General features: G+C 42.1%; 3 protein-coding genes across 3 annotated transcripts; all 3 read right to left on the reverse strand.

The window, feature by feature from the left end:
• Positions 1–15,353: 15,353 nt before the first annotated feature.
• ISOC1 (isochorismatase domain containing 1) lies at positions 15,354–22,948 on the reverse strand. Its single transcript, XM_035100233.2, has 5 exons — positions 22,385–22,948; positions 18,252–18,371; positions 17,907–18,110; positions 17,255–17,371; positions 15,354–15,951 (listed from the first exon to the last, which is right to left on the reverse strand). The coding sequence occupies exons 1-5, from the start codon at positions 22,823–22,825 to the stop codon at positions 15,805–15,807; spliced, it is 1,029 nt and encodes a 342-aa protein (XP_034956124.1). The 5' UTR covers positions 22,826–22,948; the 3' UTR covers positions 15,354–15,804.
• Positions 22,949–27,821: 4,873 nt separating this feature from the next.
• SLC27A6 (solute carrier family 27 member 6) lies at positions 27,822–73,850 on the reverse strand. The gene is made up of 10 exons (XM_035100003.2): positions 72,826–73,850; positions 59,913–60,119; positions 57,727–57,885; positions 55,405–55,529; positions 50,148–50,342; positions 43,499–43,589; positions 40,314–40,512; positions 35,869–35,966; positions 33,937–34,067; positions 27,822–31,549 (listed from the first exon to the last, which is right to left on the reverse strand). Exons 1-10 carry the CDS (start codon positions 73,304–73,306, stop codon positions 31,373–31,375), a joined length of 1,863 nt encoding a protein of 620 aa, XP_034955894.1. The 5' UTR covers positions 73,307–73,850; the 3' UTR covers positions 27,822–31,372.
• Positions 73,851–76,817: 2,967 nt separating this feature from the next.
• On the reverse strand, positions 76,818–77,463 carry LOC118076837 (cytochrome c, somatic-like). The gene has a single exon (XM_035099959.2). The coding sequence runs from the start codon at positions 77,385–77,387 to the stop codon at positions 77,073–77,075; it is 315 nt and encodes a 104-aa protein (XP_034955850.2). The 5' UTR covers positions 77,388–77,463; the 3' UTR covers positions 76,818–77,072.
• Positions 77,464–144,179: the final 66,716 nt, after the last annotated feature.

Below are 144,179 nucleotides of genomic sequence, written 5' to 3' on the forward strand. Positions count from 1 at the left end.
GTATAAAAGTACATATACACCTCTATATATGTACTTTTATACAGTTACATGCACTGTTGTGTATATCTGCTTATGTGCTTGTTCATTTAGGAAACCTGGAATGCATATGCATATATTCCATGTTTAATATTGGGCATAAAATAATGCATAGTTAATGCATAGGTCCGTATAGTTAAAGCTATGGTTTTCCCAGTAGTGATATATGGAAGTGAGAGCTGGACCATAAAGAAGGCTGATTGTCGAAGAATTGATGCTTTTGAATTATGGTGCTGGAGGAGAATCTTGAGAGTCCCATGGACTGCAAGAAGATCAAACCTATTCATTCTTAAGGAAATCAGCCCTGAGTGCTCCCTGGAAGGACAGATCCTGAAGCTGAGGCTACAATACTTTGGCCACCTCATGAGAAGAGAAGAATCCTTGGAAAAGACCCTGATGTTGGGAAAGATTGAGGGCACTAGGAGAAGGGGACGACAGAGGACAAGATGGTTGGACAGTGTTCTCGAAGCTACAAACATGAGTTTGACCAAACTGCGGGAGGCAGTGGAAGACAGGAGTGCCTGGCATGCTATGATCCATGGGGTCACGAAGTGTTGGACACGACTAAATGACTAAACAACAACAACAAAATTGATTAAAATATGAAAGAGTTTCCTGAGCAAGGAAAAATTACAGAAGTGCTTTCTTGAGAGCACAATTTAATGTGCTGTCTTCAGCAGTTCTTGAGGTTTGTTTTAAGAGCATGTTATTCCAAAATTGTATGTGTCCATGAAGAGATGGCAATAATGAAACATTCAATTATATATTGCTATTGTGCTATTTTTTACATAAATTTGGATAGAGTGCCACCTTTTCACGATTATCCCAACTAGGGCATTCAGCTGATTAGGTGAATTTTCTCCCTGCAGAGACCAAGGTAAGCTAGTGACAGTAAAGACTGTCATTAAAATAAGGGTTGCTCTGAACTTTAATTTGTATAAGAATTTAATTTGGACATTTGATATGCTTAGTTGTATTTGTATGTTTCTACTTAGTACACTAAGGGCACTAGGAGAAGGGGGCGACAGAGGATGAGATGGTTGGACAGTGTTCTCAAAGCTACGAACATGAGTTTGACCAAACTGCGGGATGCAGTGGAAGACAGGAGTGCCTGGCGTGCTCTGGTCCATGGGGTCACGAAGTGTCGGACACGACTAAACGACTAAACAACAACAAATAATGCATAGAACATGTGGAGTTGGCTCATCTGGAATTAGAAACTGTCAATGGAACTCGGGGGGGGGGGGGGACATGCATATAAGCTTAGCATCGAGTTTTCCAGATAATCCCATCCCTAGTCAAAAGCTCACCATGTAGCACTTTAGATCCCAGACTACATAAATAAGACACCCAGATGCATCCCATTTGTTCTCTCTGACATGGAACATAGCAAAAGGCAAAGAAGTGCAAGCACAGCACGTTCTGTTTCTCCTCAGACTAATTATGTGGCAGGAACATCCACTGAGAAGCCAGAGAGCCAGTTTCAAAGCCTTTAGCCATAGTACTAAAATCTCACAGCGTGAAGAGCACCACTGTCATGTCTGGTGCTTGGCAAAAAGTAAACCGGGTCATGGAACTCGGGCTTCATACAGTTGGTGCACAGCATATTTGTGGTTGAAGGCGGGAGACAGCACATCTAACACATTAGATATTCATATTGATCTTTAATTGTATTAGTGTTTTTTTTTAAAAAAAAAATCTCGTATTTTATTGTATTACAATTTGAAATACAGCCGTACCTTGGTTTTCAAACAGCTTAGTCCTCGAAGGTTTTGGCTCCTGAACACTGCAAACCCGGAAGTGAGTGTTCCAGTTTGCGAACTATTTTTGGAAGCCAAACGTCTGACGGGGCTTCCTGCAGCCAATTGGAAGCCTCGCTTTGGTTTCCGAACGTTTTGGAAGTCGAACAGACTTTCAGATCGGATTCCGTTCGACTTCCAAGGTACGAATGTATGTAAGAAATGAAACGAGCAACAAAAGTACAATTAAAAACCAGGCAGCGTAGAGTTCGGCTCATTGCAATTGCTACAACAGGCATCAAGAAAGAATCAAGTGGTCTACCAAGACCCTCAGCTATTTTCAAGGGGTCCGTGGAAAGGGGGTAAGTCACCACTGGTCTGTGGGCACAGAAACAAATGCATATGCATGGATGCAGAAGAGACCAAGCACCACATATTTAGCCCTGTGGGGAAAATGGCTGCCTTTCACCAAGTAGTACAGCAAAGATTTGTACGGAACCATGTTCTCTGCCCGTCCCCCATCTCCTTTAGCATGAGCACAGCACGGTTTTATAGTAACACACCCAGGCATCTGGTAAATCCTCTTCTTTTTCCAGATGGGTGTTCTCCAATTCACCAGCATCCCCCCCCCCAAAAAAATGTGTTTCAAGAAATAGCACATGAGCTTTGCTATCCGACAGCAAAAAAATACAGAACCAGCACAAATATTATTCCCCCCTTCCACCGGTCTATGTTTTCTGTTAGAGTTAACTTAGATCCTTCTCACAATGGTTTATTGATTTGTAACTCACCATTCAACAATAAATTCAAGGCAGCTTACAATAAAAAGCATAGTAAACCAATTACCAGCAATTAAGAAATGATGAAACAAAGCAATAATCATAAACCGAGCGGAGTTACATCTAAAACATGAAACTCCTGTGACCTAAGGCTCAAAATCCTGGACGAATAAAAACTCCTCTTATGTGCATCAATTGTGAGACCATGGCAAGTGTTATTTGGGGAAAGGCTGTACAGATAAGGGGTCACTATCAGAAATACCACAGTTTTAATCTCAGTTTAGGTGGTTGGTAGTGAAGAACCTTATTACCACATCTCAGTTCCAGGAGGTACATACATGTGAGGAAACACACCACCCTCCATGTGTGGGTCTATCCCAGACCCAGGCCATTTAGGACACTAAAAAACTAAACCAGCATGTTTTTAGACTGGTGCCATATGCTGTGTAAAGTATTGCTATAGATTTATAGGTGGTAGAATGTAATTAAGGTTTGGGGGTGTCAAAGTTTGCCTTGGAGGAAATAGCCAGAGCCAAGTGCACCACATCTTGTGATCGATATGCAGTGCGGGCCTTACTTGCCCCCCCAAATTTTATTCAACTTGGCACCCCACAACAGCATCAATGTTTGCACTGCACAATGCTCAGAAATAAGATTGTAGGCATAGCTTGCCATTCCTTGATTTTTCTAAATTTAAGTCTGAGAAGTTAAAGTGCAACAGCTTGTTTCTTTAGACGCTTCTGACGGTTAAAAATTAAAGCTGTGAGATGTGGGAATGTGGGCAAAGATATGATGTGATCCCAGCTATGTTGTCCTGCAATGCAAGCTGACTTGCAGACTAAAAGTGCACAAGCACTCTGTAGTTCATTTTTAAAAATGCAGGTTGCAAAATAATTCTAGATTAGTTTTATTTGCTTAACGCTACTACCTCCTGCTGGCTAATTTGAATAATTTACAGCATTAGCCAGTTCTGATATAAAAACAAAGAATATTTATTGGGGGAAATGTCCCATTGCACTACACACATTTGTTTGTTAAATTGTCCAGTCCACGACCCTGGGATTGCAACTGAACACTAACAGTGTGAAAGATGTACAATAGCTTTTCAAGGTGGAGAAATGGTCAAGAGTGTTGACAGCCAGGAGACTCTCTGCAAATATTCCCCTCTACTGTGGTTATGCTTTTCTCCATTTGTTTTTAATGCATTGCTGTAAACCAGACCATTCTTTCTACCTTACAAAATGTTCAGGTTAGAGGAGGGAAGTAGGTCATGGTACGCTAAGCTGGTACTCATTTTTGATTGTCTGTGCTTTATTCAGAATAGGAAGAGAGGGGAGAGGAAATAGTTATGCAGTGAAAAATTTATAAATAACAACCACCAAGTCAATTTCATAGAGATTTTGTGAGGCCAAATTTTACATGTTGATATAACAGCCTGAAAAGCTACTAGCAGATTTTCTATAGATTTGACATAAATTGGGGGGGGGGGCTTTTCCCCAAGAGGTTTCAATGGCATCTGTAAAAGAACCTGGAGGGGGGGTAGGGTGGAGAAGGAACCTCCTCCTCTAATAACTATAATACACACTTTAATAGTAATATACTGTACAATGTGCAAGAATTTAATCATTCTTTTAAAAATTCGCATACCACTTAGCCCCATGATTTCTGAGTGACAATGAAAGAGGTTAGAAAGGAGATAGAAAAGATGACCCAGCTTTTTAAATAAAAAATAAAAAAATATTGTTTTTTTTCAAAATGCAGTACAGTAACCTAAAGGCAAAAATAAATGTATAACAAACCACTGTGACTAAAACACTGATTCACAGAGTAGAATAATACATGAATCAGGTAAGACACACAATTTCTCCCCCACCCTTATGACATATATCATATACATATGGGGTATTACTGATAGGGAATTAGTAAGAGGATATATTAATATTAATTAATTAATTAATATTCATTAAATTAATTGTATTTAGTTATGTATGTAGGCTAAAAGCAAAAACAGGTAGTGCCTGTTTTTAAAACTGTGGGCCTAGCCCAGAGAGCCCCAGTAGCAGACTATTAAATCCCATCCTTAGGTAGACTAATGAAGCATAGAAACAGCCCATTAAACCTTATCTGATTTTGCTCAGCAGCTGACCCCCATTGTGACCCCTTTTCAGTGAAACAGATCACACAGCAAGTTTAAAACGAATTACTTATGGTTTCTAGGTCTCAGACATGCATCTTTCCTTATGCAAGAGCAATGCAATATTCTTAGTAACACAGCAAAGCGGCCTCAGGTGCGTGTCTGAGTCACACACCTGCCTCTGCTGCTTAAAGTGTGAAGAGGCAAGTGGCGGAACAGGAAATAGGATTTACTTCCTCCCTCTCAGGAGAAGAGGGTGCATGACCTCAGTGAGCCTCTTCTAGCAATTAGAACTCTGTGGTCCTTAACCCCTTCATGCACTAACTAGCCCCAATGTGTGGTGCTGCTGTGTAAGTATAGCAGCAGCAAATGAAAAACAGTGAGAGTTGGTAAAAAAAAATTGCCTGCTCTGCAATTCTCCTGGCTACTACTCCTCTCCTGCTACTGCTGGATAGATGGAGATATAAAAATAATAATTATTTATTTATTTATTTATTTATTTATACCCCGCCCATCTGGCTGGGTTCCCCCAGCCACTCTGGCCGGCTTCCAACCAGATATTAAATGGGGTAGGGTGGAGCATCAAACATTAAAAACTTTCCTAAACAGGGCCGCCTTCAGTTGTCTTTTAAAAGTAAAATAGTTGCTTATTGCCTTGACATCTGCTGGGAGGGCATTATACAGGGCAGGAGCCACTACCGAGAAGTCCCTCTGCCTGGTTCCAGATTAGATAGATAGATAGATAGATGATAGAGTGGTACCTCAGGTTAATAACTTAATTCATTCTGGAGGTCCATTCTTAACCTGAAACAGTTCTTAACTTGAGATACCACTTTAGCTAATGGGGCCTCCCGCTGCCACCACGCCGCCACACAATTTCTGTTCTCATCCTGAAGCAAAGTTCTTAACCCGAGGTACTATTTTTGGGTTAGCGGAGTCTGTAACCTGAAACGTCTGTAACCTGAAGCGTTAGATAGATGATAGATAGATGATAGATAGATAGATAGATAGATGATGATAGATAGATAGATAGATAGATAGATAGATAGATAGATAGATAGATGATAGATAGATACCTCGACTTACGAACGACTCGACAACTGAATTTTTCAACTTACGAATGGGGCAAATGGCCACACGCTTACGAATTTCTCAACATCTGAATGAAAACCGCGGCGGTTTTAGATAGGGTTTTTTCGACTTACAAATTTTTAGATGGGGTTGCTTCGACTTAAGAATTTTTTCCGTTTCCAATGCTTTCCTATGGGAAATCGCGTTTCCAATGGCTGGCGCTTTTCAACTTACGTTTTTTTTGACCTACGAAGGTGCCTTCGGAACGGATTAATTTCGTAAGTCGAGGCACCACTGTAGATAGACCAGTTAAAAGACATAGATAACTATCTCTGCCTTTTAGCTGCATAAAAACAAAAACTGGAAACATCCTGATTTGCAAAATAATGCAAGTATACCCCTAGACATTGTGTTTCTTTGTGAATCCCCCCCCCCCCGTGATGGGAAACCATTTAGCTTAGCAATTTTCTTTACAGCATCAGGAGGTTATCTGAGTTGTGTATGAAGCATCCCTAAGGTGTCTCATTGCCCTGTCCTATCCTGCCCTGCTGGATCAGTGAATGGGAAGCTTTACGCATTTCATCACAAACCACCCTCTCCGGCTGCAATGTTTAATGCCATGCATGCCCCATATCACACCTTCCCCGAGGCTCTGTTTATTACATAACAAATGGACCTTTTGTTCCCAGGGCTCGATCATGTGCAATCTCTGCAGTGCAAAATATTGATTAGCCAGGCCTATTAACAGCAGAGAGCTTCTAAAAGCTTGTATGTGGAAACTGGAATGACACCACTCCAGTTTCATGGCACGCATTAGTTAGGCCAGAGCTCAGGTTCTAGAAGCTATTTAAGTGAGTTTTTTTTTTTTTTTGCAAGCTCCTGTTTCTCAAGAGGAGTCATTCATACTAGTAAAAATATGTCTTAATAGGAAGGAAGGAAAGAAGGAGCATGGTTTGTTTACAGAGCTTTCAATACAACTCAGAGTGAAAATCTTATGTGCTTAATTCCCCCCCCCCCCAAAAAAAATCTAGCCTGGAACCAGTTAAACCTCCCCATGGTGGTGCAGTAGGTTTAAGACAGGCATCCCCAAACTGTGGCCCTCCAAATGTTTTGGTCTACAACTCCCATGATCCCTGGCTAACAGGACCAGTGGTCGGGGAAGATGGGAATTGTAGTCCAAAACATCTGGAGGGCCAAAGTTTAAGATCACAAGGAAGAAAAAAATCCAGATGCCTGGTTTAAGATCACAAGGAAGAAAAAAAATCCATCAACCAGGTAACATGGGAAATGTAGGCTGCAGTCATGTGTACACCTACGGGAGAATAAGCCTAAATACCGGTAGGATTTCCAAATAAACTTCCATAGATAGCTAATTTAACTGCACTTTACTATGGTGGTACCTGTTGCTATGTACTTTTAAATATCTTTTTTTAAAAATTTTGTTACTATTATTTATTAAATTTGTGTACTGCCCTTCATCCGGAGAGTGGCTCACAACATAAAAATGCAAAATGTGAACACAAAATGCATAACACGAACAGGAATAAGAACAAACCAATAACAAACCATTCTGAAGGAAATAAGCCCTGAGTGCTCACTGGAAGGACAGATCGTGAAGCTGAGGCTCCAACACTTTGGCCACCTCATGAGAAGAGAAGACTCCCTGGAAAAAGACCCTGATGTGGGGAAAGATTGAGGGAACTAGGAGAAGGGGATGACAGAGGACAGTGTTCTCGAAGCTACAAACATGAGTTTGACCAAACTGTGGGAGGCAGTGGAAGACAGGAGTGCCTGGTGTGCTCTGGTCCAGGGGGTCACAAAGAGTCGGACACGACTAAACAACTAAACAACAACAACTCCCCCTCCCATGAACCCATTTTTAACAGACATAGAATGCTAATCAGCCAAAGGTTTGGTTAAAGTAAAGGTTAAAAAAAGGTAAAGAACCCCTGGATGGTTAAATCCAGTCAAAGGCGACTATGGGGTTGTGGTGCTCATCTCACTTTCAGCTCTGAGGGAGCCGATGTTTGTCCACAGACAGCTTTCTGGGTCATGTGGCTCAGCATGGCTAAACTACTTTTGGCACAACTGAACACTGTGACAGAAACCAGAGCGCACGGAAATGCTGTTTACCTTCTTACTGCAGCGGTACCTAGTTTTCTACTCGCACTGGCGTGCTTTCGAACTGCTAGGTTGGCAGGAGCTGGGACAGAGCCATGGGGATTCAAACTGCCGACCTTCTGATCCGCAAGCCCAAGAGGCTCAGGGATGCAGGTGGTGCTGTGGCCTAGTTAAAGATGAATGTGCTTACCTGGTGCCTAAAGATATTTGATGAAGGCAGCAGGCAAGCCTCACTGGGGAGAGCATTCCACAAACAGGGAGCCACCGCAGAAGTCCCATTCTCAAGTTGTCACCTTCTGGACCTCTTATGGAGGTGGCACATGAAGAAGGGCCTTGGATGGTGATTGCATGGTCCGGGTCAGTTCATATGGAGAGAGGTGGTCCTTGAGATATTGTGGTCCTGAGCCACTTCAGGATTTGTAGGTCAAAACCAGCACTTGGAATAGGGCCCAGAAACTAATTGGCAGCCAGTGCAGTTGGGACAGGATTGGTGTAATATGCTCAAACTGTCTTGCCCCAGTGAGAAACTAAATGATTAGGGCAGATCAGTGTTTAGGCCAGGGGAAGCCAACATGGTGCTCTTCAGATGGACTATGGGGGCCCACCCCAAGTATATGTCAAGCATGTGTCAAGCACAATTTCTTTACTGTTTCCATCTCTTGCTAAACTTGTGCCTCTTTCCTACGGCCTTTGGAAACGGAAAAAATTATTCTGGTGTCCTCCTTTTAGTATTTTACCTACACAAGAAGCATAACATTAGACAAATCAATTCCTCACATTATTTATTGATAAGTGGAACATTTATAATGGAGCAACACTGGCAACAAACATTTGCTCAACAGTACCATTTGCTCAACAGAGGGGACTCTAAGCCTGCTTAAATATGGGGTGCATATGGTTTTATTTTCATCTATAGTAGGGAATCTGCCACTTTCAGTTTCTCTCACTTTTCCTTTTTCCCATCTTCAGTTATCCACATTTCCATATCAGTTTGTGAATTTTTTTTTAAAGATCTCCTGAAAATTCACCAGCATTTTAGTGAGAATTTAGCCTAAAATGCACAATTTTGTATGCAATTTTGCCTAATATACACATATTTGCAAAGCATTTTACCCATATTATGTTATTGCTTACTAATATCCATATTTTATGCACACTTTACCATAGTATATCCATGTTGACACACATTATTTGGCCAGAGTGCACTGCAAAATTCTGCCAAGTGCAAATTTCAAAGGGTGGCTGTGTTTCTTTTGCATATTGTCTTGGGAAAGTGTGGACTAGGTAGGTTTGCCTTTAAACATAAACTGAATCAAATTATGCCACTTCGTACTTAATCCACGATTAATTATCTCCCATAAATATATCTAGTTCTGTAAAATCAAGTGTAGGGAACCTCAGGTCCATAGCTGTCAAGTTTTCCCTTTTCTCGTGAGGAAGCCTATTCAGCATAAGCCTATTCAGCAAAGGGGAGAACTTGACGGCTATGCTCAGGTCCAGGGTCCAGATTCAGCCCGCTAAGCATTTCTGCTTGAATTTCAGGACTCTCCATAAGCCACACACTTCCCTAGGTCACACCATGCACTCACCATGCCCTGCCCTTCAAGCTCCTTCTGCCTGACTGGAGCGAGTCCTTAAACAATGATAACGCCTTCTTGCCTAGATGGAGAGGTGGGGCATCTCAGCTTTTGCACGGCTGAGATGTAGTCTATGTTCAAAGGTAAGAGTGACATCCCTGGCTCCGCCCAGTTTTGCATCTGGCTCCACCCACCCATGGAACGGTAGCCCTCTGGCTGAAACAGGTTTCCCACCCATCTTAAAGGTACCTCTGAACGTTAGGCCCAGTTGCGGACGGCTCTGGGGTTGCGCGCTCATCTCACGCTATAGGCCGAGGGAGCTGGTGTTTGTCCGCAGACAGCTTCCGGGTCATGTGGCCAGCATGACAGTCACTTCTGGTGAACCAGAGCAGCGAATGGAAACGCTGTTTACCTTCCCGCCGGAGCAGTACCTATTTACCTACTTGCACTTTGACGTGCTTTCGAACCGCTAGGTGGGCAGGAGCTGGGACCGAACAACAGGAGCTCACCCCATCGCGGGTATTCGAACCGCCAATATTCCAATCGGCAAGCCCTAGGCTATGTGGTTTAGACCACAGCGCCACCCGCACCCCCCCCCCATCTTAGGTGGTTATAATTGTTTTCCCATAACGTGCAGCCAGAATTTAAGAATCTTAAATGATGAATTCGGCACATAAGGCACCAGTTTTTTCATTTAGCCTTGTGTTTGCATAATCTGAAGCTTATGTGGATGTTAAGGAGCCTGGGGTCCTGTTACTAAATATCACCTGTTACCAATATCACCCGTTACAAAAGCTTTATTCATCTGGCCTGCTTTATTTTCCCTTCTACTTAATCATAGGAAGTTTATACCAGATCAAAGTATTTATCTGGTCCACTATAGTCTACTTGGGACGCAGGTGCCCCTGTGGGTTAAACCACAGAGCCTAGGGCTTGCTGATCAGAAGGTCGGCGGTTCGAATCCCTGCGACGGGGTGAGCTCCCGTTGCTTGGTCCCAGCTCCTGCCAACCCAGCAGTTCGAAAGCATGACAAAGTACAAGTAGATAAATAGGTACCGCTACAGCGGGAAGGTAAATGGTGTTTCCGTGTGCCGCTCTGGTTCACCAGAAGCAGCTTTGTCATGCTGGCCACATGACCTGGAAGCTATACGCCGGCTCCCTCGGCCAATAACACGAGATGAGCGCCGCAACCCCAGAGTCGGTCACAACTGGATCAAATGGTATGGGGTCCCTTTTTACCTTTACCTATAGTCTACTGACCAGCAGGAGCTCTTCAGAGACCTGGTTCACAGTCATGATAAGCCATGCAGTGGCAGATTTTGGGCTTTAAAATTTCTGCGGGACCCTGGCTCTCACCTTCCGTTGTTTGTCGTTGTTGCGATGTCCGCTGCAGCACCCTCTCAGCTCAGTCTACATGGCGGGCAAGCTGGCTATGCTCCCTTACATCCGCCTCTGTTCACTGCTCCCATTCATAATCTACACTGAATCATGTTATTTAGAATTGTAGAGTTGAACGGGAGCACAAGGGTCATCAACCCTCTGCAATGCAGGAATCCTCTGACCAACATGGGGCTCGAACCCACGACCCAAAATCAAGAGTCACATGCTTTACCAACTGAGCTATCCCTCGGATGATGTGTTTTAGTGCAAGACTATAGTTACATTAGGATTCCCTCAAAGCAAATAATCATGCCTAATGCTGCTCAGCCCCACCACCTGAACACTGGAAGAACACAGGTCAAACTATTTGTATATCGATCCCACTAGGGTCTGAAGCAGATTCTTTCCCATTACCTGCTCCTTACCACCAGAAACACCAGGATTTGAACCCTAGACCTTATGAATGCAGGGCATGTGCTCTACCACTGCAAGTCAGATCATATTTTACCAAGTGACGCTATTAAACGAAGCCTTGTGTATTTGAGCTTCTGGTTGAATTACTGAATCTGGTACCAATTTGCCTGAGTCTTGCCATGACAACAGAACTATCTTCTGTCCCATTCTTACCTTTAGGAGGAACAGCAGAGCAAAGCATATGGTTAACTAAACAAATGCTTGCACACATATAGAGGATTTTTAAATAACACAAAAAACCTGTATCTGTTAAGATGTTCGTAAGTAATAGAAGTAATTGTTACTGCTCGACAGAAATTGAAACAGCAGCGCTACTAATGAGATAATACATTACAAGTACAGCCATAGCAACAATCTAGTTTAAAGATAATGTTTCTCGTTTTCTACACAATTAGCAAAATGTGGCAAAAGAAAGAGAGCCAGTGGTGTAGTGCCTTTGGAGGCTGCGCACATGGGGTTGCGCTGCTCTCCTGGAACCCAAATACTGCACATTGCTGCCAATTACCTAGAGGGAGAATTGCACTGTGAAGGATTTACTCCGTCTACCGTCCAGTTTGGGTTTGCTTCTTTAAAAGGCACAAATACACTACTTGTCTGTAAGCACTTACAGTATTCTCCCGAGTCCTCATTAAAATGAAGCAAACAACACAATTGCTCTTTTGAGCTTTTTCAGCTGCAGCCTCTTGCTGTTTTACTAAGTGAGAAAGAGCCTTAATGCTTCAGGGGCACAACACTACCAGTCTTTGATACGCTTCGTGTTATTTCCCTTCGTGATATCATGATTGCTATAGTCTTTTTCCACCTTTAAACGTGTCTCTACCAGCCAGTAGCATCTACCCTTCCTATTATCTGAATTTTGCTGCTTCAAAACAGCTTGTGTGTGTGTTTGGGTGGCTGGGTGGGTAAATTTGTGAGGGTTTAATAAAGGAGGATACCCGGCTCCCAAATTCAGATAAATCAATGACATTTAATCTATAATTTAGAGGTGGGAAACAAATTCCAAACCAATATACTGAATCTCTGAATCATGTCAGATCAGTGAATGGCATACGGTATACTAGTCACAAACCTACATGGTCCGCATTCTCCGGGAGCAGAACTGTGGAGCAAAGTGGGCTGTGGATTGCAGCAAATGGATCAACTTCACATTTTTTGGTTACATTCTCATTGACCAAACAATCAAGGCCACAAAAAAACCACAACACAAAATCAATGTCTGCTCAGATTTGAAAATGTGATATAAGCATTTACACTGCAACCCTGCACCCAATTAAATGCCCTCTGCACATTTATTCAGAAGAATTTTCTATGGTAAGCAATGTAGTCTGCTTCCAGGTAAATCCATTTAAGATCAGGATGAAAATTCTACTGAAGTCAATGGGTTGTTTCCAACTCAGTTCTACTCAAAGTAAACCTACTAAAATTAGTGAATCAGTCACATCTATTAATTTCAGTGGGTCTACACTGAGTATGACTAATGTTGGATACAACCCAGTAAGTATGTACAGTATATCATTTTAACACACATACACATACCTGAAATTTTGTGTCCTACCAGACTACTCAATAGGCTTCCAAAGAAATAAAAAGGTATTACTATTGCAGTTTTGAAATTAAAAAGACTTCCTGGCTTTCAAGAAAGTCAGTTTTGTTTTATTTACTGAATGAATTCAGATTCTGCCCTTCAACATAAAAACATTTCCAGGGCTTATAAAAATATGCTAAAAGCAACAGTAAAAACCACTAGATAAAATATAAACCCAGCAAGAAACAGCAGGATGAACGTGGCAGTTAAACACAATTCTTACAGGTTGGGTTTTTTTCAAAGTCTCAGGGAAATAAAAATAACTTGGTCTGGAAATTTTAGAATACTTTTGATTAACCAATTGGTTAGGAATGGTATTTTAAATGCAAGTTAACAGCTCAAGGTGTGAATATTCTAGCTATAAAAATAGCCTTTCTTATCTAGAGTGGCATATCCAGTTAACAGCAACAGACCTCTGTGTGAGAGCATATCTTAAGCATGGACTGGTACTGATGTTCAGTACAGAACAATCACCTTATTTGTTATAACATGCAAGTTTCCTGGGCAACTTTTTCACCAAGGAAAAAAAAACCCTTAACAGATTTTTTTTTCACTGCTGCTGTCTGACGGAACTACAGGGTAAACCAGTTTCCCATGCAAAGCAATAAGTAACAGCTCACCTTGATTAATGCCAGTTTTCACATGTGCTTCGAGTAGCATTCCTACAAATTCCTACTTGGTAAGCATCATTGAACCTAGTGGGAGTCCTAGTCAGAGGTAAGGGGTGACACAGAGCTTAAGTATCAATGGGCTACATTAATTTTGTATTTCGGACATTGCATTCTGCAATGGTTTATCCCTTATTCCAGGTAAGGAACAGCTTAAGGTTTTTATCAATATGGCTTGAGATCTTACAAAATTGTAAAACCGACAGTTAAGATCCACAAAAAACTGTTAGCAACAACCCTTTTCCTCAGCAGTGAAAGAAGAGATTTATACTGTATATAAATAGCCTAAAAACTGCCACCTTCCTGTCTCCCCACACAGAGCCATTAAGTCCTGTGATAACATGGAATGTTTATGATTTTTTTTTTAATGGGATTTGTGGAGCAGGGATGCAAACGTTATCTGCATATTGGTCCAGCAGCACAATGGTGTGTGTTTCTCAATCGAAATGCTTTTCTGAGGCAACTTTCCACAGGCAAAAATGTGATTTGGCATAGGTGTCTGTTGTTTGGTTGGATGGAATATAAAATCCTGCAGGTCATGAGCACTATCTAGGGCATACCTAACAATAGATTGCATCAGTGATTGATTTGAACTAGACAATCAAATATTTGTCTAAAGATGTGTCTGGTATATGGTGTAATATGTTAAGATATGTTTTCAGTTTCGTTCGAATTTTGTTGGGCTGTTGCTGCTCTTTGACAGCTGTTCCTTTATACTTTTCCCTGCTTGACAGCACTAATAATAAGACATAAAAAAGTAGGTCACTAATGTGGGCCAGTGATTTCTTCAACTCTTTCGTCTTTTGTCTCCAGTCACATCTTGTGCTTGTTCTAAACTGTGACAAGTTGTTTTCGTTTTGTTTTGTAGAAAATGAAAAACAAATTGCTTTCATCCACATGCTTCCCTCCACAGATAGAATAAGACTTTTGAAAACACAATAAAAGGAAGTGTAGAATGAAGACTGAAGTTTTATATCACAACAAGACACAGTAAACATTTGCATTTATTTGAACATACCACGACCATTTTAAGAGTTAATGTTTGTCGGAAATTTAAGAACTTTCCATCAATGCATGGTTTTTGTTTCTTTAAAAAACACACATCAGTATTGCAAAATATATTCCTATAAAGCCACAAACATACTTTATACAAATCCTAGAACAATTTGAACTTGGTTCTAACATGAATTAATTGGCCTGTATTAAGGACACTGTTATTCAAATTTACTTCCAGCTATAAAATTATAGATGTCTTTTTCAAAATATACTATTACACCAGACTCCTTTTAAAGCCTATTTAGCATCTATATTGAAGAATACTGCATAAAACTGAAGAAGCTGATCCCCCCCCCAAGCTTGCTTGAACTAATGCAGAAGCCAGATGGAGTTCATTAAATCTAGGCATACAGGGATTAAAAATAAATCCCCCAACGCATCCAGAAAAAAAATTTATTTTAGTACAGTACTTGGAAATGAAGAGTTTGAGCATCTTAGTTTGAACTGTCTACAAGTGAATTAATGTCACTCACTTCGGTGTCATCTGTCACTCACATATTCCCATTAACAAGCTGACAGAATTGCTCTTTATTTTAAAGGGAGCATCAACCTGCAGACTTTTTTTCCAGTTAGAAAGGACTTTGTAACACCATTTAGTAATAAAGTCTTGGATAATCAAGAATCAGCTTTGCTAAGCTACCTTCTAAAGTACTACATCTATATTGCCTGTTCCCTTAGCTTGTTCATCTGACTATAAAGCAGCATTTCCCCCCCACCCCCACCCCACCCAAAGTATATATATATATTTATCTTTTATTTAAAATATGATTCTATTCGCAGAATGGCAAAACATTATGTATCACATTTATCTATGTCATTGTATTATTAGTACAAAAAGTAAAACAATTCCAAAGTACATTTGCACAATCGAGGTTTCACAAAAAATATGCACTTTTCTGAACTGTGTTACAATCAGTGGGTACAGTAGAGACAAACAGGCACCTCTGTTTTAAAGTTTGTTTGACAACAAAAATGATCCTATGGTACCCAGAGCCTTGGGACAACTGTGACTAACAGAATACACTCGCACCTGAACAGCATAACCAAACAAATTCTGCTAAGGCAAGCACAATTACATCAAGTTGCAGGTGATGTGTATGTGTGTGTCTGTGTGTGTGCACGCGAGTGAGAAAGTTTACATCTTTGACTCTCCATTACCAATGGTCTTTCAAGAATGTCGTCTTTTATACTTTGGAGAGGAGCCCTGACTCAGGAGCACTTGCCTTAATGAGGTTCTGGATTTCTTTGAATTTGGGGTGGTCTTTGTCAGCTATTAGCTGCAGCAATATAGCTTCACTAGTGGTAACGATAATCCCGGTGCGAGCAAGACGCTAAAAAAAGAGCAAAAGAAGACAGCTGGGGTGAGTATATGCTGCGTACCTAGTGAGTAACTTTTCAACCACAATACCACTGCCTCTATAAGAACATGACTGTTGTCCAGTATATATTAGAAAACGTAAGGGCAAATGGCTTTGCACTGAGAATTAGGCAGAAACATTTGCCGTTACATATAAAAATTGCTCTCTGCAAGCGGGAGGATAAGAAATTAGTATTATTTAGTGTAGACCTGTTTAAAATTAATGGACATAACTTAGTCATGTGGTCGGGGGCGCAATGCTTATGATGGAGAAACAACAATTTCCTCATTGAAAGGAAAGTTAGGGGGGAAAGTTTGGCATTTTGTTTTTGGTATAGCTGGACAGTTCAGTTCTAATAGTAAGATGATTAAACAACATATCTTAATAATATTTAGTTTCAATGATTTTTATTACAGCAGTTGAATGTTTTGTACCCAAACAGAAAATCATAGAAGCTTTTATTAATACTTTATGACAGCAGTCCTATAAATACTTATGTCTGAGTAACCCATTGAAAACAGCAGAATTACTTATCGTTAACTGTGCATAGGATTGCACCCTAGGGATGATACAGTGAAGAATAGGAGAGGGTTGATTATTTTAATGCTAGGATGAGTCAGTTGTGGTACAGAAAGGAATTTTTATAGTAACACTATTAGATCGGCAGTTGAGACAGAAAGTCTGGAAAAACACATCTATTGTAACCCATCCATCCTGCTATGGCAGAATTCCCTAAATCAAAAACTATTCTTGATGGGATGCTGATCTACTCCCCCACACAAACTTCCAAAAACAATTTCTTATTGAGCTTTTCTCCATTGCTGGTCCAGTCTTAATATTAAAGCTTAGTAGTTAAAAACAGTAGTGTACAAAACAATCAGCCAAAAGCTTAGATAAGTAAGCTTATAAAAAAGCTTAGATAAAACTTTACATGTTTCCTGAATGCAGGTAAAGATGGCAACTCCTAGACATAGCTGCCAAGTTATCCCTTTTTAAAAGGGATTTTCCCTTATGCTGAATAGGCTTCCTCGCGAGAAAAGGGAAAACTTGGCAGCTATGCTCCTAGATATCCCCAAACTGCATGACTTGGACAAAATAAGCAAGACATATGGATTTCATTGGATTTTCTACCATTTTTGGTTACAATATGGTTCCCACTTCTCTTCCATGTACAGTAGTATGAATCCTAAAGTCTATCAGAAAGTTAGTGGTTATGCCCGTCTTGTAACAATTAAAAAGATCAATCTCATATACATCCCCATCTCAAAGTAGTTACCTCTAGGGCAAACATTCTGTCCATCATACTTCTTGAAGACGTTGCATCAGCCACAATGTGAACTTCGAGACCTCTGCCTACCAATTCCAGAGCTGTCTGTTGGATGCAGACATGAGTCTTGGAGAAAAACAAAAATTAACTTCATCGTCTATCACATAAACAGAATATCAATGACTTCAGGACAAGCTAGCTGTTTGTCTATTTGTTTTCCAGACAGTTAGACAAAATGTTCCGAATATAAGTGTATATAAGTGTAGTTACAGGTGGGTAGCCGTGTTGGTCTGAGTCGAAGCAAAATAAAAAAATTCCTTCAGTAGCACCTTAAAGACCAACTTCACTTCTTCAGATGCATGCACACGAAAGCTCATACCAAAATAAAAACTTAGTTGGTCTTTAAGGTGCTACTGAAGGATTTTTTTTATTTTGTATATAAGTGATTAGAGCAAGTTTGGCAAGTTATATTTACAGATAGCATGTAGCCTATTTGTTCTATTATGGAATAACTTACTGGTTTACATATATCTGTTCTTCTCTATATAAATATTTTATAGGATTATTGTCGTAACACTAAAAAATACGAAAATGTCACTTTTATCTAAATATTAATACTTCTGCAGAAAGTCTATAGGCAAGTTATGAATGTAGTACTTACTTCTACCCCAAATAAAACAACACTGCGAACTCCAGGAATCTCTGCTATTGCAGACTCAACTTCAGGCAATACCATAGAAAACTTTGTTTTTGGTAAGACAAGTTTAGCTGCAGTTAAATCTATTTCTTGCACTGTGCTTCCAAGACCTTTAGGATACTGTTCCGTTACAATAACTGGGATTCCTAAAATCCGTGCACCTTGAAGCTGCAAATGGAAAAAGACCACACAAGAATTAAACTTTTATTTAAGCAATAAAATAGTCCATAACAATAAAAATTATACAGCAGCAGCAGCTGATAAGATTAGAAACAAGGTATGTTATACCAAGAAACCAAATAAACTTACTAATCGTTGGCCTACACTGATGATATCTCCGAAATACTTGATAGCAGGTCTAAATCTCTCTTGCATATCACAACAGAAAAACACAGTGCTTGAAGGTGTGAGGTTGCCCAATGTAGTTAACTGAAAGAAAGGAAAAATCAGAAATCACAGGTCAAACAAGTCCTATTTGAGGGGAAATATTTTACATTGGCTAGGAGCCAAATACCCACTTTAGGTGAGCCCAAAGGGCTAGGTGTGTTCAGCAGGATATTGGACTTTTTTTTCTTTGAACAGCATGCCCCCATGTCAAATAGTCAACTCACAAATCCTCCGTTTCAAAACCAAGATGTAGCAACAAGAAGAAAAATAAAAATCAAAAGCTCCTTCAAGTGTGTTGAACTGGTTACACAATTCTTTGGATCCCAGTCATTATCTGCTGAAATATCCCTGTCATGCAGTATGTGCAATCTAAACACGTTTCAAGATAAAGGTAACAGGCATCGACACAGATTTGTAAATACAGCAACACCGAACATGACGTATTGCAAAATATTATACTTGATAAATTAAAAGCTTAATTTTAAAAAATAAGTAAAAAACAGCATCCTAAAGTGAATCACAGTGGGTTCTTCCCCTATTATGTGATCCCAACTTCACTATTTACATTCAGACTACTAGGACTGGAAAATTGTTCCCCACTCTAAAGAGCTGCCCCAGGCAGACTGAATCCTTTCTTAAAGTTGCTCTTTTGAAGTAGCACACACAGACACACAGACACACACACCCTTTACCATAATGAAAATCATGTGTGTGTGTCCCCCCAAACAAAAAGTTTAAATGCAAAAAAGGCACTCAATGCAGAAGGCTTCTCTCTGAAAATCTGCAAAACAAGTTTTTTATTTCCCCGAAGCTAGCACAGGACACAGAACTGAAGGAGGGTAGAGATAGCACTCTAAAACCATCTTCACCATTCTTTAAAGTGTTGTTAGTCTTTATCCTTACTAATGTCACTCTGAATATGGGAAGACTCTCTGCTGACCCATACTAATACAACCATGTTAACCCCTATGCATAATTTTAAACTCACACATTCTAATGTATGTCTATTTAAGGAGAAGGGTTGCAGCTTGATAGAAGAACTCACGTTTTGCGTGCAGAAGGTCAACCTTCAGCAGTTTTTGGAAAGACTCCTGTTTCAAACCCTGGCGATCTACAGCTAGTCAATACCCAACTAGGTAAACCAATTGTCCGAGTTGCTGTAAAGACAGCTTCTTTTGTTTCTAAAACATAGGATGGAATCCAGGGAACTGTGAGCAATATTCTGCTCATGCAATGGGGCTTTCCAAGCTCTTCCATCTCACTGCAGCCCCTTGCACCTTCCCAGGGGCTGCAGCTAGAAGAAATCAAAACTCACCTCCCTTATGTTAGTGGAAATGGCTCTCCGGACTGCACTCGTAATTTTTCAGCAGCGTGAGCAACTACTTGGGAATTATTTTATGTCCGTGATAAGCATACGTAAAGTTGCTTAAAAGATGAAAGTTTAAGCTGGAGCTGACTCAACATCATTAAATGCAGTATGGCTTAACTTTAACACCCTTCCAAGTACCCTTTTTGTGCATACTGGCACAGTTTGTACATCACATTTATCTAAAGTTTAGAAGAAACTATGGTTTGTCATAAATGAGAGGCAAGCTGGTGCCTGCTGCTCAAAAAATCCCTGGCACTGCTTCCCCCTGTTCCTATCGCACTGCAGACAAAGCAAGCCAGCATGACTTCTTGCAATGTCAAAACACAGGTTTGTGGCTTATTTCCCTCAAACAAACCATAAGCAACAGGCCCAGAATAAACCTTGTGGTTTATCTGAAGAGAAACAAACTACAAGCCTCAGTTCAAAGGACAAGTCAGACAGAGCAGCAGCAGGAGCACCCTGAGAACTTGTTTCAAACTACGGTTTTAATGTAATGTCTGAACTGGGCTAATGTGTGCTATCAAGGTAAGGACAGCAAACCAATAAAACAAATGTTTAGCATGGTCTCCTACACTCAAGACTGTTCGGCATCTTTCAATTCAGCCTCCAGTTCATGAGCAGCAGCACACTATTGATTGTTACTGGGACTTACAGCTCACAGCCGTAACAGGATGGGAATGCCTTATACTGATCAAAATTGGGTAGGGACAAATAGAGGAAATGAGTGCTTGCACCTCTATTTTGAGCAAATTTGTGGGATAGTTACCATAAGTGCAAGTGATCCGAAGCGATATGTTTAAACTAGTCTGTTTTTTAAATAATATGGTGCCTGACTCTGCACAAGATCAGGCTGTTATTGTTCCTCAAAACACATTCACTAACTGACAAAGAGGCATTATTCCATGTACAGTTTGTACTTGTATACTGTGGTGGTGGATGAAAGTTCCCTGCATTCTCCTGAGGTTACATGCCCTTACACCCTTGCTTTCTAGAGATGTATCCTCCACTCAGCTATGTTTCCAAGTGGATGCTTTGCGTAGATTTTTTTATGTAACTAGTCTCACATACCTAGTTCAAATTTAATGCATTTCCAAATACCCTTTCATAAATCTGCAAACTCTTACTTTAATTTTGGACTGAGAATACTTTCCTTGCCAGCTTCAGGATAACATCAGTCCAAAAGAAGGCTTTTCTTCTTATTGCCTTTGAGTTCATTTCTGGCTTTCTGGGGCGGGGGGGGGGGGCACTTCATCCCTGGATTATCAGCTGGGTTTGGTAAAAGGCACTCCCAATTCTCTGTTGGGGTTGGATGAGGAAATCCTTACCCTCATCAAAATTGAGTAAGCTAAAGTTGAGACGTGTCAGGAGAGTCAGGCTTCACCAGCCAACATCATTCTCCTGCCTTCTGGAGGTGGGAAGAATCCGATTTCTCCTCCCATCTCCAGGGGATTTCTTGCTACTCTGGCCAGTATTTTAAATGAGGAGATGGAAGCAAGCCCCACTGAAATCACTGGGTGGCACGGTCTTAAAATTAAAAATGCTTTGGACCAAATTACCTGTTGGGCTGTGCAATAGAGCCCCGCTTCACATCTTGCCTGAGCCACAAACATCTTACAAGGCTCTAGGAGGAAAGCCCTCCTCTCTTTTTGTCTCTGCTACCCAAGCACATACCAACATTTCTCTGATGAAAATAGGGAAGTCCTATTCCATGATGATGATAAAAATAATATATTTTTACACACACACCCATCTGACTAGGTTGCCCCAGCCACTCTGGGCAGTTTCCTACTCATGTAAAAACCTAATAAAACATTAAACATTTAAAAAAACTTCCCTATACAAGGCTGCCTTCAGATGTCTTCTAAAGGTTGTCTAGTTACTTATCTCCTTGGCTCGGGGGTTGCAGAACTCCATACCCTCCAACATTTAGCTGATTAAAAAAGGGTTGTCCTACCATACCCTCCAATGAAAATAGGGGCGTCCTAAGGAAAAGCGAGACCGTCCGGGATCAAATCAGAAACCGGGATGGTTTCTGTAAATCTAGGTCCGTCCCTGGAAAATATGGACACTGGGAAAATAGGGTCTGCAAGCACCACGCTTGCATTGGCCTACCCTCTAAGGTTGGTGGTAAGGATCACTACACATGGGGGTAGCCAGGATTTATTTGGGGGGGTATGCAGGGGTACACATACCCCTAAACATTTTGTGAATCCAAGTTTGGCCTCAACGAGTATTTCAATATCAATAGGTAAATGAGAGTACCGGTACTCCTACATATTTCTTTAAGAAAAAAAGCACTGAGTATTTCTATTGTTTTACTTGATGGGGGGGAAGCTGCCCCCCTCTGCTACGCCTATGTCACTACACACTTCAGACATGCACCTGACAGCTGTTTATAAGAGAAAAGGAATGCGAGAGAGAGAGAGAGATTTATGCATTTCCCTCTGGCCAGGAGGCAGACCTGGAGTTTGTCCCGCATGTTTGGGCGGCAGGGAACCAGCATGGTGCCAGCCGGGAGAGTTCTCCTGCAAACGGCAGAGGATGGTGGGGGCGAAGGATCCGTGAGAAGGGGAGACCCACAAGGTGCCCAACCCCGCGCTGCCACCCCCCAGCGCAAAGAAATGGGTCTGGGGGCGCAAGGCTCGCCCCGCTCCTCCCCCTCCCGGCTCCCCCCCCCCGCGCCCACCTGTATCTGCAGCGGCACGAGGCGCACTTTGCACCGCTCGCCCACCAGGAACCCTTTGGGCAGGTCGATGTACTGGCTCCACTCGTCGGAGAACAGCTGCACCACGAACTTGCGGTGCATGTCCAGCTGGTCGCCGTAGAGGCTCAGGAACTTCTGGATCAGCACCTCGTAGCCCGAGCCGTGCGGCACCGCCGAAGGCCTGGCGAACACCGAGAAGCAGAACAGCACCGGCACGGAGCCGGGAGACGAGCCGCCGACGGAGCCTTCCATCAAGGGGGGCTGCTGCTGCTGCTCCGTCGCCGCCATGTTCGCGGGCAGCCGCTCCAGTTCCGCGCCTCCGCTGCTGCTCCTCCTCCTGCTGCTGCTGCTGCCGCCTCCCGGCCAGACGGGGCGCGCCGGCGGCTCCCAATCGCGGCTCCTGCTCCTCCTCCTCCTCACCATGGGAGCCAGCCCTGCCTCGACTCGCCTGGCCGGGGCGGAGCGCGCAGGTGGCTTCGCTTCCCCTCGAGCCTTCCGCGCCCGCCCTCAGGCCGCGTCCCCGTTATCGCCTCGCCAGGAGCCGCTCCGTCGTCTCTCCTTCACCCCACGCAATCCACGCGCGTTGTGCTGGCTGGGGCGGAAGGATACGGGCGGGCGGCTTGCACTGTAGAGAGAGGGGGGGGGAAATCTGAGGTGGCCAGTGACGGTGCTTAGAGGCGGTGGCCGCGGGGAAGCAGGGCTATAGCTGCTGCTGCTGCTGCAGCCTGGCATTCTGAGGGGAAAATCGGGATGGGGTGGAAATGCACCTTCCCTCCTTTCCTCTGCTCTTGTGGTTTCCATCTGCCGGCGAATAATTATACCACGCCAAGCAGATGCCAGCACCAGCCGCGCGCCCCCCCCCCCAAAAAAGAGAGAGAGGCTGTGCCACTTTGGGGTTTTGGCCAGTCAAGTGTTTTAAATCCCTCCCAACATTTCCCTGATGAAAATAAGAACGAACGCCCTATTTTTTCCAGAGGTTTTCGACTTTGGGGGTTCATGGCTCCCCTGCCAGTGCCGGATTTACGTATAAGCTAAACAAGCTATAGCTTAGGGCAGTGGTCTTGGGGGGGGGGGAATTAAAGGGAAAAAAACTGGATGTACATTTCCAAAAAAAAAGATGAAAAACAAAATAAATCCTACATACCGCAACAGTGTTTTGTGTTGTGTGGGCTCCTGTGATGGAAGTCATGGGCCCCGCCTGCTAGCCTAAAACAACACTGGTTTGCTCATTTCTAGATATAGGGTGCCTACATTCTGCATGTGCAAATGGCTTTAGATACCTAAAGATACCTATGAGGTCCATAAATTACCATATAGCATAATTTCAACACCAAAAACAGCGACAGTTTGTTGTTGGCAAAGGACAGGTGGACATATAAAGGGCCCCATTACCTTCAGTAGCTTAGGGCCTCATCACACCTAAATCCGCCCCTGCCCTTGACCAACTACATTCTTTTTGTGGCACCCCTGTGGGGCAGTTATGCCACCCCTTGCCTGCAGAGCGGGCAGCCTCTCGCTCTTTTTAAAACACCCTCCCTTGGGGAGGGTTCCCTCAGCCTCCTCTGGGCAGCCGCTGCCACCACCCCTGGTCTCTAAGCTGCCCTCCTTGCTCCAAAGAGAGGTGCCGCCTTGCACTGCCCCACGGGTTTGGGGAGCACCCCCTGGCCAGCCCCAGAGGCACCATTCCCCTGGGGAGCTTGTACCCTGGGCTGCTGCAATAAACAGCTGTGCAAGCCTTTGGAAGGCAGAGATGCAAGAGGGCATTATAGGAGGGAGGGAAGGAAAGGGGGCAGAGGCCAATGTCGCCCGTGGCACCCCTTACCAAAATTCAAGGCACCCCAGGGGGCCACAGCACACTGGTTGAAAACCACTGTCTAGATTCCATTATGATTATTAATACCCCGCTGATCAGCTACTCTGGGTGGCTTCCAACATACATAAAACATTAAACATTAAAAACTTCCCTATACCGTTCAGATGTCTTCTAAAGGTTGTCTAGTCATTTATCTCCCTAGCTTGTGGGCCACATAATTCCATGCCCTCCAATGTTTCTCCGATGAAAATAGGAACGTCCTAAGGAAAACTGGGACATTCTGGGATCAAATCAGAAACGGGTGGCTTCTGTAAATTGGACTGCCCCTGGAAAAGAGGGACACGGAGGGTCTGAAATACACCAATTTTTTCAGTGGCCAGCTTAATTACTCAACAAGGCTTATCCTAATGCTGATTGAGTTCAAGACTGCAGCCAATAATTTAATGCTGTTATGACAGAAGCTCATGAAGTGGTCAACTGTATGAGCTAGTCATTAACCAACTTGAATCAATTCCAGTTCCTTAATTAAAATATGATAGTGTCAATCCTATTTAGCTCATTTGATTTAATCAGTCTTAATTTGCTGTGTGTTACTACTACTGTAGTAATTTAGCATTCAGGATGGCATGGTAATGACCAGCGTTTTACAGTTTTATTGTACATCTATTGCAATTCCTAATTGCAAATATAGTGTGATGTATTTTGTTGCTCACCCGCCCCCCCTTTCTAGCTATAATGCTAAAATTTTGGATCGGATGCAATGTATTGTATCAGTGCAACAAGAAGTCTGGAATGACTCAAGAAGGGCTTGGTTAAACATAATGTACTGCAGAGGCAGTCTAAGGCTGTGGCAATATGAAGTATGATGCAATCCATGCCAACCAGCCCAGGACGCCCTTTGCACTTGTGCAATGCTATTTTCACAAGGGATGTTTAACTCAGGATCAACTTACCTGGAGCTAATAATCAAGGAGGGCGTCCACACAGGACATGTGTTTTCCCTTAGCTGTCTTGTGACAAACAACCCTGACAATAAATTTTGCTCCTTTGTCCAAGAAAAACTTATGCAAGCTTGCTGAGGTATTTTCCCCCAAAAAAACAGTCTTGCCTCCTTTTATCCTTCCTTCCACACATTCATGTCTAGATTCAGAGTTATTTGCTATTTTCTGCTTTAGTACTGCTGAACCACTGTGACCTACTCTTCTTCCGTCCATCATTCAATGTCAGCCAAGGTCTGAATTGATATCCTCATTTTGTCTATAGTCTCTGGAGACCTGTCAAGAGCTTCCTCAACAAGCTAAGATCTGCTCAACAAGATTCTCTTCCACCCAGTGTCCTGAATTTTGAATTATAGAATTATATAAAGCAGTGACTGCTGTCGAGTTTATTGCATTTATTGTATAGTGACAGTATAACCTTTCAAGCCTGTAAATTACTTAACATTTGCCCTGCTAGCTTCACTGAACTTTTTAAACCATGTGAACTTGTCAACTTGTTGTACATACTTTCCACTGAATGATACTTCTGCACACTTTTCCTCTTTAATTCCAGCCACTGTATTACCAGCTTTTATTATGAGACCACAGCTGTATTATCCTCTCCATCCAGGTAGGTACATTATTGTGATGGGAGCACCATTAGGTTCTTAAAATTAACATTGCATTCTGTGGCCCAAGGTGTGGCAGCTGGGCCTTGGTAGATTCTATACATTTTAATTGATTGCCACATTCATTACTTTGAATTGTATACCACCTTGGGAGTTCAATCTGAACTTGCAGATCCACTGGCTGGAGGGGATTTTGATGGTGTGGAAGTGTTCCTTTGCTAGCAGAGAAAAGTGCTGCTGGGAAGGCACATCTGTGGCAGATCTCAGCACACCCATGGAAAGCTTAGTGGGTGTAGATCTACCACCGGTGGTTTCTACTAGCAGCAGGCCCCGAAACAAAACATGTTGACATCTGTTGAGTCCAATACCCCTTCATTCCCTCATCTACTGTTGGCAGAATGCTTCTGAATACAGTCGTACCTTGGTTTTCGAACAGCTTAGTTCTTGAACGTTTTGGCTCCCAAATGCCGCAAACCCAGAAGTGACTGTTCCGGTTTGCAAACTATTTTTGGAAGCCGAATATCCGACGGGGCTTCCTTGGCTTCTGATTGCCTGCAGGAGCTTCCTGCAGGCAATCTGAAGCCGCACTTTGGTTTCTGAACGTTTTGGAAGTCGAATGGACTTCCAAAACAGATTCTGTTCAACTTCCAAGGTGTGGCTGTACTACTTTGCTGGGAATCACAAGTGAAAAAAGCCCTATATGCATGTGGTTGGACACTGTGGGAACAGAAGGCTGAACTAACTTTAACCTCATTCAGCCCTTCCTTGGCTTCTGGCCCACAAGGGCCAACAGTGATGCTGAAATCCAGCATCGGCTGAGCTCTGTGACCGAAGTGCAAAGTGTTTGGGGACTGCGACATTCACAGGGAAACCAAACTGCTTGTTTACAAAGCTATTGCATTACCAACCTTACTGTATGCTTGTGAAACGTGGACAACTAACGCCATCTCCAGCGCCTCAAAAGATTCCATCAACGGTGTCTCTGAAATTTTTTGCACATCACTTGGGAAGACAGGCGAACTAATGCCAGTGTACTGGAAGAAGCAAAGATCACCAGTGTCGAAGCAACGATTCTTCAACATCAACTTCGTTGGACTGGTCATGTTGTGCGGATGTCTGATGATCGTCTTCCAAAGCAACTACTCTATTCTGAACTTAAAAACGAAAAATTTTAAAGCATAACGCTGGTGGTCAACAAAAGAGGTTTAAATACTCTCTCCATGCGATTCTTTAAAAATGTAGTATAAATACCGACTGGCCTGCGAGCGCTTCAGTTGGAGAGCAGCCTTGACCAAGGGAATATGCACAACCTCGTTATATTTTCTAATTTGACTGAAGCTGTACAGAAATCAAAATTGTTCCTGAAATAATGGGTTTTGTTAAATCTGGCTTATCTTTAAATTTTGTGCATCACTTTAGGCAAAAAGCAAAATCTATCATTTTTTGAACATGGAGATAGAAAAGGGAAGCACAGTTCTTAATTTTACAGCAGGCTTCTTGCCTCTAGAAATATATTATAATTGGGAGCAGTAGGGTAATTGCTTTAGGGATTTGGGTAGAAAGCTGAGTTGCTGGCTCATATCAGACTCCTGAACTTGAATTACTTTTTGATACATATTCCTGCCTAACACATTAGCAAAAAGAAAAACTCTCATGCATGCAATTGGTGTATTTCTGAAACAGCTTGCCTATTTAGTGTTAGACATAAAGATCCACTATGTTGATTGTTTCTGCAGCTATTTGGGTTTCCATTCATTCATCTTCAACTACTTTGCATTTCTTATCATTTGAATTGATCTAAAGGAGTTTAAGCATTTAATTTTTGGGAGGGGATTGTAGTATAGTAACAGAGGGAAAGATTAGAATGTGAGAGCTAAGCTTGTATTCAGTTAAGAGACTTACCTTTCATACTGCTTAAAACTGAAAAAGCAACACAGTTAATTCAGACCCATTGCCATTTTTGTAAATTATGGAAATCCTAACAAAAACACATTTATATAAATAGATTGGAACTGGGGGGGAAATGAAAATGAAGCATTAGCAGAAGGGATTGTTACAAATGTGCTTTATATCTGATGATCACATTGTATTTGTACAATTCTTTCTTGTACTAAATGGAAATCAGATTATCTTCTAGCTTTTCCTTATAGCCATAATGAAATGAATGGGGGAAATCCATTATAAATGAACCACTGAACAGCCTGCAGGTGGACAGCAGGATGTAACTGTTTAAATAAAACAGTGTAGGCATGATCCAGTCAAACATAAGCACTTTTAAGTCCCATGCTTAACTCTCTTCCACTAGAGTCAACACGACTCTTAACTTTGGTTAGATAGTGCCACAAGTATTTTCTTCGTACCTTGGGAATAAAACAACACATCATGGAGATATAAACTGGTATGCTGGTATGCCTGATTACCATTAAGAAAATATTTGTAGAAATGTATTTTTATTTGACTCGGTCATTATTCAATAATAACTTGAGTCTCAATTTATCGACTGAAAGTCCAAAGTTCTCCCAACCAACAGGTCAAGGAAAGTTTGTACATCATTAAAGAGGGGAATATTTTCCTCATAACTAATCTGGAAGTTTCTCTACTCAGAATTTGGTGGGAATTTCCCATCTATTCCTGAGCCACAAAATTGCAAATGTACCATAAGTGCATGATTAAAACTGAAACAAAAATACATTACATTTTTGAAATTCTGGTCCTTTATTATTTATTAAAGCAGCTTATTAATACATTTTGTATAAAAAAAATCACAGGAGCACAGGAAGCCTCATACCAAGTTGGATCATTTGTCCATCTTCATCCCGTACCACCTACTCTGACCAACAGCATCCTTTCTCAAGCAGAGAGCAGGAAACCTCATCCTTTTAACCAGAGATGCCAGGGATTAAACATCAGGCCTCCTGCCTGAAAAACATGTACTCTACAAATGAGCTATGCTCCCACTCCTGTATGTTCTACCTTTAATGTTGTTGGTTTTTTTTTTTTAAAAAAAAGACCAGTTAATGTGTGTGAAAAGGAAGTTGCTTGTAATAAAGCCAAGAAAAACAGCATTTACAGAATCGGTATTTTAGTTTAAGATCTCCGAGGTCCATTGTTCATCACTTACAAGGAGTTAATGGGCACTTCTGACTCAACAGCACTGGCCTCTCATGCTCTGAAGAGCTTACAAAGCAATCATTGTAGAACGGTAGGAAGGGAAATGCAGTATACTTCTTTTTTAAAAGGTGCTGAAGTTTGTATACGGGTGTCTTCTTACTGTCTGCGATTGCTAGTTCTATGCTGCACTCAGGGATTTTGGCCTGGATCCTAACTTTCATTCTGTGAATGAAGCTACAGTAGATGTTCCCAGCAGCTCCTTTCCTCTGAAACCCTCTCAATCCTCTGAATCTCTGCTCCTGAGGGGGAAACAGCCAAAACAGAATGGCATATGGCAGGCGGGGATGGCTAAGGGCAGGAAAGGGAGGCTGCATGGGCAGAAGAGCCTCTTTACTCACAAAGAAATCCTTTGGATCCATGCCCTAGTTTCTAGGGCAATAGAAATTTAAAGGTACAGAAAGTGGATCAGATAGCTAGTTTCTACAAGAATGAGATTGTGTGCCAAGCGGGGTGTGATGATGCATAGGAGGGAATTTTTTCATTCATTCATTGTGGCTGCCATGAGTCCGACACAGAAAAATAGGACTTTAAAATGTATTAATATTGCTTTACAGCTAGGAACACCTTCAAGCGAGGGCTGCTTTACAAATGGCAATTATCTTAGGGGGAAGGGTTTCGTTTTCTTTAATGAACAAACAAAAACACCTGTTGTGTACATGTAAAAAAAGTTCTTGTTTTACTACTTGTATATGATAGGAAATTCCTAATGTGCAAGATACAGGTATCCAGTGTGCAAAAGACATATGCACAACCTTCTCGTATTATTGTAGACAAAGGTATTTATCCTGTATACCTGTATACAGTGGTACCTCGAGTTACAAATGCCTCAGGTTACAAACGCTTCAGGTTACAAACTCCGCTAACCCGGAAGAGTTACCTTGAGTTGAGAACTTTTCCCCAGGATGAGAATGGAAATAATGTGCCAGCGGCGCAGCGGCAGCAAGAGGCCCCATTAGCGAAAGCATGCCTCTAGTTCAGAACAGTTTCAGGTTAAGAACGGACCTCCAGAACGAATTAAGTTCGTAACTAGAGGTAGCGCTGTATTTGCATAGGAAAAAAAATCAACGTGTATTATCTTTGTTTCATGCTCAAAAACAGAACACTAACAGCACAATCCTATGTGTGTCTAGTCTGAGGTAAGTACATACAGGACTGCAATTTAATTTATTCAGTTTTAGAAATAAAAGCATTCAGAAGAGTTTTGTGCAGAGAGGGACTACAAGCTGGTACTAAATTTTAAAACAAAGAATACTATTGTGGTTCAGAGGCCATTAAAATTAGAAAACATTAAAATAAGGAGGATGTGAATAATTTCTGTTTCAGTAAAATAAATAATGTTGCAGTCCTGCGTGTCAGAAGTAATAGCACTATACTGAATATGTCTACTCAGAAGCAAGTTCCACCGTATTCAGTAGTGGCTTGGTCCCAGGTGTACAAAATTGTGGCATAAATTATCACAGATGTATGATTTTTGCAGAGTTAACAAATCAAAATTGTGACATGATTCTCTCCTTTAAACTGTTTTAAAAAATGTTTACAGGCATAACTTGGATATATGGCAAGTTCCGTTCCACTCCACTGCAACAAAGCGAATATTGCAAAAAGTGAGTCACACTTTTTTGTTTGTTTGTTTGTTTCTCAGTGCTTATGAGTGTTATGTTTATTCTATACTTTAGTCTATTAAGCAAAGACCCCCTGGCTGCAGGGGTGGGAGGGGAAAAACCTGGCTCCAGTCCATTCTCAAGAAGAGGGGCAATGGTGAGGAGACCTCCTTTCCCTGGCTGTGCTTCCTGCAGCTGCACAGACATCCTCACAATGAGAAATTTCTGTAAAGCACAATAAAGCACTGTGAAATAAAAAGAGGTATGCCTGTGTAGTTAGGAGGTGACCATTAGGAACGACTGCCATCTACTGCTAATGGTGACCAGTTTTTGTCCAGCAGTGGGAGATTATACTATAAAATATGCAGCGTAAGACAGCGAAAGAGAATTTTTTACTGTAGCCTTGCTATTCTCTCAATGTCATTTGTTTATGTTGATCATAAACAACATTTAATTTGGAGATAGTTACAGTATATGAGAACTATAAAATACTGAACCAATGATAGTCTAAGGCTAGCTGTGGAGTAAATCTTACTGAATTCAATAGGACTTACTTCTGAGTAGACAGGCCTAGGATTGCACTATAAGAGGTAGATTAGTATGCACTGGTGGTCAAAACAGAGGAAGATTAATAAAGCATAATCCATCCCTAATATTTACTGTAAAATTCAACAGTGTACATCTCTTAACCAGGAGACCATACAGAATATAGCTGACAAACATGTTTAAAGTTTTGTTTTGTCTTGTGCAGTAGCTTGTAAAATCCTTATTAATAAACACTAAAGTTTCACTTGTCCAGATAAGATTCTATCATGCAGTTCTTTAGTTAATAAAACGTAAGACTTCTTACAACTGTCCAAAAAATATAGTGGGTCATTGATTTCAGATGGATTAAATCCTTCCTGGACCAACTGAAATTTTTGTTGCTTGAAAGTTCCTGTAACTTCCATTACTTCCTACAGGCAAAAGAGAAGAATTTTAGTTTGTTTATTGTAAACAAAACAGGCTCATCAAGAGATGTGTTTCATCTTCATTTGGGGGGAGATGAATATCTTCAGAGTCTGGGGCTATCTTTGGACAACTCATGAAACCATGGTGTAGCACGATGTGAATGAATCACAATGACCTTGTGTTGCTTATAAGGCCAAGAATCTGGGAGGTTTTGCCTCTCCTTTTAGTTAACCACAATTTGCCATATCCTCCAAACCTGGAATTCTGATTAACACCAACTGTAGTCAGTTTCAACAAACTAGTTCCATAACCCTTGGTTTGAATTTGACATGTTTGAAATTAACAGTTAACATTAATGACATTGTTTTTAATGTCCCATGACATTAAAAACCAGAAGCAAAACTAAATGCTTCTTAACTCCTCAGACACAATGCTGGAAAAGAGGGCACATGATCGCCAGGTTTGTTCTTGCTCATGTACAACACAATAAACCATGGCTTAACATGGAATGCAAAATGCAGCTTCATTAACTTGGTTCACACAAGAAGGTAATCCAAACTATGGCTTACTGAGACCATGTGAAAGTCTGAGCTATAAGTTGTAGTCAATAACAAACCTTGACCGCAGCTTGTGATTAGTGAGGAAATAAATCCTGGGAGACTGCACATTTGAACTATCTCGGTAAGCTATAGTTTGGCTCACTGTGTTGTGTGAACCAACTTAACATCAAGCATGGAGTTCTGAAGATTGTGTATGGAATTTAGAAAAGTAGCTTTATAATATAACCATATGCTATAATTTGCTGAACTTTTAAATCTATAAATTTGTTTGGAAACTGTATAATAAAGATTATATTACAAATTTTTAAGAGATAATTTTTGTTACAAAGATTGATACAAAAGGTTTTAGCTGCCCACATGTATTTCCTCTGACTGATATAACTGTCACAGAAATCAAAGATGGAAAAGGCAGTGAGGCTCATCTCTATACTGAACACATGGTTTATAAATTCAGGGTTTTTTTTTAATCCTTTGCCCAACCAAAAGGTGTTCTGCAAAAGCCAGTAAGGACAACTAGGTATATCCACCAAGGCATGTGGTCATATATAATTCCACCGATCTTATTTTTCTGCTTTCTCTTTTTCCTATTGTACTGCGTGAGGAAATACACAGAGATGCATTTGCTCAATTCAAAAGCAATTATTAACTGTCTTCCTATTAGAAGCAGAGCAAAGCTAAAGTCTTGCAGGATTCAATTCTTAGTACAGTGGTACCTCGGGTTACGGACACTTCATGTTACAGACTCCGCTAACCCAGAAATAGTACCTTGGGTTAAGAACTTTGCTTCAGGATGAGAACAGAAATTGCAAGGTGGTGGTGCGGCGGCAGCAGGAGGCTCCATTAGCTAAAGTGGTACCTTAGGTTAAGAACAGTTTCAGGTTAAGATCGGACCACTAGAACAAATTAAGTTCTTATCTGAAGGTACCACTGTGTGTATCTTTCAGTCTCACCCAAGAGCAGCCTTTATTACCTCCCAGTACCTCTCCCTACCAGGTATTGATGCAGGCAAGGACCCCCCAGTTCCCCTGGCTCACAATATTCCTTCCCATTTACAAAATCCAGTTATGAAATGTGGTGGCCAACAGATTTAAGCTGAGACTGTATTTATTTTATGGATAGCCAACACAGTGCATTTCATTTGTTGTCGGTGACAATTCCCATCACTCCTGCACATTTGCCATGCTGGCTGGGATTGATGGGAGTTGGAGTCCAACAACAACATCCAGAGAGCACCATGTTGGCCAGCCTTGACCCAACTCTTGATTCAGAAGCCACCATTACAAACAACTGTCTCACTGACTTCACTTTTCAAAGTCAATAGCAACCTGGTGCCCCCTCCAATGTTGCTGGAATTACTGACCATCGGCAATGCTGGCTGAGGCTGCTGGGTATTTTAGGTCAAAGGATCTGGTGGGCACCAGCTGGGGGGGGGGAGTCTGCTATTATGTAATTTCTAATACGCTATATGTTCTAGATGCAGAATCTCTACATTCCAACATTATTTCTTTTGCCAGTCCAAATTTCATTTTGTTATTCCTGATTCATGTTTCTAATCCCACTAATCCCTTTATATTATCTTTCCTGGGGTACACAACTCTTTCCAATTTAGCATAATCTGTAGTTTTCATTAGTGTGCTATCTAATTCCAACTTGTTAATGGAAATGGTAAAGCGGACTAAATGCACAACTGATTTCTGAAATACCCATTAGGTAGCTTTCTCTGAAGTCATCACTTAGTGTTCAGTATTGTGGCTTAGTAGATCACTGATCTGATTTTCTGCTAATGACTAAGAGGCTTGGAGACATGCCTATGGTGCTTGGTGTATTATTACCTGGAGTCTTAAAAAGAGTGGACAGGCATAGCTGGGCAGATACATCACCACATGTTGATAAAGTTGTTCCAGATCTAAAGACGTATTAGGCTTTAAGATGACAGAGGACATTCCTGCTTTTCCTTCATAACCTGTAGGGGATTATTAATGTTATATCCATTAAAATTCAAAAATGTCCAGCTATCAAATGATATAGTCAGTGCTTCTCATACTATGCCATAGTATTGCTTTTGGATAAATGAAAGAAAACACCATAATAATTCATGGTCCTGGTTGCACATCACCACCCCATTTGTCTGAGCTTCTTTCCCTAACTCTTTAAACCAGAAAGCTGTATGGGTCACTTAAATCTGTGCTTGCTACAGTGAAGCATATCTGGTTCAGATTCCAAGCTAGGAACACAAGGACAGACTCGCGTTAATAAGAGTGTACAGTCTGTTGTTTCTTCTTCCATAAGAGACCTTCTAAATGCCTATTCTAGTTTTCAGTATTGGGAGCTAAAAATGCATTTTACATTAAATGGATGCTCCTGAGCTTGAGGAAGAAAGAAAAAGGGGGGAAAAATGAACAAGAATTGTTTTAGTAATACTGCAGGGAGATGGTATTCTTGCTGGCGCATGGAATCTGTTTCCAAACATTTTAAATAGCTATGTGAGTGCTCCTATAGGAATAGTAAAGTTGGGAGCATTCAGGCTTCAGCAGTTGACACAGTGACTCCTACCCATGGGAAACAACTGGGGTTTCTCTACGGTATTTTCGATAGCCTATGTGGCAATGAAGCAGCAGGGATGGCATTAAAGCGAAGGAGCAAAAGACTTGATTGTGACTTCACAGGTTAGAGCTATGGGAAGGTCAGTCCTGTAGCAAAGGCAGCAGTTAAGAAACTGTACTTCTCTTTCATTCTGTGGTGCTCTGTTAAATGCTTAGTATAAAAACACTGCTGATTTCAAATGCAACTCCCCCCCTTTGCAAAACTGTCATAACGACCCCAAATACGTTTATTGTAAGCTTTGCTCACTGTAAGTTTTCTAAGCAAATATTTGCCCTGCTGATTAACAGAATTAAAAACCTGCAAATTAAGTTATTTACATTTTAGCAAGCTCTCTGTGTTGTTTAGTTTTTTGTTTAGTTTTACGCATGCGACGTTCAATGCATGTGTGAACGTTTTCTTCCCTCCCCCATCCCAAAATAAGGCCAAATCACAAACTACTTAAGGCTAAAATACTATGTACACATTTAATGTGGCTCACTTCTGAGTAAACAGGCATATAGGATTGCATTGATAAAAAAACTCGTTTCCTGGCATAGGAAATTTTCTCTTTGGAAAATAAGAACAAAGCCTCGGTATGGGACTCTGGCACGCTTAGGGGGCAATACAAACCTTATTGGAGCATAGCCACCATCACATCATATACAGGCTCATTACTGATGTTGGCCAGGGTCAGGTCAGGGTGGAAGGTGGGATGGGATGGCAGGAAAAATGTTGTTTTGCTGTGCTAGTTCCTAGGCTGGTGCTTTGACAAGAGCTTTATCAGGCCTGTTGCTGCTACATGAATGACAGGAGGGATGCAGCTACATCCCCAAATGCCCAGTTTCCATTTTGGGGTGTTCCATTTTGGGGCGTTCCTTATTGATGGGTCAGCCTCACTGTCAGCAAAACCCCTCTGGCAGATCTAGGTGGGTTCGGTTGAGGAATGTGTGCACCTCATCAAAAAACCCTCCAGCAGAGCTGACTGGGAATTTAGAAAAGTGTCACTTCTCTGGATCATATCATAAGCTTGATTGTTACACTGATGTACAGACTTTAAAATTTCATCATTGTCTTCATTTTTTTAAAAAAAGCTTCCTTCCTAAAGAATATCCCTTTGATATTAGCAGATGCCATTTGCATTGACACTATTTACAAAGTAAAATGCGAAATACTTTCCTTACCTTGTACAGAAACCCCATACACGTTGGCTTCCTGTATGAATTCCAACATACCGATGACATCAGAAATTTCGGTAGTGGCAACGTTTTCCCCTTTCCATCTAAAATGAAATGTATGCAGCTAAATATGCATGGAACCTCATGACAGCTTGCAATTCTGCTTTTTAAATTTTAATTAAAAAATACCAAGCTTGCATTTCTTTTAAGGACTGTTCTCTGCAAAATTGGAATATTGCGCTTCATTTGGGATTTTGACAGTATCTGCTCATCTATATATATAAAAATGTAAAAGGTAAATGTTGGTGGGCATCCACCTTTCTCCCAAACCGCTTGACCAATTGGGTTGAAATTTTGACACAACGTTCCAGACCAATGTGGGCGTGTTTGCATACACTTATATTACATAAATGAGACACCTATCACAGGTAAAAACATGATTTTGGGGGGATAAAAACATAGCGCCCTCCAGTGGACATCAAAGGAACATACACCTCACCTGCTGCCATTGGCTGCATACTAGCGGTGACATCACAACAGAACATTCCAACCAACTGAATATGGGCCTTTAACAGAAAACAACACCAATGCGGGGGAACCAGCCAGGTCGCAGGGGTTTGCAAGGGGGGCAGATAGAGCCATTGGGGTGATGGGTGCTGTCATGTGGAAGGAAGATGACGCCACACACGGGAACTCTGAAGGTGAGGGGACTCTGAAGGGGGCCTCTGAAGGTCCATTTAACAGACTGAGCCACAGCAATGTGTGGCTGGGCCAGCCAGTTATTGATAAAACTATGATTTATCATCACTTCCAGGCGTGATGAGCTTTCAGGCATATGCACTCCCCTCTTCCTTCACGGTCATGTGAAGATTGGCTAATTGGAAATAGATGGGGGGGGAATCAAGAACTGAGCATTCATGTTCAAACTCTAAACTGTGGTTAATAACTATGGTTTATCGAAATAAACTTTGCTTAATTTTTTTTTAAGTTGGCTTGTTTCAGTAAACCATAGTTTACTGGACCACAATTGATCTGGTCCAGACGTGTAGAGACAAAGTCAGAAAAGCTAAAGCACAGAATGAACTCAGGCTTGCTAGAGAGGTTAAAAGCAACAAAAAGGGCTTTTATGGGTATGTCCGTAGCAAAAGGAAGAACAAGGAAACAGTGGGGTCACTTAGAGGAGAAGATGGTGAAATGCGAACAGGGGATAGAGAAAGATCAGAACTCCTCAACGCCTTCTTTGCCTCAGTATTCTCAAAAAAAGAAAACAATGCCCGACCTGAAGAATATGGAGCCGATCATTCAGCAGGGGAAACACAGTCCAGAATAAGTAAGGAGGTAGTACAAGAATACTTGGCTAGTTTAGATGTATTCAAGTCTCCAGGGCCAGATGAACTACATCCAAGAGTATTAAAAAAAACTGGCAGAGGTGATTTCAGAACCACTGGCAATAATATTTGAAAATTCCTGGAGAACAGGTGAAGTTCCAGCAGACTGGAGGAGGGCAAATGTTGAGCCTATTTTCAAAAAGGGGAAAAGAGAGGACCCAAACAATTACTGCCCAGTCAGCCTGACATCAATACCAGGAAAGATTCTAGAGCAAATCATTAAGCAAACGGTCTGTGAGCACCTAGAAAGAAACGCTGTGGTCACTAAAAGTCAGCATGGGTTTCTGAAAAATAAGTCATGTCAGACTAATCTGATCTCATTTTTTTGACAGAATTACAAGCCTGGTAGATGAAGGGAACGCTGTGGATGTAGCCTATCTTGATTTCAGCAAGGCCTTTGACAAGGTGCCCCATGATATTCTTGTAAAGAAGCTGGTAAAATGTGGGCTAGACCAGTGGTTCCCAACAGGTGGTCCGGGGACCCCCAGGGGTCCGCGAGCTATGCCAGAGGGGTCCACAAGATGCTATTTGAATAAAAAATATATTAAATATATTTCGTATGATAACAGTTTTTTGTTTTGGCCGCTTCCTGCACGAGCAGAGTCTAGCGCAAAACTAGAATTAGATAGAGGCAGTAGTTCTGCTGTATGCCGTTAGGTGGCGCTTTACAAACACTACTGTTTTGCAAAGAGGCAGCGCGCGCATTCTACTAACGCTCACCTCCCCAAGATGCTTTGCGCGTGTTGGCTTCATTTGTGCACTACTGCGCAGGTACCCTGTCTTCTCCATTCCCCTCCCTCCTCCCTGGCGCGCGCTGCCTTTTTGCAAAACAGTAGTGTTTGTAAACAAAGCAAGCATTTTCTTCCATGTGTTTCATGAAAAACAAATATAGGAATCGGCTCGACATGCGGTCGGATTTCAGAGTGAAAGTTTCAAGTTTGGAACCTAATATTTAAGAAATAATGGACTCAAAGGACAGACTTAACTTATCTCATTAAGAACTGAAAATTAAAACTAACTGTATACTGATAGAGTACTCTGTTGTAACTGTAAAAAAACGTATAAATATAAAATATAAAAAGACTCTTAATTTGGCTCTCACTTTTTAATTTTAGGATTAGGAATTAATGGGGGTCCTTGTCACAATAGCAGCTCGATGAGGGGTCCTCGAGAAAATTTTGTTGGGAACCCCTGGGCTAGACAATGCTACCATTCAGTGGATTTTTTACTGGCTGACTGACCGAAGCCAAAGGGTGCTCATCAATGGCTCCTCTTCATCCTGGAGAGTGGGGTGCCACAGGGTTCTGTCTTGGGCCCAGTCTTATTCAACATCTTCATCAATGACTTGGATGACGGGCTTGAGGGCATCCTGAGCAAGTTTGCAGATGACACCAATTTGGGAAGGGTGGCTAATACCCCAGAGGACAGGGTCACACTTCAAAATGACCTTAACAGATTAGACAACTGGCCCAAAGCAAACAAGATGAATTTTAACAAGGAGAAATGTAAAGTAATACACTTGGGCAAAAAAAAATGAAAGGCACAAATACAGGATGGGTGACACCTGACTTGAGAGCAGTACATGTGAAAAGGATCTAGGAGTCTTGGTAGACCACAAACTTGACATGAGTCAGCAGTGTGATGCAGCAGCTAAAAAAGCCAATGCAATTCTGGGCTGCATCAATAGTATAGCATCTAGATCAAGGGAAGTAATAGTACCACTGTATTCTGCTCTGGTCAGACCTCACCTGGAGTACTGTGTCCAGTTCTGGGCACCACAGTTCAAGAAGGATACTGACAAGCTGGAACGTGTCCAGAAGAGGGCAACCAAAATGGTCAAAGGCCTGGAAATGATGCCTTATGAGGAACGGCTTAGGGAGCTGGGTATGTTTAGCCTGGAGAAGAGAAGGTTAAGGGGTGATATGATAGCCATGTTCAAATATATAAAAGGATGTCATATAGAGGAGGGAGAAAGGTTGTTTTCTGCTGCTCCAGAGAAGCGGACACGGAACAATGGATTCAAATTACAAGAAAGAAGATTCCACCTAAACATTAGGAAGAAATTCCTGACAGTAAGAGCTGTTCGGCAGTGGAATGTGCTATCAAGGAGTGTGGTGGAGTCTCCTTCTTTGGAGGTCTTTAAGCAGAGGCTTGACAGCCATCTGTCAAGAATGCTTTGATGGTGTTTCCTGCTCAGCAGGGGGTTAGACTGGACGGCCCTTGTGGTCTCTTCCAACTCTATGATTCTATGATTCTATAATGCTTAACTGCAGTTAGCTAAAAATGGAAGTGAAAGCTTACAATCTCCTATTTGCTGCTCCAGAGAAGGAGAGAGGAGGAGTGTGTGGGATGAAGGCTTGCCCAGGCTTTTGCGAATATAACGAAAAACCACAGTTGTAGCCAATGTCAGTCCTACTCAAAGTAAACCCATTGAAATCAAAGGACAAGTTATTTTTTAATTGTTCTACACTGAGCAGGATAAATACCACCATTCATCATTATCAATACAGTGGTACCTCAGGTTACAAACACCTCGGGTTACAAACAATTTGAGTTACAGAATCCGCTAACCCGGAAGTAGTACCTCGGGTTAAGAACTTTACCTCAGGATGAGAACAGAAATTGCGCGCCAGCGGCACAGTGGCAACGGGAGGCCCCATTAGCTAAAGTGGTGCTTCAGGTTAAGAATGGTTTCAGGTTAAGAACGAACCTCCAGAAATAATTAAGTTCATAACCAGAGGTACCACTGTACACCTTTTGACTTCAATATCTTGAGGAATTAAACTTACAAAGGTTAGCTGTGAATTTAATTGTTAGAAAAATCAACCTGTAAACTTAAAGCAAAGCATATTATTAGAGCAAACAGGTAGTGTTGTTGGCAAATGTATTCCCTGCTTCTTATGATTAGCTATTTCCAAGGATAAAATATTCCCCCCCGCTTGGTGAAAATGTTTATAGTCAGATGTAGGGTGCATTGGGCATAGAATGAAAGTAAGTGTAAGCAGCACTATCAGTTCACACACACACACACACACACGGTTTAAGTTTTATTAGTAGCTGTACCTGAATGTATCTCCTGTCCTGTCCCAAAAATAAAGAAAGTTCTCTTGATCTTGAAATATCAGGTCCCCTGTATTGAAATAAAAATCTTCCTTCTTGAACACGCCACACAGTAATTTCTTTTCTGTGTCTCTCTTATTTCCAGCATAGCCAAAGAATGGATTCTTTGAGTGTACTTTGGATATTAAGAGGCCGGGCTCACCTGCGTGTAAAATTGTAGAGAAGAAGATAGATTCAAGTTAGCTCAGCACAATCTGTAATTATTTACCAAGTTGTCTAAAGCTATTAAAAGGACAGAATGCCTCTTGAAGCATCGTAGCAAAAAGTGTTTGTGTGTATGCGAGTTTCTCTTGCATTGCCTCTCTTGTCAACCCAAAGTGATCACAAAATGCTGACCAAGAAGCATGTTGATTCGCTCTAAAAGATCCTAAGAAAGATATAACGGCGGCTCTGCTCTGCTCTAAATTATTATACTATGGCCATGATAAATCAAAAGCAGACTGTAGTCAACATACAATCTCAAGACTTCTTGAGAAGGAGAAGATGGTGGCACCTCATTCCATGTACAGAATCCAACTGGACTAGGAGTTAAATCTCACTTTAACACTGGTGATGGGATAACATCCTATACCAGACCTGAGTACAGCAGAGTAACTTAGGGAGCGGAGAGAATGCAATTTTGGAGGACTCTGGGAGAACGGTTCTGTCACCTGGCATTTAACAACTGAAGCAGGTGCTTCATTCTGCCTACTGGTAGGGCGGGCCATGCCAGAACTCTCACATCCAGATGTACTGCAATTTGATAATAAACTATGTCTCTGATACATTTGGGCCACAAAAATGGGGGGGGGAGATATTCGAAGAGAAACAGAACTTAAGAGGGACTGCTTAGCTCTAAGCCAATGTGGTTTTAAGGCCGCATTAGGTTTGGGGGAAAATATTCTGGGCTATTTAGAAAGATTGAAGGCTCTTTCCACATACAGGAGTTTGAACCTCAACATTTCAACACCCAAATTTCAGGGCCTGTGCATTATGCATGCTACCTTGGTCTTCACATAACTGAGTATCCCTTTGCAGTGTTTTTTGGGGGGGGGCGGGGAATAGGACAGAGTGGAAATTATAGACACAGATTTCCCAAGATCAGGTTGTGTATATTAATCAACATACGAAAGGGAAATTCCAATCTAGCCAAAAAACCAGTCTAGTTTTTCTAGCAAAAACGTCAAGTGGATTGCTTTCCCGTGGTCTCATTATTTTCCTTAAATATGGGTTAAAGAAGAAATAACAAAGAATCCCAAATAAATTGAAACAATGAGATATAAGCTTGTTAGAATTAAATAGCTGTAAATATGTAAATAACATACAAATAAAAAGAAACAAAATTGTTTCACAATCTGGCCACCAGATGACAGCAGTGGCTTGGCGTTATTTGATTCTTAGCAGCTGCAGCTATGCATTAAAAATTCTAGAGACTTTTCTAGCAAATAAAATAACAACCTCGCTATGTATGAATAAAGAGTAAGGCTTTATATCAGAGCAATTGTTAAGAATTTGCATCGCTGACAGCATGGAAACTGTGACAGGCTGGGAGAAGTACTCAACGCTGGAATAAAAGAAACAATGCAAAACTAAAAGCATCTCCTTGCTTTTGCTTGCAAAAAACAAACAAACCCAGGCATAAAATGACACCATTGGAATCTAGTATTCATTGCAAGGATGCTGGATGGACTGTCAGAATATTTATTCTGAATGGATTTAATGAGGCCCAAGTAGGGTCTCATAAGCACATTCTGTCATGATGCCATCGTGGCTGGAAATTGCAGCCTCTCGTTTTAAGATGATGATAAAGGTAAAGGGGCCCCTGACCATCAGGTCCAGTCGTGTCCGACTCTGGGGTTGCGACGCTCATCTCGCTCTATAGGCCGAGGGAGCCAGCGTTTGTCCGCAGACAGCTTCTGGGTCATGTGGCCAGCATGACAAAGCTGCTTCTGGCGAACCAGAGCAGCGCACGGAAACGCTGTTTACCTTCCCGCCGGAGCGGTCCCTATTTATCTACTTGCACTTTGATGTGCTTTCGAACTGCTAGGTGGGCAGGAGCTGGGACCGAGCAACGGGAGCTCACCCTGTTGCAGGGATTCGAACCGCCGACCTTCTGATCGGCAAGCCCTAGACTCTGCGGTTTAACCCACAGCGCCACCTGGGTCCCTAAGATGATGATAAACCCATGTAACACAGTGGTTGTAATATAACTGAGTTACACATGGACTCCGCTAATGCTTTTCTAGTTTTTAAGTTCAACAAGCAATTTGACCAAAACATTTTACCAGAACTCCATCGTGTTTTTCTGATATTTCAAACATGTTAATTTTCTGTCTCCTTGTACCACGGAGCAGCACTTACATTATTTTTCCATCTATAAGACGCCCCCGTGTATAAGACACCCCCTACTTGGGGGGACTCAATTTTAACAAAATGAGGGGAGATGGCCCAGAGTTGTTGAGCTTCTCCCCCCATGCAGCTGCGAGCAGGAAACACTTCCTAGATCATTTCCCGTGTGCAGCAGCATCAGGGGGAAGTTGCGCTCCCACCAACCGGCTGGCGTACGCACTGCTTCTCCCCCCCCCCATCCCACTATCCGTGTATAGGACAACTCGTTTTTTGACATGATTTTTGAGTCAAAAAACCTCGTGTAATACATGGAAAAATATGGTATATAATGGTGTTGTAATGTCTATGTGCATCTCTGTGTACAAACAAGCCCTACAACTTTAGCAAAATATGCCTTAGAACAGTGTTTCTCAACCTTGGGTCCCCAGCTGTTGTTGGACCTACATCTCCCATCACTCTTGACTATTGGTCTTGCTAGCTATGGATGATGGGAATTGTAGTCCAGCAACAGCTGAGGACCCAAGGTTGAGAAACACTGCCCTAGCCTAGAATATTTAAGTTTTTCTCAGCAATCCTTAAAAATTCAAGCTAAGATTCTCAGCATCCTGAATGATACAGCTTAGTCCAGGGATTCCCAGTACAACAATGGCTAAGGTGGTTTCTCTCATATGACTAAGGAACAGTGACTATGCCTGTTAAGAAACTGCAGTCCTATTGCAATTTGTGTTTCAATTTCAATTAGGCATCCAATATACCTCTGGAGTATTTATTGCCATCAAAATTCAGGATAAAACCCTTACCTTTCTTAACTCTTTCACACCATCCATGTTTGTTTCTGATTGGCTCTCCTTTTTGCAAATCGTACTTGATTAAGTCGAAAGGGAAAAAGAGCTTAAAGTAGAAAGAAAAACTGGATCAGTAATGTTTAGACAGTGACATCTTGTGGCAACTTTCAATAATATACATTAAATGAGTTGTGTGCTCTACTTAATTGTACTTACCTAAAAGTAAGCTTTTATAAAGATGCAACAAATACATTTTAATTGTACTATTCATATTGTACACTACTCAGAGTACTTTTGTTATTGTCAGTATATTTGTAAATAAACAAGCATGGGGAATATTGAAAACCTTGGGCACCAATGCTGCAAAATGAAGTAATTCCATATACCACGTTCAAAAGTTCTAATGTGCTTACCAAGTTATACAAAATGCATTTCAAAACTTTCTCAAATGTCAGGTTGTGAAATTCAAAAAGATAAATCAGGGGTGGGAAACCTGTCAGCCTCCAAACATTGCTGAACTACAAACCTCTATCATTATACATGCTGGTTCAGTCTGGTAAAGAGTTCAGCAACATCTGGAGGGCTGAAGATTAGTCACCCCTGGAGTAAAGGAATAGATGAAATTGTGGCAGTCAAAATATAGATCTACTAACTGTAGAAAGCAGCATTCTCATGTAACATTTGCATGTGTTTCTAGACAACAAAATGAAGAGGCGCTTCAAAATATGAGTCAAAGTATTCCTTCAATGACCACCTGTTGACTTGCTTCCCTCATTTCCATAATATAAGAAAGCTCCACAGGAAGGCCACTTTCAACCTACACAATTACACACAGTATGAAAAGGGAGTCACCTTACAGTATCAATGACATACAATAAGATATATATGAATAAGTTTCAGATATAACATGCAACTTTGGATCCATGTTAATTTGCAGAATATATCGGAAAAATGTCCTGTTTCACAACTCATGCTAAATCCAAAAATGTTATTCCATTTGCAGAAGAGGATGTGCAATTTCCCCCCTCACAAATGGAATCCTAGCAACTGCTACAGAACTTCCCTCTCCTAAGGTAAAAGTAAAGGGACCCCTGACCATTAGGTCCAGTCATGACTGACTCTGGGGTTGCAGTGCTCATCTCGCGTTATTGGCCGAGGGAGCCGGTGTACAGCTTCTAGGTCATGTGGCCAGCATGACAAAGCTGCTTCTGGCGAACCAGAGCAGCACACGGAAACACTGTTTACCTTCCCGCTGGAGTGGTACCTATTTATCTACTTGCACTTTGACGTGCTTTTGAACTGCTAGGTTGGCAGGAGCTGGGACTGAGCAACAGGAGCGGGGGATCGCGGGGATTCGAACCACCGACCTTCTGATCGGCAAGCCCTAGGCTCTGTGGTTTAACCCACAGCTCCACCCGTGTCCCTCTCTTAGCAGCATGTAAAATCTTCTGCAAGCTCTTGTGCTGGTATTCCTAAATAGCACTACCATTTATTTTCCTTCCATTCATTATTTGAGTCCAATCCATTCAGTATGACTATTTAAAGCAAACCATGTTTGTGAATTGTGTATAAATTGTGTATAAACTTGTGTACAAGTTGCAGCTTGTACTTGTTATCCAACACCATCAAAAGAGGTTCTTCTGTGAGTGTTTGTGTGTGTGTGTGTGTGTGTGTGTGTGTGTGTGTGTGTGTGTGTAGGATCAAATGGAGAACAGCTTGAATAACACTTTAACAACTGTAACTCATCATGGCCTTCAGATGCTAGCAGCACATTTTAAAAAAACACTGATGCTGAAGTCAATTCCTCCACAGCAAGACCCTCTTTCACCAGTGTCAGAACAGGGAAGAAGAGGTTTGGAAATTATATCTTCAAGGAAATTATATCTTCCAAGCAACAGCACACGGCAGCTTGAGCGCTGAACAACTGTGGCTCTCCTGAAGCTGATATACCGTCTGGGGAAAGACACCTGGATTCTCTTGTTGGATTTTCCCATTAACAAGGCATTGAAGAATGACCCAGTTGATATCTTTGAACACAGCAGTGGGAGTTGCTGGACTGGTTGGCATGCAGTGCTAAGGTAAACCATGGCTTTGCGTAGGGGTGGGAAACCTCTGCCCAATGAACCAAGATCAGACTGCCAGGGCTCCAATTTGGCCCACAAGGCCATTTCCCCTAAAGCACGTCTACTTGCCCTTTAGCTGACATCACTGGTAATATCAGTTGATGGGCAGGAGGACAGGGATAAATTCTGCATTAGTTACGCACAGCTTGTTATAGGTTTATAGTTTACGGTTTGCCTCCATCGTCCAAGCGGCCAACCCTTTAGATATTTGAAGATGGCTATCATATCACCTCTTGGTCTCCTCTTTTCTAGCCGCAGCCCTTTTGTATAAGGCTTGGTTCTAAGACCCATTATTATTTTGGTAGCCCAGGCTGGAAAGGGGTTAGTTTAACCTCCGGTTTGCTAGGAAAACTGAGTTACTGTGTCGTAAAATATGATGCATGTCCAAAAAGTGTGTTAACAACATGAAAAGTTTGGAAAGCTCTGCCTTAGGATCTCCCATCTTAACAAAATAATTTAACATTTCTTTAAGCAGAAAAACTAACATTTTTGAAATAATGTAAATAAAATAGAAATAGAACTCTTTCTTGCAATATCCTCAGGATGGGGTAAAACTGCATTATTTTATTTGGTTGAAATATAATACTTATTAGAAACTCAAGAAGCCCAAGACCCAAATGATACAGCTGTCACTGGAATCTTTTAAATACCCCCTGCTACTAATAATGTCCAACAGACAACAAAGTCAAATAACTAATATTTTAATTCATAGAAAGCCTCAGCTGGCATAAATTAATACTCCCAGATGGGAACTGACTAACCCACTAATTGAAAAACTAAGGAAACAATTATTTCTGTTTCAGGCTTTAGTTGACGGGGAAAGGAAATGTACCATGACTAATCTATGCTACGAGATATTGGGTTTGAAGAAAAATAGAATAGTTGTGCCATCCAATGGCCTCTGGAAAGAGAAATGCTTATTCTTGGGTCCAAATTTTCTCAATATCTGGTGTTCTGGTGCTCATATAACCAAAACTGCACCATCAATAAACAATAGGAGGGTTACAAGCAGCATGGTAAACATCTAGAAAGTATGTGCCTACTCAGAAGTAAGGCCCCAATTGAGATCATGGGAACACACTCCCAGGTTAGTGTATTCAGAATAGCAGCTGAAGGGGAGTATGCCTCAAAACCAGCCTAATGCAAAGTGAGCATGCTCAGCGGCCACGGAATGACGGCTAACTGGGGCAGAGGGCAAATGGAAAACTAGAGCGGAGTGAAAGAATGGAACCGAGTGGCTAGAAGCATGAACAGCAGCACTCCACATTGCAACTTTTCATTGTAGATCTCACTTGTGTTTTCACAGCACACAGGGACTACTATAGTTTAAAGCCACGGCCATTTCTGTGCTTTGGAACAGATGAGCTCCCTTAAGACTAAACTGGTTAACTTATATCAAGAGAAAGGGCAATATGTATGCTGATTTAACGTGAGGGGGGGGAGATTGCTGCTTCTTTTTTTAGAATGTAGAGAATGTAAATATTATGAATAATGTATGAGTTCTTATTGCAGCAAAAGTCTGGCAGCCTTATAAACTCACAAGATTTTTTTAAAAAAATAGCACAAAAATACAGACGTTTTAGAAGTGGTCTTGCACATACTGGATTCAATGGGAATGAGTTGTCAACGATATGAATTGGCTGCTACAATCCTTAGTTCAGAAATATCTATTTCACTATTTAGCTTGTAATTCAATGTATTTCCCATAAAGGACTTTTCAGTACAAGTAAAAAATTACTGAACAAGCATGATTGTCCAGAATGCAGAGACTTCTCAAATTTCATTGTCAAGCTCTTAGACCATGTTTCTCAAGCCCTGCAATTACTTATCCCTTTTAGACTTAAACAGCTTGTCACTCACTACACAACAATACCCATCAACTGGGAAGAGATCCAAAATGAAAACTAGATGAGTAACTGTTCAAAAGACTTGAAGTACTCCAGGAAGTCAAGACACTCAGAATGCTGACCATGTTGCTGATTCAATTGGTATCTTCTTTTCAATTCCTTTGTGAGAAGGGGACACACACAAGAAGTACTAAGAGCCTTCTGTTGGACCAACATCCTTTGAATGTGCAGTCTTTCTTGCTTCACACAAATGAGCCACTTTGTAAAAGAGGCCTCAGGAACTTTAATCCTTATGCTTTATCCACAACTAAAGTCATTCCAATATTAACCCCTTGCAGGGTATATAAAAATCAATGTGTTTAATGAACAACTCTTGGATTATATGGTTGCTCCCTTCTTTGAATGGAAGCAGGGGTCTAATTTACTTCAATGCATGCTTCCCTTTGCAACTCCACCCTGTGCAGTCCTACAAATCTGCTCCGGAGTTTGGGGGGACCCTCTAAAACAGTATGGTGAAATGAGAACTGAACAGGAAATGGGAGGAAATCATCTCCCTATTTTCATAGAAACATCTGCTGGACCAAGGAGCCTTCTGTTAATGGATTCAGGCTTTTCATAGTTAATTTAAACTCATCACAGCAGGACTGCAACCACTGCAAGGCTGTGTCACCCACCTTAGGTAGCTTCTCCAGAAGAATACCATAGGTGATGGAATCAAACGTTGCTGAGAGTTCAAGGAGAAGCAAGGTAGTATATTGTGTGAGGGAGGGAATATTGACTTCAACATGTGATGTCTCGTTTGGTTGGAGATGCAAAATGACTGGTGCCATTCACTGGCTACCATCTGAACAACTCCAGGCACGCCTGGAGGATGCGGACCATTTGGATCCCTTCTAATCGGGATTCAGGCCTCACCATGGGACTGAAACTGCCTTGGTCGTGCTGGTTGATGATCTCCAGCGAGCTAGGGACAAAGGTGAGAGCTGTTTCCTAGTTCTGCTGGATCTCTCAGCGGCCTTTGACACCATTGACCATAACATCCTTCTGGACTGTCTAGAGGGGCTGGGAGCTGGGGGCACTGTTATACAGTGGTTCCGCTCCTTTCTCCAGTGGTGTTAGGGGATGAGTGTTCAGACCCCTAGGCACTCACTTGTGGGATGCCTCAGGGTTCCGTTCTCTCCTCCATGCTTTTTAATATCTATATGAAGCCGCTGGGAGAGGCACCCAGCTCTACCTCTCTTTTAAATCAGAACCAGTGAATGCGGTGAATGTCCTGTGTTAAGTGCCTGGAGGCGGTTGGAGGATGGATGGCGGCTAACAGATTGAGGTTGAATCCTGGCAAGACAGAAGTACTGTTTTTGGGGAACAGGGGGCGGGCGGGTGTTGGGGACTCCCTGGTCCTGAATAGGGTAACTGTGCCCCTGAAGGACCAGCTGTGAGTCATTTTGGACTCACAGCTGTCTATGGAGGCACAGGTTAATTCTGTGTCCAAGGCGGCTGTCTATCTGCTCCATCTGGTATGCAGGCTGAGACCCTACCTGCGCGCAGACTGTCTCGCCAGAGTGGTGCATGCTCTGGTTATCTCCCACTTGGATTACTGCAATGCGCTCTATGTGGGGTGACCCAGAAACTGCAATTAATCCAGAATGCGGCACCTAGACTGGTGACTGGGAGTGGCCGCCGGGACCACATAACACCGGTCCTGAGAGATCTACATTGGCTCCTAGTACGTTTCCGAGCACAATTCAAAGTGATGGTGTTGACCTTTAAAGCCCTAAACGGCCTCAGTCCTGTATACCTGAAGGAGTGTCTCCACCCCCATCATTCAGCCCAGACACTGAGATCCAGCGCCGAGGGTCTTCTGGCGGTTCCCTCATTGCAAGAAGTGAGGTTACAGGGAACCAGACAGAGGGCCTTCTCGGTAGTGGCACCCACCTGTGGAACGCCCTTCCAACAGATGTTAAGGAAATAAGCAGCTATCCTATTTTTAAAAGACACCTGAAGGCCGCCCAGTTTAGGGAAGTTTTTAATATTTAATGCTGTATTGTTTTAATATTTGATTGGAAGCCGCCCAGAGTAGCTGGGGAGACTCAGCCAGATGGGTGGGGTACAAATAATAAATTATTATTATTATTATGAATGATATGTGGTGGAAGCACCCACCCATTAGTATTACAACCTTAGCTTTTTGTTATGATACTGTTGTGCTTTCTACCTCACTGCTGGGAGTGCAGAGGATTAAAACTATGGTACATTGGCATCAGTCCTGGCATAGTAGCTGTTAGAACAGTAGAACCACATTATTGCTATGCTACCGGTAGTCATGATCACACAAAAATAAGTGGATTTTTGTAGGATATATTTGAAAGAGTTTCACAATGAGTTGTTGTAAATTGGGCTTGTTTACTGCTTGCTATGCTAATGCATGCACTGACAACTCTTTGTTCTTAGTATTCATACTTCCACACAAAGGGAGCTTTCTATACACTGATCTACCACAGGAGTTATGCTACTACTGGAGGGTTTCGTTTTATTAAAGCTAAATGACAGCAAGCCCTGAGAAGCACTTCAGAGAAAAGTGATTTATGAGCAGAATCCCAGTTGTCTACAGACTCTGAACTTGCCGACTACCACACTATAAAAGTCATGTTAATCAGGCATTCCTTCACACAGTATATACATGTAAATAGTCACCTTATAAAAGAAATTAGTTCGACCCACAGATCCAATTTTGCCTGTGTGATTCATGAAGCAAATGTTTCCTTCCGTTGCACCATAAAATTCACATATCTTGATGTCACCAAATCGGTGTAAAAACTCCTTCCAGATATCTGTTCTTACTCCGTTCCCAACTGCTAGGCGAACTTTGTGATTCCTTTCTCCCTCTTTCTGAAAGACATTTTAAAAACACACACAGACATCCTTAAGATGAACCCATCACATTTTAACCTACAGCATATTCCAAGCTCACATTTTTTTAAAAAAAACATTACAATCCAACAGCCGTCTTGAGTTCATCTATAGATCAGAAACCAGCTGCAGTGTGACCCATCATAAAATCACAACCAATTCCTCGGAGGTTCCTGAGGGCAGTCCTTGTATGGGATGGCTCCTTGTAGAGTTGGAAGGGACCCAAGGGTCATCTAGTCCAACCCCCGCAATGCAGGAATCACACCTAAATCATCTATGATCCAACCTCTGCTTAAAACATCAAATGAAGGAGAGTCTCCCACCTTCTAAGGGAGTCCATTCTACCACTCTACACCTAAGGCTAGAGGCAGACAATAGGAGTGTGTGTGTGTGTGTGTGTGTGTGTGTGTGAGAGAGAGAGAGAGAGAGAGAGAGAGAGAGAGAGAGAGAGAGAGAGAGTGTTTGTGTGTGTGTTTGTGTTGAAGTTAGAATGGTGAAAACACCATTCACAATGAAAATAAAAAATCCTTCCAGTAGCACCTTAGAGACCAGCTAAGTTTGTCATAGGTATGAGCTTTCGTGTGCATGCACACTTCTTCAGATACCAGATATCTGAAGAAGTGTGCATGCACATGAAAGCTCATACCTATGACAAACTTAGTTGGTCTCTAAGGTGCTACTGGAAGGATTTTTTTTATTTTGACTGCGTCAGACCAACACGGCTACCTACCTGTAACCATTCACAATGGTATGTATACTTATTCCCCCTTTTAGTTTCTCAGGTTTTTATAGCATTTGAGAACCTGCAAAACCTCTTGGATTAGAGATATCAAGACCAAAAAGAAGTATATATACATCACTAACAATGTAACCTCTGTTTGAACCACAATCAGTTCTTAGGAACAGTCTATGCATTTATATACTTGACAACTTATCAACATTTTAATGCGTTTCAATCTGCAAAATTTACACTGCATTTGGCTATGACAAATTACCATAAGTGACAACCAGCATTTGCATTTTTAATCATCACTACCCCAACCTAGCTTCTTCTTGTTGTTGTTGTTTAGTCGTGTCTGACCCTTCGTAACCCCATGGACCAGAGCACCCCAGGCAACCTAGCTAGTTAGCTTTAAATGAGGGCTTATCCACACTTCTCTTTTGCTGCACTCTTTCCAGGCATAGTAATGCTCTTGCTTTCTTTTCTTTTCTGGCCTGAGCTCTCCTTGCGAAACCCCACTCTTTGAAGCTGAATAAGAGCAAATGTCAATTTGGGTTTTCTGCGGATTGACCTTTGCACCGATTGAGCTTTAGACAGCCGGGCAAAAAGGAAGTGTACATATGCCCTAGGTCCCGCTGTGAGCAATGAGATTGTAGTTAGTTGTTTCATTGGTTTCAATAAAGATTTATGCTGCAATTCTAAACCCGCTTACATGACAGAATGCCACTTATATGGCAGAAAGCCCTGTTGAGCACAATCAGATTTGTTTTTATGCAGACTGCACAAAGAATTGCATTCCTAGCCACAACTCCCTTTAGCTGGATCAGGGCAACCATTTTTCTAATGTGCAGAAAAGTCATTTAAATCATGTTGCTTTTTTGTTTATCCTGCTTATTTTCCTCCAGGCAATCAACTAAAATAGACTTGATTTAAGCACCTACTTTTAAAAGCACCTACCTTTAAAGGAATCTGATTCCTTGCTAATTTCAAATTGGCATGTCATCTGCACCACTGCAGCTACCCTTTGCTGAGGTCACTGAATTCTCTGTTATTGAAATGCAAATCCTGGTAACACCAGACTAAAAACAACAACAAAGACTTTTATTGTGACCTTTTGTTCAGTGATGAAAAAAGACCAGTAGAGAAACCCGCTCAATTCATACCCCTACAGAAAATGAAACTCTCTAGTAGCCAGTTTGACATGCAGGTAAACTTTGTTTCCATTTGTCCTTTTTATTAACAAAATAAAGCTTTGTTTATTGTAGATATCCCACACAAGGAGACATATTAATTCAAAGCTGCTATGGCATTGTTTGCAACTTTAATGATTTGCAAAATCACAAGTCCCTGCAAAGTACTGCAAAGTAACTAAACCAATTCAACACATCTCAATGCAGAAAATACTTCTGAGGCAACAGCCAGAGCCAGGGGCCAGCATTTGAGCATGTAGAGTAAGGAGCATGTAGAGTAAGGAAACAGACCTATAGACGCAAGTGCAAAGTTGCAAACACTGGAAATACCCTGATGACATCATGGAAACCTTCCACAAATCTGAGAGCTATTAAGTGAGCAAGATTGGGTGAGATGGCGAAACGACAAGAGTTAAGCAAGTCATGCAATTTCATGAATATCGTATTAATTTACTTTAGAAACTTTTTTTAAAGAACAGCTTGGTTTTACTGTTTATGTGAGTGGACTGTTACTGCAGTAAGGTAAAGGGGCCCCCTGACCATTAGGTCCAGTTGTTACCGACTCTGGGGTTGCGGCGCTCATCTCGCGTTATTGGCCGAGGGAGCCGGCGTACAGCTTCCAGGTCATGTGGCCAGCATGACAAAGCTGCTTCTGGCGAACCAGAGCAGCACACGTAAATGTTTACCTTCCCACTGGAGCGGTACCTATTTATCTACTTGCACTTTGACATGCTTTTGAACTGCTAGGTTGGCAGGAGCTGGGACCTTGCAACAGGAGCTCACCCTGTCGCGGGGTAGCTTGTTGTTGTTACTTACCTGCCTTTTACCCTAATATCCCATGGTGGGTTGCAACAATTAAAATACAATATTAGACTAATTGTATGCTTTGGGCGAGATTCATCTAAAGAACACCGTGAGCGGGAAGCCCTGCACTGGGACTTCCCTTGTGCAATGAGGCTTTCCCCTTCTCCTGTGTGCCCTCTGGAACTGACTCAGGGGGAGAACAACCCTCAGACCAGCATGTGGGGGACAGGGAGGGGGGTGTTGTTCCATCTGGCAAGCTATTAGCCTTGCATAGATAGAGCATTTGTAACAGCATGACACTGAATTCTATCTACCTTCGTTGTTTTAAATTATACTAGTTTATTTCTACTCTGTTAGCTGCCTTAGCAACATACATTATGTTGAAAGTGTGGGATGTGTTGTGTAAATAAGTAAATAACACAACATATTGTTGTTGTTTCTCCTTCAGCAGTTATGCTGGCCCTAATAAGAGGGAGGCAGCTATTACAAAACAAAACAAAAACAAAACTGGCCTCGAACCAAAGCTTTAGCACTCCCAATGAGACCTTGTTTTATTTTCTGCACAAACCCCATCTTCAGTCTGTCAATTGCTATTCTCAGTTCTACACTGAAAGAATATGCAACCTAAATCAGGCAGGGCTCATACTAGGGTGTCAACAATCCAATCTGATCCACACCCTTCTGAATATAGTAGCATAGTAAAAAGAATGGGAAACTATTGTTGGTAATTAGCACTGGGTGTATATAAGGAATTTGTCTGGCTGGAGTGGCTGTGTCTTCAAATATTTTTTTGTAATTCTTCATCTGCATAGCTGCCAAGTCTCCTGTTTTTCGCAGGAAACCCCCGTATTTAAACCTGTTTCTCGCTGTTATCCCGAATGGAGAAAAATCCCATAAATCCCTCAGATTTTCTACCTGCCAGGGAGTCTCCTCCTGTGCATGTCTGGACATGCACAGAACCGATTTTGGGTGCCACTCTGCCCATGTCTGGGCACTGGAAATCGGGCAGCGCCGGCACCGGAAGTTGCTTCTACGCATGTCCAGACATGCGTAGAAGCGACTTCCGATGCCGCGCTGCTCCCGATCCCAGATTTTTCTTACTGGGAGTTGGAGGGAATGCATCTGAGATATGAATTTGTAGGTGCCATTACACATTTTTATAGGACAGTGGTGAGAACCAACAATTTGTATTTCTCTTGCTTTGAACTTTCCTATTGTTCTTTCTTGATTTATCTTCTTAAGTTTTTACTTACTTACTTGTTAGATTTGTAACCCCTCTTCATTAACAGATTTCAGGGCCGTTCACAATGTAAGATGAAAGAGAACACATTTTTTCTGGATGTTTGTGCATGACATGGCAGTAAATGCTGTCAGTCCCAATATAGGCATTTCCATAAATAACTGAGGAATTGCCGTTTTGTGGGGAAGTTGCTGAGCCAGAAACTAACTATGAGAAGTCTGAATTGCTGTGCGTACCGTAAATATTGGCACCAAAGTGCAAATGCGTATCACGCATGCCATGGAGACTACATCTAACTCTGCTTTCACGCGTACCGTTTTTTTCTCCGTGTATAACACAACTCCATGTATAAGACAACCCCTATTTTTGGGAGCCCCAAATTAAGAAATTTTAAAATTAAGGAAGTTGTTGAGCTTTTTGGGGAAAATCGCAAAAGCAGTTGTTGAGCTTCTTTTATAATTTTGCTGAGCTGTTTTTCAAAGCCCCCCCCCCTCCTTGCCAACTGTTCCTTGCTACCAACAAGACTCCAGCCCTCGTTTACTTACCGTATTAACCCAAATATAAGAAAACCCCCAATTTATCACTAAAATTTTCATTAAAAGGTTGTCTTATACATGGGAAAATACTGTACTTTAGAAGCAGGTAGATTTCTTTTAGAAGCAATAAGATAAAAGGAGGCAGGCTATCCTTTCAAAGAGTTCCCTGCCTCAATATATATTTGGCTGGGATCCTTGGCTCAGGAGAGATTTATGCATGCTTAGCATGAGTGAAATTCTTGCAGCACCCATTTTTTCTTACTAAAAATATGTTGACATTCTTGCAATCTTGGGGACAAATCCAACACTGTTTACCCAGGCTAGAAACCGAGATAGCAGGAGTGTTCCAACTCATTCAGAATTGTTAATGGATGCCAGAGTTTTCTGCCGCACATGTTTTAAGCATAGTTTAAATAATTTTATGATGGTATCTGATTATGTTTTGTATTGTTTAAAATTGTCTTTCGTAAACTGCTCTAGGGTCTCATTAGATGAAGAGTGGGCTATCGATAAAACTAACATATAAATATATTATTTTAATCGGACTTACCACAGGCTGCTTGCAAAGGTAACGACACAGTTCCCCAATATATTGAATAACTGTAATATTATACTTTTTGCAATCAGTCCAGAACTGGCTAGCTGAAAACTTCTTTCTTAAAACACATGTCGCACCTTGGGGGGGGGGGGGACAAAACCACAGTTTCAGGATTAACATTTGGTTGACACTAAGCACAGTACCTACTGGATAATCTTATTTAGTTCTAACATCCTTAAGAACAGATTTGAATTTAACTGATACACACTTGGTTTAATTGTTTAAAAACTCTATGTACATGTTGCAACACATTGGCGCAGAGAACCTCAAAGTCTTGGGGGCTGAATGCAGATCCCCGTACCTCTCTGTGTGGCCCTTAGACTCTCCTCAGGCCATACCTCTTAGTGTCTAACTTGCACACTATTTTTGAATGACTGGAATGGGTCTTTGAACTCTGATCATGTGTCCTGCTTGTCTGGATCATAGCTGTCAAGTTTTCCCTTTTCTCACGAGGAAGCCTATTCAGCATAAGGGAATTTCCCTTTAAAAAGGGGAGAACTTGACAGCTATGGTCTGGATGGCTGATAGTGGGGTGAAAGATTTTGCATAAAAACTAGGCTCCTGTAGAAAGGTAAAGTTTACATTTGTTGCCCCACCCACTTTCGCCTCTTTTCCCACCTACCACTGGCATGTGGCCTCAAATGGCTTAGAAGGGAATATGGCCTCAGGCTGAGATGTTCCCCACCCCTGAAACACACTGTGCCTTTGCATGAAGGCTGAACTTGGCCCAGTGACTCTGCTCTGTTGCCAGAGGAGAAGTGTGTTAGTCTGTTATAGCAAAAGCAGCAACAGATTTATTACGGCACAAGCTTCTTCAAACACTGAATTGGATGCATAAACAATAAATCTACCCTTCCGCGGGGCTCTTGGACGTTTTCACACTGCTGGCAGGCCACGACTAGGGCAAGTCCTTGATATCAGGGGAGCAGGGTGAACTGGAGTGTGCATTTTAAGCCTTTTATGGTTGGTGGGTTGTATCCCAGTAGCTGACAGTGCTAGCTACCAGGTTGATCACCACTCCTGAACAACATGTTTGGTGTGTCTTTGAGGTCATTGATTCTACCACAACACTCTTATAATGCAGCCATATTGGCTGCCGCCCTTCTGGGTAGTACTGGCAAATTTCCTTTGAGGTGAAAATGCCTGTTTACACAGAAACTTGCAGAATGCTATATGAACTGAGAAGGGATGTTTAATTTGCTTGCTGCTCCTTAGAGTTTGGATGCCCTGCTTATCCAACCACACCCACTCTGACACTTTTTTGTGCACGCAGGAGTCCTCTGCGTATCAGAAAGTTACATGGTATTAGTGTGAACTTTCATCCATTTTATGCAGAGCAAAAACTAAGACCCAGCTTTTCAGAGTAATTTGGCTGATTAGGAAAAAGTGAAACTGCAGTAACCCCCCCCCCCTTTTTTAAACAGAAGATGCTTTCATCTCTGTCTTTCTCCCAAATCATGGAAAACAAATTATGCTTATCACCATATGATCTGCAGCCAGTACAGAACCATCTCAACAACATAAAGCTATCCTCAGAGGCCTGTAACTCAAGTCCTATGGGAGCATCATGTATCAGGTGGAAGGAGATATTCTCCAGAGCTTCTTACAGCTGCCCTTTCCCGTGACCCAGGGCTCTGACTCTCCATCCTTATAGGGCTGGGCCCCTTAAAAGTAGCTCTACTCATAAGCAATGGGGCTCAGCTGTTCAGAGAAAGCAGCAGTCCTATTTAAGGCTCAGTGTAGGGTTCCTGCTTGTCATAGGGATATTAAGGCCTGCTTTGTCCGACCTGCAGCCTAAGCTTCATTTGGATCTATCCAGCTGATACCTGCATTGCTTGCCTTTTGGAACTTGACCTCCGCTTTGCCTGACCTTGCCTTGATGGAACCTAACCTGTGATGGAACATAACCTGTAACTTTGCATTCCTTCAATATGCCAAGCATGCACCCAAAACATGGACTAGAAGCTGTCCCCTGGCTAGGACAGCATGCACCGCCCACACATGAATTATAATTCTGTAATCATCAAGGGAATTACTGAGCTTCTCTAAATTGGTACCACAGCAAAGTGGCAGAATGAGATTCGAAATGTGACTTAAAACAACTACACCCCATTAATGTGTTTATTGGTTGAGGGTCTTTTCTTGGCTTATTCTAACTATTTCAGTGTAGAAGTTGATCATTCATCTCCTTTAGAAACACTTGTTATGCAGTTTAACAATACTGTACACACTTTCCATCAGCATGACTAAAGACTGCTTGGCTGCTTGCCTTACCCAGTTCAATGCATCCACCAATGCCAAGTAGAGAAGCTGCACTGTGGTAAAGGGGGAGAGTAATATAAATTATGTCATCAGAAGTAGCACCAAATGCCCATAATCCAGCAGCTCCTTTTAGAACTTGCAGGTGACTGATAATTGCCGCCTTTGGTAAACCTGAAACAAAGAAATAAAATATACACAAACTTTTTTTTTTCTTTCAAATGAAGTAAACACTGCTTAATTACAAAATCAATGGCTACCTTTTGCACTCCAGCGTGAAATTTTCATCTATATGCTAAAAAAGTTTATGTAATTTGCACAAACAAATTGTTCTGGGATATTACTAAGTAACATCCAAAATAAACAAACAAACCAGTTGCTCCTGCTGAAGCCCATTCACTATATATTCTGCGAAAATATTAAAATAACAGGCAAGTAAATGCACTAAGAAAACATATTATTTCAAAATGGGATATTGAAATTTGACGTAAAAATATTTTATTGTTTGAAGAAAAAGGAAATAATAATATATATATTTTAAAAGAAAGCTTGTTATTTCAAAACAATTAGCCAGTTTATGGAAGCTATATACTCCCTGCTACCCAGGTATATAAAACAAAAAGCTCCATCAATGATCCCCCCCCCCCGGAAACTATTAAAACTTTTTACAGATTCGACATCCTTATGTTCTTTCACCTATGGCACTTTCCTGATTTAAATTCAGGCATCGCATCTTGACATAGCTGCCAAGTTATCCCTTTTTTAAAGGGAAATTCCATTATGCTGAATAGGCTTCCTCGAGAGAAAAGGGAAAACTTGGCAGCTATGCATCTTGAAGCTATAGGCATCAAAGGTGTTACAGGTGTGAATTAGATTAGGAAAATAGCTTGGTTGGTGGAGGGAGGGGAACAAGCTGTTAACCAGCTCCCTTTCCCCTCAGATTCATTTGAATAAAAGAAAAAATGTGTGTGATCCAATCTCTGATATTCTATCACACATATAGTTGGGTCAAATTATTTCCTTGGAGAAGAGCTTCACTTCTGGACCTGGTCACACTACCTTCTTTGCTTGAATTATAAAGTTGTAAATTTTTAGGCAAATGATGCTTTTGCAAATTCTATATGCAGCATGAATTAAACTGACTTGCGCTTCAACCTGATCCTGGAAGATGTGAGGGACCATGCACACAAGTGCGGCTTTAAATGTATGAAAAATTAAGATTTAAGCACTTGACACTTGGTTTCAATAACACAAGTTAAAAACCGGGGTGGGTGGGTGTGCTACATCATTGATCAGGAAATATTATGGGTAATGGAGATAAGACATGTTCTGCAAGCATCAAAGAAGAAAAAGAAAAGGTATCTATAATATTGGTATATGACAGAGACACACAAATTAGCCTTTGCTGTTAATCAAAATGAAATGAAAAGATGACAAATAGGGCCTCTTAAATAACATTTAATACAAAAATAATTGTAAAATTTAACAAATAATAATAATACTATGAGTGAAACATTTTGTTTTTAATCAGCTATATAATGTTGCTTTTCATGTCCTCTGATAAGGAGTGTTTCAAAACAAGCACATAAAGATCTTAGCTTCTTAGCATCTGTACCAATGGCAACAAACCTGGCCATCTGCTTCAAAACTAAAGGGCTAGTTAGTAACTTAATCCTATTTTCTTTCTCCACAATGACCTGTAAGCTCAGCAAGCTTGGACAGGAAACATTTCATAACAGATGTATAACAACATGCTAAGGAAGGAGATTATAAAGCTCACAAAGCCAAATTCCAAAGCTACGTCACATGATCAGAAAATATGCTGCCATTTGTTCCAGTGTTCAAAGTAGAATTACGGTAGTAGGTGGTGGATGTTGTTTTGCAATATGAAAAGGTAAAACAAAAAGTAGTTATTTCTTTAAGGAGTAAGTTTAATGCCCTGGCCATCTGGAAAAACTGAAAAGCTTACTACTATATAGGTTTATGGGGTCAGAAGAATACAGTAGGCAGCTGGCCTTTAAATAGAAAGAAAGAAAAGTTTTAACTGTTTTGCAAGCCAAGAGCTTTTCCAGGTTGGGCCCTCCCATATCAGTGTAGATTTGTAGTGTGTTTGCACTAGGTTAATCATTAAACAAACAGAAAACCAGAAAAAGCACAATCACTTCTGAGTGTGTATCAAAAACCTTTATAGAATGTTGTACCTGTTGTTCCAGAGGTAAAAATGTAGAGGTGAGGATCCTTCACGTTATTAGCAACACAGAGATTAACTGGTACAGGATCATCAGAGACAACTTCCAGCTTGTCCAAAATGGTATTAACATGTGGCAATGTGGATTCTTTCGCCATCACCCAAATCCTGATATTTTCTTGGAGGCTAGGAAGAATTTCCTCCAAGGTTCCAAGCATATCTAAAAAATAATATTGCAGCATATTAAATAGAATACTGGATTCAATAACTATATATCAGTAGTGAAATGCCTGTCAAGATTGGAGACTGGGGCAGGAAGCAGGTCAGGTATGTGTCCCAGATTACAATCTTCAACAGAACCCAAAAGGAGCCACTGAGAACAAAATATACTATCATCTAAAAAGCATCATTCTGCTTTTCATTTCTTCACTGCACTAGGGTATGAGAAAGACATGATATTTAGCCTCACGCAACACTAATCCAAAGTTTGACAAAAGGGTAACTAAGCTATGCCTTCCCCCAGATGTTGTCGGACTACTTGACCATTAGCTATGCTGGCTGGAGCCAATGGGATCCCACAAATTTATCAGGGCCATGGGATAGCACATGTCACGGCTTAAAGATTAGCTACTTTTTCTTTCATTCAAAAAAGGAACTAAGTCAGCATGAGTCAGCGGCCTTCAATGAATTGGCAAAGCCTGCTTGACTCATGCATGTGTATACCGTATTTTTCGCTCCATAAGACACACTTTTCCCCTCCTGAAAAAGGAAGGGGAAATGTCTGTGCGTCTTAGGGAGCAAAGGCACTAGATGGCAGCGGGATCCCTTGGCTGCCGCTGCAGTCGCGAGCGGAGGGATGCCTCTGCCACTGGAACCATGGCTCCCATCAGCAGCAGAGGAACGAGTAGCCCGAAAGCAGCCCTTTCGGGCTGCTCCTTCCTCCGCCGCAACCGCCAACAGTGGCAAAGGGGCAGGGGAAGGAATGAGCAGCCTGAAGACAGCCCTTTCGGGCCGCCTGTCCCTCTGCCGCTCGCAAGAGCTGGCATAGGAGCTGCGGTTGGGAGAGGCACAGCGCAGCGCCTCTCTCAACCGCTCCTCCTGTGCCTGCCCCAGCGAGATGCGGCGGCAGGACCGGTTGTTTATTAAATAGTTTAGTACAACAAATGATTCAGAATATTTTTTCTTGTTTTCCTCCTCTAAAAACTAAGTGCGTCTTATGGTCGGGTGCATCTTATGAAGCGAAAAAATATAGGCTGGTCTGTTTGGGTGTTTGTGATGGTTGGTTGGGTAGAAAGCTGGTTGCGTTTGATGTGTAAAGTTGTTGGTCGTGGTTGGAGAAGTTTTTGCTTTTGTAATAAAAGCAGCATTCTGCAAAGTACTCTTTTTTCAAGGACTCTTTGTGCCAACTGGGGTCCGAGGACCAGGCAAAGGAGGTCAGAACCTTTTGCTTTTTTCAAACACTGACAGAACACACACATCCCTGCTTCTCCTCTGATGTGGCTGTGAAGAGGCCAGAGGATTCCCATTGGCAGATCTTAAATATAAGCTCGATTTGTACTGGGAGAGGTGGTTTTGTCAAGTATCATTGTCCCAAGTGGTTTAGGCTTTAAATGTTAACAAACCCCTGAACTTGCCTTATTGTCTAATTAAGATGTGCCAGGGCACATCTTTCAAAACTGAATCAATACCTCTACAGCTGGGTGTCCCACTAAGCACTCTAGCAGCTGCATTTTCAACAGGCTGTAGCTTGCAAACCAGATGTAAGGGAAGCCCCATGTACAGCATGCCGATGGGATCCAACAACTTTAGCAGGGCCATGGATTAGCTAGTCCTGGCTTAGCATTATGGGGGAAAGCACATGAACACACATGCACGTGTTTGTGTGTGTGCGCACACGCACGCACGCACACACACACACACCCCTGCTTCTCCTCTGATGTGGCTGTGAAGAGGCAATCAGAGGATTCTACTTGGCAGATCTTAAATACAGGGGACCCTCCGGATACAAACTTAATTCATTCCAGGAGTCCGTTCACACCTTGAAAATAATGTAAATAGAGGTACGCTTCTGCGCATGCACACAGCGCGATGGAGTGCTTCCGTGCATGTGCGTGGGGGCGAAACCCAGAAGTATACACCTCTGGGTTTGCTGTGGCCATAACCCGAAAATTCCATAACCAGAGGGATATGTAAGTAGAGGTATGACTGCATAGCTGTCAAGTTCTCCCTTTTTAAAAGGGAAGTTGGGTCATTCCATTGTCACGGGTGGGACACTTGGACCATGTTTTTTGGTATTCACACATGTGTAAGAATGTAAATATACATAAAAATTAACAACCAAAATTTGAACTATGTTCTTAATAAGATACTGAACATTTTACTAATTTTTTATTATTTTTATGGATATTTTTGACAATTTTATTAAATGTTAAAGTATTGTCACGGGTGGGACAAAAAAAGGACATGGAGCTTGAGATAAGTTTGATTTATGGAAAAACTCTGTGAGTTGGGAGGTGAATCAATTATAAACTCAGCATATCTGTTTAAATCAATGTTTATTGGTTACAACTATGCAATCAGAAATTTAGGTTAAGAAATTTAATGATACAAAATTAAGGGAAAAATGCTGTCACGGGTGGGACAATGAAATGTCACGGGTGGGACGCGTCTGGCATACACTCGATTTAACATACAATTAAGGTTGTTAAAAATGGAATAATTACAAAATTATTATTTTGTAACTATTACTTTTGTAACTATTACTTTTGTAACTATTACTATACTTACTATCTATCTACCATAGCCTACAAAGTATAATGTTGTATTTACTAAAATTAAAATCTATTAAAAAATATTTTCTTCTAGTCCATCTCTGGGCCAATCAACCACTTTCAAACACATCTACATTTTCAGTAAATTCATAAAAAATGTTCCTTCTGACTCGTTTAACATTAGGTTGGGGTAAGATACTAAGAATATGTTCAAACTGCACATATGATATGTCTTTTTCATCAACTTGAAACAGCTTTCCAGAATTGTTAACTGCTCGCATACACATCACCTTGACTTCTCCATCATCTTCAACATTACTTTGGCATATTGCAGCATATCTATATTTAGTAGGCCTGGTTCTTTGTCTTTTTGTAGTTGTTTCAAATTCAACTAAAACATATGTCCCAATAGTCACTCCATCAACGAACGGCTTCACTCCAACCACCGGCACATCTGTTTCATTTGTACAACTTGCTACACCATCTTGTTTTTCTGTGTCACTATCAGAATCTCTGTAAACATCAGAAACTTTTAACTTGAACAGTTCTGTGAAGACTACGTGGGTGGACTTTTGAAAAGAAGGTCCATAAACTAAACTTCTTTTGCCTTTAGCTTTAAAAAAATGGTTGGACTGCACGTTTGGAATCTTCCTCACCAAAGTCCAGCGCTCATCTAGCATCGCCATATTTGCACTGATATCAGTAGGTGTTAAAAGGACAAACTTCACTCTTGGTACTGCTTTTTCAGCACATTTAACAAAATCTGAGACTGAATTGATTACTACTCTCCTTTGTTTCACTGCATTCCAAACTGCTTGCTTAGTTAATCCACCAATCCCATCCACGGCACCCTTGCCGTGGGATGTAGCAAAAAAAACCCATTCCCCATCAACACCAAAGTCTTCAGGCATAAAACACAGATTGGACAGTGTGTACTTATTTTTGAACTGACCAGCACACCCGTCAGAAAAGATTTTGACCTTTGTCAGTCTGTTAAATTCTTTCTTAAGTTCTTCAATTATGGCTTTTAGGCATGCATATACTGAGTATTTGTCGTGGGTTAAGTGATCCGAAACCATGGCAAAAGAACGTACTTTGCCTTGAGTCCAAGCGCAACCAGTAAATACTGTGATTTGGTTGTGGGTCCAGTGTGCACTTTGGATTTCATCTTGCGATGTTGCCAAATAGTTTTCAGCAAAATCCACTTGAAGAATCACCTCATCATCAGCTACTGTGTCCTTCATATTTTTGAAAGCTTTAGCTTGTAATCGCTTTACAAAGAAGTGCTTCTTAAATTTACTAAATTGATTTTGTAGCTCATTGACAGCTTCTTCTATGGTTCCTTTTGCTTCAAAAACCTTAGGCCGGCTAGAACAGTCATCTTTCCATTGCTTCCAGAAAATCTCAGACGACATGTTTAAGTCTTCATCAATTAGGGTGTGCAAATTAAGTACACACTTTTTGCATTCACCATTCATGCATTTTTCATTTTCCAAATCACAACAAGTAAGGCTCAAAAGATCAGAATGTGTGGAAGGGAAAAAAATGTCTTTCCTACTTATGGCTTCAATTAGGAAATTGAAATTAGCGTGGTATTTGCAAACGCAAACATTGTGTGGCATTTGAGAAGCTAAGTCAATATTTTTAGGCCTCAGTTCATAAAATTTTGATTTGCTGATTTCAACTGTTGGGTTATCAATCTTAAATAAGGCATAGGCCTCTTGGACTGTCATATTCATATGCCGCTTTTGGATTTTGATTCTTTTTCCACTTGTTGGATCTTTAATAGATTTGACATCCTTAATTCCTGGTGCCTGCCTGCTAATATCATCTGAATTATAAAACTCATGGACCTTTGAGATATTATCTTGTGAAATAATAGAACTTTTGGTGTTCTGTTTAGGGCTTTTATCAAATAGTGTTTTTGGCGCTTGAGGTGAACTCTCATACACAAGCTTTCGTAACACGGCTATTCTTTTCCGTGGACTTAATGGCAACACTCTTTTAACTTTGGTAACAGCCTTTCCAAGAAATTGTGGGCATTTAAATGACCCAATCTCTGGAATAGTAGTGTCGCCAATTGGCCTAGATTCTTTTTCTTTTATCTTTTGTCTGTACTTTCTTTTGCGCTCAGTTTCTTTCCGTCTGTATTCCATAAGTGATTTTGCAGACAAATTCTTTACCAACTTCATCTTTTCTCGCCTCTTCTTATCTCTGACCCTCTCCTTTTCTTTGAAGCTTTCACATTTGTTTTTATCTTGTTTTAGTTTTTCACGCAGCTTTCTCATACGTTCTGCAGATGTAGTCTTTCCCATTTTGTGTATTGATTCAAAGGTTATATTATCTGTATTACTGTATGTATTCGCATTAGGGTAAAGTAACGGTAACTGCCTTTATGTTCCAGAAGGAACAGCTACTATTGGTTCATTCAAGCAGCTGCATTTGGCTCCTTAGTCTTATTGGTTTCCACCAAAAGGCAGCTTTGTGATTGCTTGAGATTGTTCCCTCCAAAATGTATCCCTTTCTAGCTAGTTCCCCTCTCCTCAGTCCCTCAGTCTTGTTTGCCAGAATAAAGAATTGTTACATGAGGAATCTGTCTCCTGTCTGCAGAGAGCTGAAATCACTTGCTGAAATCACTAACTCAAGCTACAACAGTAAAACAAGTTGAAAACTGTCACGGGTGGGACAGAAAAAGAATTATTAAAATTTCATGGTGTTTACATTAATTAACTGCATTTTTATTATTGATAGGTGTGTTATACTCTAATACATACTCCCACAATAAAACAAACATAACCTATAAATTAGTTTTATCACAAAATAAACTTTTGTACCTTTTGCTGTCACGGGTGGGACACTGAAACAGCATCCCATTCAATAATAAAAATAAAATAGAAATAACTTACCTATTTAAAAATTTTCAAGTCCAATGTGTAGACAAAGTTCTTCATTTTAATAATATACCAACAATGACAACCACAATTTTTGTTTATCTTTAGAAAATAATGCCAACCTAAATGAACAAAATTAAGCTACACAATCAGAAAAGCGATACTGAAACTTCAAGCTCAAATTTCTCATGAAAAAAATAATTTCAAATTCTTTTTTCCTTTGGAATATTGAACTTTAATATGTTTAGTTAATGAAACTATAAGTAAAATAAGTATATTTTAGAAATAATTTTTTTTTAATCAGGCTCATTTTTCACGGAATGGCCCAGTTCCCTTATGCTGAATAGGCTTCCTCGCGAGAAAAGGGAAAACTTGACAGCTATGTATGACTGTATAAGCTCGATTTGTACTGGGAGAGGTGGTTTGCTAGGTATCCTTGTCCCAACTGGTTTGGGCTTTAAATGTTAACAACAAAACCCTGAACTTGCCTTAATGTCCAATTAAGATGTGCCACATCTTTCAAAACTGACACAGTACTGTACCTATACAGCTGGGTGTTCCACTAAGCACTCTAGCATTTTCAACTGGCTGTAACTTGCAAACCAGATGCAAGGGTAGCCCCATATACAGCACATTACTGTAGTCTAGTTGGGAGGTTACCAATGTATGGGCCATCTGTGCAAAGCTCTCAGTGGATAAAACTGGTTTTAGATAGAACACCAACCCAAGCTGGTAATGGGTGCTTTGAGCCACTGAGGCCACCTGGGCTTCTAATGAAAACAATGAAACTAGAAGAAGCCCCAAATCACACACCTGCTCCTTCATATGGAATACAACCCGATCTAGAACTGGTACACAATTCGGTTTCCAGACACGGCCACTATCTTGTCAGGATTAAGTGACAGTTTATTAAGAACATATTGTCCCTCCAGATTCAGATGTTACAGAGAAATAGAGATTGCCACCGTCAGTATACCAGTGACATCTTGGCCCATAGCTCCTAATGACACCTCCAGTGACTTCATATGGACATTAGATAGTACTGGGGACAAAAGCATGTCCTATGGCACACCACAGAGGGTCAAGGCACAGTCACCCAAAAACATTTTCTGGAATCAATCCTATAAGCAGAACTGAACCCACCATAAAATGGGGCACTCATCCTGTGACTCAGTGACATCCCAGGAGCATAGCTGCCAAGTTTTCCCTTTTCTCACGAGGAAGCCTATTCAGCATAAGGGAATTTCCCTTAAAAAAAGGGAGGACTTGGCAGCTATGCCCAGGAGGATACCACGATCAACAGTATCAAAACCTGCTGGAAGTACATAGAGTTCATAAAGAATTGGCAGATTGCAGCTGCTCCCATTCTCTTGATAGAATAGCATTTCAATGATGCCTAGTGATTATGTTTCCATATCATCTTACATCACTTCCTAAAGTACAGTACTTTTCAAAGCAAGTTAATTTTGTTGAATAAAATCCATTTCCCCCCGATTCTAAACACACATTAGTTTCTCCTTACTTTTTTCAGAATGAATTTCATCAATGCAAGAACTTACTCCCATCAATCTTTAATTGAAGACAGCTGCATTCATCTGGTAATATGTAGGCTAATAGAACTTTCAGAAGAAAGACTTTTGAAGCAAAATATTAAACTGAAACATGCTAAAAGAATAAACAATCCAAGTACAACTCCAGATGTCATTCATTTCTACTTCAGTTTCAGCATAATTTTTTAGAGTACAGTCTCACAGTGATCCTATAAAAGTCAATTCAGTAATTTTTGTGGAGATTCAACAATATTTACAGAACTGTTCCTTACAAAACAAATTGAATTATCTAGTGATTTTTAAAAATGCACACATTGTCTCCATACTTGGCTCTTGTTCTTAAAAACTATCTCATAGAACAGAGCGTCATCCTCCATGTGAGCACGACAAAACAAGACACAAGTCTATTTACCATATGCAACAAATGACATATGGAATTTGTACAATGTTCACAAGGAATTAACCACCATGCAAGACCATCTTTAGTCTTGTGTTAAGTGGTCAAAGAGGCAATGATCAGTATTCTTGAAATACAATAAATCTTCCAGAGTTTTTACTAGTGACATTTTACAGAAATCTTTAGCATCAACTAAAGTTGGATTTAAAAATTATGTTATTCATGTGTCTTGTACCAGTATGTGATAATCCATATGTATATGCCTATATATATCAGCTATTTCAGGAAAACATGTTATACATGCTCAGGACCACAATGCCCCAAGGACAACCTCTTCTCATATGAACCAACCTGGACCCTGCAATCATCATCTGAGGCCCTTTGTCATCTTCCATTCCATCTGAGGTCAGGAGGGCAGCAACACAAGAACAGGTCTTTTCTGTGGTAGCTCCCTGTTTGTGGAATGCTCTCCCCAAGGAGGCTCGCCTGGTGCCTTCATTACAAGTCGTTAGGCAACAGGTGAAAAAGTTTTTCTTCAACCAGGCATTTGGCTGATTAACATTCTATGGCAGGCATCCCCAAACTTTGGCCCTCCAGATGTTTTGGACTACAATTCCCATCTTCCCCAACCACTGGCCCTGCTAGCTAGGGATCATGGGAGTTGTAGGCCAAAACATCTGGAGGGCCGCAGTTTGGGGATGCCTGTTCTATGGCTTTTTAAATGTATTCGTGGGAGGGGTTTATTGGTTTGTTTTTGTTTTATTCTGTATTTTGAATTCTTAGTTTGTTTTTTCTGTTGTGAACCGCCCTAGGATCTTCCGATGAAGTGTGGTATGCAAATTTAATGAATAATAATAAGTAATTCTCAAATACTTATGCCTGTCAGTGGAAATCAGCACATACTGTTTTCAATAATCAAGATCCTTATTGATCACTGTATTCTTTCCCACTTGGTAATTCTGCATCAGGGAGAGGCTTTCATATTTGAAGGAAAGAATGTTGGGAGTCTGCAAACCTTCTAGGAAACTTTCTTTAAGAGGTTGGGTGATGGCAGATAATTAGGACACCCAAACTTTTATAGCACCTTGGAAGAGTTTATTTATTCTTTATTTGTAGTCTGCCCTTCTCACAAGAGTTCCAGAGTAGCAGACGATAACATTATAAATCATAACTGATAAACAAATCAAATCAAAGAGCATCATAAAATTAAGTAAAAATCACCATGTAGAGGGGTTAACAGTTGCATGCATGTGGGGATAGTTGACACTATAAGGCACCATCCTCTGCATTCTGCTGTCCATGCAACCATGCATAGGGAGCGTAACTGCTGTCTTCAAATACAGTGGTACCTGTGGATATGTACCTGATCCGTTCCGGGGTGCCATTTGCACCCTGAAAATATGTATCCAGAGAGGTGATAAAGCGCGTGCACAAAGTGCCAATAAAGCGCTTCTGCGCACGGGCGAAACGCGCAGAAAGCTTCTGTACATGCGGCGGAACCCAGAAGTAAACACTTCCGGGTCCGCGGAATACGCATCCCGAAAGAACGCAACCCACAGCGTATGCAACCTGAGGTATGACTGTATCTTAAAGGTGGTCATACGGAAGATGAAGCAAATTTGTTCCCTGCTGTTCCAGAGAACAGGACTAGACTCAGTGGGTGGAAATTGTATAAAAGCAGATTATAGCTAAACATCAGGAGAAGCTTCCTAACACTAAGAGCTGTTCATCAGTAGAACAGGCTGCCTCAGGAAGTATTCTCTCTCCTTCATGAGAGGTATTTAAGCAGATCCAACCGACTGAGCCTCATGGGTTTGCTGTTCGGAAGGTCGGCAGTTTAATTCTGCATGACGGTAGTGAGCTCCCATAGCTCTGTCCCAGCTTCTGCCAACCTAGCAGTTCAAAAGCACACCAGTGCAAGTAGATAAATAGGTACCGTTGCAGCGGGAAGGTAAACAGTGTTTCTGTGCACTCTGGCACTCATCACAGTGTCCCATTGTGCTAGAAGGGGTTTAGTTATGCTGGGGTTTAGAAAGCTATCTGTGGACAGCTCCCTCGGTCTGAAGCGAGATAAGTGGCACAAACCATAGTTGCCTTTGACTGGACTTAACCATCCGGGGTCCTTTACCTTTACCTTTTTACAGCATTGAGCAGGGGAGGTTCGATTACATTAAAGAGAGAGAGATTTCTGCATTGCAGGGGGTTGGACTAGAAGACCCTTTGGGTTCTTTCAGCTCTACAATTCTATGATTCTATGACTCTTAAAAAGCAGAGACATCACTTTGCCGACAAAGGTCCATATAGTTAAAGCTATGGTTTTCCCAGTAGTGATGTATGGAAGTGAGAGCTTGACCATAAAGAAGGCTGATCGCCGAAGAATTAATGCTTTTGAATTATGGTGCTGGAGGAGACTCTTGAGAGTCCCATAGACTGCAAGAAGATCAAACCTATCCATTCTTAAGGAAATCAGCCCTGAGTGCTCACTGGAAGGACAGATCGTGAAGCTGAGTCTCCAAAACTTTGGCCACCTCATGCGAAGAGAAGACTCCCTGGAAAAGACCCTGATGTTGGGAAAGATTGAGGGCACAAGGAGAAGGGGACGACAGAGGACGAGATGGTTGGACAGTGTTCAAAGCCACCAACATGAGTCTGATCAAACTGCGGGAGGCAGTGGAAGACAGGAGTGCCTGACGTGCTCTGGTCCATGGGGTCACAACGAGTCGGACAAGACTAAACGACTAAACAAACAAACAAATGAGTCTATGTCCACAGTGCCTCCCAATTCTACTATTTTACCCAGCAGTTTCACCTCTATAAATGCCCCTCTTCATCCGCATTACATTAGCAAACCCAGGTTTGGAATTGCCAAAGATACATTTGCTGACTTAACATGTATTTTATGTTAAGCCTCTGGCTTATATTCAAGGTAGTGCTAAGGTTCCAACTGTGCAGGGAGTTTCCTTGAGGGATGGAAGCATATCCTCTGTCTTCCCTCTGTATGCCCCTAAAATCTGTTCTGGGTTTTTCCCCAGACTCTTTAGAGCAGATCTGGGGATGGGATGCAGGGAACATGAGAGGGTGCAATTCCCATTGTACTAGCAGGAATCCTTGGGCTGGCTCCTGCTAGCGCACCAGGTTAGCTGAATATAGCTTTCCAAATTGGAGCCATAACAAATAGAATAAACTACCACTTGTTGGCTCATGCCGGTATTAAACAAGACATATAAGAATAATCAATTCCTACAGATTCCACATGAAAAACGTTTATGTCCCCGTGGAGATGGCAGTACCGAATCAGTGGCGCATGCCCTTCTGGCTTGCACTCTTTATAAAGACTTGAGGAATGAGATTATCACCCCTCTCTTATTGTCCATTCCGGGTCGCCCAACCACTGCCACAGTGTCCTCCTGGCAGATCAAGAGGAGCAGACAACAGCAAAGGTTGCAAGGTTTTTAGCTGGGGCAATCAGAATAAGGTCCACTATTTGACTGCTGATTCAGGACTCTAAAGTGTGTTTTATATAATCAACTTTTTATTTCTGTTCTTTGTATATTGCATTGCTGTTTTGTTGCTATGGCTGATGCCTGATGCAAATAAAGATTCATTCACTCACTCATTCAAGACTTCTAAATTGGCTGCTAAAGCATAACTGAGACCAAGTAATGTTGAGAATCTGCCCCAAACCCTTAAGATATGAAGAAAATTGCTGTGCATGCTGTATGCAACTTCTAGCAAAACATGGGACCTCTTTGTTGCTAAAGCACCTTGTCCTTGTGATTACAATTAGAACACCTTCACCTGCCACTATCAGTTTATATATTCAGAATAGTGCCAAACCTGCTTCAAGGCTCTCATGTGGGCATGTGTGTATGTAACATACAGTCTCCACACATATGCAAAACTAGACTATCAAGGAGAAGGCTTTACCCGATCAAACAATTTTCTATGCTCACAGAGCTTTCTACTCTAAGAAGTATTCAAATATGCAATCACTGATCTGCATGCAACCTGAGTTGGTATCATAGGAACTAATTCCTAGAGGCTGAGATTCATTTGTTCCCCCCCCCCCATATTTGACAGACATTGCCATTTATATGGCGTGCATACAGCATGTCATGTGATTATATGGGGCAGAGCCTAACTGCCCCCCATATTTTATTCAAGTGGGCATCCCTGGTTGACATAAACCCCACCCCCTTCTCCAGAATCAACATGGGTGTAGCCAGAATTTTTGTTAGGGGTGGCAGAACTGATGTGATTGGTCAGTTAATTAAGTACAGTATTTCTCTTGTTTTACTTGATCGGGGGAGAGGGGCAGCTGCCCCCTGCATAGCTGCCAAGTTATCCCCTTTTTTAAGGGATTTTCCCTTATGCTGAATAGGCTTCCTCGCGAGAAAAGGGAAAACTTGGCAGCTATGCCCCTGCCCCCTTTAGCTACACCCATGAGAAGGAATAAACTATAGGGCATGTTGAGGAGGGAGAATGAAATGCACTAGGATAAAGTGGTGGGCAATATGCAAATTATCAGGTGCAATGTTAGAAACAGATATGGAAGCTAGGAGCTACGATAAATGGCGCCTTAAACTTAGGTTATGGGCGCAACAACGGAATGTCTAGACGCACTTTTTTAAGAACAAGAATACAAAGCTGAAAATGAATGAACCGCAGATAATCTATTTTGTTCATTTTTCACATGGTTGATCCCACCCTCCTAATATTCTTCAGAGGGTCTCTTGTTTTTGTTTTTAATTTTTTAATTTTATTTTGACAATGTAATAATCATAAATAAGAATAAAAATGTGCACACCACCACCAAGGCCATTCCATTGTAACTATCCACCCTCCCCAAATTTCAACACCTCTTGCGATGGTTTGACCCCTTTCCATTTTAACAGTACAAATTCTACAAAACACCCTCCATATCTCCTCAAAATCACTTCTCCTGAATATTCCCAGTCTTACCTTAATAGCACATGTTAATTTATCTATATTCCACATCTCTTTATAAATCCTTCCATTTTATATTCTACTTTCCCCTTCCACTTCCTAGCTATAATGATTCATGCAGCTGTCCATAAATTTGTGAGCAACTCCTTCACAGCCTGCAAACAGAGGGTCACTTCGCCAGTCTTCAGAGAGCAGCTGAAAGTGGGGAGGCAGAAAAAGCTCCTCCTCTCCTTCCACTCTGCATTTTTAAGCCCAAATCTCAGGCGCAGTACTGCTTCCAGAAACTGCTCTCGCTAAGGAAATTCCCTGTCACCAAAGGCGCCTAAAAACAAAGGGGGAGTTTCGAACACTGACCAGGCGCGTACTTTACCTGCTCCCACCACCAGCATCTTGGGCGCGCAGCTGGCGATGCAGTGCAGGAGGGACCTGGCGCGGACGTTGAAGTTGAGGAAAGCCACCACGCAGCCCAGCTTGGCCAGCCCAAACCACGCGTGGATGAAGTCGGGCTCGTTGCTCATGAGCAGAGCCACGGTGTCGCCCCTCGCCAGCGCCCCTTCCTCGAGGAAAAGCCGCGCCACCTGGTTGCTCCTCCGGTCCACCTCCCGGTAGGTGTGCACCTGGTCCTCGTAGATGAGGAACGGCTTGTCGGGCTGCCGGCGGGCCAGCTTCCCGAAGCGCTCAAGCGCGGTGGAAACGCTGCCGCGCAGCCTGTAGACCTCGACCCTCAAGCCATAGCGCGCCACTTTCAGCAAGTACTTCAGGTCCGCCCAGAAGTAAGGGAAGAAGAGCTTCTGGAGGAAGTGCAAGGAGACGAGACCGGCCGCCACCGCCGTCGCCCAAGAGGGAAACATGAGCTCGGCGGCCGGGGCAAAAAAACAACAAACAAAAAACGACGACGACGCGCGGACTGGAAGAGTCTTTTTTTCGGGAGACCAAACAGGCGGACAAACAAGCGCACGCTGCCTGCCTGCCTCCGCCTTGCCAAGGGAGCGGGGAGGAGCCAATCCCCCGAGGCGCCCGGGAAGCCTCGTAAAGGAGCCGGGAGCGGAGGGAGGGCGCGGGAAGAGAGCGGGCAGGACGCCGCTCGAAGGAGATGAAGACGCAGCGGCTCTCCTTTTGAAGGGGCTTCGGGCCCCGCACCTGCTGCTGCCCCTTAGGAAGCGGAGGGTCCTTGTTCCCTCAGCGGACTTGAGGGAGCGGCAGCGACTTCTCCCGGCCGTCCCAGGAAAGCGCCGCCGGCGAAGGCGTGGAAAGGCTGTTGCGCGCGCCTCCTTCGTAGTCGTCCCCCCTCACTCGCTCAGTCCTTGCATAAGGCGATGAGCTGCGGCCGCCAGCGTCGACTCCGCCCCTTCGCCCGAGGCGGCGGCGCGAAAAGCGAGAGGACCGCCGCCCTCCTCTCGCCTCACGATACGCCGGGAGCAGAGGTGCCAGTTTGCGCGCCTGCGTAGGAGCCAAGGTTCCCGCCCCATAAAGTATCTGCCTTCCCCCAAAGTTCATGGGCGTTGCCATTCGAATGGTGTGCACGTGATCAATGATGTGGGGCGGGGCTTACCTGGCCCCCAATATTTTATTCCTTTTGGCACCCCTGCCTGTGACATCACATGCACATACTGTCACCCCTCCATCACGCCATGCCCCCCCAATCTGCTCAGACCACTGTTGCCACCACCGCCCTGTGGGGCCCCACTGCTCACCACCACAACCCACCTCAGTCCACTACTGCCACACAACCCTGACACTTGCCTCCCTGCCGCATCTGCCAGACCATGTGGCTCTGCCTTGCCTTCACCAGCTGAGATCTTTCTCTGCCCGCTCTGCCACCGAGGAGTGCTGCGGCGAGACCTGGCAGGCTGCTGCCGCCTCCCGCCGCGAGGACTGCCAAGCCACGGCCGCCACATTGCGCAAGGCCTGCCACGCTGCTGGCCTGCTTGCTAGACTGCCAACACCGACGTGCTTCTGGAAGCCGGCGCTCCTCCTGTCCACCAGCCGGTAGGTGTGAACCTGCCCTTTGCCGACACTTTTGCCCCAGCTTCACAAAGCCCCTCCAGCGTGGCGTAAATCCTGCCCTGTGGCCTGTAGAGCCATGGCGCATCACGTTCAGCAAGTACTTCAGGTCGGCCTGGAAGTAAGGGAAGAAGAGCTACCGCAGCGGCTGAACCACCCTGACCTTCACTGGCTGGGCTCTTTCTCCACCTGGCAGGCCCGACGTTCCTGCCACCACCTCCTGCCGTGGTGAGCCCCCCCCCCCCCAGCCTGCCAGGCCGCTGCCATGAGTCCTGCCAGGCCGCTGCCCATGGGCGTACCCAGGATCAAAACTAGGGGGGGCAAGGGGAGGGGCCAAGGCACGGAAGGGGAGGGGCCACAAAGTGGGCGGGAACAGCGAATTCGCGCTCCGCCGGGCTGTGCCCCTCCCTCCCGCCCACCGCACCGCGCTCCCTGGTTCCCCGCCGCGCTTGGCCTTGCCTGAGGGCGTGCCGGGGAGCTGGAGGGAGGGTGCGGCGCGGTGCGGCGGGAATGGCGAACTCGCGCTCCGCCGGGCTGTGTTCCGCCTCTGCCCACCAGCCCTGCTTCTAGAGTAGGGCAGCTGCCCTAACTTGCCGCATGGTGGGTACGCCCTTGCCGCTGCCAGTGTTGTGAAGCTTGGCAGGCTGCTGGCAGGCCTGCTAGGCTGACAACAAGCAGCCTAATGGCCAGCCAGCAGCCTGGCAGTCCTTGTGGCACCACTGGCGACCTGGCATGCTTCGGAAGCGGCATTTCGGATGGAGGCTCTATGCTAGGCCCTCAATAGGGGGAGGGGGGCTGAGCACCCCACTACAAAATATTGAGGGGACTGAAGACACCTCCACTCTTTGTGCCCCTGGTTGAGAGGCAGAGGTACTGGTCCAAAGTCGACCACTGAACTTCAGGGCTGAGTAGAGATTTGAACCCTAGTCTGACCTCTACACTGCACTGGCATATGAACAACAGTAACAAGTAATACATTCCAGGCTAAACTATGTTTCTAGTTCTAGTTACAGTTAGATAGCTTTGTTGGTCTACTGTAGTCGAAACAAAATTAAAAATTTCCTTCCAGTAGCACCTTAGAGGCCAACTAAGTTTGTCATTGGTATGAGCTTTCGTGTGCATGCACACTTCTTCATATACTACTAGATATGTTTCTAGTGTAACTTGTGAAATTTCCTTGCTCCTTTTACAAATGTGGTGGTGGTTCCATTCCATAATATACTGTAACGTGAAATAAAAGATAAAAATCAACATAGGCACAGGGGCATAGGCGCATCCTGTCCCATGTGTGCGCATCCTGTCCCATGTGTCATCCCTGAGGGGGTGACAAAATTGCACACCATGGGGGCGGCACTTACCATGGGACTGGCCTGCAGTGCGCCCGGGCCACGCGTCTCTCCTGGGAGTGAAGCGGTGGCTCAGGCCCCTGAGCTGCCCAAAACGGCAGCATGGGGCTTGCATCCACCAGGCAGACTCCGTGGGTGGATTGCCATGGCGCCCCCCCCCCCCCTGGGCGGATTGCCCTGCCCCTGTGGCCGGCTCGCTCCGCTCCCGGCACTCTGGGTACCAGAACAGCTAGCTATGCCCCTGCCTAGGCATCACAAAGGTAACACTTGTGAACAGATTATTTCTTAAGTTTTCGATTTACAGTCTGTCTTTGAGCAGGATCACTGCGTTGGTGCTTTCAGGCTACATTTTTCCTGAAGAAGTCCAGTACAATGTGTGAATTGACCATAAGTTACATATTTTTCCACCCTCCAGGCAGAAATGAAAAGCAGTGGATTGGGTAATGAAATTAAGAGCTTGGGTAAGTTCATTGAATAACAAGGGAGCAGCCCAGGGTAGTTGAGTGGAACTTGAAAAAACAACAGCTAATTCATACGGAACCTCTTACATATACAAGTCTGGGACTTGCTGGCTACATTTCCACACACTGCAGTTTAATATGGTTGGTTGTGATGATGCATGTGACTTTTTGTGAATATTTATTATACCATCTGACTATCATCAGATAAATTACCCATTTATCTGATAAAACAGGCTGACCTTCTGTTGAGTATTGGACAGCTTCCAATGTAACGTTTTGCAGTTAGATCATTCATAGATAGCATATATGACAGTGTTTCAGCATTACCATATTTTCTTGAAAACAACTGTAATTAAATTCCATTCCACTTCTGTACTAGTAAGTTAGTTTAAGATCCGCATGACAATTATTTTTGTATCAGCGGGTCTGATAGTTATTGCAAGAATAACTTGTTACAGTTTTTCTAAAAAGTTCACTTACCTTTTGAAGATAGCTTTAAATGGCATGGTGGTTTGTATATCGTTCGCAGTTTGTCAACTTTTTTATTTTATTTTTAATTACATGATCAGGAAACATTACAGTCACCCTGACTGCACCCATTCGAGCCTGATTTCACAATTCTATAAATTATAATACAAGAACAAGTACACATCTTAAGAACCATCCATGATCAAAAGTTCTCTGGTTGACGAGAAGGCTTTTTGAAGTTGTTACAATATAATGCATGTAAAAATAGAAAGTTTAATCTCATCAGAGAGTCATTTCCATTTGTATGGTGAAATAAATAAGGCAGCAGAAGCCATTAGTTAGAAGTGGACTCCCTTAAGGTATGCTATTAAATCTGCCCTCTCCCCCTTCTTCTTAATGCCAGCAAATATCATCTTGGTTCCTGGAATATACTTCTTGGGGTTTTCCAAGTAAACCATCAGTGTATCTTCTCCCCAGGTGATACTTTTGCTTTTGTTGGCTTCTGTGTAAGAGAAACCATCGGCCTGACCAGTCTTTCGGGCAAAAAGACCATGCAGGTTAGGGCCAGTCTTGTGCTTGCCTCCCTTCTCAACTGTGTGGCACTGCAAACACTTCTGAACAAAGATCTTCTTGCCCTTCTCAATGTCTCCCATAGTCACTGCACGCAAAGTAGAGGAAGGGATGCAAAGCCGCCACCGCGCGTTCTCCCGGTCAAGAGTTCCGCAGACTGAGCCCTCTACTTTTGTTTTATAAGGTTTACAGCACTTTGTTTTTTTAGGCGGGGGGATGACAACACATTATGAAAATTCATCTTGGTCAAGTGTTGAATATAAATATTATTTCCCTCCTTAAATAATACAATTTCATGCAAGTGATGCTGCAAACATAGACTATTTTTCAGCTGCCAGTTTTGAGGTGTGCAGGAGGCGTCTGATTATTGAGCAGTCAGGGGCCTCACACTTGAAAAATCCTTTTATCCTCTTCTTATTGTTTAAGCTTCAGATGAAAGAGGGCTCAGAAATAATTATGCAGATTTTGTTTGTCCATTCAGGACACATCTTGCATTGTGTAGTCGTGTCCCAGTTCTTTGAACTTAGGAAGTATAAATGATAAGGATTACCTTTTTTGTAGATTGCAGTTTTATCTGTAATTCAAAGCCTTAAATGAATATATAAGATAGTTTAAAATGTTAGATGTTTGTGAAGGTAGCAACAGTACTGTTGATACTGCTGTTTATAGAGCTAGAATTTGTTTGGATCTGAACTAACTAAGGGTAGAAACATCTGGTTTCAAAATGCTAATAACAGGTATAGAGAAAATTAATAATAGGTCACAATGAACCATGGGGCAGAGATTAAATCAATTGGTACCAATGGGATAATTTTTCCTACAGTTAATAGCTGGAGGGGGGAAATTTTCATGACCTCCAGGAAGGTTCTGATGAAAATAATCATCCAACAATTATTACTATTATTTCTTAAAACATCACATAGTTTCTAATAAAGCATTTAGGGTCACAAATGAGAGAAATTTCATTTTCCCCACATCACTATAACTTAAATGTAGTCAGCAACTTGAACAGGATGTCACCTCAGCAATTGTACAGTGCGTGAACTCATGATAAAATAAACACTCGCAACATCACTGTTCACAGAGGCAAGTGTATATATTTTTCCTACACAGAAATTAACTCTGTGCAGGAAAAGTATTATGGGGAAAATGGTCAGAATCGAAACAAAAGTTTACACAAATCTGAAATGGGGGTGGGGATCAGATCATGGCTTTAACTTTTCGTTTTTGATTTGCATAAGTTCAAATCTGAAAATGAAAGTTACATTAACAAGAAGGTAAAATGTGATGAATTTAATGTGAATAATGTTAAATCGCAACAAATGTATTTCTAATGTTCCAATATCCAACCACAGGTTTAACTGAGGGTGTTAGAAAACATTCCAATTAGGAGAATCATAAATGTGCATTTTTTGCAAGTTCAAATTATGAAAATCTTAGATTTCCCCCCCCCCCATTCAGTTCATATTAGTTTTAGAAGTGGCATATTGATTCAAATGTACTTTCTGACTTTATTAAACCCAAGGCTGCAATCCTAACCAAACTTTTTCAGGATAAAGTTCCATTGAACTCAGTGGGACTTAACTTCTGAGTCGAAACAAAATAAAATAAAATAATCATTCCAGTAGCACCTTAGTGACCAGCTAAGTTTGTCATTGGCATGAGCTTTCATGTGCCTGCACACTTCTTAAGCTACTTTACCTCTGAGTGTACATGCTTAGGATTAGTTACAGGTAGGTAGCCGTGTTGGACTGACGTAGTCAAAACAAAATTTAAAAAATCCTTCTAGTAGCACCTTAGAGACCAACTAAATTTGTCATAGGTATGAGCTTTCGTGTATATGCACACTTCTTCAGATACCAGATATCTGGTATCAGATACTTCTTCAGATACCCAGGTGGCACTGTGGGTTAAACCACAGAGTCTAGGGCTTGCCGATCAGAAGGTCGGCGGTTCAAATCCCTGCAACGGGGTGAGCTCCCATTGCTCGGTCCCAGCTCCTGCCCACCTAGCAGTTCGAAAGCACATCAAAGTGCAAATAGATAAATAGGGACCGCTCTGGCGGGAAGGTAAACGGCGTTTTCGTGCGCTGCTCTGGTTCACCAGAAGCAGCTTTGTCATGCTGGCCACATGACCCGGAAGCTGTCTGCGGACAAACGCTGGCTCCCTCGGCCTATAGAGCGAGATGAGCGTCGCAACCCCAGAGTCGGACACGACTGGACCTGATGGTCAGGGGCCCCTTTACCTTTACCTAACCCCCAGATTATGCTGAACTCCAGCTCTTATCATCCCTGACCATTGCCCATGCTAGGTGGTATTTATGGAAGTTGTAGTCTGACACACTGAATACCCCTGTCCGAGCTGAATAATACACCTCAGATAAGCAGATAATTAAACAGAGACTGTGGGTGCATTTGGGTTAGCCAGGAGCTCTTTGGGCACATTGGAAACACGGGAAACTGCCTTATACTGAGTCAGCCCTTTGGTTTATCTAGTTCTCACTGGTGCCAACTCCAGGGGGCCTGGGCAGCCACAAAATTTTTGCTGTGGGTTCCCAGCCTCCACTGCCATCACACCGTTGCCACAAAGTTGGTGGCTATGATTGCATCCTATGGGAGTGAGTTCCATCGGTTATCTATGCATTGCATGAAAAAGTACTTTAATCCATGCTGAATCTTCCAACATTCAACCTCATTGGGAGTTCTAATCTTATGAGAAAGAGCAGATCATGGATTGGCAACTCACACCAGATCAGGGGTGAATCCCTCCTACCGTCTGTACCCTATTGCTTAGGAAAACCCTAGTTGTTTCCTCATCTTGTTTGCCAGACAGAGAAATTCACAAACAGCTGTGGGTTTGCTAAACTTCCATTTAGGCTCTGTTTGTTTGACACATTTTTGTAGTTTCTGGATCTGGGTGGATGAGAATTTTATCTGCTCATATCTTTTAATTCTCGCTTCATCACAAGGGAGTGAGAGGCAACAAAGATAACATAAACAATAGGCCTAGTGTATGCAATTATGAGGGATCAGCATAACATTATGAATAAATAGCTACACTTTTGTTTTCCAAAGCATCTTTCTTGCCAAAGAATTTCACTTGGATTTGGTATAACAACTGTGTTTATATTCTTCGTAACTTATCATGGTCCACGGTGTCTTTTATGAGAAGAGTAATTAAGGCTGGATTCCTGTCAAGTGAAAAATCTCGGGTAAAACAACCAAAGTTTTGAAAAATGGACATAAACCCTTAAGTACTAAAAAGTGCATTTGTTTTTTGTAGTTTTTTTTAATTTCACAATGTGTTTTACGTCTAGGAACTCCTACTTCAGCTTCCCTACGATGGTTGCTGTTTCCCAGAGCCAGGAAGGAATTTCCCTGCTTTGCAGGTTTTGCCTTCCCCGTAGCAATTGTCACAACTTTGGCGGTTTTAGGCCTTGGACGGTATTCTTTAGTCCATCAAAAGAATGGAGGTGGAGCGTGATTATGCACCCCTCATGTGGTGATGTTAGCAGGGCCCCGTTAGATGGGTTTTTACATGGAGTCACTGGCCACGAGTGTTCGGTGTATGGTCAAACTCACAAAACTGGAGGAGTGGGGGGGCTAGCTGGAGAACTGGAGGAGTGGGGGGCACAGAACTGGAGGAGTGGGGGGCTAGTCCATTTTGCAGTGTCCCCCAAATTTCCTGCCTTGCTTCTGCTCAGCCTCAGTCCCCAATTGGGGGCTGAGAGGGATACCGGCCCAGTGCCTGAAGATGCATACAATAGTACAATAGAATTAAGCTAAATTTGGGGGAAAGGGAGTGTCTCTTCCAACCACTGGCTGTTGATACAATGCAGCGGCGTGATCAAACTAGGTCATACTGAGAGCAGAGCTACTGAAATCAATCGATTCAGGCCTGGTAATTTCTATGAGTCTACTCTGTGTCTGGAGAACATTGCATATTACCCAGAGCAGGGAAACTTTGGCTATTGTGGCCAGTGATGAGGGGTGTTGAGAGCTGTACTCCAGAAACATCTGGAGGGTTGCATGTTTCCTAACTAAGGTTCAAGGCTCTTCCCTCAAAGTGAAGGAGGGCAGGTGTTGGCCAGAGACATAAAATGCCAACCCACAGAAGCAGTCCTTCCACTGATAGTCATTGTTGTTATATAGCCTGGGATCCATCTGGCAGAACCTCCTAGGCTGCACTAGGGAGTGCACTAGCGAGCCCCACTTGCAAAGGAACAATTCGGAGCTCACTTTGAAGCCATGCCCTTCTCTGTCCCACATATATGGCATTAGATGTGGGGCTAGTAGGCATGGTTTGGAGAAGATGGCCTTGAGGGCTAAACTGGGGCATTGTGGATCTTTTTCAGTTTTCCATTTTAGCCTTCTTGGGTCCCAATTGGGCAAAAGGTGTGAGATTCATAGCCTCAAACTGGGCATTACATCTTTTAAGATATTTTATAAATATTTTTTTCGAGTGAAAGTTAATCACTGATGGCCAATGTGGTCAACCATTTTTCCAGGGTCATAGGCTATCAAAATAAAACCTTGTTTCTTCACTTAATTTTTTACCCCTTGGCCTATTGCCTAATATTTCCATAGAAGCTCACAGTTATCTAGGCCATTGAGAAAGTATACTAAGAGCAGGGCTTTTTTTCAGCCAGAACTCACTCCGCAGCTCAGTTCTGGCACCTGTCAGGTGGGTGCCATTGCCATTATAAGAAAACAAGGGAGGCATTTAGGATGAGTTCTGGCACCTCTTTTTGTAGAAAAATAGCACTGACTAAAAGTATTTTCATTATTTGGGAAAGCCAGTTAGGGTAACTTGGGCTTAAAACTCAGCAAGGTCATTTTAAATATTGTGTGTGTGTATGTACACTAGAGACAGGGAATGAATGAATGGATGGATGGATGAATCTTTATTTGCATCAGCCATCGGCCATAGCAATAAAACAACAATACAATATACAAAGAATAGAAATAAAAATTCAATTATATAAAATACATTTTAGGGTTTTGAATCAGGGAATGTTTTCACCCAGTGTGCATTACCCCCAATTCAGTGAAGTTGTCATCTGCACATGTGCAATGGCTGTCTCAAATGTACACACCTCAGCTTAACAGTGGGTTACATTTTCAAATGGGTTGGAATACTAAAACAGCAGCACTACAGGATGAACCTGGATTGCAGCTAATGTTATGTGCACTTGGCTTCAAACAATAGCAGTAAACAGCAATGTGTACACAGTCTGGACTTAGACAAGTTTTTTGGGGGGAATGCTCAACAACTCTGGGGCTTGTCTAAAAAAAAAGCTCAACATTTTTGGAGTGTCCTGGTTTTTACTTTTTGAAATATGGCGACCCTAACAGTGAGCAACTGTTCTCTGAAGCTCAAAAGCTTCCCTTCTCTTTGATCAACAACAAGTTTTCAGTTATACAGCCCGTGTTTCACTTTGTAACAAGAGTGGCTCTTTCTTTAAATATCTAATTTCAAAATAAAAATGAAGTTTTAAAATACTGCCACCCTGTGGTGGTTGGAAAACTTAACACAACTTTCATTTCAAGTTCCACAGTATGCCATATTTATTCCAAACTTTCAGAGCAGTTCCTAATTAGGAGTGATTCTGTCTTGGTGATGTCAGCACATTCTACATTTTTTGGCCCAAAGAATCTACACCTGAGTACAATAAAAAGTACAACAGATCCTTTATAAACTTGCCCAGCTTGCTTGCAACCACACAGGTCTTTTGCTCCTACAAAAGTTTCAAAGATGCCATTTTATAATTTTGCATTTCTACTTAAAAGCCTGTTTCCGAATGTATTAGCAACTGTTCTTTCACCAGTTACCTTTTGTATCCATCTTTAATTGAAATAGTCCGTCCCAATATTCTCTTAAATATTATATTCATAAAGATAAATGCTGTTTACTTCTTAAGCTGAGGCAGGGAACCTCAGACCCAAGGACTGGATGCGGCCCTCAAGACACGCCCCCTGCAGGGCATGCCCCGCTCCCCAGGGCTCACACGTCCTATCACCAAACAACACCTATCCTCACAGACCCTGTTCTGTGTCCTCTCAGTGCTTTTGCCTGGCTGGAATGCTTCCTCAGTTTGTGCATGGTTGCATGGAAGATACTGAGGGTATCAGTGGGGCGGGCGGGCCAGAAACCTATTACTTCTCCATGGCTCAAATGTAGCCAATTGTTGAAAACTAAGGATCACATCTGTTCTTCTGCCATTTTTTGCCTCTGGCCACATCCACTTTTGCACCTGACCTGGCATGTGACCCCCCAGATGGTTTGCCATAAGGGAATGTGAGCCCGGGCCTGAAAACGGCTTCCATCCTTAGTTTATTAACAATCCGAATGCACCTCTGTCCAGCCATTCCAACAAATGGTCTTCTGTTTTCCTATGTAAGCTCTGGCTTTAGTTGCTTAGGGATACCCACTACTATGTTGCTCTGCATAGCCATAAACGCAGTGGGAAAGGAGACCATTTATAAGTAGATGCTGTGCCACCCTAATGAGAAGATTAGGAACACCTGCATTCCATTCCTCCCCTCCAACCTGGCTTCTATATGTGACACCGTACCATAAATGGGCTTGTATGTCTCTGTGTAAATCTAGAATATGTTAACACAGGGCCTTTCCTTCTCCATTTCCTTGACTGCTGTGCCGAGTCTGCTAATATATTTGCCAATTAGCTCACTTGCACTGGCAGGGCTGTGTGATAAGGGCCATGCTGAGAGGGACCACCCAGGTGTTTCACTGGCTGCTGAACAGCTCTCCATCTGGCCGGCTGGTAATAGCTTTCCATCACCACGAACCTGTGCTGGATTCAAGCATATTACTCAAAGCAGCTTTTGCTTTTGATGCCAATATTATTCTAATGTATTAACTACTCGATAGAGAAACATTAATGAGGAATTCCTCATTAAATATGTTGCTTTAAGCTTTGTAATGAACTTTGCTCTCCCCACTTTATTGCCAGTGAGCCCAGCCATTATGCACCAGATCAAGTGACCTTTAACCTTTATTTTTTACAATAGGAGATGTGGACTTTGGTATTATGGTGCCCTGAACGAGGACAAAATTGGGTGCCTTACATATTTATTTTGTGCACTCTCCCCTCTTGCCTTCCATTCTGTGCATGCTCTCAAATGCACTATGTCTTAGTTGTGGCAACTCAGTCATCCATCTGACTGGGCCTATCTTTAAGTAGATACCTGTACTCCTCCAGCTCAGCACCCTATGCAGAAGAATCACCTGTACTGGCCTAAATCTTGTGCTGCTTGATCCAAATATTGTTGCATACAGAGCTACGCAACAGATAGCTGAAGCCAGTGTTGACAGCACAACCTATGCAGGGATGATGAGGGGAAGTTTATGGTATCAGGTCGCCTTTTCCTCCCAAGGAGATGATAAATATAGATCTGCATTCCCAATCCTGATGCAACATTGGCAAAGTCCAGCAATAATAATAATACTTCAGATAGGGTTTTTAAGTGTTCAAAGTGCTTCACATGTATTATGTTGTAATTACTGCACCAATAGGCTGGATTATATTTGAGTTCAGAATTATTTTCTGTGCACTCATCCAGGCTTCAAAGGTCTGCAATTTATTAATGCAGATGCACATTCGCTCAGATACCACTGCGCTATCACAGTTTTAATGCTGGAATCCTAGAATATCGTTCAAGTGTGTTTCTAAAGTGGTTTGCCACTAGAGGGCATTGATGTGTTAAAATAAAATTTAAAAAGGCATGGTAATAATGGATAGGAAAAAGTGCTGCAGATTTCTGCATCTAGAACTCAGATTAACAAATGCAAGGGAATGCAAGCTTTGGCAGCCATTTTGGGGGGGGAGGGGTATGGATTGCATAATAAAATAAACAACAAAGAATCTTTGGGAATTGTGATGACGACCCTTCATTTTACTGTAGCATATACATTCCTAGACTTTGTCAGACGGAGAGTTCTGTCTGGTGAAGGTTCATAAAGTCCATTGCACCATCATGGGTCAGTAGCGTTCACTGTCAAATATAAATCAATCCCCTCTGCACTACATCTCTTTTTGAGCTGCTTTTAATCTAACAAGTATGTATGTGGATACCTCTCCAAGAATTTGCATGCATTCTAGTAATGCTTACTGCCATTTATTGCCACACTGGATCAGGCAGTCCCTGAGTGACCCCCTCAAAAGTTGCTTAGCTAATCCCAAAGGGTAGTTCCCTGAACTTCAGGAAGAAAGCTTTCCACTGGACGTTGAGCGGATGTTGCTCAGAAACCCAATCAAACTGGCACAATCAGACGGGATAACATTTCCAACCACGTCCCCTTTGGCTAATTCAGGCACTGCTCAGTTTCCTTCATACCATGGCTGGGGTGCATCTTTGTCATGGCTCTTTGGGGTTTGCTTGAGGCTGGAATATTGGCCCCCATAAAACAGCTTCAAAAATGCCAAACTCCTTTGCCTAACTTGCCAATTTTTTTTAATCAATAAGATGTTAAAGTGAATATCAAAACCCACAAATACCTGGCTGAGCCCTAAAGTTAATATTGCAGATGCTAATCGAGAGGCAAAACAATCTGTTGTAAAAATTTCAAAGCATTTTTAGTGAGAGGTCAAGTAATACTCCGTGGAATAGTTGTGGCCATCCAACTCTTTTGGGAGACAATGGAAGTGTGCGCCTTTGGGAGTGAAGTCAAACCACTGGAGAGTTACAGCACCTGGCTGTAGAGACTAATATGGGGCAGGCATGTTTTATTGCAGCTGGGGAAAAGGAAGGTGTCCGGTTTGGCTGCTACAGGTGCACCACGGCGTTTCTTCTCTCTGTGCTGCTCCCAGCAGTAGCAGGCTCCATGACCTTAACACCGGTCTCAAACCAATCAGGGATCTGCTGTTCTCTTTTGTCAAAAGTGGACATAGCTGTGTTGCAGCTTGCATCTTTGATGTAGTTCCACTTTGATTCAACGCTACCTCTGGGGCAGTTTAGTAATCAAAGAACCATTGTGGGCAATGTTCTCCATGCTGCTAGAAGGCAGATAGAGCCAATGAACCTGGAAGTTCCACCGCTGTGGGCAGGCAGTGATCCAACCCATACCTGAAGATAACGTGTCAAGGGGATTGCAAGGCTGTGCAGGCCAGTCCCATTCTTGCTTTCGACGCTCTGATCGGGACAGGGACCTCTCTTGCATGGGGGAGCTCTTTTCACATTCCTCAGCATACACACAGAGCCCATTCATATACACACAACACATGGCAGCAGCTGAACTAACCTGTGCTCCCTTGTTATTTCAATGATTATAGGATGTTCATCTGAGCCCTCCCAACTTTTGTCAGCAGTGGGAGAGCTTTTCCACACAGCCAAATATGAATAGAAAATGCACTGTTCTGCTAAGTGTACTGATCTAATGTTTCCAAGAACCAAGATGTTGCTTAGACCTTTCTGAAAGGAGCACCAGTATTTGCCAATGGTTCTTAGGGTTGTTGGTAGTGGTGGGCTGTGTGTGTGTGTGTGTGTGTGTGTGTGTAAACAATCAAACACTATATAAACTATATGGAATAAATAAAGTTTCCAGAAAACGTTGGTGTTCACCCAGTATCAAAGATGCCACCCAACACTTGGACAATGAAACCAGAACATTTAGTGCCAGTATGTGTTGGCAACTTGGCATCATTTGGCAGCAATGTCATAGCTCAACAAGGCATCATAGTGTGATGAGGCTGTGGTGCAGGGGAGCCAATAACTCAAAAAACCCAAAACATATTGGGGATTACTAGGTGCTGATGCAGGAGACTTTGTGTGTGATAGAGAGACAAGTTTGGCTAGGTGTTGGTTAATTTCTCATCAAAAAGGGGAAAAAAACCCAAAATAAGTTGCAATGGATACATCTCTGCATTTTTTAAAACTAGCAGCTTTGATTCTGACTCTTTTTGAGCATGCTATCATCATATTTTGAGGTTTTCCCCTGTTATAGATATGCAGGTTACATTATAGTTTTAAATGAAAACAGATAGACACTTTTTAAAAAAATAAAAAAGGGAAAAATCACCAGGATTTTAGGCTTTTCGAAGTCTCCAGAGTTATGAGACACAGGAATTGTCCACCCTGCCAATTTGTTTGGATTCTGTGTTGAAAAGCTAGCCTTTCTGTCTGGGTTGTCTTCTTGATGAAGCCTAGTTATAAAAGCAAATAAACGAAAATGCTTTAAGTCTTTTGCCATCTAACATTTTCCTTTCTGTGCATTTCTGCTGGGTGTGATGATGAGGAGAGAAACATGCAGAGGCTGATGTACATAAAGCAGGTTCTTGTGGCGTAATTCTCTCCTGGAATGTATGATAAATATTTTTCCCAATGGCCTACCTTAAGACAAATGATCTATGCGGTTGGATGACATAATTTCTGTAATGGGATGGGATGGGGGCAAAGAAATGGAAAATATGACTGCGGCTGCCAACGCATAATGAATACCCTTTTGAAAATACGAGGTAAAACAAGCTAATGATGACTGCAAATGATCATCTTATAAACCTTGCAGTTTCTCTCTTTCTCTTTTATTGAGAAATCTCACACACGTCATTGAATTTATATTCTGCCTTTCGTCTATCATGATACTCAAGGCAGAATACATAGGCTTCCCAGGTGGTTTCTCATCCACTCACTGACTCACCCAGATCCACTTAGATTACTTAAGGGGGGCGCATCATGTGTCCTCAGACCATGCCCTGGGACCACATGCAGCGGAGAGGTTCCCATGCACAAAAGTGACTTTATCAGCAGCCCCACCCCACCCCACAAGATGTGTGCACCTCCCTTGAAAAGAATGAGGCTTCACATTGGGTACAGAATATATTCTGATGAGCACACAAAGTACTTTCATTTTCCACTTTAAAACTCAGTATTAATTTGTTCAGTATTGCATGATCCAATTCAAATTTCTAAATTTGGCCCACATAGATGGTAGTATGTTCTGAGGTCTGGTTTTGTTTCAATCCCATTATTATTTATCAGTTTCACTGTATCCTGTACTTCTAGAACATTCACTAGCTCTTAAATCATAATCATCATAGGCAGTCTCTAACTTGTTCCATCAGCTCAATAGTATTTTTTGTACAACAGAACCGCCCCCGCCCCCACCCCACCCCGGTCTCCTCTCCCTGTGTATGCACAACACCCTCCCCAAATCTGCTTTGGAGGTGGAGGGAAAGCCCAGAACAGATTTAGGGGGCAAGGGAGGAAGAGAGCGGTGATTTCTTTTGCTCAAACGGAAATCCTTGCGCTGATGGAACAAGTTAGTTGGATTCCACTCAATATTATTTATTCACTTATTTAACTTGTTAGTTGCTTGCTGCCCAAAAGGTCTCCAAGCAACCTGCAACAAATTGAAAACATAAACATAAGTGAAAAACATTATACTGTACTGTATATGCAGTTCAGGAAAAAAAATCACAAAGCATAAATACAACTATGCAAGCTGTTGATATAGTCAACAGTTTATCACAGTGAGCAACAAATCAATTCACAGCTCCATTGATTAGAGCCCAGCACTGCTCCAGTTTAAGACAGTCTTTGTTGCATTTTTGCTTTTATTCAGAATAAAGGTCACTTTCCCCAACCTCAAATTATTCTGATGTAGCTTGGTTTCCCTTTCTGGGAGATAAAGGTAAAGGGGCCCCTGACCATCAGGTCCAGTCATGTCCAACTCTGGGGTTGCGGTGCTCATCTTGCTCTATAGGCCGAGGGAGCAGCGTTTGTCCGCAGACAGCTTCCGGGTCATGTGGCCAGCATGACAAAGCTGCTTCTGGTGAACCAGAGCAGTGCAGGGAAACACTGTTTACCTTCCCGCCGGAGCGCTACCTATTTATCTACTTGCACTTTGATGTGCTTTCGAACTTCTAGGTGGGCAGGCGCTGGGACCGGGCAACGGGAGCTCACCCCATTGCAGGGATTTGAACCGCCGACCTTCTGATCAGCAAGCCCTAGGCTCTGTGGTTTAACCCACAGCGCCACCTGGGTCCCTTCTGGGACATAGTCTAAATCAAATAGCTGTATGGTTCTCTGCCTAATTTAAATTCATCACTTTGAAAATAACATCACTACCTTATGTAATTCTGGATACAAAGGGAGATTCGTATTTTTTAGAAGTGTCCCATACAGAAACGGTCTTTAGCTGCCGCCATATAGGTCCATAGGGCCACATGATGGGTTGTTTTAATTCCTGAGCAGGTGCAAAGGTTAGTGCAACCCAGTACATGTGCTGAAATCATATTGACTTAGCCATTGATTGTGGAAATGCAGCAGGGGGGGGGGACCAGAGCAGAGGCTTGGGCAACCACATCCAAAATATTAATGTTCCAGGCCAAGCTTAACTGCACTTGCTTAGTGATTTTTAAAATCACAGTCCTACAAGACCTGCAAATGCAGTGGAGAAAGGAGAGGGGAATACAAATTCATGCTTTGAACAATGATACACACATGTCCACAGTATGGTGTCTTAACCTCTAGCTGAATATTTTTCTCCTAATTGCCATTTTCCAGCGACATAGTCAAGAATTATCAACAAATGCAGACAGAATTGTCTTGCTTAGAAAAACATTATACTTTTCAGAGGTTCTCTGATTTGGATTCTTTTTTAAAAAAAGACAAGTCTGCCTTACATTCCAGTGTAAACAAAACCCCAGATGTTTTAGCACATGGATGTGAAGTAAAAACTTTATATTCTTTATTTACACGTTCTGGCAAATATTTTACCAAGAAAAAGTGGTGGATGTTGACTTTTCACCACTTAGGCCCCAGTTGGAACAACATCCTGTATGCCACAATGTCAACATTCCTTGTAAAGTTTTCTTCACATAAATCTTTGGGGACAAACATCTGACACTTCTCTTTTTCGGTCAACAATGGCGATTACCTTTTGAAGCACAATGGTGAAATGAGCAAAAGAACAAAATAGCTCCTCTAATTCATTCTTTCCCCAATGTTATTTCACCTGGGAGAGGGGGGGATCTCAGCCTGGCCTCAATGTCTCCTGTTAAAATCCTTTCCCACTGTCTGAGTGTATGGAATCTGATAGGAAATGTTTCTTTGTCAGATTGCGGTCTATAGTCCATTTGCTTCAGAGCTGCAGTCTGCTGAAGTGAAGGATGCTATTAGTCTCCGAAATGTCCTGTGCTCAAAAATTGAGACTTTGGGGCAACAGTAGCAATGGAAGACTTCCTTCTGTCTTAATAGAAGCTCTGCACCCTAAACACCTACATTGCCTCCTGAAAGACCTACATTGGCTCCCAGTACATTTCTGAGCACAATTCAAAGTGTTGGTGCTGACCTTTAAAGCCCTAAATGGCCTCAGCCCAGTATACCTGAAGGAGCGTCTCCACCTCCATCATTCAGCTCGAACACTGAGGTCCGACTCCGAGGGCCTTCTGGTGGTTCCCTCACGGCAAGAAGTGAGGTTACAGGGAACCAGGCAGAGGGTCTTCTCGGTGATGGCGCCCGCCCTGTGGAACACCTTCCCATCAGATGTCAAGGAAATAAACAACTACTGTATCTTACTTAAGACATCTGAAAGCAACCCTGTTCAGGGAAGTTTTTAATGTTTGATCTTTTATTGTGCTTTTAATATTCTGTTGTGGCTGGGGAAACCTAGTCAGATGGGTGGGGTAATAATAATAATATTTTATTATTAACAACAGTATCATTTGCCATCATTGAGATAGAACCATGGATGAGGTATCATGTTTTGCACTAGAAGAATGTGATGTGGGCATATTCACTTCCTGCACCTGACTATAAACACTTGATGCTATGGCATCAAGTTGACCAACCATGCAGACTTTTGACACAAGTTGCAGGGAACCAGGCAGAGGGCCTTCTCGGTGGTGGCGCCCGCCCTGTGGAATTCCCTCCCATCAGATGTCAAAGAGAAAAACAGCTACCAGATTTTTAGAAGACATCTGAGGGCAGCCCTGTTTAGGGAGGCTTTTAATGTTTAATAGATTGTTTTATTTCATTTTTTCTGTTGAAGCTGCCCAGAGTGGCTGGGGAAACCCAGCCAGATGGGCGGGGTATAAATAATAAATTATTATTATTATTATTATTAGTAGTAGTAGTAGTAGTAGTTACATATCCCTGTCAGGCTTGTAGCACTCTTGGGCAACAAAAACGACAGTTAAACAAACGGCACAGCTAAAACCTGAATGTCTACCTTTGATATAGCTCTTAAGACATGTTGTAGGGGGAAAAAGAAGAATATTATCAATTCTATTGAAGGGTAGCCAACAACAACCAAAAGACTTGTGGCACCTTCAAGACTAACTCATTTGCTGTGGATCTGCATTCACTTCTTAAGATGTGCATCAGAAGCACATGTATACCTGCAGCCATGGGAAACAGAGAAAGAAGAAAGGAAGAACACCAGAATTCTTACAGTTATGGATATCCTTATTATGAATATGCTCACAGCAGATTATTTGGTTATTTCTTGCTCATAGCAGTCACCTGGAGATAATCAGTTGGAAAGTTAATGGGTTCAAAGTCCACTTTAAAAATACTTCAGATTTCAGCGTATTTATTTATAAAAGTATGTCTATACCGCCATATCATAAAATATCAAGGCAATGAACTTCCAGGAGAGGGATCCTGGCAGACTGGAGGTCCTTACTGACAGAGATACCAGTGTGGTGTTTGATGATAGCCAGGCAAAAGTTTGGCTGTCAGCTTTCACTTCTGAAAAGAAGCTGAAGCGAATGGATTGCCTTCTTGTCGTTTTGAAAAGTTGCAAAGGAATTGGCAAAGGAAATAGTGGTACAGCCAATGTCCATCATCATGGCAAAGGTATGGGACAGCTGGGGAAACCTGTGGCCCTCCAGGTGTTGCCAAGCTACATATAATTCCCATCAACCCCAGCAAGCATTGCCATGGACAGGGATTATGGGAGTTGTAGTTCGACAACATTTGGCCAAAGTTTCCCCACACCTGCTATAGGATCTGAGTTGGAGATTGTTCCCTAGAGGTAGGAGAGGTTAAGGCTAAAATCATGTACAGTCATATCTTGGATCCCTAACACCTTGGTACTTGGACGTTTTGGTTTCCCGAATGCCACAAACTTGGGAGTGAGTGTTCCAGTTTGCGAACGTTCTTTGGAACCCGAACGTCTGGCGGGGCTTCTGTGGCTTCCAATTGGCTTTGGTTCCCGAACATTTTGGAAGTTGAACGGACTTCCGGAATGGATTCCGTTCGATTTCCAAGGGACGACTGTACATAAGTTTCATTGAATGTGGAAGGACTTACTTCTGAGTAGACGCATAGGATTTCACTGTAAAATTGAAAAAGTTCCCAAACATGGAAAAAATGGTGGTTGGAGGATTAAAAATGTTCTAAAGAAAAATGCATCTATTCACAGGTTGAAACCAAACACACAGGAAGATTAAATGTGATGGTAAATCCACCTTCTTACCTAAACAATCGAATAATTTATACAACCTCTGTCTTTCACCCAGGCACACCAGCGTTAGAAGAGAAGCTCAAGTATTTTAAATGAAAACTGATCTCTTTAAGTAGATCATATTGAACTTTACTGACAAGGTTTTGCTTACCAGTTATTTGGGGGCAAATACAACAGGGAACAGAACAAAGAATAAAACAAGAGTAAAAGGAACTGTGAATAAGTGACAAATTAGAGGAGGGAAATTCACCCAACGCTTTTTGCTTTTGGAATACTTTTATGAAAATGAAGTGCTATAACACATCATCAAAAACTTTGGAATGTTAGAGAAATATGTCAAGGTAGGTCAGGATAGGTTAACTGCGTCCTCATTGTTTCAAGTGCTACACTTTTGCTTTAGCTAAATATAATGTTGGTGTACACACCATACATTGAAAGCACATTATTTCCCACAAAAAGAAAAATGGGAGCTGTAGTTTACCACTAACAGAGTTGCCAAAGCCCAGCACGCTGAGTAACTACATTTCCAAGAATAGGTTTTTTTTTGGGGGGGCAACGATGTGCTTTTAATATATGGCATGTACACAACCCATGAAACTTTGATCAGAGTTCTAAAACCACACATCTCTGGCTCAAAATTAGTCTTCTTTCTCTTGGTCTACTTGCTGCCTGCTAAGGTTCTTTCTGCTCACACGAGTCCTTGCCAAACAGACATGGAAGATTAAGAAAGCCAGGAGGGAAGAACAATGTGAAAAACAAAAAACAGTGAGAAAATGGAGAGTGAGAGGGAAAAGAATGTGTTAATGATGGAGGAAATGAGTGGGAAAGTTGTCCTGACAAGCTATTCAATAACCTTTCTTCTCCCCTTCCCGGCTTACCCCAAATGACACACAGATATCTAATCATTTATTTATAAGCTGGCGAGAGTGCAAACCCCCACATCCCTGCTACCCACTTGTAGATGGCAGGGGTGGAGGGTTGGTTGTGCTTGTTGGCTAGCCTCTGCTGGTGGAGAGGGGAGTTGCATGAGAAGTCTGGAAAAACCTCTCAAATTGGAGTTACCAGGTCAGCAACATACTATTCCCAGAGGTTCAAGGGATGGCAACATCCCATTCCCTAAATGATGTCACCCAATGTGTTTCATCTCCGTGTAGCCAAACCATGGAAGTTCCTTGGCCACCTCTCCTAGAGGGATGGCTTGCGCAGCAATTCTTTGGCACGCTGAAGGACACTGGTGTTTCCCACAGGAAAGGCTAGCAGGGAGACTTCCTCAAAGGGGGTAAAACTTGAGGGCCACAATTTTCAGTTTGGCTAGCAATGCTAGTCATAGATTCAAGGACCATGTTGGCAACTGTGTTGATGTGCACCAACATATTGTCACGGTCCGGTCGGTGGGAGTCAGGACCAGAGGCAAGATGGTGGTGTAGAAGCAGGAACAGGTGCAGGGCTGAGGGTCCAGCAGCAGGCAGTCGCAGGGTCAAGGAGCAAGGCAGAGGCGAAGGTCCAGGGGTCAAGGAGCAAGGCGAAGGTCCAAGGGTCAAGGAGCAAGGCGAAGGTCCAAGGGTCAAGGAGCAAGGCGAAGGTCCAAGGGTCAAGGAGCAAGGCGAAGGTCCAAGGGTCAAGGAGCAAGGCGAAGGTCCAAGGAACAAGAAGCAAGGCGAAGGTCCAAGGGTCGAGGATCAAGGCGAAGGTCCAAGGGTCGAGGATCAAGGCGAAGGTCCAAGGGTCGAGGATCAAGGCGAAGGTCCAAGGGTCGAGGATCAAGGCGAAGGTTCAAGGAACAAGAAGCAAGGCGAAGGTTCAAGGAACAAGAAGCAAGGCGAAGGTTCAAGGAACAAGAAGCAAGGCGAAGGTTCAAGGAACAAGAAGCAAGGCGAAGGTCCAAGGGTCAAAGAGCAAGGCGTCGGCAAGGCAAGGGTCCACGGAGCAAGAATCAAGGCGTCGGCAAGGCAAGGGTCCAAGGAGCAAGGATCAAGACGTCAGCAAGGCAAGGGTCCACAGAGCAAGGATCAAGGCGTCGGCAAGGCAAGGGTCCATGGAGCAGGAGGCTAGATGCAACCAGGCAGGGAAAGCGTTGCTGTGGCAAAGAGCTGAAGGGAAATGCTGGGCTTTTATCCCTCCCAGCTCCTGCCACCAGGTGCAGTGAAATCTCAAGTGCCCTCACCTGGGTGACTACTCCTTGCCTCTCCAGCACAAGCTGATGTCTTCACCTGTGTGGCCACGCCTTGCTTCCCCAGCACAAGCTGAGGCAGGCCCCTGTCCTGCAAAGCACCACAGGCCCCAGAGCCTGACTCCTGCCCATACTCCTGACAGTACTCCCCCCCATAGGGAAACGGGGTTCCACCCCCGGTCATGGCCCAGGCTTATCTGGAAACCTCCGATGGAAGGCCCGAACCTTGGCGGGCGCGTGCACAAAGTCAGCTGGTTCCCAAAATCGTTCCAGGGACAACTGAACCTTATCCCCAACCTGGATCGCAGGCCCTTGCCACCACAGTCGATCCGCTTGCGCCTTATAGTCCGCTTTGGCCCTCTCTAGGTGCTGTACCAGGTCGGCTTGTGTCTCCTGGATGTGGGAGACCCGATCATTGGCAGAAGGCATGAGAGAAGCTGCGGGGGTGCAGGGATGATTGCATGGGTGGTACTCTCGGAGGGCCCCAAGTTCAGGGGCCGACAAGGCATAAATGCGGCCAAAGGGTATATCTGCTCCCGGCTGCAGATCAATGGGGCAATCATAAGTCCAATGGGGGGGGCAAAGTCTCGGCCCCTTTCTTCTCAAACACGTCCACCAAGTCCCGGTAGGGCTCCGGGATTAACCGGACATCCGGAGATGCTATTCCGTCAGGGGCAGTCCCCTGTAAGGTGGAAGAACTAAGGGCCAGCTGGTGAGGCGTCCCCGGCGCTGGTGGCAATGGAGGTAACACTGGGGGTTGAGCGCAGACATCCTGGCAGAAGGATGATGAAAAAGACAGTGTCCGCTGCGCCCATGAAATGGTGGGGTCCTGCCGGATCAACCAGGGACTACCCAGGAGCACCGGGAAATTAGGCGTCTGGATCAGGTCAAAGACTAATAGTTCCTGATGTCGGGGCGCCACTAACATGGCCAGCGGGCTGGAACTGCTCGAAGTGCTCGAACCTCCCCCTGGAGTGTAGCTACCTGTGTGTGGAGGCTCTGCAGCACAGCGGTGAGGTCCATAGGCCGGGCTCCGTCCATCTTGCACCCTGGCCGGGACGAGGTTTGGCCACAGCAAACTGCCACGGTCCGGTCGGCGGGCGTCAGGACCAGAGGCAAGATGGTGGTGTAGAAGCAGGAACAGGTGCAGGGCTGAGGGTCCAGCAGCAGGCAGTCGCAGGGTCAAGGAGCAAGGCAGAGGCGAAGGTCTGGGAGTCAAGGAGCAAGGTGAAGGTCCAAGGGTCAAGGAGCAAGGCGAAGGTTCAAGGAACAAGAAGCAAGGCGAAGGTCCAAGGGTCGAGGATCAAGGCGAAGGTTCAAGGAACAAGAAGCAAGGCGAAGGTCCAAGGGTCAAAGAGCAAGGCAAAGGCAAGGCAAGGGTCCACGGAGCAAGAATCAAGACGTCAGCAAGGCAAGGGTCCACGGAGCAGGAGGCCAGATGCAACCAGGCAGGGAAAGCGTTGCTGTGGCAAAGAGCTGAAGGGAAATGCTGGGCTTTTATCCCTCCCAGCTCCTGCCACCAGGTGCAGTGAAATCTCAAGTGGCCTCACCTGGGTGACTACTCCTTGCCTCTCCAGCACAAGCTGATGTCTTCACCTGTGTGGCCACGCCTTGCTTCCCCAGCACAAGCTGAGGCAGGCCCCAGTCCTGCAAAGCACCACAGGCCCCAGAGCCTGACTCCTGCCCATACTCCTGACACATATACCCATTTCTCCAAGCCACAGTAGTTCACATTTAGAGGGCAATGACTGCATGACTTTTTTCCAGTGAGAGGAGTTATTTGGGAAAGGGGCATCTCACAAAAGTTGTACCAACAACATATAAAGTCTCGTACAGGCCATTTGGACCTGCATGTAATAGCTTCCAACTCACAATTGTCTTGCCTTCCTTGTTCCTTGTATTTTTAATTCTAAAGGTTTATGTCTGTGTGGCCACCTTTGCAAAACTCTCCTATCTCGGAGTCCTTTTCAATAAAGAAAAGGGGGGGGGGAAGAAATATTTTTCTATGTATTCCCTCCTTGACCACTTTTTGAAAGTCCACATTTTAAAAAAGTTACCACTAGGCTATAAAGGGACAAATGGGGTTGTATTCAGCACAGAGAATTTGAAAATTTTGCAAATGGCAACATTTCTCAAGATTTAATTTCACTCTCATTTTATTATGGCGTACAGTCGTACCTTGGTTGTTGAACGGAATCCATTCTGGACGTCCGTTCGACTTCTGGAAACGTTCAACAACCAAGGCGCGGCTTCCAATTGGCTGCACGAGCTTCTTGCACTCAATCGAAAACCGTGGAAGCCGTGTTGGATGTTCGGCTTCCAAAGAACGTTCGCAAACTAGAACACTCACTTATGGGTTTGCAGCATTCTAGAGCCAAAATGTTTGACTCACAAGGCGTTTGGCTTCCAAGGTACAATTGTATTGCAGCAATGATCAGTGCATCTGTATGAGCGCTGGGCTTTCCCCTAACATTAGACATAGAGCAGGCTTCCTCAACCTTGGCCCTCCAGATGTTTTTGGCCTACAACTCCCATGATCCCTAGCTAGCAGGACCAGTGGTCAGGGATGATGGGAATTGTAGTCTCAAAACATCTGGAGGGCCGAGGTTGAGGAAGCCTGGCATAGAGTGAGATGGCCATCTCAGGCACCAGATGTTGGGAGATGGAGAGTGGTGGTCAATTGTTGACTTACAGATTTGTGTGTGCCACACATCCCAGTCTGCTGTCTTCAGTTGCAATGGAGGGTGCTGTCCCACTGTCAGTGTTGAAATAAGATTCAGCTGCCATGACAGTTGGCTTCTGTACATGGGTTGGGGCAGAGATGCCCTCTTGTCCTTTACCTTGAGCAACCAAATGTCTTGCTCCGTTCCCGAGGCACCGCAAGCAGCAACAGTATTTGAGATGGAAACCATAAACACTTGCACGAGAAAGCAAGGAGTCAGCACTAGTTTCCACATTTCCTCAGCGCTCATTTTCCAAAATTAGCCCCGTGAAACCTTGGGACTATGGGGTCCGGCCAGTTAGGAAGAGAAAGCTGTGGCTACGGTGCAAAGGCAAATGACAAAGTGAGAACACACAGGTTAACTAAATACTATTGAGGTCTGCCATTTGCTTTGCAAATGTTATATTTATTTTGCTCTGTAGCTCAACTGTTTACAGGGCACAATTTATGATACAACTTCTCACATTCGGGACAACGAAGTAACTGAGGGAGCAGAAAATAAATGGAAAACAAAAGAATATCAATGCAGTGAAAGTTAAATAAACCGTACAGCTTGTAGCCAGCTATAGTGCTATGTGCTGGGATTTATGACTTGGACTTAAACATGCCCTGTGGAAGCCAAGTATAAAAATCAGACATTTACTCTCCTGTGAAAAAGTTAAACGGCTAAATTTTCCATTAGGTAGAAACTAGATGTCCAAAGAAAATGCATCCCATTTGGGTTACAGTTCAGTGGAGAAGAGCAGGCATGTAATTCCTGCTGTGACACTTCAGGCTGCATAAAATCCAGCAGCGTAAAGACATAATAAGGCAAGGGAGTCTCACAAGAATTGTTTACCATTGCATACATTTCACAATGTGGAAATAAATTTATATCAGTGAGAAGTTCAGTGCAAGCCAGTTATCATACCAGGAGGAGTATCACTGGTACTCATTCACTGCTTTATAACACATCTGTTTTGAGATTGATATACCAGTATTCCCAGTTCTTAGAAGATCAAAAAAAGTCTTATTAGAATTTAGTATTCCGAGAAACATTCCAGTATAAAGTTTTGGGGGGGGGGTGAGTGAGCAGTTAACAACAAACACTATGTGTTGTTCTCGGGCTTCCCCTAAAGCACCGTGGTCAGGGCCGGATTTAGGTTTGATGTGGTCCTAAGCTACTGAAGGTAATGGGGCCCTTTAGGTATCCAGCTGTCCTTTGTCAAAAACAAATTTTCACTGTTTTTTTGTGTTGAATGTATGCTATATGGTAATTTATGGACCTAATATGTATCTAAAGCCATTTACACGTAACAAAGTACTTGTTGAATATAATAATAATAATAATAATAATAATAATAATAATAATAATAATAATAATAATTTATTTATTTATACCCCACCCATCTGGCTGAGCCTCCCCAGCCACTCTGGGCGGCTTCCAACAGAACATTAAAGTGCAATAATCTATTAAACATTAAAAGCTTCCCTAAACAGAGCTGCCTACAGATGTTTTCTAAAAGTCTGGTAGTTGTTTCTCTCTTTGACATCTGGTGGGAGGGTGTTCCACAGGGTGGGTGCCACTACCGAGAAGGCCCTCTGCCTTGAACTGAAATACAATTACTGTACTGAGGGCCCCAGTCCTGCCACTCACCACCTGGCTTAGGCCTATAAGAACTGTATTTTTAATGTGGTTTATTTATTGTTTATGACTTTTGTAATTATGTAAATCTTGTCATGCTGTAAGCCACCTTGAGCATTGTTTTTTTAACTGTGGAAAGGCGGTGTACAAATAAAAAATGAAATGAAATGAAATTAAGAAGAAACATATTTATATATAGTATTATAGTAGCAAGTGGGGGTACCTCCTGATACGTCTGCTTCATGTTGCGTCTTTTCAGGTTACAGACGCGCTGAAACGGGTTACTAAATTGCACTTTGCACATGCGCAGAAGCACTGCGTTGCGTCACACACATGCGCAGATGCGGCGCTTCATGTTGCTGCCTTTTCATGTTGCAAACGGACCTCCGGAACGGATCCCGTTCACAACATGAGGTACCAGTGTACTCGTAAATAATAATATAGGCCTACCAAATAATAAAGAGGAATATTTTTCTAAAGCAATTTTATAATGGGATCAAAATAAATAAATTATGCATTACATGAAATCATTTTATTTGTTTTTTTATCTTATATTTTTGTTATGTATTGAAGTTCTCACCCTGGCCAGCAGGGGTATAGCGTATATAGTTTTCACTCTAGTTTTTTTTTCCTTTAATTTTTTTTGGGGGGTCCCAAGAGATTGGGGCCCTAAGCTATAGCTTGGTTAGCTTATTAGTAAATCCGGCACTGACAGTGGTGTATGATTGTATGTGAACCCTGAAAGCAAGAATAACTATATTGGCAGCTCCAGTCCTTACTGTCCTCACTCCCAGCAGGGCAGAAACAGCTCAGGTATTTAACCCCCCTCCACCTGGTTCTGATGTTCATGCACATTGCACAGCTGCGTGGGCTCACACGGACAGAAAAGCAGGTCTTGTGCAAATGCATGTTTGCCTGAAAGTCTAATTTAGAAACTCAGGTTTCAAAGTACCAAATTAAGTTTTCAAAAACTGTAGTCTGCTGTATACAGTCTAGGAAACTGAGCCAGACCGCATATTTGGAGAAAGGCTATATGGCAATATTTTTGGTTTGGAAGCCGGAGGGTGTTTTATTGAAGCTGGTCCAAGGAAATCTCCTTGCACTTTCTCAATGATCGTTAGAATATATATATATATATATATATATATATATATATATATATATATATATAGTCAGCTACACTCATCTTGTTACGGAGCCAGTTACATTGTGAGTGCCACATCCTACAGACCTCCAGAGCCATAAATACCACTTCCAATTAAACTAATAAGGATGCTCTCCATCAAGGGCCATTTTATTAAAAGTTCTTTTTGGGGGGGAGGCAAATTTCATTTAAGGAATTTATTTCTACTCTTGTCCAGTGTGAACTGAAAATCTGCTTCTTTTTCAATAAAAAAATAAAATAAAAATGGTAGGAAGATCATATTTTGTATGTTCATTCCACTCAAGATACGTGCATTGGAGAAGGTCTTATTGCTCCCAATACTAGTTCCTGTGTACAGCCAAAATACAAGAAACAGCATTACTGGGAAATGAAATATGATGTGTGTAACCCTGTGAGTTTTCACACCCACTTCACGGATTCTCTCATGCAATCTCCTCAGGCCAGGACAGACTGAATTTCCTATCCTTTCAGGCACTTTGTCACAAGCAGGCATCCACCGAACTTGTGCTGAATAAATTCAGAATTAAATCCATATACCGCCATGAATAGGGTTGCCATATTTAAAGAAGTAAAAAATCCGGACACAAAAAGTTGTTGATGGGAAATCGCCCAAAGTCTCAAAAACCTGGACATTTTGCCGATTTCCCGAAATACCCCCCTCCCCCCGGATGCTAATTCCGTCATTGGAATCCCAAACATATGGCAACCCTAGTCATGAAGGTACCTACAGTATATAGCTTTGGGGCAAGTTTCTGCATAAGCAGCCCCTAAGAGGGTTGTTGTGAACATCCAAGCTCCACAACCCCCCCCTCTCTCTGTATAATTATATAAATATATATATGAGAATGAGAGAATATTGGCCTGTTCAGAACCACACATGCTATTTTACTTTGTTTTAACATGGAGAATATTTTGGAAATCTGTTACAAAAACTTGTCTGGATTTTTACTTCTCTTTAGAACTCTGCGGTTATTCCATTTGCTTTCTAGTAAGAGTAAAAAGACCGGTCCATTTTGTGGCCTGCACTCAGCTGAATGGGGCCAGTAAAATATACACCAGAACTGGTTTTCTTCTATGTGTTTTTAACAACTCGGGTGAATACACCATTTCCTCTTCCTTCACCACAGAAGTGCCTTGAAAAGGGATCTGAAGGGAAAGAGTTTCTAGGCATTTGTTCTTAGAAGGATGACGAAAAGAAAAGGGGGGGGGGAATTCCTTTCAATTTAAGGGAAATTGGAGGATCATGGCATCTTGAGGTTTGGGACAGCTAAACCATACTAATCCTCACACTAGGCCTCCTGGCAAAAATCTTAAGGCTGTTGGAGCAGCCAGTCATGGAGAAAGCCAGAAGCAGAGAGTGGAATCTGGGCAGGAAGGCTACAGTCCTTGATATCAAGATTGTGAGAAGAGGGGAGGGGGATACATTCCCAGTTTTGGCATCCATCTTTTGACGCTTGCCAAACACACCCTAAGAATGGCCACACATGTGCTGGTGTCCATGCCAGAGCACACCAAGGAACAAAATGAAAACAGGAATACTGCCGAAGCCACAGTGCCAGCAATAACAGCTACTAGGGAGCCAGATTTCTGCAAATAATATCTGTAGGTGCCTTTTCTTTCCTGTTCCCTTGTTACTTATTTCTTTCAGCAGGTGAAATATCATAGATTTTGTTTCTTCTCTTCAATTAGAGAGAAGGTACATTTATTTTTTAAGACGTCAAAAGGAACTTTATTTTGAAATTGTAACCAAGGAATTGTAACTCCTGGACTTCAACTGCAATTTTCTGCCATTCCCCCAGGCCAATTGATTTTAGCTCTTCTAAAAGTGAGCGCTGAGATTGTGCCCTTTAGTGAATCCCCCCCTTTTGCTCTTTGGTGCTGGGATACCATAATTATCACTTTATTCCAGGGCTTTCTCCCCCAGCCGGAACGCACTGAAACTCAGTTCCAGCACCTCTCAGGTGGGCGCCATTGCCATTATAAGAGAACAAGGGAGAAATTCATTGTGAGTTCTAGCACCTCTTTTTCTAGAAAAATAGCACTGCTCTATTCTAACTATGCATTACCATTATAAAGTGGACATTTTCTGGTTACCCACTAGTCATAGCCACATTCAATTGCTTCAGAAATCATCCTTCCACAAAAGACAGAACTGTTGTTGTGTGGTTGCATTGCAGATATTAATATTGCACAGCATTAAGTGACTGGATGCAAAAGAAGTGACTCCTTTTGGAAATAAAAACATTGTCCAGACCTATAAAATATTATTCAAAGTTTACTTGCAGAACTTTCTTCAAAAGCATAATGAAATACAGTAAATGATACATCCAAAATACTCATAAGATATTGTGCAATGTCCAGCACAGGCACATCTTTTTCGAAATAAAAGATACATACAAACTGTGCCTCTCCCCCATTCCAGCCTGCACTGGAGAGTCATTCACACCCTTTTGCTCTCTGTGGCATCCAGAGAAAGACTAACAGGCAGCTCCCTAGAAAATGGCGATTTGCAGTTCAATACCTTTGTCACCTGTTCTAATGTTACAACACTTACATGTTAGCTAGCAAAAAACAACAATGCATTAATTATCAACTCAGCAAGAGCTCAGAGGGCTCTTCTTAAGCTTCAGTGGAATCTGAATACACAGACATTTTCCATTTCTGTGTGAATTAAACAAATTCTACTTAACAGTTTGTTTTCATTGTCTGAAAGCATCTGTAAAGGTGCTGTCTCCCCTTCACATTAACACCCCGGCACAGTCAGCTTGATATTTACAGTCTTTATTACATATGTACAAGAAAAAACTACAGTTCTGGATTATGTGCCTGAACCGTTGAGTCAGATTCGGGGAGTGGCTTTCTTCGATTCCCGCACCAACAAAGTAGGCGGGGGAATAGCGTGAGACGTCTTTGACCCTTACGTTTCATTTCCCTCCTTGTCTGTCCTGACTTGAAAGCCCCCTCCCTTCCAGAGTCTGAGCTCCCTTCCCGGGCCTCTGGGCGGTAGAAGGGCTCTGCAACATCCCTGAACCCTTCCTCCTCGTGGCTAATCTCCTCCCGCTCTTCCGTTTCCTCTGCCTCTGGGCGGTTGGAAGGCTCCACAGCATCCCTGACCCCCTGCTCAGCCTCTTCTGTCACTTCCGCCTCCGAATTCTCCCTGACAGCATCTGAATTCTGCTAAAGATATAAAGAGTTGCTTTATACTAAGTTAGACAAATAATCCATCTAAATCGTATAGTCTTTCCAAAGTCTAAAGCATAAATCTTTACCAGCTCTTCTACCTGGGATTTTTCTAACTGGACATATACTCTCCTGGTGGACTGTAGCTCACACTTACAAGTTGCAACTGTTGTGCCACTGATACTTTGAGTCGCTCACACATCTAATGGAACGGGGCAGTTGCCTTGATCATTTGCTACTTTGGCTTCTTGGAGGCAAGTGCTTGTGCCCCTGTGACCCTTCCTCTCCCTGAATATTTGTGAACCACGATTCCCCTCCCCCATCACAAATCAAATCATATAGCATTTGAATGAAAATCATGTGTCCATGTGAGGGTTTTTACTTTTCTGCATTTGCGTTTTGGTAATACACTGAAGGAAGGGTTTACAAAGGGATAGCATTCAGTATCTGTTAGCTGGCAATGATTCGGCTGTTAACTGTTTAATGCAGCTGAAGTTGTTTAAGTTGTGCTGTATGTTTGCAAATGCAAATTATGAGGGAATCAGATCCTGATCCGCTGACAGCTGTAATCAATTTAATAACTTCACTAAAGTTTAACAATGAGGTTAATTGCAAGTGAGCCATCAAAACCGTTATTCCATTAATTCATGCAAAAAAAGTGATGGAGTTAAAGAGTTCAAACAAAATGCCAAGATTTAAAATTCAGACATGTGTTGGCTACGCACAGAGTAACGTTACTGTTTCTCTCTAACTCTATTCCCACATTATTTTATGTTTAAGTTTCCCTGAACTTCTTCATACTTCTGTGTAAGGGCATGTCATTCTATATACACAAATTGAAAGTGATCTAGAATAAATTAGAGTGATACAGCAAAATAGCACTTTTAAGTTGAGCCGGGTATCCTAGAAAACATCTGTGTTCAGTTAAGAAGTCCTCTGTTTTACAGTAGACCATGTTCTTTGTACTAAAGTGAACTTTTGTTCTGGCAGTAGGCAGATGGTGTTAACAGTGTTTAATTAGGTGGCTTTCAAAACTTGTATACCTCCTCTTGCCTCAGACAATATTTGCCAAGAATTCAGGGTTATTATCAGAGGAAAGTGCAGCAAACTGTTGCACAATCATTTCTCATCCACTAAATCATGTTGAAATTCAGGATAATGATATAAAATAGTCTGTGCGTATTTATTGCTCTAGCAGCAAAAGGACAAATGTAAGAAATACAAGATGCCCTATAAATACCTCCAACCGTCCTGTGTCCCATGATTCACGCAAAAATGTCAAACACAAATGTAAAGACCCGAACAGCAATCAAAAATGATGCTTTAGCAAAAAAGCTTAAGATGTAAATTGAATGTTATGTCTAGTTCTATTATTTTCTATTCATGATCCATTTACATATGAATTGTATGCATGTATATTATCAGATAATCCATTTCCATACACACACAAAGAAAAGTACTAAGGGTTTACTCTCATGTAAGTGTGCAAAGGATTACAGCCTGACTTATACACTTTTCCCTCCATGATGGAATCCACGTAAATACCACGTATACATGAAGAATCTGTGGACATTTCCCCGAAGGTTTTAGAAAAGAAATTGGGTTTTAAAAAATTGTTGAAAGGAAAACAGGTGGTAGGATTGTAAGCAAACCAAATTTCACTTTCAGGGAATCTGGTTGTACATCTGCTAAAAACAGTTTGAAATATTAACACTGGAGTAGATTTCACAGAAGCAGGGCAAAGGCTAATAGAGTTCTGTCAAGAGAACAAGCTGGTCATCACAAACACTCTTTTCCAACAACACAAGAGACGACTCTACACATGGATATCACCAAATGGGCAGCATCAAAATCAGATTGATTATATTCTCTGCAGCCAAAGATGGAGAAGTGCTATATAGTCAGCAAAAAAAAGACCTGGAGCTGACTGTAACTCAGATCATCAGCTTCTTATAGCAAAATTCCAGCTTAAACTGAAGAAAGTAGGAAAAACCACTGGGCCAGTAAGATACAATCTAAATCAAATCCCTTATGAATACGCAGTGGAAGTGAGGAACAGGTTTAAGGATTTAGATTTGGTGGACAGAGTGCCTGAAGAACTATGGATGGAGGCTCGTAACATTATACAGGAAGCAGCAACGAAAACCATCCCAAGGAAAAGGAAATGCAAGAAAGCAAAATGGCTGTCCAACGAGGCCTTACAAATAGCGGGGGAGAGGAGGCAAGCAAAATGCAAGGGAGATAGGGAAAGATACAGGAAACTGAATGCAGATTTCCAAAAAATAGCAAGGAGAGACAAGAGGACCTTCTTAAACGAGCAATGCAAAGAAATAGAGGAAAACAATAGAATGGGGGAAACCAGAGATCTGTTCAAGAAAATTGGAGATATGAAAGGAACATTTCGTACAAAGATTACCATAATAAAGGACAAAAGTGGTAAGGACCTAACAGAAGCAGAAGACATCAAGAAGAGGTGGCAAGAATACACAGAGGAATTATACCAGAAAGATATGGAGGTCTCGTACACGCCAGGTAGTGTGGTTGCTGACCTTGAGCCAGACATCTTGGAGAGTGAAGTCAAATGGGCCTTAGAAAGCACTGCTAATAACAAGGCCAGTGGAAGTGATGATATTCCAGCTGAACTATTTAAAATTTTAAAAGATGATGCTGTTAAGGTGCTACACCCAATATACCAGCAAGTTTGGAAAACTCAGCAATGGCCAGAGGATTGGAGAAGATCAGTCTACATCCCAATTCCAAAGAAGGGCAGTGCCAAAGAATGCTCCAACTACCGCACAATTGCCCTCATTTCACACGCTAGCAAGGTTATGCTTAAAATTCTACAAGGCAGGCTTAGGCAGTATGTGGACCGAGAACTCCCAGAAGTGCAAGCTGGATTTCGAAGGGGCAGAGGAACCAGAGACCAAATAGCAAACATGCGCTGGATTATGGAGAAAGCTAGAGAGTTCCAGAAAAACGTCTACTTCTGCTTCATTGATTATGCAAAAGCCTTTGACTGTGTCGACCACAGCAAACTATGACAGGTTCTTAAAGAAATGGGAGTGCCTGATCACCTCATCTGTCTCCTGAGAAATCTATATGTGGGACAAGAAGCTACAGCTAGAACTGAACATGGAATAACTGATTGGTTCAAAATTGGGAAAGGAGTATGCCAAGGTTGCATATTGTCTCCCTGCTTATTTAACTTATATGCAGAATTCATCATGTGAAAGGCTGGACTAGATGAATCCCAAGCCGGATTTAAGATTGCCGGAAGAAATATCAACAACCTCAGATATGCAGATGACACAACCTTGATGGCAGAAAGTGAGGAGGAATTAAAGAACCTTTTAATGAGGGTGAAAGAGGAGAGCGCAAAATATGGTCTGAAGCTCAACATCAAAAAAACCAAGATCATGGCCACTAGTCCCATCACCTCCTGGCAAATAGAAGGGGAAGAAATGGAGGCAGTGAGAGATTTCACTTTCTTGGGCTCCTTGATCACTGCAGATGGTGACAATAAATTAAAAGACGCCTGCTTCTTGGGAGAAAAGCAATGACAAACCTAGACAGCATTTTAAAATGCAGAGACATCACCTTGCCGACAAAGGTCCGTATAGTTAAAGCTATGGGTTTCCCAGTAGTGATGTATGGAAGTGAGAGCTGGACCATAAAGAAGGCTGATCGCCGAAGAATTGATGCTTTTGAATTATGGTGCTGGAGGAGACTCTTGAGAGTCCCATGGACTGTAAGAAGATCAAACCTATCCATTCTGAAGGAAATCAGCCCTGAGTGCTTACTGGAAGGACAGATCCTGAAGCTGAGGCTCCAATACTTTGGCCACCTCATGAGAAGAGAAGACTCCCTGGAAAAGACCCTGATGTTGGGAAAGATTGAGGGCACTAGGAGAAGGGGACGACAGAGGACGAGATGGTTGGACAGTGTTCTCGAAGCTACGAACATGAGTTTGACCAAACTGCGGGAGGCAGTGCAAGACAGGAGTGCCTGGCGTGCTCTGGTCCATGGGGTCACGAAGAGTCGGACACGACTAAACAACAACAAAGATTTCACTGCAGCACAAAAATGCACGCTTTTTGCATTTGGTCATTGGAAATTTAAACATTACTATTCTCACTCATAACATATTGCAGTAAAAAACAAAAACTAGAATACTCAAATATTCCATACATGCTACATGCCAGTTGCTGGCATTCGTCCATATGAAAAGACTTGGGTCACCAACCTATTTCTAGCACTGTGTTTCGTTTGTTAAAAAACCTGGTTTCCAGTGTTTCAGAATGTAGCTTTGACAAAGCAGCATCCAACTGCATATTCCTTCATCTGCTGTTTGAATACAGTGGCAATTCCATCCCACTCTGAATTCCTAGGCACTTCGCATATTATGCAGTCGTAAACCTATTGTATGCAGTTATTTGTGAATATGCAATAGGAAGCTTCAGCGAACCCCACCAACCTAGCATGTGCAACTGTGTGAATCATGCAGGTGAAAACAGATTTGTCATTGCGTTTTTAGGTTTGACAGCAAAACAGTTCATGGGCGCCTCTTGCAAACGTTCCTGTGTGAAGTGGCCCTACAGAGTCTGTACAAACTTTGCTCATTTTTTCGCTTGGTGGAGTTTGCATGCAAAAGGGCCTCTGCACATTTGTTCCTTTCAGCAGTTGGCTGTTTTTTCAACAGCTGATTATGAATATACTGTGTCAGGGTTCAGGTCCAGGGTTACATCCATACAATGAATGTGGATAATATGCCTTAAAGCCAGTATATATATTTAGTTAGACTGTGTTTATGATGATTGTTACAATGACAGCTTTATTTTATTTTTGTTTTAAGAAAAAAACCCCACAAAGGAAATAGCGAAGATATGAATCATTTCACTAGCGTTAAGGCTCACTAGACTGATACATGATTTCGAAGGGTGAAAGTGAAATGAGTTTAGACTCAAATTATCCTTCAATATTCCTGCAATATTGAGATGTTCTGTAGGATGCCTCCCAGAAACAGAAGAATGGGCCAGTGTTGTTACTGAGTGATTCGCAGGATTCAGACTACAGTAGCTCCCATGCTGCCAAAGAGGATCCTGAATCTACACAGGCAATGCCAGATTTAAGCACAAGCCAAGTAAGCTGCAGTTTAGGGCCACAGGTTATAAGAGACCTCTAAATACAAAAGCAACAGCCCAATACTTCAAGTTTTACATAATTATGTTTTTGTTCGCTTGTTAATTCATGGTTCGTTAAACTGCAGATGTAACAGTTTGTTATATCTATTTTCCATTGCCCTTTTCCATTCATGTTATTCTAATAGATAGGAATCTATTAGAATAACATGAATTTTTTGGTAATAACTTAGGGGCCAAACATGTCTTAATATAGCCAGATACATAGGTTAGCATTTACTTGTGCAATGTATGGCTTGCACATGTCTGTTCTGTCTCAGTTTGCTAGGCACAATATATTCATAATTGTTTTATTGCATCTTTGCATTATGGATGTTTGCGTCAATGGCTTTTATACTTGCAAACCACTTAGAAGCCCACTTTGGCATTAAGCTGCACATTTCTTACCGAAGTAATTTTAATATTAACAACAACAATAATATTTCCATCTTGGTGAGTCTGTCATTCTGGCCTGGAATAGGCTTTTCCACTCTTCTTTGTCCTCCTTCAAATCCTTCCTTGACTCGCTTGTACAGTAAATATCATATGCAGAATATAACTGAGGGTATTAGGTTTTTCATACTATTCATGTTTAGAATACTCTGGCTCCTTCCTCCTCAGATTGTATAAATCTTTCACCTTTTACATATTTAGGATATCTTATTATCCTGTGCAAAGTGCCTAAGCCATCTAACAACCAGGAAGTTCTAATGAAAGCACAACTACCGGTACCATAAAAAACCCTACTACCTGTGGTGATGATTAGGGAGGCAGGAGAGGGTATATTATTTACTAATATCCTTCCTAACTTGTGCTAGCAAGTTCCATATCCTAGCAGAGTTCAAAACATCCCCCTTTTAAATTACACAGCGGTTAGCCTGTTGCTGGCTTCTCTGAGCCTCACTACTTAAGATTCCAGGTAAGATCCCTCCTAATCCCTCTTAAAAAGAATAGACACGAGAATCTGATTAAACTTAATATAAAAGTAGTTTACTTATAGATTCATTCAGGTTCACAGACATATCCCTGAAGGCAGGCTTAGGTTACATAACAACTAGAACTATTCCATAAAGAAGTTAGTCCCAAGTGACTGTGACTAAGAGATGCAGCTGGTGAGCAGGGAAAAAGGAGGGGGAGTTTCCACCCACGCCCTGCTTAAGTAGTGCAGGCTATGCCCCCAGGCCGGATAGGCCGGCCTGCAAGCAGCACAGGCAGCAAACCACCGATCGCTTAGGGGCTGAGCACCCAGCCTCTGCATGCATGGCTGGGTCGTGCCATGCCCGCAACCCCACCTCCTCTTCAGGGCGGAAGTGGCTTTCTCCAAACACACAGCAACATCCAAAATGGAGAACACACACACTGATCAGAACATGGAGGCCATGTGCTCCTCTTGGCTAGTACAACAGACCACACCCTCTTCAAGTCACATCTGTGGAAGTCTGTCCCAGCTCAGGAGGAAACAGGAAGTCTTCTCCTAAGTGGAGAAAATATCCCTTAACATGTCCACTTTAGGAATGTTGTACTTGACTGCAATTTTACATCTCACTTCACCCTCAGTTATATTTTCAACTTTCAAGATCCTTATTGATGTCTTCTATATTCCCAGCCTTGACAAATCAATTTTCAGTAGTGGGGTGTGTGTGTGTGTTTGTGTTTGTGTATACATGCTAACTAGAGAGATAAATTCAACTCTCTTCTCACTTAATTCCAAAACACAGCAATCCTTAGTAATTAGCACTTCTCCAAATTTAGGAATGGAGTTCTTCAGCCAAGCTATGTGTACAAAAATGCATATAAATGAGATGAAGGCTGCAAAAATGCATATATTAGTGAAAATAGTATACCAAAATGCATTAAATATTAGAGAAAATATGTGTATATTATATTAGGCAAAAGTGTATATTATATTATATTAGGCAAAACTGCAAAACAAAATTTATTACAAAATTCACTCCAAAATGCCAATGAATTTTCATGAGGACTTTTAGAAAAGAATTCACAAAGTGATGTGGAAATGTGGAGGACTGGACTTCAGATGGGAATAAAATGAGAAACAAGCTCAAATGGATTAATTGCTTCTGGCTTCCAACTTAATATTAAATGTATCAAATGTACTTCCGCTGCTGCTACTGTTAAAGGCGAAGGGCTTCTCAAACTTTTCCTTTTAGGTCATTTTCTTGTAAAAAGAAAAAAACTACCCCAACCTATACCCCCAGCTGAAAATGGTGGGAAAATAGGAAGAGGAGAAAGGGTCGAGAAGCCTCAGCCTCATAACTTCAAACTATGTCCTCTACAGTGCATTTTTAGAACATTTTTATAAAGAAAATCACAATACAACATGTAACATGGAGTTCCCTTTGTGGGACTTTCAGCTCCTTCTTACCTGTTTCCTGTTCTTGTCTCTGAGCCTATCTAAACTTAAATGCCTTTCTTGTAACCTCATCACCCATCTATTTTCCAGATCATTAATACATATATTTCAACAATGCCAGGTCTGTAATACAACTTAGACTCCCTGTTGTTAACCTTTTACTATGATGGAAAATGATAAGCAATTCATTCTTCTTCTGAGTTTCCTGTCCCAGAGCCAATCTCCGATCCATGACAATAATTTGCTTCTCATGCCAAGACTACTGCTTGCTACTTTTAGTAGCCAGCTGGGGAGCACCTTTACAAATACCATCAACCGTGTTTCCTCTTTTATCCAGGACTACATTGCACATAGAGGAATCTGTGTTATACCAGCGCTTTGAACAAAAAAGAGGCCTTTTGCCAATGCAGCGCTTTTTATTTGAAACATACGCACTTCAAGCTGAAATATCAGCCGAAGATTTTCTGTATTTTGAAGCCTTTATTATAAGATACTGATCCCCCATGACAGCAACATTTTCTGTGCCAAGGCAGCCAATTTATATTCCCCTTTAATCTTTCCATGAAGATACAATGGATTTCAAACTCAAATGCCGGCTTCTTGGACTCCCTCCTATTCTCACACCAACAGTGCAAACACACACTTCCAATTGCTTCTTCTCCTGTCTAAAAGTTTCATTCTAACAGATGTAATAACAGCTACAGTGTGCGTAGGTCCCAGTAAGTTTGGGAGCTGGAGGAAAGCGCAACACCGTCTGCACAGCAAAGGAGCTTGAAGTCCCAGTCCTGTGCATTCTTATCTGGAATTAATTTCCATAGAAATCACTGGGACCTAATTGGTTTTTTAGAAAAAGGATCAGAAGGGCTGTAAATGCATGGTCTGGAGAGTCTGAGGGATGAGTCACAGAAGTTATAGGCGCATGGAGATGAATGCTGGAGGTATATGCCAATAATATTTGGTTGTCTTATCCATTAATAATGATACACTGGGAAGTAGTGAGTGGTTTAATCACACTAATGACCCATTATGTTACACTTCTGGAGCAGGTGGCCCTGTGGTCTAAACCACTGAGCCTCTTGGGCTTGCCGATTGGAAGGTCAGCAGTTTGAATCCGCGTGACGGGGTGAGCTCCCGTTGCACTGTCCCAGCTTCTGCCAACCTAGCAGTTCGAAAGATAAATAGGTACTGCTGTGGCAGTAAGGTAAATGGCATTTCCGTGAGCTCTGGTTTCCATCACAGTATTTATTCTGTTGCACCAGAAGTGGTTTAGTCATGCTGGCCACATGATCCTGAAAGCGAGATGAGTACCATGACCCCATAGTCATCTTATGACTGGACTTAACTGTCCAGGGGTCCTTTACCTTTACTTCTGGAGAGTTCAACAATTTTGGTAGGTTATTTCGATTACCAAATTAAATATGAAGATAAATGTGGAACTTAATAGCTGCTGCTCATATGTTAGTGGTCCCAAATTGGAAAGAACAGTCTTCTACCTACAATTAAAGAATGTCTAGTTAAAGTTTGGGGGATGCGGGTGCCACTGTGGTCTAAACCACAGAGCCTAGGGCTTGCTGATTGGAAGGTCGGCGGTTCGAATCCCCGCATTGGGGTGAGCTCCCGTTGCTGGGTCCCAGCTCCTGCCAACCTAGCAGTTCGAAAGCACCTCAAAATGCAAGTAGGTAAATAGGTATGGTAAAAGGGCGTTTCCGTGCACTGCTCTGGTTCGCCAGAAGTGGCTTGGTCATGCTGGCCACATGACCCAGAAGCTGTCTGCAGACAAACGCCAGCTCCCACGGCCTATAGAGTGAGATGAGCGCGCAACCCCAGAGTCATCCGTGACTGGACCTAACAGTCAGGGGTACCTTTACGTTTTTAGTTTAAATTTGGACAACAGCAGAAGTGCATATACTGTCCCTGTTGGTTCGATTGTCAGATAACAGACGAAAGAGGCAATAAAGAAAAAGAAAGAGGAGCAGGAGGAACAGAGAAAAGGGCACATTCACGCAAACCCTTTCTCCACATTCCCAATACCCAAGGAAAAAATGAATGAAATATTTGGGGGCAAGACTAAAAATACAATTGTATTTCATTGACGAGATATTATTAACAAAATCCATCCAGATACCAAACTGTGTTGGGACACCTGCACATATTCCAGCGTATTCACCACTTATTCAATCCAAAACAAACCCTATAAATCGCAGTTTCCTCTCAGGGTTGGGCTTACCATAAGACAGAGTGAGGCAATTGCTTCAGGTTGAAGGTGTTGGGTTGGTTGGGGGAGCAGCAGCAATCGCTACAGCTTCTCCCTCCTGAGCTCCCTAGCCATTCCCTTCCATTGGAGATCAGAGCTATGTATGCCACAGGCTTGTCACACACACACACACACACACACACACACACACACACACACACACACAACTAGCCCTATTCTCTCAGGTGTGCAGTGGGACACGATCCTGTTGTCAGTGCTGAAGTAAGAGTCAGCTTCTATCAGCGCTATCAGCATGGAATGAGGGTGAGGTGCCCCCTTGCCTTTTGCCTCAGGTAGTAAATATCTTGGGTCGGCCCAGTGCCATGCCATAAACTAAGATGAAGACTAGGATTTCAACCTAATATTTAACTCTTATTAGCTGCTTATCTGGTGCACCTTTAAATCTGTCACTCAATTGTATGTAACACATCAATGCTCGCCTGCTTTGAGAAACGTTCATTCCATGACTGCTGCAACCCATGTGGGATAGCTTTTAAAACAGTATTGGTACACAGGGAAAATAGACTCGTTTGCTGGACAACATAAAGCGTAAAATCAATTATTTCCCCATTTGCTTTGAGAATGGCTGTAATCACCACAGCGAACTTTTCACAACCAGCTGTGACTAGAATAGAAACAGCTCCCCAAAGCCAAATTCGCAAGAGAAGGCCTGATTAATTTTTTGCCAGCCTATGCAGCATGGAGAAGCAATTGTACAGCCATCGGCAGCTAACAAAGCCTTGCGCCAAAAAGAACCAGATGCTGTTTCTGGACAGATACCAGCAATGCCTCGTATATATACGGTTGTGGGTACTAAAGAATGAGACAGGACAGCAAATGAGGAGGAGAACGGGCCCTTTGATCCTTTTGCTTCAGCTGCAATTAATATGACAACACGTGCTAAATAAAAATGGAACTTGGGATAATGGGATAGTCATACTCAGAGTAGACCTATTGTAATTAATGCATGTGACCATGGGGGCTGGTGTTCAGTAGATCTTATCCAAATTCCATTTAGGAGCAGGGCAACTGCTGGCTGTTTTCCCTTGCCAGAAGGAAAACAAGTGTTTAAAATAGAGTTTGACAGGCACTGCCTTTTTTTTTTAACCAGAATAAGATCCTCTTGGGATCTATGCAGTGAGCTGAACAGAGTTAGGATCCAGTGTAAGATCCCCCACTGTCTGGTCCCTCCTCTCCTCTGGAACACCAATTTTTCAGGGTTTACACCAGCATGAATTTTGTCAGGCTCAGCTCACCTGTTTGGGCGCTGGCTGAGCCAGGATGGAGGAGTTACAGCAGTGTCATAGCTGTCAAGTTCTCCCTTTTTTAAGGGAAATTCCCTTACACTGAATAGGCTTCCTCGCGAGAAAAGGGAAAACTTGACAGCTATGAGCAGTGTACCTCTGGCTGAGCGAGGATTGGGGCCTTAATGCTGGCATAACCTGGCTGGACCGGGAAGCAGTTAGCTGAACTAGAGATCTGCCACAGCCTAACTTGGTCATCCCAGGGCAGGGATTTGATTTAAATCAGATTGACTTAAATCATGATTTAAATCACTAGTCAGTAAGACATTTAAATCTTTTTTTCTTTTTTTACAGAAAGACTCATTCTTGCTGGTATAATCTTAATATTTACAACCAGATGAAAGTTTCATTTTTGGAATAATCAATTTTCAGAGTAGTTTTTACAGTTATATCAAAAATTACTGATTTGGTTATACTATTAGAAATACATAGACAGATAATTATGAAATTATTCTGAGGTTTAATAAGTTAACTGTTTATATTTGGACAACTTTTCTGCTGCACTTTATTGGAAGGAGAAAAATAATCTTTTCCTTAATAATAATAATAATAATAATAATAATAATAATTTATTATTTATACCCCGCCCATCTGGGCAGCTTCCAACAAAACATTAAAATACAGAAATCCATCAAACATTAAAAGCTTCCCTAAACAGGGCTGCCTTAAGATGCCTTCTAAAAGTCTGGTAATTGTTGTTCTCTTTGACCTCTGGTGGGAGGGCGTTCCACAGGGTGGGTGCCACTACCGAGAAGGCCCTCTGCCTGGTTCCCTGTAACTTGGCTTCTCATAGCGAGGGAGCCGCCAGAAGGCCCTCAGCGCTGGACCTCAGTGTCCAGGTAGAACAATGGGGGTGGAGACGCTCCTTCAAAATAACAATTGAAACCATTTATTTAACTAAAAGAATAACATTACAGTGGAACCTCGGTTTACAACTACCTCTGTTTATGAATGCCTCTGTTTACGAACCCCGCGGACCTGGAAGTGTTTACATCCGGGTTCCACGGCATTGGATGCGCAGATCGCTTCTGTGCAGCTCGCGCGTGCGCAGAAGCGATCTGCGCGTGCGCAGAAGCGATCTAGTGGCGCTTCGCGCATGCATAAAAGCGTGCCTACGGGGAGCGAATACCTCTGTTTTCTAACGCCTTTGTGGAACGGATTGCGTTCGTAAACCGAGGTTCCACAGTATAGCATATGTATCCATGTTTGTTAACTGATGTGGTTAAATGGTTAAATGGTATTTTTTAAAAACTTAGACTGAGTTTTAGCACACATGAACAACAAGCAAATTAGGTAACTTAAATATAAAACTATCTTTAGAAAGATTTTTCCTCCAATAGCATTTTATTTTAAAAATTCGATTTAAAATAAAAATAAAAATCTAGGGCTAGGATTGCGCCCTAACGTATGCCCATTAACTTCAGCACATTTGTTCTAAGTTGAACTTCACCTGATACAGCCCAATGGCTTTTAAAGTTATGGCATCCATGTTTTGTATGGCATTGAGGTGTTATTTATAGCATGTGTGTGTTACGGCATGTAACAAAAATCACATTTAGTTTTCATAATCTGAGACTCACAATTGCTCAGCAAGAGGAACTGCAAGTTAGCGCCTTTGAGAAATCATCTAAAAATAAGAAATCTGCAAAGGGACTTGCTAGAACTGAGCTTTTTTGGAACCAAATTTACAATTTACAATGTAAAAAATGTCCTGTGATGTAGTTGACGTATGCACCATGTATTAAACAAGACAGATGCTGTACATTGCAGTATGACTTTACTACTTCTTCCTGAAGATAAGTTAAGCAGCAGCCAAAGCATGCAGAAATATAAACATTCCCCTTATATCCTCAGATTGGTAGAAGTGCTATCGTTGAAACTACCCCGGAATAACTACCCCCAGTAATGTTTTTAACATTTTCAATTTAGATGCATGAAAATCGGTCAGAAGCAAATTGAAACTCTTCTCTGCCATCTGCCCCAGTGAATTCTTATTTATTTATTAGATTTATATCCTACCTTTTCTTTTTTTTGTAAATTTTTAAAATTAATTTTCAATCACTAAAATCCAATAGCATCCACATTGTATCAGTGTTAAATTACAATTCACATTCAGATATATATCAGTTATAAAGCCAATTGTACATTTTGTATGACTTCCCGTGTGCTGGGCTCCATGGTGCAAAGCTTTTCTTTCTTCCTGCTTCCAAAGTCTTAATTAACCCAGTTGCATTCAGTCCTGATCTTAATCCCTTATCAACAGCTACAGAGTTATTCACTTCCATTCGTATTAACACATTTAATAAATTTTATTTCTGCAAAAGGAGTCCTATAAATTTCCTGTGAGAGATGTTCTCCCTGCCCTCATTTTATCCTCACAACAGCCCTGTGATGTCGGCTAAGCTGAGAGGTTGCAGTGAGCTTCATGGCTGAGTCAAAATTCAAACCCTGGTCTCCCAGTTCCTAGTCCAGCACTCTAACCACTACACCACACTGCCACCACATTTGTAATTAACTTTTCAGGAAAGGACCAGGCTAAAGGCCCCTCCAGCCCATCACCCTGTTTCCTTCAGTGTCCAACCAGATACCTCTGAGACAACCAGAACATGTAGGCAAGAGTCCTCTTCTCCTATTGGTTCTTCCCCAGCAAGGGAAGAAGACAAGGATGCCTGCCGGAGATCTCACCTAGACATCAAAGCGAATGGATTCTGATCATCTTATCCTCTGTGAATTTGTCTAATCCTGTTTTATAGCCAACTAAAAGATGTGAACGGAAGTAAGAGAAACCCACCTCCTTGCTGCTGCTTTCAACTGATCACGTAGTGTCTTTCTGCACCCGGTGAAAAGGTTGCTTTCTGCTAACAGGCAAATAGATTTTTATTTATTTATCGAGCAAGAGCTTTATACTGCCAGATTAAAAAATAATAATAATCTCTGAGCGGTTTATATAAACAACACAAAACTTTCATTAAACACAGACTTTAAAAACAGTAAACACCATAAAATTATCAAAATATAGATAAAATCAACAGGTTTTGAAAAACAAATGCAGTCGGTAAAATTTTATGTCTGGCTCGGCCTGCGTAAACAAAAAAAGGGTTTTAGCGGACGTTGCAAATGTTGATATTAGGTGTCTGCCGAATATCAGTCACAATTATACAGGACATTGACCTAGAAGATGACTTGTAAAGGATAAAATTGGTTTTAAGTCGCTTCCCTTCCACCTTTACTTGCTTTCTAGTTCAGGCAGGTAGCCCTGTTAGTCTGACGCAGTCGAAATAAAAATAAAATAAATAAAAAATTGTCCAATAGCACCTTATAGGTCAACTAAGTTTGTTCTGGTATAAGCTTCATGCACCCGAAAGCTTATAACAGTTGGTCTATAAGGTGCTACTGGACAATTCATTATTATTTTTTGCTTTCTTGTATAATTGTATTACTGTATAGGTTTTTTTTAAAAAATTAAAAAAACCCAAAATCCAGTTATCTGTCACATTTACTCTGCAGAGAGTTATATAATACAGTGGTACCTCGGGTTAAGAACTTAATTCGTTCTGGAGCTCCGTTCTTAACCTGAAATGTCTTACCTGAGGTACCACTTTAGCTAATGGGGTCTCCTGCAGCCGCTGCGCTGCCGTTGCGTGATTTCTGTTCTCATCCTGAAGCAAAGTTTTTAACCCGAGGGACTATTTCTGGGTTAGCGGAGTCTGTAACCTGAAGCGATTGTAACCTGAAGCATCTGTAACCCGAGGTACCACTGTAGTAGTAGTAGTAGTAGTAGTAGTAATAATACAGTGATACCACGACTTATGAACGACTTGACAACTGAATTTTTCGACTTACGAATGGGGCTAATGACTGCGCGCTTATGAATGTCTCGACATTCGAAAGGAAACCGCGACGGTTTTAGATAGGGATTTTTCGACTTACGGATTTTTAGATGGGGTTGCTTCGACTTACGAATTTTTCCATTTGCAATGCATTCCTATGGGAAATCGCATTTCCAATGGCGTTTTTCAACTTGTGAATTTTTCGACCTATGAAGGTGCTTTCGGAACAGATTAAATTCGTAAGTCGAGGCACCACTGTAATAATAATTTATTACTTATACCCTGCCCATCTGGCGGGGCCTCCCCAGCCACTCTGGGCAGCTTCCAACAGGTTATTAAAAACACAATAAAAGATCAAACATTAAAAACATCCCTAAACAGGGTTTATTACACAAACCAATGCACAATATCTGCATACAACACATAGATGGGGGTGTTTATTCCATTACCTCCCCACTCCTTGAACTTGATAGTTTCGTGCAGTGGAATAGAATGGAGTTACAAATATTTTTGTGTATTTATTTTATAAAAGAAAATCTGTGGTTAGTGGTTTACAACACACATTCTCTCTCTCTCTCTCTCTCTCTCTCTCTCTCTCTCTCTCTCTCTCACACACACACACACACACACACACACACACACACCTTTGGAGGGGGGCAGGAAGCCACAATCTCCAGGAAAAAGTCAACCCATTTCTAAAGGAAGAGTGGAGTCCTCCAGGCAGTGATCCAAAATGCGTCAACTGCTTCGCTTCCTCCCCAAGTCCACCTGGGCTGAGAGCAGACAGCTGTGGTGTAAATGACCCAGTCATTTAGGGAAGATGAGCCTAATGACCCTGATAATGGGGCATGACAAGTTCATCTCCTTAGAGGAGGCCTTCAGGAAGGACCTGCCACTTTTATTTTCACCAAGGAAAGTGGCTGGACAGGCAAGGGTTCTCAGAACTAGGGCTGTCCCATTTCGTCTGTGGCTTTCGAGTGCGAAGTCTTGAGTCTTCAGTGTTACGGTCTGTGTCAAGGCCGTGTAATTGGAACTGGTGCATTCTTTTGGCACTGCTCCTGCATCCCTCATTTGGCAGTCAGATAGTTCAAGTTTGCTCTGCAGCTGCAACAATAAAGAGTCCAGGAAGGAGAGTCCAGGAATTTTGCTGATTGCATGTGCACGCAAAGGTTTCTTTCTATCATTCTCTAAAGACCATCAGCTCGGTTCTTTGTAAGTGACTTACTCTCTGCTTTCACTATGAAACTGCAGCCGCACTTGCCAAGGCAGGCTGCTGCAGAGTAAGCTGTGAACAGATCCTTCTCTTTGGGGCCCATATCTATTTTCTCTCTTTCTGGGTTTTTTAGGGCTTGTTAAATCTGCACTAGAGCCACATGTCTTGCATGCAATCTCGAGTCGAGAGCCCAAAGCAAGAAGCAGTGGGACATGGCATTTCTGTAATATGTGTTTTGGCCTAGAATTCTTGCTAAGATTGCCAGCTGTATTTTTGCTTATAGACTACAGTAGTATAGTGGTTTGTTTTCATTGTTTTTAAATGGAGTAGGTAGGTTGAGTGAGTTTATAAGCATAGGTTGAGGGACCTTTAAGCTTACTGAAAGTCATGGAATTCCAGAGTCTGCTAGCCTCAGTCAAATGAGCCAACAAATGCACAATATTTTAAGACTTTTCAATATTCACAGTACACTCTTCATGGGCTCTTATGGCTTGTTGAGTTTCCCAGGGGGTCTGAAGGATAGGAAAAGGGTTTTGCATCTGGTCCTTAGGCTTGCAAAAGTTGCCATCTCATCTACTATAGTGTTAAGAGTTTGTGGGTGTCAGACTCCTAAAATCCCTGGATCAAGGGTGCCAACTTGAATAAAATATTGTGGGGGCCCAGGCAAGCCCCATCCCTTATAATTAATCACATGATGCAGTGCACACAAACCATTTTAATGGGAATTCCCATCAATTTTGTGGGGGCCCAGCCCCCTCAAACAATTTATTGTGGGGGCCAAAGCCCCCGCTGCCCCTAGGAGTTGACTCCTATGCCCTGGATTGAGCAAGTGTGAGAATTTGATCAAGCCATGGGGTGCCCGACTACCCTGTATCTTTCTAGATTAACAGTTAACAGTTAATTAAGCCAGGCTAGTTTCCTCTTGCGGTGATAAGCCCTGGGTGCAATTGTCATGGGCCAGGAGTCAGCTTCACCTGCTGAACAGCAGCCTGAAGGGGAGAAGGTGGAGTGACTCCACCTGCAGCCGATCAACCTTCAAGGACACAGAGGAGAAGGTGCTGATGAGAACCAGCTGGCTCCAGCCTTCTTAAGCAGAAGCATCCTGTTCTTCCCAGTAGTCAATTAAATGCCTATGGGAACTCCATAGTGAGGTGGGCAAACATTTTCTGCTATTGTTCCTTGATGACTGGTATTCAGAGTTGCACTGCATCTGAATCTGGAGATACTCAAGGTTTTTTCCCCAGCTGGAGGACCTTGCCAGAACTCAGTTCCAGCACCATGGCCATTCTAAGAGAACGAGGAAGGCATTCACGGTGAGTTCTGGCACCTCTTTTTCTAGAAAAGTAGCACTGAATATGCTATATAACCATCATGACTGATAGCTACTGGTAGCCTTATTTTTCCAGAATTGTTCATGAAATTTCTCTTGAAGGCCTAAGCCAGACTTCCAAAGAAATACTTAAAATTCATTACTTTTGCAGCATAACCTTGGACTGCCTTCAGACATTGAATTAATGTTGCTTTATGTTTTATACTTTGCTTTTCTGATAAGTTATGCTGGCACCTTTAACTCAGATAAGTGCTGATTAAAGTTTCCATCTGCTTGCCAGAAAAAATTAAAGCAGTATTAATCTTTTCCATTCTAAATGATTCACAGTAGATTTGTTAAATCCAAACTCTTTGAGAAAGGTTGATTTAATGTTACAGGATGATGTGTCTTTTTTGCATTCAAGGACACACAAGCCTAGATAAAATGTAAGAACCTATCCAAGAGTAAATTTTCACCATCTTCCCAGACTATCTGTGGAGCTTGATCACTGGGAGGCGTTTTGTGAGATAGAATATTTAGGCTAATGTGCAATCCAGATTTCAACAGAAACACCTTAACATTTGTTTGTGGTTAAAAGGCTTGGAATTATCTGCTTACACTGCAACTTTATTTTACATCTCTCCTCCCCATTGGAAGAAGTAAAACAAAGGAGATCTTTGCATTCCTTGTACAATCATGTTTTTTTAAATATATATTTGATTGTCTCTCTTATAAAGAACACATTTTGTTTTCTGAGGTTAAGGTAAGAACCTTAAAAGAGAGACAATTTTTTAAATTAAAAAAATCATACTGTCTACCACAATGCCATACGTTAGGGAATATGGGTTAAGTTGAAAATATGTATATTTTAAAGACACCTACAATATAATCCTATACATTGGCTTACTCAGAAGTAGGGCTTACTATGTTTAATGGAGCTCATTCCCAATGTGTGCAGCTGGGTAGGGGAGAAGATATGAAAGAAATTCATAAAATTGTGCATGGAGAGGGGAAGGTTTTTCAGGGCCCCCTCCAGATAATCTATTTATTCAGCATTCATGCTGATTTGCTTGCGCAAAAGTTGCATTGTGGTTAAACTATGTCCAGCCTTTATTGTGGGTGGACTTACACTCATGGTTTTTAACGTTAAGGAAGGGTTAAGGAATGGTTTTGATAACATATATGGGCACATGACGTCCTACATTTAACGTTCATAATAAATGCATTAATGCATTAACCAGAGGGCTCTGCAGAGCAGCCAGCAACCAACGGCAAGGAGACAGCATTTTGACTGGAAAAAAACCCAAGGTAAAAAACACTTAACAAGTACCGGTATGTCCTGTGGTGTTTTAGAATGACATAGCTAATGTCGTTCTAATAACGTTAAACAGGTCAGTGTAGATCCAGCCTGTGTATCCACGGGGTGGTTAAATGACAATGAGCATTCATCCAGCATTCATCCTGATTTACTTGAGGGATGTTTATACTGCTTCCCATTAGTCATTTGTTCATCTCACCCATTTCCCCTTCACATTCCAAGCTGAGAAAAGTCCAATGCTTTTTTTTAAAAGCAATTTTGTTTCACTGTGGCAGCAGAGGCTTTTAATCCACTTTAACTGTGCGAGCCAGTATGTGCTTGAATCCCTCCCATAAAATGGGGGCGTTCTAGAGGTACCCTTGGTCCCATCAGTAGATCCAGGGCAGACAAAATAAAACAGGTTTTCACAAAACACACAAAATGTGGTGGTGTCCAGTAGCAGTGCTGGTTCAAGGCATTACAAGTGTTCTTATGGAACTCAAGATGTAAGAACACTTCTTGCCTTCTTGTATTTGCCCCACGGTGATGCCTGAAACAAGTGATTTCACCCTCCTACATAGGTGCCAACTCCCTGGACCCCCGGGTGCCCGAGCACCCACAAAACTCCCTATGGAGGGGCCAGTCACCCACAAATTTAGGTGCATGCTGCATGGCACCCACAGCCCCAGGTACCCACAGTTGCGGGGCTGAGTTGCCCTAAAAGGTAAAGGTACCCCTGACCGTTTGGTCCACTTGCAGACGACTCGAGTTGCGCGCTCATCTCGCGCTGTAGGCCGAGGGAACCGGTGTTTGTTTGCAGACAGTTTTTCCGCGTCATGTGGCCGGCATGACTAAGCCGCTTCTGGTGAACCACAGTAGTGCATGGAAACTCTATGTGGCAAAGCTAGTTTGTTGGCTTTAAAGGGGGATTAGGCTAATTAAAAGGAGGATAGGTCTATCGGTGCCTATTAATAATGAAGATTATATAGAACCTCTATTGTCAGAACGTCCCAAATTTGATTAAAAAGTAGACAAAATACTCTCTCTAGACCTTTTTGGTTTCTTATGGTGTAGCAGTATGTTTTCCCCATTTATATATATTTTTGTCTATCAGCATGTCTCTTGTATAAACGTTTCTAATGGTTAATTTAAAAATATGCAGATCAATTTTAAAATCCGCATTAAGGATTGTATATGGGAGGACTGAGGCTGAAACGACAGGCCAGATAAGATCTTTGCAGTTTGTTATGAATGCGCTTTCCCAGTTCACAATACCCTGCTTGTTCAGTAGGACTGTTACTCGGTGGAAAGAGATCTTATAGCAAGACATACATAATTACCCATTGAAAAATAGCCTGAGCAAAGCTTTCATGGATAATGTGTGCTCATGTGAGCCGACAGGTGCTTTCTCCTGCTTTACCTGCAGAGGGCAGTGTAGTCGGCCCTTTCGGAAATGACTGGTTTGGGGTACAAAGAAACAGAGCTGTATCGCAAAGTCCACCTTTTGCGCCAGCTTCTGTCTGGAAATAATATTTTTCTTATTGGATGAGGAATATCAGCATTTGCAGAAGTAGGTTTGGTAACACATGTGAATATACTTTAATGCTTAGCGAATGCTAAGCTGTTGAAGTTGGTTAATGTGTTGAAGTTGGTTAATGCATCCATATTACCAACAGACATGGACTTAGCCATTGATTTATTTGTATATTTTTATGTCATCTTTCGGTGCAGAACTGATTGCATGTCTCATTTGGCTAGTATTTTGCTGTTGACAAGTTTGTCCATTCATGGGATTCTGTAATAGTTACACATTCAGACATGACTAATGTAGACACTTGCAAATTATTTATTTCCCATCAAGTCAACATGCTGTTCCTTTAAATTATGTGGGTGTTTTTATCTCTAATGCTCAAGCAGATGTTTTGGTTGAGTTGACCGCATTGTCTTAAGAGATATTCTGCTTCCTGGACATCTGGAAATGGTACTCTACAATTAACCGCCACATTTCATCATTTTTAGAATCAGTCTTTGAATTTATATTTCTTTCCTTTAAAAAAAGGGGGGGAAAGCTAAGCAGATACTACCTAGTTTTATCATGTTTTGTCAATTCTTCAGTTCTCTGTTAACAGATTTTGCAGTGTAAGAATAGTTATTAATGTTCTCAGTCAAAGCAGCTGTTTTCCATGTGTTATTTTCATTCATCATCATAAGAGTTTTTCTCAGTTTATGACAGTGAAGTTGAAGATATGTGTGATTCTTGTGTCTTGTCTCTCCTGCATCAATATAGCATTGTGTTGATATACACAGAAAAAGGCTTTGTTTGTGTCTGTTTAAAAGAATGGAAAATCATTTCAAGTCCAGCATAAGTAACTGTTGTCACCTCTGATACTATGTCTTATGCAAAACAAGGATCTATTTTCCGCATCTGTTCTTGATAAGAGCATATTTTTCATTCTTTAGCATGAAGTATAGATGGTTCCATTTAGCGTATCAAAAGACAGAATATTTTATATTATCAAGAATGGTTTTTCCCAAGTGTATACCCAACGCTAGCCAGTTAGCGTCTTCCTACGTTTAGTTAAGGTCTTCACTGACACAAATGATTACTCTGTGGACTTTTGAAAATTCCATTGTAAATAAGAATTGATAAATATTTTTAAAAATATGTTTATATTAAAAGTTCAGCAATAGGCATATCAGCTTTTTGGTATTTTCAACAATCTTGAAAACTGGAGATCTCTTTCCTCTGCTTGCTTAAAAAAAATATATCATTGTGTATCTGCCCATGTTCAGAAAAGTCAATGTGTTCTTTTTAATATTTGGTTGAGCTACTAAATCCTCAAACACTAAAATTCCTTAATCATGAGCATATGGTTTTGCTGAATGCCACCCATACTGCCAACATAAACTGTACAAAAAGTCATGATTAGAGCTCATGTGTTTTAAAACAATAATACATTTGAGTTCTTCCCCTCCATCTCCTCTACACTTAGGGTCCTGCTCTAACGCTTTGCCTTATGACTGTAAAGGTTAAAACTTTTTTTAAAAAAAGAAGTTGAAATATTTATTTTATCACATCACTGCAGCATATGAGGCCATTAAAGACAATAGCAAGTTTGACTCCAGCCTCTTTTACTATAGCAAAGATGAGGAAACTCTGGATTGTGGATTAAACTTGGCCTACAAGAGGTTCAAATTTAGCTTGTGAGGCTGTTTTCTTCAAATCGCGCCCACCTGCTCCGCACAAAATGCCGTCTGTGATGTCAAGCACTTGCCCACAGAGATGCAGCAACCAATGCGGAATCGGGAGGCTTAAAGTGCAGTTCTGATTGTGCTTTGGGTTGGCAAGTGAAAGCATGCCTTGGCCCTATCGCCCATCAGCAGTATGAGCCGGAGAGCCCAAGCCTGCTGGATTGGCTACATGAGAGACTTCCGTATTGGATCTTGCGTGTGCAGTAAATGCACCATGGGCAGTACAGCCAAAGTCTCTGACACGATGGCTCCTGAGTACCTCTGCATTGGTGTATGCCAGACATGTCCAAAGTCCGTTTCGGGGGCTTAATCTGGTCCGCCAGACGGTTTAAAAAAAGCTCAACAACTTCAATCCAATAAAAAGTTCAACAACTTTGGGGTAAAATTGTAAAAAAAAAAAAAAAGCTCAACAACTTTGGTCGGCCCTCACACATGTTCACTTCATCAAATCTGGCCCTCTTTGAAAAAAATTAGGACACCCCTGCGGTATGCTGACATCCATGTTCCAAGAGCACAAGCAGTCCCCGAAATACAGACATTGTGAGGATCAGTCTACTGGAGTAAGATGCTGAATTTTTTTAACGGATTCATAGGTTGTTCTGCACACCTACCAAAGTGGGCTTCTCCTGAAGGGGTAAAAAACAGTTATGGGCCAACAAAGACATCCATAAGAGCCTATGTAATAGGCAAACACATTGAAAGACTGGAGAGTTTACATTTCTTCAACCGTGGTTGAAATTAACAACTGGTAGGATTTTTATTAATTGGGGTATGGATGAAAGTACAAGTTGCAGAACTGTGCCAGATGAGGAATCCCTGGGCTGGCTCATAAAAACCAGCTTGGCTGAGCGGTGGTTGTTTAGTCGTGTCTGACTCCTCGTGACCCCATGGACCAGAACACGCTAGGCACTCCTGTCTTCCCCTGCCTTCTGCAGTTTGGTCAAACTCATGTTGGTAGCTTCGAGAACAGCTTGGCTGACCTAGCAAAGAGCAAATCTTTTAAGACGATAAAAGGTGTCTGAGAGGAATCTTCTGACCTGGGCAGAGATGTTGCAAAGGTGATGAGATATGTGTTTGAGGTGACAGGAAAAGAGTTTTTGAGCCCCTCTTGAAATGACCGTGCTGTTAAGGTCTGGACTCCCTCCATGCACATTGAAGGTGTAAATAGGTGTCATCTTTTTCCAGGACATGTCCTCTTTTCCCAGGGTAAAATTTGAGACATAAACACAGTTTTAACAGTGAATCTGTAGGTGACTGTGGAGGCCAATTCTGGAGCCACACGTCTTTCCACAGTGGGGAGATAGGTTTCCAGGTGGCAGTTGATCATGGTGAGGGTTTGCTAAACATGCCGCCTTCTTGGCACATTTCTCTCTTTAGTCCTGAGTTTGAGCATCTTCAAAGTCCATGACACCTTTAGTAAAGGCTGTTCTCCTATTGGAGTGCTTGCATGCCACTGTTTCCCAGTTGCTGGCGTTTATACTACTTTTTTTTTTAGATTTGCCTTGAGAGCATCTTTAAACCTCTCTTGTTGACCACTCTATATTGTATGCAATGACTGGCAGTGGTTTTCCAGGATTATTTCTCAGCTCCACCCGGAGATGCCAGGGATTGAATCTGGAACCTTCTGCATGCAATGTGGATGATGTACCACTGAGCGATCACCCCTCCCTATCCCAAACATTAATTTCTCTTACCATTTTGCTCGAGGTGGTCAAGTAATATTCTCATTCTTGCGTAATTATATGGTTAGAGGATAATCTTGCTGCTGGAGGTGGCAGGAGGATAGCTTTGTTCCAGGATCGATATGCAGTTGTGGTAGTGAAACTGTACCACTTGCTGAGCTGCAAACTGCTGTTTTCCATCATTTGTAGTTAGTGGTTTAAATGTTGGGAAACACTGATTTCCCCACAACAGGGTTACTTTCAGGAGTTATGTCTTTTAAGGTGGTTGAGTTGTCTTTCCTGGAAAGGTCTACAGACTCAGTAATAAAAGATTTAAAAAATCTGTGTGCTTGAGATAGGAGTTTTCTTTGTACATGTGCATCCCTTAAATCATGGCTCCATATCCATCTGTCATATTTAAGATGTGGGGAAGGGGATGGAGAAAGGGATTCATATATACAGTACTGTCGGACTGAACTCTACTTTTTACAGATTTTTATATAGAATGATATAAAATATGCACAGTTGCATCAACTTGCTTGCCACATGTTTCTAAGATCTATTCTTTACCAGATGTGGGGCTCATGCGACTTTCATTGCTATATTTGAATTACTTTAATGCGCCCTTTACCATGTGCATGTCTCCTCAAAATATTGCTTTCAGAATCCAGACACAGGCTTCCTAATTTTGCAGCACTGGTGTTTTTGTAATGGATGACTGGGCAAAGATGTGTCTATGGGGACAATAAATAAATTTATCCCACAGTTCTGCAGATGATAGGGAGCAAACCAGAACATTTTCCAGATGAAAGTGCCTTTAGCAGTTGCCGGAGGATAGGTGAGAGAGCACCTTCCATTCATCTTGTCCTTGGCAAACGACACAGCCCATTTTTTCAACATGCTAGTTGAGTGGGGTGTTGTTGGAATCTAAATGATTAGTGATTGATGGCAGTGTCACTAGGGATCCTGTGGAAGTGTGTCTAGTCTCTTTTTGGCTGCTACTGTTGTGCTTTTGATGTTGCTGAGAGAGCATAGCATGTTGCTAGTTACACCTGTGTAAGCTTTAATGGAACAGTGGTTGACATAGGATTGCTCTGTCGACAGAACATTTCTGTGAACTGTTCCTGCTTCACTTCGGTACTTTTAGAATTGAAACATATATTTTCTGAAGAACTACCCAAAGAGATTAACACTAGCATCTGCTGAGTGCAACTACCTGGAAGAGAACTGTGTGGACTGTATGCCAAAGGTAATTTGGAGGCAATATTTGAACAGCTCTTTTTATGTGTCTATAAAGCATTCTTTGCCTGTGAATCATTTGTTTAACATCATAGTGTTTTTTGTTTGTTGTTCGTTAAGTGCATTAACAGTTGTGCAGGATAATTAATAATCTGTCAAGATATAGGTGACTGAAAAATGGTTGAAATAATGTGTCCATACCGGTATTACTACCATATGTTAAATTAAACATTTCTGGTGCAATCTTTACAAGGTCAGGAACTTGATGTACTCTGTGGTAGGTGATTTAGCTATCTATTCACTGGAAAAATGTAAGTGCTGAGTCGACGTTGATACCTTGCCAACTTCTCAACTATGTTGCAGCACAGACATAACAGGGAACGTGACTATTTACAAACCCTATCTCCAATGAAATGTTTGTATGATGCAAATTGATACTAAGTGTGTTCGGTTCCAGAGTTTAATATAAACATAACAAACTACTGTATTATATTCACTATGTTACTGAAAGGAACAGAAATTCCTAACAGCAAAGCATAAACTCCATCAGGAGCTATAGGTTCCAAGAACTTTAGACAGGGCCAGCTTTTAAGCACACCAGAACATCTAGATTCTGGTTTGCCATAAAGTTTTAATATGTAAAGAAATTTTTATTGGCTGTTCCTGCTACCTCCATTGGATCAATACCTAACACAGTTTTGAGTAATACTAGGTTGAAGCAATTTGGTCTAGCAACACAGGATCAGCTCTCTAAATAGTTAAGCATTTGATTCTTTGTTCCCTCAGCAGTCCACTCCTCAGATAATGTTCCCAGGTGATACGCCTTGCCTCTAATTCAAGCACACAACAAATTCTAGTCAAAGGAACTCGTATCATTTTTTTTTTTAGCAGCAAGAAAACGTATTTCCTTTTACATGAATGGACTCAGAAGTCCTCTCAAGGAACAGGCCTAAAAGCCAGGTCCTTCCTGTTGCAAGGGAAGCTTTTGTGTATGGTCATTAATCTATTATATACGGTGCTATTTTTCTAGAAAAAGAGGTGCTCACCCTGAACGTCTCCCTTGTTCTCTTACAATGGCAATGGGGCCACCTGAGAGGTGCCAGAACTGAGTTCCGGAGAGTTCCGGCTGAAAAGAAAATCACCCCTGAGTACATATACTTCCCAACAGCAAGGACATACGGTTCTGCTTAATTTTTGTTTCCCTCAGTTTTCCAGTCTTACATTCAGTTCGCTACATTTCTATGTCAATTTGCATTTTATTTTTTAAAAGCTCTCACAAAAATATTCCACCATTTTAATGTGGAATACGCACACATTTTTATATTCACCTTGGTGAAATATACATATTTTGCAAGAAAAAATTCCCTAATATAATGCGTTTTTGTATGTTATTTTTCACTAACACGTGTTTTTAGGCGTGTTTCCCCTAATATACATATTTTTTTGTGCCTGTTTTTTGCATTGCAAAATTCAGAGATGTTTGAGTTCACATATTGTTTGGGCCGGTGTGAATTAGGTAGGTTCTCCTTAAAATGTGAAATGAACCAAATTACTTTCCCATTCCTACCCAACAGTAATATCAATGTCTTCTTCAGTAAAGGTAAAGGGACCCCTGACCATTAGGTCCAGTTGTGACCTACTCTGGGGTTGCGGCGCTCATCTCGTGTTATTGGCCGAGGGAGCTGGCGTACAGCTTCCAGGTCATGTGGCCAGCATGACTAAGCCGCTTCTGGCTAACCAGAGCAGCACATGGAAACGCTGTTTACCTTGACGTGCTTTCGAACTGCTAGATTGGCAGGAGCTGGGACCGAGCAACAGGAGCTCACCCCATCGCGGGGATTTGAACCACCCTAGGCTCAGTGGTTTAACCTACAGTGCCACTTACGTTGATCCTATTAGATTGTTTTCACTATCAACAATCATCACTAGGACTGGCAGAGGCACAATGCAGACAGCAGGTATCTTATGTGTAAAATTCTTTGTCTAGAAGCATCCATTTGCTATCCTGGATCCAATTTGATGGCCCATTACCAACAGACTGTGGTTGTCTTCTAAATATTGGACGATGAGAAGATCAGGGATATGAAGAAGCAAAATGAAATGAAAGTCCTGTTGGGCCTGTCTCCTGTTAAATCTCTCCAAAAACAAGGAGAGTTGCTTGTAGCCTAAGTGAGTTCTTCAGCGTGACTTGGATTAAACTGATTTAACCCATTCACATCAATGGAAATGTGAGTCAGACTGTTCTGAGAGCTGGCTGGGGTTCTCTAAATCTTTAGCTGAGTCTCGGCCAGCCCTGGCTGGCCCATTGTCTGGAGTAAGGTGAAGGCTGTTCCAACATATGCAGCCGTAAACAGTTTTTTAGATGGCCGACTGCCAGCATGCCGCAACAGTGCTTCTCCCAGCCATCTCCTCTGCAAGCTCAGTTTGTTCCTTTTAGGAACGAAAATACAACAGAATGAAGGGGTCTGATTTTTTCACTATGGATCTAATGCAGATGTCGCTGCTGCTGTTACGTTGCAAGTGGATTTTAGATTTTTTAAATACAAGACTGAAAGAAGAAGAAAATGTAGGCTAGGAACGAAGATCCTTCGAATTGTGTGCTCGATATATTTCATGTTTTCCAAGCAGAAAGACTTCTGTGACTGTGGCACATTGCTGTACAATTCTGTGTAAATCGGCTTACCTGGTCTGATTTGCACCATGTTGTGGAATGTGGGACATTATCGATGAGCTAGTATCATGCAAGGAGAAAAACTAGAGGAGGTACCAAGAGGCCAAGTTAATGAATGAACTGTGGCCTTTCTAAGGCTTCACAGCATAAAGGAAGTTTAAGTTTAAGGCATATTTTTAACTAGCAAGATTTGGTGACAAATGCAGCTGGATTGTGTGGTGGTAGTTATGCTTTAAAAGCTAAGAGGCCATGTGGCTGGCAGCCAAGACAGATTTACAATGGAGAAGTATTTAAAAGCCTTTGGGTTGCATCCCATGCTAGCCCTACTTGGAGTAGACCCATTAAAATTAATAGACATGACTAACTTAGACCCATTAATTTCAGTGGGTTTACTCTGAGTAGGATTAGTATTTGGATGTAGCGTAGAGCACCGCTTCATAGACGTTAGTTTTTTTTCAGCAGAAACCTGATTCTGTCATGAACTGCTTAGCAATGCTATAATAATAATTAATAATACTTATTATAATAATATTGATTATTTATACCCCGCCCATCTGGCTGGGTTTCCCCAGCCACTCTTGGAGGCTTCCAACAGAATATTAAAAACACGATAAAACATCAAACATTAAAAAACTTCCCTAAACAGGGCTGCCTTCAGATGTCTTCTAAAAGTCATATAGAGAGGGTGTTCCACAGGGTGGGTGCCATTACCGAGTAGGCCCTCTGCCTGGTTACCTGTAACTTGGCTTCTCGTAGCGAGGGAACCGCCAGAATGCCCTCAGAGCTGGACCTCAGTGTCTGGGCTGAAGAATGGGGCTGGAGATGCTCCTTCAAGTATACTGGGCCGAGGCCGTTATGCATCAGCATAAAGAGTCTATATGTCCTCTGCTGCTAATAGGATGCCTATTGCTGCTCCAAAAACACATATCCCTTACAAAGATGTTGAAGGGAGGCAAAAAAGGACTCATGTGATCCTAAGAATTCAATAATTCTGTAGACCTGGGACAGGGCGGACCAGCAAACATAATATATTTATTTATTTAATTAATTTCTATACTGCTTCATCTTTTAAAGAAAAATCTCAAAGCAGTTTACAGCATATTAAATCAATAAAATAATCTTAAAAAGTCAAATATAGAGTATACAGTTAAAGCAACATAACAGAAAACTAAAATATTATCGTGCCCAATGAAAAAGGTAAAGAGCAGCCTCTGGTTTCAGGTGAGAGGTGGCTATTAGCAAATTTTAAAAAGCCATGCCAGTACTCCCTAGGTTGTTTTAAAACAAAAATAATAATTTTGCTGGTTTTGTTGTGAATCTCATCATCGTTTGTTATGCAGCTTTTCAAAGTGGCTCACAGTATGTTGATGTTTACTTAAGGTGCACACAGTTACAAGTCCTAATGAAATAGTCATATGAAGAATAGTCTTTAAAAACAAGTATTAACAAAAAATAATAATGAACAGTCCACTGATAATTCACAGTAAGTTCTGACCCCAAAAATTAAAAAAGGAACATAAGGCAGATAATGGAGAAAAATGAATGCATTTCTGCAACTAAGTCTTAACCTCAGAAACAAGCACAAAATTATACTCCACCATTCACAAGCCAGGGAATACATTTTAAAAATAAAATAGAATTATCTCTTTTAATTTCATCAGTCTTTGGATCTGGAGGCTATATTACTTTTAACATGCATTGTACATAATTTTGAACTGCACAAAGTGTGAGCAGTATCTAAATGGGTGGATGAAAAATGCTGCAGGCTTTCAAGCCTGTTTTTTGTTCATGATGTTTATCTCATAGATTCCCCCCCACCCCAGTTATAGAACTCATAGGCAGCATACATGGGATTCAGTCTCCCATCCACACACTGACCAAATGCAGACTTGTTTAGGCTCAGCAAAGTAGCTACATCATGTGCCTTCATACTTTGTCCTGGAGCCAAAACATTTTTGACTTTGAGACGCTTTCTTTCTGCATCAGCTCCAAAATAGAAAGCTTAAAAACAGCCCATTTACTAGGGCATAAATTCCACTGCAATCAATGGGACTTGTCTACAAGTGGCTGTGCTTAGGATTCCTGTTGTAAAGAAGATGACAAGTGCAGTAAGCATTCTGGTTATTCTCCGCTCCCTCGCAGGGTTTAATTTGAGCCAGAACCAGTTTTGTATACTGGGGGCAAGTAGTAATGGAGTACATATGTGCATATGAAGAATGGCTTTCCCTTGCCACTGACTGACCACAGCATCCTCCAGACATCTGGGATTAGGGACCATCAAAGACTACAGCTTTCAGGTGGTTCCATTCTTCTTCTTCGTCTGCATCTTCTTCTATATTTATATCTCGCCTTTGACAGGACTCAAGGCTGCCCACAGAAAAAAGAGAACCTCTTAAAAACATAGAAAAGCCAACCATTAAAATGCCATTAAACACTGATAGAATTAAAATTATACACATAATTTTAATTCTATTAAAAGTTCTAAAATTTGGGAGCAGCCACCAAGAAGGCCCTCTCCTGTATTCCCACCAGGCATGCCTGTGGCCCACTACCTTTCGTTTTAGTTCTATACCAGGGTTCCCCAAACTTGGGTCTCCAGCTGGTTTTGGACTATATTTCCCATCATCCCTGACCACTGATCCTGCTAGGTAGGGATGATGGGAGTTGTATATAGAGTGGGAAACCCTACTCTATATCTGGTAGGAATGGGTGACTGTCAACCTTGGTTTCTCCTCTCTGCTTCTTATTTTCCCCAAACTTAAGTATAGTTCTTCACATTTCCTTGTCAGTTTCTGAATTTTAATTTTAATTTAAAAAAAAATAAGTCCCCATGAAAATTCACCAGCAAATTTATCTTTATATACACATGTTTGTATGCAGTTTTGCCCAATTGTATACATTTTTGCAAAGCAATTTCCCCCGGTGTGGTGCATTTTTCTTTCTTTCATAGAAGTATTTCTATGCCACCATGTCATGAAATATCATGGTGGTATACGCTGCTAAAAGTTCAAACTACATTTTTAAAAAATTGAATTTAAAATTTAAAATGACTTTTTGTCCATGATTTTCACTAGTATGTTCATTGTAATAATAATAATCTTACTATTTGTATCCCACCCATCTAACTGGGTCTTGTACACATTACTGTGTACACATTGCAAAATTCAGTGTTTCTGTTTCTGTATTGTTTCAGAAAGAGTGAGTTGGGTAGATTTGCCTTTAAATGTGAGCTGAATCAGATTCCTCCCCTACCCCTGTCCCCCAGCCTCCGCAGTCCCAAATGCAGCTTTCCACTATTTTAAATCTGGATTTCATAGCCTTGTTTAAAGTATAATCTGGATTTTTGGTGTGTGTGTGTGTGCTGTTTGTTTTTACGAATTGGGTCACATACACACTTTTGTTTCAGAGCACCTGCTTGGAAAGCCAGCTTGTGGCCCATCATTGCCCATTCCCTACCCTTGGGAGAACTGCAGAGATTGCGCTTAAAAGCTGTGCTATGTAATGGTCAGGAAAACAACACAGGCCATGAGAGCGGCAGCTGTTGCACCAGGGGTGGACAACATATGAGCCTGTGGATATTGTTGGACTCCAGCTCCCCTCGGCCCCAGGCAGCAGGACCAATGGTCAGGGATTATGGGAGTTGTAGTACAATTACATCAGGAAGGCAACAGGTCCCCTCTGCCAATGAAACACTAATTCAATAGTTTAGCATAGATGCAAGGAAGTAGTTCCCCCAAGCCCACATTTAGATGCCATGAACAACATCTTCAATATGGTGCTCATGCATACGATTAGGTAGGGCTTTTTTTCAGCTAGAACTCAGTTCCGGCACCTCTCAGGTGGGCCCCATTGCCATTATGGAAGAACAAGGGAGGTGTTCTGGCACCTCTTTTTGTAGAAAAATAGCACAGAGATTGGGACATTCGAAATTTAATGGAAAGGTTACATTTAAAGCTTGCAGAGTAAAAATAAAAAAATAGATATGTTCCCTACGGCCTAAACTGCCTCGGCCCAGTAGAGCTGAAGGAGCGTCTCCACCCCCATTGTTCCACCCAGGCACTGAGGTCCAGCACCGAGGGCCTTCTGGCAGTTCCCTCCCCGCGAGAAGTGAGGTTACAGGGAACCAGGCAGAGGGCCTTCTTGGTAGTGGCGCCTGCCCTGTGGAACACCCTCCCACCAGATGTCAGAGAGAAAAACAACTACCAGACTTTTAGAAGATATCTGAAGGCAGTCCTGTTTAGGGAAGCTTTTAATGTTTGATGCACTATTGTATTTTAATATTTTGTTGGAAGCCGCCCAGATTGGCTGGGGAAACCCAGCCAGATGGGTGGGGTATAAATAATAAATTATTATTATTACTATTCCCATATGCTATAGTTCTCCACCTTAAATCATTTGCTTTTAAGTTAACAATGGCGAACTGTAGCAATTCACGGGCATGCCTTGCGTTGTTTTTTGTTTTCACAACCACAATAGCAGTTGCTTGATAGACCTTTGCGTGGGCAACACCGGCAAAAAGTTAACAGCATTGAATTTATTGTATTTTGCATCTTGCTCCAAAGAGCTCAGAATGGTGTGCTTGGCATTATTCCATTTTATCCTCACAATCGCTTGTGAGGTAGGTTATACTGCCTTCCCTGCGGCCACCCAGTGAGCTTCATGGCTGAGTGGAGATTTGAAAAGGGTCTTCCATTCCAAGGTAAATACGCCCAGAAAATTTGCATTTTCTATAGAACACAGGGCAGTTTTCATCTCAAATTGCAAATGCTGGCACTAAGGTCTGTGGTGTGACACAGGAGCCATACTTCATTCTATCAACAGCCTTCTTCATTAAAACATATAATAAACTGCATTTACATAGACACCAGAGACAAAAGCTGTCTTTTTATATACACGTATCAAAAAGGTAACTAATAATCTCACTTGATTTATATTAGTAGAAAAGTTGCCCAAGGAATTGACTTTAATGCCCCATTAAAAATGCACAGGTTCTCAAAGTAGGCTTCTAAGAGTATTCTTCAAGATAACACTCATACTGTGGAGCTTCAAGAAGGTGCATGGAAAGAGACGGGGCCAAATTATGCAAGGCAGGAAGGTTAGCCAGCTGGAAAAATGATTGATTACTTTCACTTCACTGTTCTCAGAGCTGCAACTTGAAAGAACGTATTCTCTCATTTTGCACTAAGCGTAGCACTAGATCATTCCATTCCTCCTTAATTTTGATCTGGGAGGGGAGACTCACGGGTATTTCTAAATTCTGCAGTGAAACTAGTCACTAATTCACTCTATTTTAAAAACCCTCGTAAAGAATCTCTCTCTCTCTCTCTCTCTCTCTCTCTCTCTCTCTCTCTCTCTCTCTCTCTCTCTCTCTCTCTCTCTCTCACACACACACACACACACACACCCTTTGCCATTGCAATTTTAGGTTCCACAAATTTAACATTGGTGCCCATCACAAAATCCTTCCCAGTCTCTGTGGCTGCACCACAAGTTGTCAAATAAATGGTAAAAATTGTGGAACGTCATCCCAGGCAACAGGTTGGGGTTAGTTTGCCGGAAAAGGTCGTTGCTGTAGCACGTATAGCAGATGAAACTGGATAGGCAATACAAGGCAAAATCTCCTACTGGTTTGGTACTTTAACCACTTTCTCCTTTAAAAGCAGGAACAATATGGTGAAGGTGAACACTGAACATATTTTCCTCAACCATAAGCAAAGAACCATACATAGTCTGCTTAGGAAGAGAGGGATAAAGGACTCTTTATGCTTACAACTATTATTTTTACTGTTATTTTGCGTTGCACATAGATTAATTGTATTTTTGAACTCCTTTATAAGCTGCCTTGTATGTAGTTAACTGAATAGCAGACTACTAGTAGTAATAATAACAATAATTTTAGGAACTATGACTATGGAACTTTATGAATACAGCAAAGATTTGCGAATTTAATACTTGAGAGTAAAGATTTATTACAATTTAGTTTTACATGAGGATAGGAGTTGGATTTTTTGTTGTCATTTTGTTTTCTTGTGACTGGCCAAAATTGCCTTTTTCATTCTCAACTTTCTTCACAACAATGGAAAACACATGAATCCGCCGTGCCACGTAGTTCCTTCAGCACATATTAGACATTTTCAAGAGAAAGCATGGTAATAGAAAACACAGGCAATTAAGCAAGCAGCATTGCCAAATGGCGTGACTAACAAGGGAGGGAAGAGGGAACGAGAAGCACTTGCTGCCCATTGTTGGTAATGAAATATGAACAGGAATACAATTTGCAAACCTTTCAACCCAACCCATTAACTGGATAAACAGGAGGGCTTGGATATGAGCCAAGCTCAGTGGGACTAATCAACCTAAATCTAAGAATTCAGATTTTATTGTATTGCAGATTAGTCTTTAGTTATGAACATTTAGGTATCCCCTTTTGAGGACTGACGGGAATCATTGTTCCACCGTTTGGAGCTCTTGGTTGATTATCCTTCCTGAAGCTCTTTCTTGATATAATTTTAGATGCAAGAGACAAATATAGTATATTTATGCTGCCATAACCAGTACATTCCATATAGTTGGCATTAGTACATGCTTGTGAACAGGCGATTGTTTTGCTCTCCCTATAAATATATAGTTCTCTGTATACTGAAAAGTAACTGAAACCAAAATCTCAGGGTTACTCGAATGATCACCTATCACCATTGTCTGTTGGAGGTGTGGTAATTTTATCTGAATGGACTGGAATATTTTCTTGCATCACTGAGTTACAGTGCTTGTTCTGCATGTGAACTTGGCACCAACCCTTGGCTTCTTCCAAATATATGGTGAAGGGTTCTGTAAAACTGAGGAGTTTGCCTCTAATATTCACCCTGAGTAGCTGGCCCAGGAGAATACCATTGTCAATGGTATCAAAAGCCAATGAGAAATCAATTTACAGTAACAATGTTGCATTCTTTCTACCCCTCTTTCGATAAAAGCCCAAATCCAGGCTGAAGTGGGTCCAGATACTTAGTTGGGTTACATAAAGTTGGACACTCCTTAGAAGCTTGGAAAGAGAATGTAATATAAGCCTGCAAGCAGGGCAGTGTGTTTTCGATGACATTCGGACAGCATTTAATTCTACATGCTTTCTAAATAAAGTGATGATAAACCGTTTTAAAAATACACAAGCTCCTACAAATTTCCTGAAAGTTGCATCCTTTGCCTACCATTTCCTGCCCATAGTTGCAACCTGACATCATTCATAGTTTATTGTACTGAACCGTCTATAATCAAATGACCTGTTAATGGTGAAGCCACCTGTGGACAATTTAATAATTCCAGTGAGTGCCAACAAATCCTTTAGGCTATGCCCAAATTCATGTAGCCTTTAAAGGCCATATCTATGATGGGAAAACCTGCAGGAAAGCTTTTGAGAACTCTAGAGAACTGGCATGTTTAGTCTTTCATTTCATACTTGTGAATGCTTGCTCATTCTGAACAGTCAAGTTCCATTAGTACCAAGTGTCAAACACCTTCTAAGAAAGAAGGTCCCTGAAAAACAGTTCTCACTGTCTTAACTTTTTAAAATTAGTTATTACAACAAATGAATGTGAGAACAGACCCTTTGCTGGTACTATCTTTTTGCAACCTGTTGATACTACTATGGCCAACATGAACTGGATGCCTAGGCAATGTATTGATGCATCAGGCTGTTTCATCCCCACACAGAGGACCAAAATATGGAGCTTGTTTCACACTACAAAGTAAGCCCAGCCATGGCTTACTAGGACTGCATGGATGTGCTGACACCCAGTGAGGAGCTTGTTCCTTCCTGGTTCTTTTGGCTCCTGCGCCATGCTGAGCTCAGCCAAGGTTTGGCACCCAACACCATCCAAACCCAGCCTCATGGTTATGCTCTCTCTTCACTGACCATGAGCTGCAGGGAAGAACAAACACCAGCATCATCTTGGTATTGGGAAAATATAACTGCCTTTAAAAAACAAATGTAGAAGATTCTAATCCTGCTGTCTAATTTGGCTCTTAAACTAGCAGGGAACAGATGATATGCAGGTCATCTCTTCCCTGCCAAAGTGATATGGTGATCCTTTGTGCAAACAGACCTTAATAACCACTCTCCACTAGCAGCATAGGAAGATGCTGAGATAGACCATTGGTCTATCTAGATCTGTATTGTCCACCCCAGGCATCCCCAAACTTCGGCCCTCCAGATGTTTTGGACTACAATTCCCATCTTCCCCGACCACTGGTCCTGTTAGCTAGGGATCATGGGAGTTGTAGGCCAAAACATCTGGAGGGCCGCAGTTTGGGGATGCCTGGTCTACCCTGACTGGCAAAAGCTCTCCAGGGGTTCCTGCAGATGTTTCTCTCTGCCCTAACTGGAGATGCTGGGGACTGAACCTGGGCATATTTCCTACCACTGAGCTACTGTGACTGAAGACGCGTATCTTTACCTTCACTTCTGACACCCGAGATGTGTATTTTTTAGGACCCACCTTAATTCTGTAATTGTAAAGGTAAAGGGACCCCTGACCATTAGGTCCAGTCACAGACGACTCTGGAGTTGCGGTGCTCATCTTGCTTTATTGGCTGAGGGAGCCGGCGTACAGCTTCCGGATCATGTGGCCAGCATGACTAAGCCGCTTCTGGCGAACCAGAGCAGCGCACGGAAACGCTGTTTACCTTCCCGCTGGAGCGGTACCTATTTATCTACTTGCACTTTAACATGCTTTTGAACTGCTAGGTTGTCAGGAGCAGGGACCAAGCAATGGGAGCTCACCCTGTCGCGGGGATTTGAACCTTCTGATCGGCAAGCCCTAGGCTCTGTGGTTTAACCCACAGCGCCACCCGCGTCCCTTTTTTGTAAGTTGTTTTAAACTGTTTTTTAACATTGTTTTTAAATTGTTGTAGCCTAATCTGGGACATTAGGGTGAAGGGTGGATAATAATAATAATAATAATTAATAATAATTAATTGATAGTGCTTTTTCTAAAAAAAGAATGTTTAGGGGTACTCTCCTTTTGTCTCCAGAAAAATCACCATTTTATAGTTCAAATCAGCAAAATGGACCAAAGTACAAAGATTCACAAAGTGTTTAGGCAAAAAAATAAAATAAAATAAAATCCTTCCAATAGCACCTTAGAGACCAACTAAGTTTGTCATAGGTATGAGCTTTCGTGTGCATGCACATGAAAGTTCATACCTATGACAAACTTAGTTGGTCTCTAAGGTGCTACTGGAAGGATTTTTTTAAATTATTGTTTTGTTTTGACTACGTCAGACCAACATGGCTACCTACCTGTAAAGTGTTTGGGGTATGCTTACCTCTGCGTCCTCCCCCCCCCCTGAAAAAAAGCAGTGATTAATAAGGTATTTTTCTAGGTGACAGAGATCTCTAGACTGGGGTGGCTGACTATGAAAGCAATGGAGAAATGTACTAGTTATACTTTTGCTGTCTTTTCCAGCTGAAAAATTAAAACAAACAAACCATATCTCAAAATCACAAATCCTATTCAGCAGTATTACTTTAGCGCATTAAAGGAGTTAGGCATCATCTAGCATTCCTTCTTGCCAAATTATTTATGGAAAGCATTTTGCATTGACTTTGCTATCCTGCAGTTGATTAGAAGCCTTTTTTTAAAAAAAAGAACCTTGCATGGCAAACTATTGCTATTGACATAATAAACAAGTGAGCCTTAAAGACAGATGTTTACAGTATGCTGCAAATTATTTTAAAAGAAGGGGGTGGAGTAACCCCGACATTCTTTACGTTTGTCTCGACAGCTGCATTCAGTAGTTGGCATCCGGTAGTTGAGCTGTGCAACGTTAAACTTTATGGCTTTTTAAGCATTTCAGGTACTATTCCATTGTATCAAGCTTTCCATTATTTTTGGCAGTACACATTAGGAATGTCTGCTTCATTCAAACATAGCTTTGGTGCCAGCATCATGCTGGGACAGAAACAGAGACTAACATTACAAAAAACAAAAAAGCTAACTGTAAAGGAGGGTCTTTTTTAAAAAAACAACAACCCATCTTTTACAAAGTCGCCTTCCAGATGATGCAATTAATATGCTACATTATGATAATTAAGAGGATAGAATCCGTTCGCTAGTCTGGAAGATGTCTTTAAAAATAATGTTTTCCAGGTAGCTAATTTACTCACTTGGCTGAAACACTCAGAAATAACTGTCTATAGATGGAGATGAAAACCAGACTTCACTCGTTCCAGTCTGGGGGCAGGGGGAGAGTAAATGTGGACCATCACTGCCCAGTGAAACACCTGCTTGGGGCACAGCCACATACTTTTGGCCAATTAATAGACTTCATAACTAACTAAGCTACTGATAACTTAAGAGGACAAATAAAATACCATTGAGGGCTGAGTGTTATCTCTGTGTCTAGACTTACAATGACTGCGATCAGCACCCTCGGTTTAATACTAGCATTATTTATTTGCATCTGTAGGCATGATTCTTTGCATGAGTATTCCCTGGCCCTTGCTTTAACTTGGAAAATGCACAGATCCATCTGTAAACAGTGGTTTTGCTGGGTTTCGGTTTTTTTAAAAAAAACTTTTTAAAATATTGGAGATGGCACAAAGTTTTCTTAAAGCAGATCTAACGGACAACAGCAAACACCTAGCGCAGGTAGTCCACATTGTGTCCTCCTCCAGATGTTTCTGGACTACAACTCCCATCATTCTGGATCACTGGCAATGGCTGATGGGAGTTGTAGTCCAATGAAACCTGGGGGGCATCATGTTAGCCATCTCTGGCATAGTGTCTCTTGCTTAAGTTGTTGGGCATGTCAGCCAACTTGGAATAACTTGGCCATCCATGCAATGTGCCGTGTGTGTTATCCATAGCAATAAGATGAAATTGGTCGCTGTGGAGCTAACTCAATGCTTCTGCCTCTCACCTCCGGCCCTTCTCTCTCAGGAACTGGCAGCAATTATCAGTGTTCAGAAGGCAGGTGAGCAACTCTGCACCACCCCTGTTAACTGCTATTGGGAGAAACATTGGGTTGAGTCCAAAGATTCCGTGCTCTCCAGAACTATTGAATCATGGAACCTTAGAGTTGGAAGGGTTCCCAAGGGTCATCTAGTCCAACCCGCTGCAATGCAGGAATCTCAGCTAATGCATCCATGACAGAAGGCCATCCAACTTCTGCTTAAAACTCTCCAAGGAAGGAGAGTCCACCATCTCTTGTGAGAGTCTGTTCCACTGCTGAACATCTCTTACTTTCTGTAAGTTTTTCCCAAACGTTTAGTCGGAATCTTCTTGCAACTTGAAGCCATTGGTTCGAGTCCCACCCTCCATAGTCCCACCCTCCCTCCTCCATGTGACAGCCCTTAACATATTTGAAGATGGCTATCATATCTCCTCTCCTGGTTACAGGTAGGTAGCCGTGTTGGTCTGGATCGAAGTAAAATAAAAAAAATTCCTTCAGTAGCACCTTAAAGACCAACTAAGTTTTTATTTTGGTATGAGCTTTCGTGTGCATGCACACTTCTTCAGATACAGTGAAATGGAAGTTTCCAGGCACTTATGTATCTGAAACTTCCATTTCACTGTATCTGAAGAAGTGTGCATGCACACGAAAGCTCATACCAAAATAAAAACTTAGTTGGTCTTTAAGGTGCTACTGAAGGAATTTTTTTTATTTTATATCTCCTCTCCGTCTCCTCTTTTCCAGGCTAAACATACCCAGCTCCTTCAGCAAGACAGATGGATCCATTGATGTCTTTTGTTTTAAATTTGACGCCCATGTCTTTTCATATTTACTCATCCAGAACAACTCCATTCTATGAGCAGTGCATTAAAACAAAATTACAAAAAAGAAAGAAAGAGGAATGTTCTTCTGTGTTACTTGTTGGTAGTAATGATGGAACAGCAATACCAAACTAGAACCTGGAAGTTTTGCTTAGCAGCAAAACATCAGCTTATTGCCCATAATCATCAAAAAGCTTTATTAAACAAGCTTTCTCCTGTTTCTCTACCATTTGCATAATTTCTGGTCCACAATGCACTTTCACATGACTTGTAAGGGAAGAAATAAAAATTGATGTCCATCTGATTCTAGCATATGTTTTTCTTTTTCTTTTGGGGATCCCAACTGCTGTTGAGAGAACTTTCACCACCCTAATGAATGCATCACATGGAAGCAACTTATACTGAGCTAGTAGGAAGTTATTTAACATAAGATCCTTGATTAAGAGTTTTCTGTGCACTTCATTCACACATGACGGAACTCCACAGTTTCACATCAGATTCTTCTTTCTCGTGAATGGAGGGGGACGTTCCTATTTTTGCAAAAAACAAAACAAAACACCTTTTTGTGTGAATAGTTATGAAGTGAGTGGGGGACCGCAGGTGTAGAACACGAATCCAGCATCTGCAATCAATTGCTGAGTCAAGGTTATTCCATTCGGGATCCGGGTTCAAGTTAATGTTCTTTTTCTGAAATAAGCAGTGTTTCAAGCAGCGTATGAGATGTAAATTCTGTATATTTCTGACTCACTCTTTGGATGGGATTTATATTTGACATCTGGGGAGCTATCCAACTAAAAAGGGTGTAAAATTTAACAGAGATGGTTATGTATTGTTTGCCGCATTGTTTATTTTAACAGTCAGAAAATATTCTGGTTCCATATATGTTGACCATATCTCTTACATTTTGGGGCCTCTCATTCCCTACTGACTGGAAATGTAGCGTAGAAAAGTTTAATTTTGTACAGCTGCACTTTTGTCTTGTCTTAATGTGGACTGCATATTGTCTCAGACATCTAGGTATAACACGAAGCATGAAGGGCTAAAGAGAAGAAATTGTGCTCTATAGGAGAAGGGAAAATCTATATTTGACTACCTATTGTTTGGGGAAAAAATAGGTTCATGATCTTCTGTTGATCATGGGGCTTTATAACAGCAAGGAAAATTTGGAAACGATTTTTTTTAAGTACAGTTAATCAGCAAGTCAAGCTGGAATAGTAAAACATTACTATGTGAAGTCAA

The sequence above is a fragment of the Zootoca vivipara genome, chromosome 11, assembly GCF_963506605.1.
Source record: "Zootoca vivipara chromosome 11, rZooViv1.1, whole genome shotgun sequence".
NCBI classification, from domain to species: domain Eukaryota; kingdom Metazoa; phylum Chordata; class Lepidosauria; order Squamata; family Lacertidae; genus Zootoca; species Zootoca vivipara.

Coding starts and splice junctions, on each gene's coding strand:
- SLC27A6 (XM_035100003.2), bottom strand. CDS start 73,306: ATGTTTCCCTCTTGGGCGACGGCGGTGGCGGCCGGTCTCGTCTCCTTG. Junction 50,343..55,404: donor ACCTTTGCAAGCAGCCTGTG/GTAAGTCCGATT, acceptor AATGTCTTTCAG/AAAGAGGGAGAAAGGAATCA. Junction 31,550..33,936: donor CACTCTTTTTAAGACTCCAG/GTAATAATACAC, acceptor TTTTGCCTGTAG/GAAGTAATGGAAGTTACAGG.
- LOC118076837 (XM_035099959.2), bottom strand. CDS start 77,387: ATGGGAGACATTGAGAAGGGCAAGAAGATCTTTGTTCAGAAGTGTTTG.
- ISOC1 (XM_035100233.2), bottom strand. CDS start 22,825: ATGGTGAGGAGGAGGAGGAGCAGGAGCCGCGATTGGGAGCCGCCGGCG. Junction 18,372..22,384: donor TCGTGCCGCTGCAGATACAG/GTGGGCGCGGGG, acceptor CCTTTCTTTCAG/TTAACTACATTGGGCAACCT. Junction 15,952..17,254: donor ACAGAATGTTTGCCCTAGAG/GTAACTACTTTG, acceptor CTCTTTTTTTAG/CGTCTTGCTCGCACCGGGAT.